Source organism: Podarcis tiliguerta (assembly GCF_965153285.1).
Source record: "Podarcis tiliguerta genome assembly, chromosome: 4".
Classification (NCBI taxonomy): Eukaryota; Metazoa; Chordata; class Lepidosauria; order Squamata; family Lacertidae; genus Podarcis; species Podarcis tiliguerta.
Genome location: NC_139537.1, coordinates 55439215 through 55583393, shown reverse-complemented (window position 1 = coordinate 55583393; position 144179 = coordinate 55439215). Strand labels below are relative to the sequence as shown.

The following is a 144179-nucleotide window of genomic DNA, read 5'->3' as shown; positions in this document are numbered from 1 at the left end:
TTTACCTTCCCGCCAGAGCGGTACCTATTTATCTACTTGCACTTTGACGTGCTTTCGAACTGCTAGGTTGGCAGGAGCAGGCACCGAGCAATGGGAGCTCACCCCGTCACGGGGATTTGAACCACCGACCTTCTGATCAGCAAGTCCTAGGCTCTGTGGTTTAACCCACAGCGCCACCAGTGTCCCGCTGGTGCAGCTGAGGAGTCCACTAATACAGGAGGGGGAAGCCTTTGTCAGCCAAGGGACACATTTCCTTCCAGGCAACTTTCCAGGCATCAGACACTGGTGGAGGGAGCGGCCAGAGGTGAGGGATGAAGTGAATTTTACTTTTCCATGGTAGGGTGATTTCAATACACACTGGATGGTCCTCCATCCAGGCAAACCAAAAGTATTATGACTATGATTACCCACTCTTAATTGGAGGCCCCAGGGCAGGCTGCAGCCATTTAAAATCCAGAAATTAAGAACAGTTGGAACAAATGAAAGTCACAGGAGTAGGGTGGGTTCTGAAAGCATCAATATCAAGTGTCAAAGGCAGGGTAGAGTTGTGTCTTCAGGATTCACCAAAAGCTATAGAATGAAGATGTCAGATGCATCTCTGTGGGGAGGAAATCCCACAATTGAGGGACTACCACAGACAGGTTTCAGGCCACTGCCCCCCAAATCTCTGTTGATCTTAGCACCTGAGAGGGTCAATAGGGAAGGAAGACACTTCCTAGATATTTGAGGCCTAGGTCATTTACAGACTCTCCAAGTGCCACTATAGTCCAGGTACAGTCCCAGATTTACAGAAGCCATCCCAGTTTCTGATTTGATTCTGAAATGTCCCACTTTTTCTTAGGGCACCCCTATTTTCACTGGAGAAATGTTGGTGAGTATGGAGTTATCTGACCCCCCGAGCAATCTGAAGGCAGTCCTGTATAGGGATTTTTGTAATGTTTAATGTTTTATATATGTTGGAAGCCACCCAGAGTGGCTGGGGCAACCCTGTCAGATGGGTGGGGTAAAATTATTGTTAATAAAATTATTATGGAATAGGATGTCCCTATTTTCATCAGGTAAATGTTGGAGGGTAGGCATTTAGGGCTTTAAATGCTAACATGAGCACCTTGAATTAGATCTGGAAATCAACTGGAACTACACTTGGCAGCACTCTCTTGGCCAGATGTCAAAAGCGCATTCACACCTTAGAAAAGCTCTGCCAAATAGCTACTTAGAGATACAATGGTGGTGGAAAAGTAATCTTTTTTTCTTCTACCACTACTATTCAGTGTGGTGTGGTATGGAGCCAGTGTGGTGTAGTGATTAAGAGCGGTAAACTCGTGATCTGGGGAACCGGGTTCGTGTCTCCGCTCCTCCACATGCAGCTGCTGGGTGACCTTGGGCTAGTAACACTTCTTCGAAGTCTCTCAGCCCCACTCACCTCACAGGGTGTTTGTTGTGGGGGGAGGAAGGGAAAGGAGAATGTTAGCTGCTTTGAGACTCCTTCGGGTAGTGATAAAGCGGGATATCAAATCCAAACTCCTCTTCTATTCTTCTCAGAATTCCAAGACGCATTCCAGCCAAGCAAAAACACTAAAGAAGGGTGCACAGCAAAGTCAGTGAGGGGTGAACCTCAGGATGGTGTCTGGCCTGAGAGTAGTCCTGACAACCATTTAGACGGCGCTAGGGGCCCACATTTGACCTCCAGGCCTGAGATTCCTCATCCCTGCACTAATGTAATAGGAAGGGAGGGAATCTTCTCAATCCCTCCCCCCTCCCCTTATAACTTGTTCTGTAGGTTCCTCCCCAACCTTCTGGACCAGATTGTGTTCCGGAGCTGTAATGGGAAGAGAACAGTTGCAGAAAATTGCCTCCCATCCTTTTATGCTTCTTCAAAAACTCATAATGTGAGCAGGATAGCAAAAATGGATTTCATACATAGCTTAAGACAAGCATTTCCCATGCACTCACTCACACACACACACACACACACACACATTGTACATTAGTGCTGCACCCAAAATCAATTCTTTCAGTGTGTATTCAAGCACAATGCAGAAGTGCTTGCTTCTGGGAAGCAACTTCTTTTTAAAAAGAAAAGAAAAAAACTCTCCAGGGCAGGCAAGATTACATACTGAGATAAAAGGATAGTTTACAAGACAACATTGACTTAATGATGTTAATAAAGAAGAGCTATTAGTTCACTTATGAAAGTAGGCCATCCCGCCAAACCTGACAAGAGAAGATGATGAATGTAGATAAAACAAGCCTTCCCTTGCTTAGTTTCCAGATCAAAGAGCAAAATGTATTGAGTCCATCTGACTATCAGCGGCTTTGATTGATTACTTCTGACTTCTATGGTCAGCAAAGAAATTTTCCCTATATCTCTGGATGGAAATGAAATGGCTCCAAGTTAAAGTTTATTCTCGATCTAGTCTCATTGAGAACAGGTAGCATTATATTTCTGAATATTTGGGATAATACATGCTGTATCTCTATTTAATCAATATTAAGATTGCCGTGCTAGAAATTTTAGCTGACAAATAGATTAGTTATTGATTAAATTAACATAAATTTACATATAAAAACAACAGCTTTGGGGGGAGCTGAAAAGGGCTGAAACACATTTTACAATTGCATTGCCTAGAAGAGGCATGACCTTCCATATGTAAGACACAGAAGCATTTGTAAACTATTGCATTAAGAACTTTAACAAAACAGTCTGGTTATATCAGGGGCAGCTTTTTAATAGATTGAAGCTGCAATCCCATTCCCACTTACGGTAACTGGGAGCAAGCCCCATTGAATTAAGTAGAACGTCCTTCTGAATAGTGATGGCTAGGATTACTCTATAATTAACTAAACATATAATCAACTAAACATTGTAACCCTAATCAATATATGACAGAATACTAACAAAAATGTAATTTGAAAACCGACATTGGTTTTCATAGTATTAGTTAATATAAGTCATGACTTAGCTGAACTGTTCTTGTCAGAACTCACTTCGTAGAGGTAGCTTCCGTAGCAAATTGACATTGACACTAGCAAATGTCTCTCCATAATTAGGGGAATCTGACAGGTGATATTTCAGAAAAAAGCATTCTGCAATCAAAATGAAAAGCTTCATTGCCCCAACAAACTCTGCACTGGGCAGCCCACTGCCTAGGACAGTCAATCTGTCTTCCCGGCCATTTGAAATCGCATAACAGAATATAATGAGCAGTGCGATAGGAGAATTGATTTAACAGAAGGTCAGGCTAATACTGCTTGCACGTAATTTTCAAGCCCACCTCTGTTTGCATCTTCGCACGTGAGGGAATTCCAATAACTGCTGTGCCCTAGCAAGTCTGATTTGTCAGGCAATCTTACAGCAACTGGCTCAGCACTTAGGGAAACCTGTGCATCATCTTCAGGGCTAACCTAGTTTGGGATCGGAACTGCTTGACCATACATGAGACACAATATCTTGATTACCAATTCTACAAGAGCAGATATGAAAATGTCAATTCATTTCTTACTTTAGCAGTGGTTTTGCTGCTACAAAATCATTTCCCTATATCTTGCTCTCAGGCTCCACTAATAAATAATGCATTTCATCATCATCATCATCATCAAACCTTTACTGGCATCATCTACAAACATTCAGAATAAATAGGCCAGTGCGATCTCATCACCATTTCAACAGTACAGTCATTTGCCAAAGGGAAGAAGACGTGAGCAATCTATTTCATCTCTGTGGGTCTCCAGCAAGGGCAGGATCCTGTAGCGTACTTTGGCAATAAAAAAAATCAAATAGAGGAACTTAGCTACTGTCTTGGTGAGCTCCTGGTCTCTCCCCTGTAATAAGAAGTGTATAATCTCTGTCTCTGGTTTCCATGTTGGAATACATAGATGGTCTAGAAATTGTTGGCGGAGATCATCATGCGTTTTACATTTAAGGGCCATGTGAGCTAGAGTTTCCACCAGGTGGGCATCGCATGGGCAGGTCCTATCTCCTTCTGCCAATAATGCATTTCAGCTCGTTGCATGTTGTTTCATTTTCGTGTGGTTACTTGGATATGTCAGTATTCCCATGCTAGCATTAGCAGCCCCAGGTAGTCAACTAGGCTTTACTCAGAGTAGACCTACTGGAATTAATGGACCTAATTTACTCATGACTCCTTTGCAACTTTGTTTCCCTAGCCACTCCAAGCAGCTATGAGGCAGTGTAGTGCAGCATTTAGTGGGAGACCATAGTTTGAATCCTTGTGAGGTTTCTCAGTCTAACCTACAGGTTTGGTTGTGAGGCTAAAATGAGGAAGGGAAGAACTGTGTATGCACATTGAGCTCCTGGGGGGAAATGTGGGTATAAATGTTATAAAATGAATGAATGAATGAATGAATGAATTTTAAAGGCAGCTATCAGATCGCTTCATCAGATTATAAATTTATTTCTTTTTTGAGAATAGCATGCAGAAATAGATGGAAAGAAAGAAAGAAAGAAAGATAGATAGATAGATAGATGATAGATGATAGATAGATAGATAGATAGATATAGATAGATATAGATAGATAGATGATAGATAGATAGATAGATAGATGATAGATAGATAGATGATAGATAGATAGATAGATAGATAGATAGATAGATAAAATCTGCACATTAACGTGCAAATGGGATGGAATAGAATCATAGAAGAGAGTTTGAATGGAACATTTTTAGAAATGGTATTGACCAAATTTAGACTGATCTGTCAATCCTCCCCCCATTTTTTTTAAAGCTATATAAATGTGATGGACTGTGTAAAAAATATTTCCCCCCCCAAAAAAGTCTAGTTTATGCAATGAATGGGAAAGCATTTGAGAACTGCATGAGAGATTAGCAAAGGGGTGTCAGAACTGTTGGAGATCAAGTGTTGATCAGAAAGAATGAAAGATCTGAGAAAGACCAAGGGCTTTTTGGTGACACTGCAGAGTTGGATGAGGGAGTTAATATGGTGCTCAGGATCAAATAATATTTTTTAAAAAAAACAGTTGGGAAATAAGAGAATACAAGGTCAGCTGTCATGAATATAAATGCTGAAACTGCTCAGGGTAAGGAGATTGATAAAGAACTGGGCAGGATAATGAGAAGAATTTAAATGAGCAACTGTGAGATATACCAGCACTGCTCAGGCATTTTAACACATGTACAATGAACACCCTTAGGCTTGTATGTGCTTCCTGGGGATTTGCAAAAAGCACAGTCCCACAAGTGCACGTATGACCAAATGATGTATTTAGGAATGTTGGAAACATGCACATGAATGTACATATGGTGGTGGCAGAGCTTTGTCCCAATTATACTAGTGACCCAACATGCACGTGGACAAACACTGTAGATAATGAGCGAGGCACTGGAAATGACATAGAAACCATTTTTGAAGATTGGAAGATAGGAAGAATAAAGCAGGGCACACAGGGGTGTGTTTTTTTCCCCTCAGAGTGCAGCATGCTCAAAGAAGGTTCACCAGATCATTGGTTCAGATGCTTACAGGGCTGGTACTACAACACACATAATAGGGACTTGCCTTACACCTAACTTATGTAGTCCCCAGTTTTAGCAGACATACAAATCTCAGGAGCTCTCCTTGTTACTAGCATGTTTGCAACCCATGCACTGCCTGCTTCCTGCTCCACTAGGATCCCCAGCCAATATCAGCCTCTCAAAAACTTCTTTGAGAGACTTGCCCTTCCCCTGTTATCTCCAAAGCTCATCTTTGACATTTCCTTCCCTGTAGGATCTCCTCTTGTCACATTTCATCATTATTTTGTAAATGCTGCTGCAAGCTTTGCAAATGATGAATTAATGTTTGGGTATGATAATGACGCTTCACCACAAGAGCAGGTAGCTTTCGACAGTGGGCAATATATAAAATGTTGGTGAATCGCTTTGATATGACCTAAAATGCCATGATTCAAATCTTGTCTCAGTTTTGGTATTTTTTAGGTATCTTTCATCCACACACCTGCCTTATAAAAGAAGCTGAGATAATGTATATTCAATCCTTCAAGACTGACAGAGACTGAATCCTAGCACACACACACACACCAAAATTTCATCCTAAATATGCAAACCAAATGATACCCCTAAAATGTAGTGCCTCTGAAATAAAAACCATCCATTGTGTTGTCTACGAGTTCTTACATTCTAGAAATATGGGGCAATCATTTTCCACTCGGGGGGGGGGGGGGAGAGCAAGTAATGTAGTAGAAGGGACTTGAAAAAAAGAAAAAAAGAAAAGAGTAAGATGTCCTTCCCACCTGCACTCCAGCTTGGCAGACACACTGGTTAGTCACAAAGCAAATCAGATCAAAGCTATTAATGTCAAATTAAGGCAATTCATTATTTCACGGAGCAAATAATCTTTCTACAAAAATCTGATCCCTCATGCATTGTAATGGAGTCAGTCTTCTGCTTTTCTCTGTAGTAGCCAGTCCAGCAAACCTTGCATTTCTTTGTATTTTTATACAAATCACATATTAGCATAGAACCAGGTGAAGCATCGCTCTGAGAAGGTGACTGGTGTGATTTTTAAAAAATCTTCCCTATTCAAAATGGTTCCATGCTGATCGCACAGTTCTTTGAGCAGCTGACCTAAGTAGGCCATTCTAAGTACTTATACCACAAATTAGTACAGAGTTTGCTTTTAAATATTATTGAAGGTGAGCACTTCTGTTTGTTACTAAAGTATACATTTGATTCCTCTTGGAACATGTCAGATTAACAACCATGCTTATAAGAACAGGATTAGATCTCGGTTCCCTGAGAGTATTTTCATTGTGCTTGGGAAATCCATAGGTGATCTGTGGTGGGGCAGCGGACTAAGGGGTGAAGATGCTGGACTATAGATACGACATACATGAATATATCTTTAGGAGGCTCATTGCTGTTACTCCTAAATCATTTTCTCCTCTCACTCTCATGCACTCAGTGATGCTTTCAGTCAGCCATCTTCTAGGCTGCGTTGTAGTTGAAATAAAGGTTGCTGTTCTTTTAAAAGCTTGCGCTATCTGCCTGGTTCTTCATTCTGTGGACAGACTTTTGAAAGCTGGTCTACATATAACCCACATAGAAATAATAATATAGTCATAGGCAGCCTGGCCAGTGGCCAGTCAGGGCTTGGGCAAGCAAGAGAATAAGAGACAGCAATGGGGGCCAGTCTTAGCTGTACCATGTTAGGCATCAATGAGCTGACCAGATGAATGAAGCCACAATGGAGCCTGGTGCAACATCGGAGTGTGGGGAATATCTTAAGTTGCCATGCTTCTAACTGACAGAACAGCTTGTTGATTGGAAAATCCCATTCTCTGGCTCCAGCCATTTCTGGAACAATATTTCCTTACTTAAAACACTTCAGTTTTCTGAGCATTCATCTTGATTTGTTTGCAGGGAGGTTAGATGGTGCCAGTTGTTTTTGGAGCATTCATACCGATTTGTGTGTGAGGAGGTTATACAAAAACATGTCAAGCAGTGTGATTTGCAGTTGCTGCCCCTACACTTTCCAGTACTTTTCCTTATCACAAAAAGTCTGAACCGGGGGGCGGAGGGGTTGTTGTGCAAATCAACTTTCATTGCACAACTCAAATGTGCCAGAATGTGACTGAATCCCACCTGAAAATAGTGACAGTCTGGAAGTGCCCCTAATTTCCCCAGCAATTTTTATAGTCAAGAATAACAGAGAACTAGGTCTTAAAAAGTAGAGACATCACCTTGCCAACAAAGGTCCGTATAGTAAGAGCTATGGTTTTCCCAGTAGTGATGTATGGAAGTGAAAGCTGGACCATAAAGAAGGCTGATCGCCGAAGAATTGATGCTTTTGAATTATGGTGCTGGAGGAGACTCTTGAGAGTCCCATGGACTGCAAGAAGATCAAACCTATCCATTCTTAAGGAAAGCAGCCCTGGGTGCTCACTGGAAGGACAGATCGTGAAGCTGAGGCTCCAATACTTTGGCCACCTCATCAGAAGAGAAGACTCTCTGGAAAAGACCCTGATGTTGGGAAAGATGGACGGCACAAGGAGAAGGGGACGACAGAGGATGAGATGGTTGGATAGTGTTCGCGAAGCTACCAGCATGAGTTTGACCAACCTGCGGGAGGCAGTGGAAGACAGGAGTGCCTGGTGTGCTCTGGTCCATGGGGTCACGAAGAGTCGGACACGACTAAACGACTACACAACAACACAGGTCATGTGAGTAAAAGCGCAAACGCCTCTCTTGTTTGCCAGGCTCCTCTTGTTCCTCCTGTTTCTGGTTTGGGGCGAGGGACCAAGGAGAACATAAGAAGAGTGTGCTGGATCAGGCCAGATGCCCATCTAGTCCAGCACCCTGTTTCACAGTGACCAACAAGAAGCCTCTGGGAAGCCCAAAAGCAGGGCCTCAGTGCAACAGCGCTCTCCCCATTTGTGATTCACAGCAACTGACATTCAGGGACATACTGCCTCCAACAACAGAGGTAGGATGCAGCCACTGTGGCCAGTAGCTACTAGCCTTAACCTCCATGAATTAGTCTAATCCTCTTTTAAAGTCATCCAAGTTGGGGGCCATCACTCCATTTGTGGGAGAGAATTTCACTGTTCAACTAAACACTGGGGAGCAGTCAGGGCAGACAAGAACATGGAAGTTCTGGACATTTCTCTTCATCCATTGATGGTGCTTGAAGAAGGGGAGCTAACAGCTGTGAGACGGCACATAACTCTCCCCTCAGGTGGCCTGATTTCAGACACAGGCTGTCAGCAGCCAACATTTCTGTTTTATAAAGACCCTTTTGCCATTTAGGTTTCAAAATATTCCTCTTTGGGCTTTTGTAAGTATACTAGATATTGTCAATAAGACATTTATAATGAGTGTGCAGGAATTGATGTAATCTCCAGCATACATTGGTACCTCGGGTTAAGAACTTAATTCGTTCTGGAGGTCCGTTCTTAACCTGAAACTGTTCTTAACCTGAGGTACCACTTTAGCTAATGGAGCCTCCCGCTGCCGCCGCGCCACTGCCGCATGATTTCTGTTCTCATCCTGAAGCAAAGTTCTTAACGCGAAGTAATATTTCTGGGTTAGCAGAGTCTGTAACCTGAAGTGTCTGTAACCCAAGGTACCACTGTACCTTGTTTTAATGACTTGGCAGAAACCAGAACTGAAAATAGATGGTGAATATTATCACTTTCATGGCATGGAAGAATTAGTATAGCTAGGATTAATGCTTAGATTAACAATTAACCCCCTGAGCATTGGCCTATATATGTAATTTCATTATTGTTTATTGCTGACATTTTGGCTTGGCAATGTTTTGGTGCAACCACCATTTCTCTTCATTAATGGCTGTGATAAGCAGCTCGGAAATAAAAATAAAACACTATTTAAAGACTCATTGTGGGGTAATGCTGCAATGAACGTTTAGTAAGATTTTATGTGTAAATTGGTAAAGTTCCAGGTTGTATGGTTTATCGTTCAGTCTCCTATTAGTCTAATTCTTTGCAGTTTTTGCTTGTAAGCATGCATGGCATACATAATTTTTGCAACACGAGGATGTAGGATGCCATGTGTGAAACGGCTTTGAGAAATCAAGTCTGTGACACAGGGACTAAAGCAGATCTGATCAGAGATAGATATGCTTAAGCCCACTGATTTAATCTACACACTGAAGCCCATTGACATCAATAGGCACCAGCATTTCTAACTCTGCTATGCCTAAAAAATGTAACTAACAGGTTATATAACAACTAAGTTATACTCAGAATATAATTGAAATTAATTTCAATTGGTCTCCTCTGAGTAGGACTAGCATAGTGCATATTAAGGATAATTGCATACAAAAATGAGGACATTAGGCAAAATGTGCACAAAAATTCACACTTTTTTTTTCCCTTTGGAGCAGAAAATTGCAAACTGATATGGAAATGGGGTCAACTGCACTTAAGATTTTTTTAAAAAGAGAGAAACAGAGAAAAAATGAAATGGGCAAATCTGTCCCTTCCTGCTGGGGACCCAGTTTTGCTGGAATGGCCAGATGCAGTCACTGCTTGTCTTAAATTGCGCTAATGCTGATGACTGTCTAGTCATGGTAACGCAAGGCTTTGGCCAGTAGTTTATACCTCAGTCCCTAATCCCTTCCTATTAAGGGCTTTAAAAAGATGAGAAGATTTCTATTGACTTTTTACCTGAGCTGTGCTAGAATAAATATATGGCCATTGGCCAAACACTGAAATTCCCAGAGAGTCCTATAACTCTTAAGTCCTTCAAGAGGCATGTAATCAACGAGGCCTGTCAAATGCATTTTCAGAACACACTATGCCTGATATTAGCCACATAAAACATAATGTCTAGCAAGCTCATGCCATTCTTTGAGCTAGACCTACAAAGGGGAAAGGCAGCGTGTTTCACATGAGCTCAGCTCTTTCCCAACTGGTTTGCAATTCCAGCAGTCCAGTCAATGCTTTTTTAAAAAACCAACAGCAACACTAATCCAATTAAAAAACAAAATATGGTGTCAGCCCTTAAAATCTCTGTAGCCCAGGTTCATCGTTCTTCTGAAGACCAACTGCAGTAGTTAGAATGGTTACTTTAATTGCATAACACTGGTAGCATAAGTGGCACTGGGTTATCTAATATCAAATGGCAGCACAGAGATGGCAAATACAGTGAGTCAAATTAATATAAGATACAATAATATCTGCTTTCTAGGGATGCTGTTGGAGAGGGTCATGGCAGGGCACTTGCAGACATTCTTGAATGATATGGGTTATCTAGACCCCTTCCAATCTGGTTTAAGGCCTGACCCTTGAATTGAATCTGCCTTGATTCACCCTGATGGATGATCACTATCGAAAACAGAACTAGGGAAGTATAACCTTGCTCCTTATTTGTAATATCTCTGCAGGCTTTGACGTTCTTGACCATGGTATCCTCCTGGACTGGCTCCCTGAGATTGGAATTGGAAGCACTGTGTTACAGTGGTTCTACTTCTACTTCTGTAACTGAGTCAAGCAATTAGCTTTGGGGGTCCACTGGTTGGTAATGGTATGGAGTGCCACATGTTCTGCGGTGCACATTTGGTTTGCAGGAGCCCTGTTGGAATTCCCACCCCCACAAATGGTCCATGTACTGAAAATGCTAGAGCCTTTGCGCCTACCCTTTAAAGCAGGATTCCCCAACTTGGTGCCCTCCAGGTTCCCCCTCCCCCCCAAAAAAACTTTGTTGAATTGAGCATATATATACACACACATACTTTTATATGCCTGTTGTCTTTGTCCATGCGAGAATTCATCATGCGAAAGGCTGGGCTGAATGAATCCCTAGCCGGAATTAATTGCCAGAAGAAATATCAACAACCTCAGATATGCAGATGACACAACCTCAATGGCAGAAAGTGAGGAGGAATTAAATAACCTTTTAATGAGGGTGAAAGAGGAGACAGCAAAATATGGTCTGAAGCTCAACTTCAAGAAAACGAAGATCATGGCCACTGGTCCCATCACCTCCTGGCAAATAGAAGGGGAGGAAATGGAGGCAGTGAGAGATTTTACTTTCTTGGGCTCCATGATCACTGCAGATGGTGACAGCAGCCACGAAATTAAAAGACGCCTGCTTCTTGGGAGAAAAGCAATGACAAACCAAGACAGCATCTTAAAAAGTAGAGACATCACCTTGCCAACAAAGCTCCGTATAGTAAAAGCTACGGTTTTCCCAGTAGTGATGTATGGAAGTGAAAGCTGGACCATAAAGAAGGCTGATCGCCGAAGAATTGATGTTTTTGAATAATGGTGCTGGAGGAGACTCTTGAGAGTCCCATGGACTGCACGAAGATCAAACCTATCCATTCTTAAGGAAATCAGCCCTGAGTGCTCACTGGAAGGACAGATCCTGAAACTGAGGCTCCAATACTTTGGCCACCTCATGAAAAGAGAAAGCTCCCTGGAAAAGACCCTGATGTTGGGAAAGATGGAGGGCACAAGGAGAAGGGGACGACAGAGGACGAGATGGTTGGATAGTGTTCTCGAAGCTACCAGCATGAGTTTGACCAAACTGCGGGAGGCTGTGGAAGACAGGAGTGCCTGGCGTGCTCTGGTCCATGGGGTCACGAAGAGTTGGACACGATTAAATGACTAAACAACAACAACATGCGCGTGCGCGCACACACACACACACACACACACACACAAAAACAACTAGCCTTCTTCCCCAGAACCACATTTTATAATATACATATTAATCATATCTACAAAATTTAAATTTAAAATGTGTTTGTTATCTGTCTGCTGTTTCACAGAAATGTCTAACTCATCACAACTCATTGTACCTATCAGAGGCATCCAGATTCTGAAGAAAAGTAGCTGACATTATTGGTTCCATATGAACTGGTCTTCCGTTGGGATATTCTGATCTTGCTATATAATCAATGAAGTCAGATCAAATGGTGTAAAATGTGTCTTTTTTTTTTAGTCAGTGTCTCTGAAAATGCCAAAAACCATACCCCTTCATGCCACACCTCTATAGAAAAGCTCTCCAAATATTTCCAATAGCTAAAGATTAATATTCTTGCAGCCATAAAAAAACTGACTAAAAATTTACTTTTCCCATCTTTGTTTTGATTGCTCCATATACCTACAAGTGGCAGTGAGGGCACTGGCAACAAGTCATGTGCTGCTGTTTGGTTGATTTCAGTGAGCACAGATTCCCAAAAGAAGACTCTCATCCAAGACATTCTCATCCAAAGTTGGAAATATGGTCATTTACGCTACTCACCAATAGTTTGGGGAAACTGTTTTAGATAGGGTATAGGACCATCAATATTGTTATTGTTATTGTTATTGTTATTGTTATCGTTGTTGTTGTTGTTTGTTGTTGTTATTTTGAGAACAGCTTCTTTGCTGAAATTATATTCATCATAGGGTTATCTGAGATTTTTCTCCATTTGAGAAATGGTTTTCCCCATGTCACTTTCCTGGCACCCTTTTAGTATTCTGTAGATTGCCAGAGTCACAAGACAAAAAAGACAACCGGAGATTGGTTGTGCTAGAAGTGGTGGCTGGGCTTCTGGAGCACTCAGCAGCACACTGTGAGCAATTTGCATGGCACTTTGAGGATAAAGTAGCTCAGTGAATTGGACTGGTAAAAGCCATTCAGAGGGGCTTGACCCAATGTTGTTTTGGATGTAATTGCAGTGGGTAGATCTTCAGACTATGGGATGGCTTCAATAAATGCTCATTGAATTCTGAAATAGCAGTCATGACAAGGCAGAAAATGATACAGTATTTTGAAATGATTTTGTTCTAATCCTACAGACTTTTCCGAGGTTCATTGCAAAGTTTCCTCAATAGACCTTTAATTCAGAAAGCGGAGTATTTTATCATATATGGTGGGATTGTAAGGTAATTTTAAAAAATTGGGAAATGATATACAACGAATTGAAGAAAATGTTCCATTTAACATTTGTTTAAAAACCTGAAGCATTTTTATTAGGGATTGTAGGGAAAGATCTGGCAAAAAAGCTGGAAAACATCTTCATGTATGCGACAACGGCCGTGAGAGTTCTGGTAGCACAAGGATGGAAGACTGAAGAAACCCCAACCAAAGAATCATGGCAAGAAAAATTGATGGACTATGCAGAACTGGCAAAACTGACATACAAGCTACGGGACAAGGATAACTGTGACTTTAAAGATGAATGGGAACCCTTTACAAAGTATTTGAAGATACAACAAAGCGAACTGGACTCCTTGGCTGGCTTTGAATAAACATTCACAAACTTTTTCTTGATAATAATCAGCTAAATAGTTTGACAATTTATACAACTGTGTAACATGCAGAAAACAGCATTTTTAGAGAAATCAAAGACTGGAACTGAGGGAAGTTGGGGGGTGGGGGTGGGTGGGTTCTGTGGGGGGAGGGAGGGGGAGGGAGGAAAAATAGGGGGAAAATAAGGATGATATGTTTCTGGATAATATGTTTTGTTTTAATTTTGAATAAAAGTTATTTTAAAAAAACAGAAAGCAGAGTATTTTTAAACTACAAAGGCCTTTAGAAGTCTGTGGAAACTAGCAGATTCTGGAATTAATAATATGCAAAATACTCACCTGCACTTTCTGTATTTGTGCATATCATTAACATATGAAATGAAGCCTTGCCATCTCCCATGTGTGGAATTGAATGTGCTATGCCTACACAGTGAATACCCACACCTCCCTGTGGGGGAGATAGGGAGTCCCTGCTTCAGGCATTAACAGTATGTGCAAATGCAGAAGCATGACTCATGCTTCCAGTAGCTATGCATATGATTAACACCCTAACCATTCTCAGAAACAAGAGGAACCGAGTTGTTTGCTATCTGGCACTGTAAATGATTGGCTATGTGGTGACTTGCCTGCATGCTCAATTCTGGAACAGGAGAAATTAAAAATAAAAAGCAAAAGCCGCTTTTGTTTTGACCTATTGCTATTCCAATTGATTTTAGGAACTCCGCAGGCCTCCAATATAGCTTGTCAAAAATCCTGGTTCACTTTCCCACCCCTTTTCCTCCTTGAACTTGTATTGTGCAAAATCAATGTTTCCTAAACCTTTATTGCCCCCTGGTGGAATTTCCTAAGTGAACACTTACCAGCAGGCATTTCCAGCTGTAAACATCTGCTGTTTGATACAAACATACATGGAAAACTAACAACCATCTAATCCACCAATAAATATTTCAAGCCTTCCTAAGAAAAGGGATCTTCCAGAATCAGCACTAATGTAATCCATCTATTTATTTTTATCCAATTATGGATCAGAGCAAGGATGTCCACTTGCACAATGGAACTTAACCACCCTCCCTAAATCTGTTCTGGGGTTTTCCCCAACCCTTTAAAGCAGATTTGGGGAGGGTGTGGGGTGCCCAGAAGGGAGAAGTTCTATTGCACAAGTGAAAACCCTTGCTCTGATGGAGCCAGTTAGTTGAATACCACTCATCGTCTCTAAATGCATTTTTCAGACTTTTGTACAAAGCACATTACAAATCTGAAAAAAGACAACAATATAGCCTTAAACCCCTAACTTCACCCTCCTGCTGAATTAAAGTAACTAAAATTAGGTCAGAGCACGTTCATTCCTCAAGGCATGCAACACCCCCCCCATGCTGGTTTTAAAATTTTATACATATGTGTGTGTGTGTGTGTGTGTGTGTGTGTGTGTGTAATTGTGCATTTATTGTGCTGGTGAATTTCTTTCATATCTCAGGCTACTTAATGTGATGTTCTCTCAGATGCATCAGTAAAAACAGATATTAGCTTTCTTCAGTATACAGTGGTACCTTGTTACTTGTGTGGCTTGGCTCCCGAACAAATTGGCTCCCAAACGCTGCAAAGTGTAGTTTTCAAACGGAAGCCAAACGTCTGATGCGGCTTCCACTTGAGTGTAGGAAGCTCCTGCAGCCAATCAGAAGCTGTGCCTTGGTTTTTGAACAGTTTCAGGAGTCAAACGGACTCACAGAACGGATTATGTTTTAGAACCAAGGTACCACTGTAATGTTGTTTCATTTATTTTACGATCTGAGGCAATTTTAGTATTTATTTGGCATGGTCATGTTCTGTGCTAGGCCCATGAGGCCAACTCCTGTGGGCTGAGGACACTTTGGCCTTCCCAATAAAATATTTGAGGTAGGCAGCCCCGCCCCCCCAGTTGATGGGCATTGCCATTCAAATGGTGTGTGTGTGCCATGTCATGTGATTGAGTATGGGGGCAGCGCTTACCTGTATTTTGAACTATACAAACTGAACACTTGCCAGACAACTGTAGAAATGTCCATGACAGGGTCATAGATGCAGATCATTATTCCATCTAGCTGTGTATTGTTCACACTGGACCTGGGACCTTCTGCATGCAAAGTACAGTGGTACCTCTGGTTACGAACTTAACTCGTTCTGGAGGTCCGTTCTTAACCTGAAACTGTTCTTAACCTGAGGTACCACTTTAGCTAATGGGGCCTCCTGCGGCCGCCACACAATTTCTGTTCTCATCCTAGGGCAAAGTTCATAACCCGAGGTACTACTTCCGGGTTAGCGGAGTTTGTAACCCGGGGTGTTTGTAACCTGAGATACCACTGTACAACCTTCCCCTCGCTAGGAGGCCTTTCCATTAAACATTTTTCATCTCTAAAAGGCTGGCAACAATTTGCTACTTTGCTACCTACTATATCAACAAAAAAATGATCGCGGAAGTGCCACCCATTGCAAACAAGATTATAATATTATAATAAACTCAAACAAAAATTGCTGCAGGCTTGTTTACGATTGGGGACTAAGAGTCTTTGAACAAGAGGCTATCTCTGAAATAAAGGAAGATATAGGAATGAGAAATTTGTTAACAGTTACTTTTATAGATGCTTTCTTGTGGAGCTCAAACATATGCAGTCCTGCACCTTCTCCCCCCCCACCTGCAATCAATAAAATGGCTTTTTTAAGTGCCCTGGACACCAGCACACTATGCGAGGAGCAATTCTCATACCAAGTTCATTAACATGAGAAATTTAAATAGCAAAGTGATTCTGTAACAAATAAGCTTGTTTTTACAGTACTTGTACTAGGAATATGCAGTTAGGTATTAATAGCTGCAATTGTTTGACTCTAAATAGCTGGCAACTACCCACCAGCTGTAATGAAATCTCATTTTCCTCTTTTGATCATTACGCATTAATAGCCAACCAAAGGGAGGTGATAAGGACCCGAGCTTGACATCAACTTTTAACGATCTATTTGGTCATTATGCAGGCAACACACATAAGAATGACTCACTAATGGCTTCTGCTGTAAACTGTATGTTTAAACAATGAAAAAGACAGTTTACAGTGCTAGATGGCTTATCTTGCTTTGATGGTGGCTCCTTTTACACCTGTAAGATGGAATTCCAGGTAATTTGATGGCAGTCTTAATTGCAGGTTTTCTGTAAGTCAGAATCCTGCTCAACACTGCTGACCTCAGCACAGCCAAAGGTATATATGAGGAAGGGCTGGAAGTCGGTGACAGAGCATCCATTCCACAGACAAAAGCAGAGGAGTTCCCATGGGTTGGCAAAACCAACCCCACCAGGAGCAGAGGCAGTGAGATCAAACTCCTTGATGATAACATTAGCTATATGGCATGGTGTAACGTAAGCTGTGCTGTGGGTTAAACCACAGAGCCTAGGACTTGCCGATCAGAAGGTTGGCGGTACGAATCCCCACGATGGGGTGAGCTCCCATTGCTCGGTCCCTGCTGCTGCCAACCTAGCAGTTCAAAAGCATGCAGTGCAAGTAGATAAATAGGTACCGCTCTGGCGGGAAGGTAAATGGCGTTTCCGTTTGCTGCTCTGGTTCGCCAGAAGCAGCTTAATCATGCTGGCCACATGACCCGGAAGCTGTACGCCAGCTCCCTCAGCCAATAAAGCGAGATGAGCGCCGCAACCTCAGAGTCGGTCACGACTGGACCTAAAGGTCAGGGGTCCCTTTACCTTTACCTTTAATGTGAGCTGCAGCTGTACAGGCTTACTACAGTCAACCTTTTTGGGATAACATAGTAAAATATGTTGCACAGCCCCCAACATTTTGGGAGGGCAATTCTGGGCACCCCCCACACCATCCCACTGCCCCCGTCACTTGTCCTCTTCCTGCTGCCAAGCCCCTCCTCGCCTGCCCACTCAGCCCCTACCTTTGTCCGCTGTCCTCCTCCTCCTCCGCAGCCTAGGGGTAGAGTCAGGAGATGCTGCAGGGACAAGCATGGCCTACTGGAAGGTTGCACCAGCCTGTGCAGTGTCAGGAGATGGCACCATGACAGAAGGAGGAAGAAAAGAAGATGCACATGGTTTTCCTTCTGTTTTTTGGTCCCACGCTCTGGTGTGAGCCAACTGACTCGCACCACAGCGCAGAACCCAAAAACACCCATCTTTTGGTCCTGGCATAGCTAGAGCACGAGAGCCAAAATAGGACATTCAGGATGTGGATCAGAAGCCAGGGCGGCTTCTGTCAATCTGTGATGTCCTGCTTAAATCGGGATACTTGGAGGGTATGATGTTGGTGCTTAACATTTCCAAATATTCATGAAGGTAACAGGTGATTTCAATGCATATCCATTATTGGTTGTGGAAGAGAAACTATTAATTTGCCCTGGTGGAGAATCTGCAGAAAGACAGAGGAAGGATATGATCCCCTTCCAGACTTCCCAGAAACCTTTGATATTGCTAACCATCAAATCCTTCTGACTTTCCAGGAAGAATACCAATTAGGTTTTCTGGTTTTGCTCTTAGACCAATAGGCAGTTCTGTAAGGTAGTTTTTGGACCAGCTTTTGCCAACCCAGTGCCCTCCAGATGTCTGGGACTACAATTTCCAGTGTTTCCCATGCACTTGGGTGTTTTGTTGCTTGTCTAGGATCCCCTGATTAATGTGCATCGGTTTCTTGGTTTAATCTGTGTTATTAATGTCACTATGTTTTTTATTAGCTCCATGCTGCACACTGCCTTAAGCATAATTGTGGAAGCCCAAGATAGGAATGTAAAGAGAAATAAATAAGCCTATTCCATAACTTCATCTCGCTTCACCCTGCAGCCTCAGCTTTATAAATGGTGAAATGGCTCTGGTGTTTAAGCACAGAAGCAGCCTGTGGGTGAAATGGCTCGTGCATATTGTGTTTTGTAAAACACTTCATGTGGTAAATACCGGCATTGTTAAATGGTGGTGTTTTATTCATTTAATATACAGCAAGGTTGCACACTTTACAGGCCCAGAACAAGAGGCTGATAACTGATGAACAGGTTAGCACACAACTATTTAGGAAAATGAAAGTATTCACAAGCTTAAGGATGGAGTCTTCGCTCCAGTCCATAATCACTGGACATAATCTTTTACTCTTTAATGACTAAATACTACAGGCATAATAGAATTGCTTTTCAGAGTCCCACACACACACTTCTGACTGGATTAAACTACAACATGCTACTACCACCTTTTTATGTGCTTTACAAGCAATTTCTTTCATTCCTGCTATCCCTAGAGAGTAGTTCTTAAATGACTGTTTCAGCCTCTGCAGTATTGATCCTGCATTCAATTCCCATATTGAAATTTGCCTCAGATTATTCATCTATTTAGCTCAGCACTGTCAACATGCACTGGCGAACATTCTCCAGGGTGGCAGGAGGAGTCACCTTTTCAGCTCCGCCTGGGTTTACCAAGAACTGAACCTACATACATGGCACCTTTTATTATTATTGGTGAGCTCAGGCCCCTGACATTAGCCCTGTCTACAATGTCCTTAATAACAGAGCTTGTCATTTCAGCTTCAGCAGATATCCTTGCTCTGTCAGTGTGTACTCCCTGCTCTACCGGTGAGTGTTTAACCCTGATTTTAGTGGTGCTAATAAAATATTCCCATTTTGCCAGTTCTCAAAATTCAGGCACTGACATAATCATATATGCCAAATTTACACCAAATCAGTACAATCTTCCTGAAATCTATAGCAATGGATTAGTGGATTACTGCAGTGCTCTCCATGTGGGAATTCCCTCATGCTTGATCCGGAAGCTGCAGTTAGTGCAGAATGCTGCAGCGTGATTGCTGACAGGATTGAGGCCTTGTCAGGATATAACACCTATGCTCAGGGATCTGCACTGGTTGTTTGTATGCTACCAGGCCAAGTTTAAGGTGTTACCTCAGTATATAGTAACAACTTTACAACTTGGGACCACTTTGCCTATCAAATCACCTTACCACATTTGACTGCTTCAATCTGTGGAACTGGCCCTGTTACAGATCCCACATAATGCCGGTTCTGCATGCTATCTTTTAGCGTTCTTACGCTCTTTTCAGTGCCTGCTAAAAACATTTCTTTGTTTAGACAAGCCTGCCCAGAAATTTAGAAAGTCGATGTGAGTTTTAATCTGTTTTTAGTTTGTTGTTATTTTAACTTTTTAGAAGTCTTAAAATTATGGTTGTTCATTCTTATTGTTAATGATATTATTCTGGGCCTTTTTTGTTTGTTTTGTTAAGTACTTTGAGGATTGATGTTGTTTTGCAATCAAGTAGTGCACATTGTCTGAACACGTTTATTATTTATTTAATGAGTTAATGAAATGGTCATTTACGCTGCTCTTTAACCAAAAACAGAACAAAAAAATTTCCTAGTAAGACAAATCCCTGACCACAGGCATGCATTCTACAAAAACACAACACAGAAGAAAGAAGCGATGGGGGCAGGAGGGGGGGGCAAAATCAGGGCCCAGTGCTTAAAATTACAGTTCTTATCACCTCCAGCTAGGACAGAACCATGATGGCAGCCTGATGAAATGGCTGCAACTGGGTGACAGTTGAAGGTGGACTAATGGCATCTGGCATCAATAGAGGCAATTACCGGTACTGCTTCTCTTTTCTCCCTGCACTCTGTAGCCTGATAGAATGGTACCAAACATGTAATCAAACCTCAGTTAGGAGCATAGGCATTAATTTCCAGGAAAGGTGCATCCTTGCCAGAAGGCTGTGTCTGCCTGTTCAACAGCCTTTCCTTAATCAAGAAGAAAAATATACTTGGGTAGATTTTGACCCATTGTAATGGACAGTCAGGGAGACATGTCCCTACACAGCACATTTGCCCACTTTGAATTCCATTTTGAAAGACTTTTATAAACGCTAAGCTGCCTTCTATTGTTTTCTTTTAGCGGCATTTTGAGGAGGAAGCTTGAACAGTAAGGGCAGCTTGCTTTGACCAACCAAAAAAGCCCTTGTTCTAAAAGTGCACAGAATATTGGGTAGGATCTAGCCAATGTTCAGTGCTTTTGAATCTCATTATTCAATGGGGAGTTTAAGCAGTGAGCTTAAATATATTCCATGGTAATCAATGGGACTTGGAAGTGTCTCAACTGTGGCTATTGTTAACAGAAATCAGTGCAAAACGAATGCTATTTAAAAGAGGTAGGAACGTGAAAGCGTTTAAAATATTTGGAAGCAACTATAGGCCTTGCGCAGCATGTGGCCACATTGATAATAACTTGTTTTTAAACTTGAAATCTGATTAAAAGCCAGTGTAAGTACAGCTATAAATGCACTACCTGCCCAGATTGCACACTTTCCTTGTTAATCTGTAGGGGCCCAATATTAGTTCCCTTTCTCTCTCTTTTGTTTAATTTTCCTAAAATGTTTTAAGGAAATAAACTGAAGGACAAAGTTATGAGACTAAAATATAGGAGTTTTTTGCATCACATACCAAGCTCAGCATGCATTCTTTGGTGCTTTATTGCATTTCAAGGAGGCAGACTTAATGAAGGCATATTAAAGCAAAAGGCTATTATCTAGTCCTAGAGATCTCATTGATCTTGGCATCAATTTATTACAAGGGTTCTTGAAATTTCAGCTAATTAGATGAGAGGCCCTGCACTCTCAGGGTAACCCCCCCCTTTTCTTTTTCTTTTATATTACAATCAAAGGCATAAATATGAAGTAAGGGTTATTAGAGAAATTTCATGCCTACTCAAGCATCAAATAATCAGCACTGTCCACTAATGAATTAATAGTGCTACTGAACTGGAATTCCTGGTCTTCAACCCTTTTTGTTCATTCCGCAGTTCATTAGATGCAATTAGCATATATGCAGCACTCCAGAATATTCCTTTTGAGAGAACTGGTTGAACTTGTGCAACTGGGAAAGAGAATATTCTTGACCAGAGATGCCCACCCAGAGCGATGCAATTTGCCAAGGGACAGAGCAGGAGAAGGCAGTGGTGGGCTTTCATAAGCCTCAGCACAGCTTCTTTTCTTGCTGAGGTTGCACCTGGGAATACAATTCCAGAACTGGCAGGAACTGGCACAATTTGCGACAATTCCACCCAGGATAAAGCGCTGGCAGGAACTCTGGGAGTGAAAGATGCTGTGTGAGCATCCAGCCCTCTTGGGACAAGCTCTGGGGGTATAATACTACTTGGTACAGGAACGGAGGGTTAGCACCTTGAAATCCCATTGATTTCAATGAGAGAGTTAAGCACATCAGTGTGGCCTGGTTCTATGCATGTTTCCTCAAAAATATCATCTGAACTCAAGGGGACTTCATCCTGGAGAAGAGTGACTAGTGGGGTGCCACAGGGTTCTGTCTTGGGCCCGGTCTTATTCAACATCTTTATCAATGACTTGGATGATGGACTCAAGGGCATCCTGATCAAATTTGCAGGTGACACCAAACTGGGAGGGGTGGCTAACACCCCAGAAGACAGGATCACACTTCAAAACGACCTTGACAGATTAGAGAACTGGGCAAAAACAGACAAGATGAATTTTAACAGGGAGAAATGTAAAGTATTGCACTTGGGCAAAAAAAATGAGAGGTACAAATACAAGATGGGTGACACCTGGCTTGAGAGCAGTACATGTGAAAAGGATCTAGGAGTCTTGGTTGACCACAAACTTGACATGAGCCAACAGTGTGGCGCGGCAGCTAAAAAAGCCAATGCAATTCTGGGCTGCATCAATAGGAGTATAGCGTCTAGATCAAGGGAAGTTATAGTGCCACTGTATTCTGCTCTGGTCAGACCTCACCTGGAGTACTGTGTCCAGTTCTGGGCAGCACAGTTCAAGAAGGACATTGACAAATTGGAACGTGTCCAGAGGAGGGCAACCAAAATGGTCAAAGGCCTGGAAACAATGCCTTATGAGGAACGGCTAAGGGAGCTGGGCATGTTTAGCCTGGAGAAGAGGAGGTTAAGGGGTGATATGATAGCCATGTTCAAATGTATAAAAGGATGTCACATAGAGGAGGGAGAAAGGTTGTTTTCTGCTGCTCCAGAGAAGCAGACACGGAGCAATGGATCCAAACTACAAGAAAGAAGATTCCACCTAAACATTTGGAAGAACTTCCTGACAGTAAGAGCTGTTCGACAGTGGAATTTGCTGCCAAGGAGTGTGGTGGAGTCTCCTTCTTTGGAGGTCTTTAAGCAGAGGCTTGACAACCATATGTCAGGAGTGCTCTGATGGTGTTTCCTGCTTGGCAGGGGGTTGGTCTCGATGGCCCTTGTGATCTCTTCCAACTCTATGATTCTATGACTTGAGAAAACATGTGTATGTAAGATGGTATCCTGACAAACGTTTAACTTTGGCTGGATCATATCCAATCAGCACAAATTTGTCCTCCTAGTGGTGCAACAAGAAAACTGCTACCACTTTTGCAAGGCTAAGCAGGGTCCAGTATGGTTTCAAACTGGATGGAGGACCACGTGTTGATATTCCAGCATTTCAGGGGGTTGGACTAGATGACCCTCAGGATCCCTTCCAACTATACAATGCTATGATTTTAAGCCCTCTCAGATCTCAGGAATGCAGGACAATATTTCAAGCCTACATTGATGTCAGCACGGGTTCTGTTATTCCTTGAGGCATGCACCTGCCATGGAGTGTTAGAAATGGAATGTATTAAGATATATGAAGCACAGAATCCTCCATAAGTCCAGCCAGCCTCCTGTTCCTAAGGGGCAACGTTACATTTGCTGACCTTCCAGTCATCATATATGAGGAGTGTTCTTTGCTTCACCTTTGACACTGATTCTGTATTGGCTCAGACTTGCCTTGCCATATTTCTTCTTCCAGAGAGCTGTCTCAGTCCCCTGGGCTATCATTTACCTTCCTACATTTTGCTCCTTTTCCCCTTTGACTGCAATTTTATGCTTGCTGTGTATGTTAATAAACCTTATTTTTCAGTTTTTCAAATTAACAATAATAATATGATTGCATACATAGTTGTTTAGACTTCCCTCCTCCCCTTCTTTGGTTCCCTATATGAGCATTTGCAAAGCTGCATCTCTTCCTTAACTCCTTTTGTTTATTACTCTTTATACTTCTTCCAAAGCCACCTTTTAACTGCTAGATTTTAAATTAACCCTGCTAATGTATTTAATTGTTTACATTTAAATAATAATAATCCACATATCCACAATAACCCCCCATTCTTTGTTGAAAGTTCTTTCTTCTTGATTTCTTAATCTTCCCGTGAGTTTTGCCATTTCTGCATAGTCTATTAACTTTACTTGCCATTCTTCCTTTGTTGGGACAGTACCTTATTTCTTGGTTAACCTGCAAGTTCTGAACTGGGGCAAAGGGGTGGGTGGCGATTCTGACTAATCTTATTTTACACCACATTAATCCTCTCATCATTTTGTCCAGTAACTAAGGGAATCCACTACATGGAAAACATAGGCTTCCCACCATCGTAAAACTGTGCTCCTAACACACAGAGGTAGTCCAGGAGGATGCCATGGTCAACAGCATCCAAAGCTTCTGAGAGGACCAGGAGAAGAAGCAACAAGGTTGCACTCTCTGGTTTCCTTCTAAAAAAGCTTGTACATCCAGGCAACAAAGTCCAACTCAGAGCATCTGCATCTGAACACCCACCCTCTCAATTATCTTGCCCCCCCCCCAAGGGTGTATTGGTGACTGGGTGGCAGTTGGTACAAATCTCTGTTTTCAGGATGGTTTTTTCTCCCCTGGAATGGCCACACCTACATCCTCACACAACAGGCACCAACCCATAATGTGCTTTCACCACACCCTAGATCTACCCAGTCAAGAGAGCATATAGGAGGCCACACAGCTGCAAATGTCCACAACCCCAGGCGCTATTAACTTAAATCAAAATCAGATGGGATGGCATATCAGACCCTTCAACAGACACTATCAGGGCCAGCCCTCAAATCCACGTGGAGACAGGTGATTTCATCCTCAAAGTCCCTTGCAAAATCATCACAGTGGGCTTCCATTAACTTTTCATTAGTTTCATTCCCCCGCTCCCCCCGGCAACTCATCCACCTTAACCAATTCCCCTCCCTGCTTTGCTCTGTACCTTTCACATTATGTATGTTAACTTCCAGCCAAGGAGCAAAAAGGTTAGGCTTAAACTTTACAAATTGGTGCTCGTGCTTGCCTTTCTCCTCTTCCGCCCCCTTCCCTTTTTCTTTATGTGTCATGTCTTTTAGACTGGAAACCTGATTTCAGGGACTGTCTTACTACTGAGCTCCAGGGTGGAAGAGCACTTCTAATAAAGTACTTATGTGGGTAAATAAAGCACTTATGTGCTTTGAGACTGTATTATGTCTGAATGTGTGAAGCATAGCTGGGAGACCAGGGTTCAAATCCCCACTCAGCCATGAAGCTCACTGGGTGACCTTGGGACAGTTACTGGCTCTCAGCCTAACCTCACAGGGTTGTTGTGAAGATTAAATTAGGAGGAACAGAACTATGAGGTCCTTGGAGAAAAAGCTGGTATAAAAATACAAGTATGGAAACTTAGCAAAACACAAGTTTAGAAATCTTAATTAGAAAGTGCATACAGTGGAACCTCGGGTTGCGAACGTGATCCGCGTGGGAGGCACGTTTGCAACCCACAGCATTCACAACGCAGCTCATGCACGGGTCACGATTTGGTGCTTCTGCTCATGCACAAAGCGCAATTTAGTGCTTCTGCACATGCGTGAGCGCCAAAACCCGGAAGTAATCCATTCGGGTACTTCCGGGTTCGGCGCAGTGCACAACCCGAAATCGCGTAACCTGAAGCATCTGTAACCCAAGGTACCACTGTATCTAGTCATGATAAGAAAGTTTTAACATCCAATATTAGTGTTCTGTTGGGTGTCCAAGGTAAAGCCTTCGTTTCTGAAAGTCAGGAATGAAAAAGAAAGAAAACAGAAGATATGACCTATTTTAGACTCTGCCTCAGATGCATCCCAGGAATAATGCCATGCTTTTTAACTGTTGTACTGATTATGGCTTTCCATATGTACAAAAGAAATCTGTGATACTGTGATCGACAAGGTCTTTGGCTTTACTATGAAGTCTCTTCTCCACATCCTTTATCCAGGTTCTCTTCACTCTGATGTCAAAACAAGCTTCCCCCAGTCAAGAAGGGCAGCCAGCCATCTGGAAAGCTAATGACTCCACTCTCCACTCTGCTAGCTTTCAATATTGTTGGCAGAGAATCAGAACTTCAGTTATCCTTCTGTTCTATAGATTTTAAAAAATGCTTTTAAAAGAGGATTTCAGAACACCGTACAAAATTCAACATTCAAGTCTGGTATCTAATACACATGTCTTAATTTTGGCTGTCTTTAATTGCATTTTATTCCTCCTTCCCTCCAAGGATCTCAGGATGGCATACATGATGCGCAACCCATTTTATTCTCACAACCACCATGTAAGGTACGTGAGGCTGAAAGACAATAGCTGACCCAAAGTCACTCAGTGAGCTTCAGAGCTTAGCAGGCATTTGGCCCAGATCCTAGTCTGACCACTACACCACACTGCCTTCACATTTGCATAAGCTAGCACACTTTCCTCCACTGCAGCAAAAGATTATTCCCATGCGCCGCATGCTGCTTAAGCATGGCCAAGATTAATGGTGGAAGCCCCCCATGAAGACATTTGGGGCAAGAGTAGCACCCATAGGGACCATTAAACCCTGAGTGTGCAGCAGTGTTACAGCTCCTGAAGTGGCCTCTCTTCCTCCCCAGCATCAACTCCAACACACAAAAATTCTCAAGAGTTCTCCAGCTTGTGCACTTCAGCTGTTTTCTCCCTCTTCCTGTGTCTTGGCTTGTACATGGGAGCGAGTAGCTGAGACTCATGATAAGGGGGAAACTGTACCAAAGCATCTGCTTGGAAGGGCTATAGTTCTTTGACACCTCCAGGCAGGGCCAGGAAAATTCCTTGGCTGCAATCCTGATGACTTCTTTGACCAGCAAACAGCCCCTCACAATCCAAAGACCACCAGCTGCCAGTGTTCCTGTGCCACTGCTCCCATGTAGGGGAGAGCTCTTTGAGGAGTCTCCGGGGTGAGTTAGGGGGCAGACCCATTCAAACACTGCTGGCCCTTGCTCAGTTTAAAGTGTGATCCCAGAGCCTGCAGTTGTGAATGACCCAGTATACATCAGCAGCTGAGACAAGTGAGGTTGTATGAATGTAAGTTGGCTTCTGTATCTTGGGTTTGTGTCCAGCTTACCATTGCATTAGCAGAAGCCAGTGCAAGGAGGAAGGTTAACAACAGGAAGATTTAAAGGAACTATTGGAAACTCAAGGCAGTAGAGATATAAGATGATCAGAGTCCCCCCAAACTTGAAGCATGGGAAGTCCCAATAAAAATTTATAATTTGGCAGAATATTCGGACTATATGATATGTATTTGTATAGTTTGGAATATTTTATGTGATTTGATTGGATTGTTAAAATGGAAATTTTAATTATTTAATTATTATTGTTATTATTTTTAAAAGCCAGTGCAAGGATTCCCACTAGCATAATGGGAATCCCCCCTCCCTATGTACCCCACACCATTCCCAAATCTGCTCTGGAGGGTTGGGGAAACCCCAGGGCATATTTAGAAGGCATACAAGGGGAGAAGAGGGGGAGAAGTTTCTCTTGACTAAGGAAAATCCTTGCACTGACAGAACTTTGGCCATATAACTTTGGCCGGAATGCAAGCCTTAGTTATTTTTAGCATGCGGTTTTCTAAGCTAAGGTTGGAGGCAACCTTCATTTTTTTTGAGAATCTCATCAGATAATAATTAACAACCAAGGCTGGTCATAGAGATACACAAACCTTTTCAAAATCTGCTTGCCGTGCAGCTGCTATAACATTCACATATAACAATGTTGCTCATTTAGCAACTACTATGAAGTGATGCAATCAAAATGTATACTGTTATACAAAAAAAATCAACAACCCGAAAACAACCCACCAGAAATATAAATTCTGTGTACGTAAGTTGCACAGGCAGCATTTGGAGGACGCAAAACAAGCAAAAATGTAGACACAAGTCCTTCTAAAACATCCAATATTGAGAAGAACTCAGTGACAACATCACAGTGATACTGCTGACAGTACGGAGCTCCCTGTCTAACACTGTTGCAGAATTTGAAACTATTATTAACTGATACAGTTAAAATATAAACCGGTATACATAAATTCAAGTGTAAATGTTGCAAACATAGCTACATAGGTAGCATTATCGAGGGAGGGTGGGCTCAGTGACATACTATTCTCCTTATACTCTTGGACTCTCAACACCTTTGCATGGTTAACTTGCTCTGAAATGATGTTGTTGGCATCTACGATTGTTCCAGCTCTATGGTTCTTTGGTTCTATGATTATGTATTTAACAACTGTCAACATATTATGTGAACTCAGACATTCATTTTACATCCATCTCCTGATTGCACAGAGGGTATATTCTTGCTTTGCTTCACCACAGTCACTTTGCCCATTTTGAATGAGCATTCGAACCCATAAAAGGGAGGAAATACAGAGCCGCTTTTTATGATAGGTAGAATAAAGCTGATTCTGTCAGTTCTCATCAAGTTGCTTATCTATTTGTGGCATTTACTAGCAGTTTGAGCTTGGCCTTACTTCTCACTATGCAAAAGAACTTTGAACACACTTAAAAGTAAATCATCACATCATAATAAATTTTGCAAAGAAAGCGGTTATCAATATCTCATTGATGTTGCAAACGATGGCCTTCAAAAGATAAGGAGATAATGCTTTAAAGAAAGATAGATGGGCCTCTGAAAAGCTGATCCGATTCAAAGGACTGATATTCTGACAGCCAACAGGTGTCAGGAAGAGACTCTGAATTTCAGGGTTGTGGGTTCGAGCCCCATTTTGGGCGAAAGATTCCTGCATTGCAGGGGGTTGGACTAGATGACCCTCAGGGTCCCTTCCAACCCTATGAGCTGGTGTGGGTGCTCCTCGACCTGCCTACCTGCCTACCAATTATATACCATTGATATATAATTTTATATCAGTGGAAAGATAATTCAATAAAGAATGTAATGCAACAAGGTTTGTTCCATTATCGGTATTCTATCAAAAGATATAGCCAAATAACCAGAAATAGGAGTGTTAAGAGAGCCAAGCATCTTGTTTTGGCTATGATGACTCATAACACCACTTCTTTTCTTTTCTTTTTAGTAATACCATAAAATTATATATCAATGGAAAGATAATTTAATGAAGAATGCAATACAATAACTTTTATGAAGGATTATTTATTACAACATAAATAAGGAGGGCATTTGCCAGTGTGTTATTACTCCAAAAAAAAGGGGGGGTGATGTTAGGAGCCATTAGACCTCAGAAATACACTTTCTCCAAAAGCTTTCCACAATTTTGGCCACTAGTGTACATGAGTGGGAAGAGGCTGGGCTGATCTCGACAGTTTGGGGACTTCGCCCTCTTCCTTTCCCGAGAAGGGCCTGAGAGACCCGCTGTCTGGCCAAAAGCAGCGCCCCGCCCCTCCCCTCCCCTCCCCTCCCCTTGGGCACGAACCTTCTGCCCTGATTGGCGGCTCCGGCGAGGGGGCGGGCCGTCATAGAGGGAGACCCAGCTGGGAAGTTCCCAGGGCTGCCGCCTTGGCCGCTTTGCCCGAGTGGAGAAGCCCGGCGCGGGCGCGGCGCTGACAGGACGAGAGGCGCGCGAGGAGGCTGGCGGCGCCCGGAGCTGCGAAGGGCACAGCAGCAGCAGCAGCAGCAGCCATGAGTCTCGACTGCGACGTGGTGGTGGTCGGCGCGGGCATCTCAGGTGGGTGAGCTTCCCAGCTCTTTGCCCTCCCGGGTGACCCTTGTGAGGAAACCGGCCTGGCGGTGCTGCGGGAGGCGAGGGCGGGGAAAGGGTCGCGCCCTCACTCACGGGAGACCGGCTGGGCGCGTTGGGGACAGTGGCGGCCCCGCCGGGAAAGGCGTCCGGGGTGAGGCGAGCTCGGGGAAAGGTCGTCGGCCGAGGAACTTGGTGGCGGAGGCTCCGGAGGCGCCTGTCCCCCGGCGGACAGGGACTCTGGCCCCTCCCCCTGTGAAGTCTGCCCAGGGCCAGCCGAGGCTCGGCGCTGGCTGCCTGTCGCGGACGGAGCCGGCTTCTGCTCGGGGTCAGAAGGCTGGTCACGCCGCGCCCCACTCCCTTGGGGCTCGGGGTCCGGAGGAGCCGCAGGGGTTTTGTCAGGCAGTTTGGCGACTGCACCGCGAGATGGAAGTTCTTGCGAGCCGAGAGAGTACGAGGGGGTTTCGTTTTCGCAGTGTTTCGTTGGTTTGTTTCTTGTCCCGCCGCGATCGGTTTTACTCTGGTCTGCTTTGAATCCAGGAGCTTGTTCTGCCCATCCCCGCCCAGCACGCTTTGCACCCAGACTGATTATATCAACAGTAAGAGGAAGGCTTTCGCCAAAGAGGAGAGGACAGGACCTGAGCAGGTGCTAGGGAAGACTTTCTCACGATGAGATGCTGTGATCCATTGTGTGTATGTGTTTAAAAGCCTTCACTGACGGATAACGAAAGCAATACATTGAGCCGCCCCTTTAAAACACATACACACAAATTACCAAAACTGTTGACTTGCAGCGTTGCTCCCAGGAAAGCTGCTGGCACCTGTTGAGTTCCTCTTCTGTTTCTTTTCCTACCTGAGGCAGACACTTGCATTCTGATATGGAATACGTGTATCTCAGCCAAGGGGATTGGCATTTTTTGTGCAATCCTACATGTGCCTACTCTCAGAAGTACTTCCCACTGAGTTCGGCAGTACAGTTGTAGTTGATTGGCAGGTCTTGTGCAACACACACACACACAAGACTAGACTCATGCATTAAGGAAACTGACAGGAAAATGCACAGGAAAGTGTGAGGTAGCACTTGTTTTGACACAGCCATTGAACAAATCAGAATCAATGCTCTTTAAATAGCTGGTATCATTCAATTCCCATGCAAACAAGTCTGGGTGGATGCTCAGTTAACAGGTTGCTTGAAAGCACAGTGCTTACCCCTGTTGCACAATATGTGCTCCCCAACTACTGTCTGTTACATTAAAATTAATTCCCTTGGACACTTCAAACACAGGGCGTCTTTTTTTGAGAATAACTTGTGTGCTAGAAATATAACACTGGAAGAACTATAACCCACTTGCTGGCCTTAGAACTAAGAGACATGCTCCCTGCAGGCGCTAAGAGTTCTGTCCTCTTTAACAAGCCTGTACTTGCAGAAATATAATCCAGCTCTTGTATTGTATTTTCAAGGATGTTGAAAAATGAATGTTGTCCCAAAGTGAACGCCCATGTCATTCAAACCCTATGTGGTGTTTTATGTTTTTATTGTTTATTTGAGCAGACTGTTCAGCACCCTGAGCGCTTTTACAGAATAGCAGCATGGGCGTTTTCAAAGCAAATAATATACATATACATAGGAGGAGGAGCCTTTGCTACAGCCTGGAATTGTAAAATTAAGATGACAAAACACATCTATAGGAAAGTAGTATATAAACAGAATAAGGAAGGCCATGAGTCTGTGTACAAATACCAGGAAGTACACCCTACTGAATTTCAGTACAACTTACTTCAGAGTTTGCATGCACAATTAGGCTACACTCTTGCACACACTTGCCTCAGAAGTAAGTATCTCTTGAATTTTGAAGGGAGGGGCTGCTTTTGAGGAACTCCTCCTAGCATAGGGGTGCAAAGCTTCCTTTATTTAGCTATTTCACTGTCAGACTTTTATTTATTCTTCATTTTTTTTCTTCCAGTGCTTCAGATTAGAAAAGAAAGGATGTGTTAGCTAAGGGAGCAAACACACATAGTGCCAGCCTTGTTCCTGTTTTTCAGTAGCAGTTGGCTGTATCATATTGCTTTCTTGGATGCTTGCCACAGCGAGAGCATGTGGAAAACCTTTGATTGACCTCTCTCCAAGGCTCTATCTCAGGAAGCTACCAAACAGAGCCCTTCAGACTGAGAGCATCATTATTATTCTAAATTAAAGGACAGAGGTCTCTTATTAAATAACAGTGTGAGTGGTGCTTATTTGTAGCTAGGACATGGCTGCTGAATTTGTTTTCAGGGCCCAGATCTCATGTGGAGTAAGAATAAAGATGGTGTCTCTAAGCACCCTAAGAAGGTACAGAGTGCTTTCTACATAGTTCCAATGAATAGCTACAGCCAGCCCCAAAACAACAGGTTTTAAGGCTGTAGGGTTTCCAGAGCATAACTTTGAACAATCTGGAGTCCCAGTACACTTCATCTGAGAAATTAAGCATGCAAATTTCACGGATGGTAATAGGGAAACACACTTAAACGAACATAAAAGGGGGCCTGTTAGATCAGGCCAGTGACCCATCTAAGTCCATCACCATGTTCTCAAAGTGGCCAGACCATGGGAAGCCCGCAAGTAGGAACTGAGTGCAACAGTACCCTCCCCAGCTGTTATTCCCAGCAACTTGTATTCCGAGGCAGTGGAGGTAGAACATAGCCATTGTGGCTAGTAGCCTTATCCTCCATGAATCTGTCTAATCCTCTTCTAAAGAGAGTATAAGCACTTGGCTTATTATTTGATTATTGGCTTCCACCCCCACATGGTGGTTGCCATCCCGCCCCCCTCCCCCAAATAAACCTAGTCAAGTGAAGTTCCACAGCTACACCAGCAATGTCACACCCACTTGTCTGGATAGAATAAGGCAGGATGTGCAAACAAAAAGTCTGTTGATGTTGGTATCTTACAGCAGCAGAGCAATACTTTATTAGAATTAGAAGTCACCTGTTTTGAAGCAGGATGAGGTCCAGGTTCCATGTTATAATGAGAGATCTGGTGTTGTTTTGTTAAATGCAGTTGGGGGAGCAGGGAATGCTAGTTTGATCAGGAAGTGGTGCTGGGGATGGGGGCATTTAACCCTTTTCCAGTTTAAATATTGCTCCATGCTGGGGGTGGGGTGGGGTAATGGGGGAGAAATATAAGTCCCTTATTTTCATGTCTGAATTTTTATTCAAGACAGAGCAAGCGCCATGTGTATGTGATATAGATTGGAAGAACAGTTCAGGGGCAAGGGTTAAATACCTCAAGCCCTTTCTATTTATCCCCAATCAGATTAGTACCTCCGCTCTTCCATGAAAAAAAAAGCTTGGGAATCAGCTAATCATGGATCTTTCAGCCTAGCCTGTAGTTTGGCCTTGGGATAAGAATTCAGTCTTCTTTGTCATTTATGTCCCATAATTTCATTATTACTCCATGCTGTATTTTTATGGCAGCAATTATAAGTTCAGTGAACTGATGAAGGTCTTGAGACACAGTACAAAAGATGGCCCCAGCCGTGAAGACTTGCAATCTAACATCTCATTCCCTAAGCACATTTCACATGACCCTCCTCATGAACTTGGAGATGAGTATTTCAAATCACTTTTGAACATTCATCCATCAGAAGGGAGTTCCAGATTTGTTAGGCGCCAGGACCAAAAAAGTTTTGTCTTAATTGTTCTTTCCACTACATGGGGTGCAGAGCAATCTCACCCACTCCCTCCAGCATCCCCATACATATCCCGTTAAGAGAACCAGTTGAGGTGCTTAATTAATAAGAATTAGAGTACAACCCCCCTTCTCTCCAAGCATTACATATTTCTGAGAGTTCTTATCGGCCTGCTGTACATTTTATTCATGTATTTTGTGTACTGGTTTGTGCTGGTGAAAGGGAAAATAAATGCATATAGAAAAGAGAATTCCCTGGATACCACCATCCAAGTTTGGGGCAAGTACCCTTGGGTGAGAGAACCCAAAAAAATTAAAAATCACAAAATGCATGCTAATTAGGGTTGCTTTTTGCATTAGCACTATGCATGCTAATTAGGGTTGCTTTTTAAAAAACAACACCACCACAAGGAATCCCCATAAAAAAAAAATGCACATAAACTAAAACTAAAACACATAAAACTAAAAAAATTACCAGGAATAAGCATCAGGAAATAGGTGCTGCCTATTTAATTATTAAAATACATACATTTATATTGGGTTTGTGAAAATGAAGTGTTTTGGCCACTCATATCCTTATTACTGGAAACCCTTACAGCAAACTTGGCTATTGTTAGTTCACCTCCCCATCTGTAATATAGAGTTACTAAGAGTGAAGATGTGTGGCTTGCCTAAGACCAATTCATGACTGAGGTGAAATCTAAACTAGGTACTTCTGACCTCATAACATTGGCCACTAATCACAGATCTTAATAAAATGCATTAACTGGGAACTTGTATTGATCTCTGATGGGTTATTGGATGATGGTATTCCTATCATTCATGTATCCCAACTTGAGTTGAGTGGTGGTATTGATTATTTCCACAGTACAAATAAAATGGAGGTGAATACTGGGAAATGTTTCAATAATTTTTCCTAGTTCCGATCCTGCAGCACCAGCTTGAGTCAATGTTATATAGCAGATCAAAGTACAGAGGAAGTTAATACAGGCACTTCCCTGAATAATATTGGTGAAGAAGGATCTGAATGCATTTCTGGGCTGCTTTAATCATGGTCAGGATTCTGTGATCTTGTATCTGTTCTAGGGGTTATAATGGAAGTATGTAAGCAACATCAAAAAGAACCCTGCAGTCAGGTATATCTCTAAGTAAATTTAAGACATAGGAAACTAAGCTATGTTCATAATTAGCATCATCTCATTTAGTACAGAGGACTCTGAATATAGTAGTAAGTGGTTTGTTGCTTGGAACATCAAAAACATGTTGCCAAGACAAGTGGCTTCTCAAATTTGCTGGTAGCAGTGGGAAATGAAAGTGCTTGCTACCATATTTATCTATAAAACATGACCAAGTAGTTGAGAAGAAAAAAAACTGAATCCTATTTCATTTCATAGAATTGCTCATCCAGCTAAATCATAATTTTAACTAGTTTTCAAATATATGAAAAACAGAAAATATAGGTGTGCTTTGTGAATTCTGCAATGACAGCAGCTGCAAATATCATATATGCTTTGCAGACAGGAAAAATACTCTTGGGTAGAAAATACAGACTATAGTTCCAAACACATGCTCTAAACTTGGGAGCAAGCACAGCCATGTCCTTCTTTGATATATGGGAGGGGGCGGTGGAGGGAGAGAAAGAGAGGAAGGAAGGGAGGAAGGAAGGAAGGGGAAGAAGCTTCATTTTCTTCCTCATGGAGGTAAGGGAAAGTGACCTAGTTTAGGAACAGAACACACCCCTTATACACTAGCTAGCTCTCATGCATTGCTATGTTTGACTGCAATTTCCCACAATATCAAAGTCATCTTGATAGAATACCAACAACTTTATTTACTGTGCAATTACTTTGTGTGGTAAACATTCTGCCTATGGTCTTTGGGCTGTCCACAGTGTCTGTACATCCTCATGACTGGTTTATCACTGGGAATTATAATCCTAAAAAGAAAGGGATTTTGACTATTGGTGGCTACCTAAAGATGCATTGGAAAAACAAGTCTAGGCCATGCATTTCAGTAAGCTGCTCTAACAAAATACCATTAAAACACAACTGCATATTGGAAAAGGGAAGAATGGGCAGGAAAGTTTATCCCTGGGGGGATTTTCGAAGTATTATCTGGCCCATATTGGCAGCTCCACATTTTACTTGGCACAGAGATTCCTGTTTGACTAATGAGAGCTGAAGTTAAGATGGGCCATTGCCAGATTTCATTTCTCAGTTGTGTGTAGGAATAATTAGATTCCCCATCGAGGAAGCAGCGAAAGTAAATCATGGCAAAAGTGCATCATTATGGTGGAGCTCTAATGTAATAAAGATACATCGATAATTAGCCTTATTTACCACTAACTGATGTGGACAGTGAATAAGAAAGGAGAAATGTTGGGAAATAAATGTGCAAATAAAATGCAAAGACAAGACCATAAAGGGATTTTCTGTGCTTACTGTTCATCGTTAACTAGCAAGGTGACTGCTCTAATGGGCCAATAACTTTTTTTTAATGCACCACGATAACCATAATCTCATGGAGGATGCTTGTGTTATCATTCTACCATAAAGCTCATATTCATGACTTATTTCTTTAGCTGTTCATTACTTTAGTAGTTTTTTAAAAATCTTGCTTAATTAGTAAAGAACTGCACAGGAAAATCATATAAACCACCTTCCTCCATTCTTAGAAGTAACCATTGATTTTATTTATTTAACAAAATGTATATGCTGCTTTATTGCGGGGAGGCGGAGGTGGCTTGGCGGGTGGAAGGGAGCAAGTGCATGCAGTGGCCTCAACAGCCCCGGCCCATGGAGGGGGGGTCAGGCACCCTACCCCTCCTTCACTCTCCACAGGCTCAGGGTCAGGGCATGCTCAGGCATCCCTAAGCTGACCATGAGAAGAAGGAGGCACTGCTGGCACCCCAGCCCCTAAGGCCCAACCAGGTGCAGCTTGCCTCCCCACGGCTCTGAGCCTCCTGCTCACCTGCACAGGGGGAGCCCCAGCGGCCAACACAGCTCTTGGTGGGTTAATCGCCCCCCCCAAGCTGGTGGGAGAGGAGTGCTACATGATGTTTCAATGTATATTATACACTGCTTTGGGTTAGTCTCCCATGCACATCATATATGAATAAGTGTTTTGACTTCCTTCTTGTCGACTTGCACTTTGCTACATGTCTACAGGCTTTGACATAAATAAATACATTTAGAACAATTTCTAGCTGAGAGAAACCTGCACATATTAAATAGTCTGTTGAGGATCTGTTGAGTTGGTTCCAGTAGGGAGCCTTGCAAATGGAATGCAGTTAAGTAACAGTTTACGCATGTTTTTTTCAAAAGTAATGCTAAGATAAAGCCTTCATTTTACAGCTTGTTTACACAAGAGAAGTCAATTTAATGTGAATGGGGTTGCTACAGAGCATACTGTGGTCTGCAGCCAAATGGATAGTTTCTACTTAGCACTCACAGTTCTTCACACACTTAGGATTTGTTGGTGATGAGAGCAGCTCTTGTAGAATTTTGCTGATGTTTTGTTTTGACTTTTAGCTACAATCTTAGCAAAATTTGGGGGCAGCTGGAAAGAACTGGCTCGTAAATCTTTAGCCTAACATTAGTTTATTTCCCTTTTTATCATACTGGATCATAGCACAAATTGTATATATCGCTGTGCATCTGTGTTTGGATGTAATGAGATTGAGGGCTTTTTCTAAAAGTAGGTCAGTTCTGGTGCTGAATGTGGCAGTTGCAGTTTAGTGTCTTTGAATGCACTGTAGAATCAAACTGGGATGCAGGTCCCCCCCCCTTTTTTTTTGTAGCACCTCCAAGCTTGAGTTGAGTTGCTATGGAAACGCTTAGGCAAACTGTTCAAGTGGCTATGACTTATTTACCCTGACCAAATAATAAGCAGACTCTACTTTGCTAGGAGCTTGCGAATAAGTCAAACTTGTGATAGTAATGTTTTGTTGTGACTTTTGGGTGGAAAGGCTTAATTTTGTCAGAAAATGCCAAGGTCTATAATAAATTGTAATAGCATGAAGGTTATTGAAACTAGGACTACGTTTGGAAGACATGAGGAATACAGCTGAGTACTGTTCACCACTGCTGGTGAAGGAAAGAAAGAAGGAAAGAAAGGAAGAGAGAGAGAGAGGGAGGGAGGGAGAGATCCTGTCATTCCTCCTGAAGTTACCCAGGGTGGCAAACACACAATTAAAGCATCTAAAATTCCAACACAGTTGCAGACTTGGAACTATCTGTGCTTAAAAGCAGTGGCGTAGCGTGGGTTGTCAGCACCCGGGGCAAGGCAAGTAATTTGCGCCCCCTAACCCGTGGATTTGCGCCTCCTAACCCTATCCCCCAGATGTTGCGCCCGGTGCGGCCGGCCCCCCCTGCACCCCCCACGCTACGCCACTGCTTAAAAGTCATGATGAAAGAAGAAAGGGGTTGTATTCAGTGCAGTGCAGTGGGGAAGCAAATCCAATGTTCCTGCCACTGTGCCACACTGAACTTCCTGCTGCCTTCCCTCCCCACCCCTTTTGGTAGCCTACAGCAATGTGCAGCATTGGGAAGACAGGAGAGCAATGCAACCCCAGCTGCACAGCCCCACTGGCCACTACTGGGAGGGGTAATGGTAAAATCCACCTCTCTCTGTAGCCAGACACTACATGGTTGTGAGCATGTAGTCAGCACAGAGGATATAGTCACCTGCTGTGTCCAGCTGCATTGGAATACTTGGAACTCTGCAAAAGAGAAACACTGTGGCAGGCAAATGAATTTGGAAACAGAAAAACAGCTGGCAGGGAAAGGATAAAGCCCCATCCACCTCTCTTCCTGATCATCCACTCCTGAAACTGCTTTTTGATTTTAAAGAAACATTACATGCACCTGTTTCTCACGTGTAGCTTGATCCCCTCCCCATCAAGTTGGAGTCTTTGTTCTCCATGGAAAAGGCAAAGTAGTGTCTTACTACTTGAACTAGTGAGATTCTGGAACAGAGGAAAATAAGTGGCATAAGGATAAAATTCCAAAATTGCTTGCTCGGTTTTCCTGTTTAGAACTCTGGGTTGTTGTAAGACTGCACTGTGCCACATGAGCCTGAGGTCCTTTCCAGGCTTGTGATGCTAAGCCTTGAGACTAGACATATGGGGCTCCAAAGGGCTTTCCCTTCCTGCCTCTGTGCTGGCCGATAGTACAGAGAGCCAATTGCTGGATCACATATAAGACTGGCAGTACACCTATTTCCTTCCTCAGATTGTTGGGAGCGCTGAGACTTTTGTGTACTTCCTCCTCACTCATAGTATATTCCTAGCCAATATATGGCTAGTTAACACTTTGCATATCCAGCCATTTTTGTATTCAAGAAGGTTTTTGTATTTTGAGGGGGTCTTTGTGTTACTTAGCTCCATCCTCATACAGTTATACATTAAAAAGGGGGGGGGGTGGAATTAAGCCCACTTCAAGGGTGTCCATTTGCACATTGCCCAAAGGAGAATATGCACCATAAAAAGGGGGGCAAAATAGGGCAGAAATTTGCATTAAATGTGCATTTGCCAATATTTATGTGTAGGTACAAATTTAGAAATAATTGTTAGAATTTAAATTTAACTGCTGGCAAAACAATTTATTTCACTTTGAGATTACTCCAAAAGAGTTCATTTAATTTGTTTCTCACCTCCCGATCAAATGAACTGTTCAATAATTTTGCCCTGCATCATTAGGTCAACCATCTTTGGTTCATGGCCCACAACTGCAGTTTGTGTGTGTTACAAGGTGGCCAGGGGATGGCGACCTTTTGGGGGTTTTTTCTTCCTTAATCTAAACCCCAAAAGGCAAGCTGGGAGCCCAGCAACAGGTGTTCCCAAACTACAAATGACCTGGGAATTGGAAAATAACCCCGCAGGATTATGTACCCTCCTGGTATATAGCCTTTTCTTTTTCCACATTTTCTGGAAATGAAATTGAGGGTACATCATTCTGCCAGGTTGATTCCCATTTTCCAGGGACAATCCAGATTGCTTCCCTTGGGCATCTTGCAGCACAATCCTAGAATACCTGCTCTGTAACAAACACCATGGACTTCAGTGGGACATAACTATGACAGCAGTCGTATATACACTTACTACTTAGGACTAAGTTTAAGTAAATTCAATGGGACTTACTTCTGAGCAGACGTGTGTGTGTGTGTGTGTGTGTGTGTTTATATCTATCTATCTAAATATATCTAAGTGGTTTCAATAAAAACATTAACATTCAACATTTCATAAAATTCCTAAAAATCAGATTAAAACAATATACCAACTCAATGCTACTGTATGTCACAAATCAAACAGAGTTGTTCTGTTTGCACTTATTCAATAAATTTCCCCTCCCCTCCTACTCCCCCTTCCCTCCATGCACCCCACTCCCCAAATCTCTACTGGGGTTTCCCTGACCCTCTGGAGAAGATCCAGGGGGCTTGAGAGGGCAGGGAGGTGAGGAGGTCCTAGCGTGAAAGGAGCAACTTTGTTGGAGACAACCCAGTACTTTTTAATGGTAGAGGAAATAAAATAAAATACTATTTTGTCTTTGTTTTAGGTCTGTCGGCAGCTAAGTTGTTGTCTGAATCTGGAGTTAACGTTGTGGTTTTAGAGGCTCGTGACAGAGTTGGAGGACGGACTTTCACAGTTAGGGTAAGAAACAAGTAGCCAATAACCATATTTTATGTAAATGTAGGGACGCCGGTGGCACTGTGGGTTAAACCACAGAGCCTAGGACTTGCCAATTGGAAGGTCGGCGGTTCGAATCCCCATGACGGGGTGAGCTCCCGTTGCTCGGTCCCTGCTCCTGCCAACCTAGCAGTTTGAAAGCACGTCAAAGTGCAAGCAGATAAATAGGTACCGCTCCGGTGGGAAGGTAAATGGCGTTTCCGTGTGCTGCTCTGGTTCGCCAAAAGTGGCTTAGTCATGCTGGCCACATGACCTGGAAGCTGTACTCCGGCTGCCTTGGCCAGTAAAGCGAGATGAGCGCCGCAACCCCAGAGTCGGTTATGACTGGACCTAATGGTCAGGGGTCCCTTTACCTTTACTAGCATATGACATTCTTGAAAGAGGGTGCCAATTCTCCAAAAGGTTGTGCTTAATCACAAAGCTGTGCAGAACACATAACTGTGGTTCTAAGTTTGCATGTGTGAATTAGGCCTAATTCTGAGGCGAAGCTTTGTTTGCTGCTATGAAACGTAAGCACTTCCTGGTTTTTCCAGTGTGGAACATCCAGTAGGTTCTGTTATTCCTGCATTTTTTCCTCTTTTGACAGAACAAGCAAGTAAACTATGTAGATGTTGGTGGAGCCTATGTGGGACCTACCCAGAACCGAATTCTGCGACTGGCTAAAGAACTTGGCATAGAAACATACAAAGTAAATGTAAAGGAGAGAGTTATCCTGCATACAAATGTAAGAATTACATTTTCTACATCTTTTGGCAGCAGTGTGCACAGGAAAACATTTGATTCATTGTAATATGAAGGACATAGATCTCTTTTCTGATTGTTTATTGACAGCTGAGTGGAAATGTTTCTTATGCATTCTTTTTCTAATACAGTGGTACCTCGGGTTAAGAACTTAATTCGTTCTGGAGGTCCATTCTTAACCTGAAACTGTTCTTAACCTGAGGTACTACTTTAGCTAATGGTGCCTCCTGCCACAATTTCTGTTCTCATCCTGAAGCAACGTTCTTAACCCGAGGTACTATTTCTGAGTTAGCAGAGTCTGTAACCTGAAGCTTATGTAACCCTAGGTACCACTGTAATAAACTCCCTACTGCATATGGATGATCCATGAAGCACTGCTGAGTGAAGGCAATTGATCAGGACTTAATAGATTCAGGAACCTGAAGATTTGCAGAAGAAATGTTTTATTGCCCTCCAACAAAAAAAATCCCCAAACTCCAAAACACTCATAAGAACATAGGAACTTGCTGTGTCCTGCTAGTGACCCATCTAGTCCAGTATCCTGTTCTCACAGTAGCCAACCAGATGGCAATGGGATGCCTGCAAGTAGGATCCAAGTGCAAGAGCACTTTCCCCTCTTGCGCCTTCGAACAACAAGCATTCAGAAGCAGAATGCCTCCAACCATGGAGGCAGAGCATAGCCATCCTGACTAGCAGCCACTGGTAGCTTTTACCTCTATAAAACCTCCATGCATTTGTTTAATACAGGCATAGGCAAACTCAGACCTCCAGATGTTTTGGGACTACAGCTCCCATCATCCCTGACCACTGGTCCTGTTAGCTAGGGATGATGGGAGTTGTAGTCCCAAAACATCTGGAGGGCCGAATTTACATATGCCTGGTTTAATCCTGTTTTAAAGCCATCTAAATTGTTCACCGTTACTGCCTCCTGCTGTAGCAAATTACACAGTTCAACTTTGCTCTGTGTAAAGAAATACATCCTTTTATCTGTTCTGAATCCTCGAGCATTCAGCTTCTTTGGACAACCACAGATTTTCGTGCTATGAGTTCTCGTGTTTCCAACAAAACAAAAATGTCCCATCTTGGTTTCAGAAATTAAAGAGAATGCTTATCAGTGGAAATGCTTTCTGTGGAGGAACTGTCTCTTCATTCCATAAAACAACACAATCTTTTTTTAAAAAATGATAACAAAGAATTAAATGACAATTACTAATAGCAGACAGAAATCCAGGTTCCCGCTCCTCCAAACATCCACTGAAATAAAAGGGTTGTAACTAGTCACCTAAAACTAGGAGGGGTTGGGGTTGGGAGAAAGAGTGTGTCAGTTTAATTCTTGTTTCCTTATATACACATTGTATTCTTGAAAACCAATAACTGGCTAGAGAAGAACCGAACAAAACCCTGCACTTGCATGTCTATGCATCCTTTGCTACGAGTGTGTTCAACAGGACACAGTGGGACTTACATCTGAATAAGCATGCATGAGTTTCCATAGTTACAAGGCGTGTTCTCCCCACCCCCCAATACACTGTAGACAAAAACAAGTTTTTGGAAGCTCAAATGTCATTTAAAAATAATAAAGCAATAGCTAAAATTGTATGCAATAAAGAATAACTTCTGTCATGCTGCCTTAGTTACGTTACATGCTGTTCCCAACCTTCAGACCATAATTCCAGTCCCTGGTTTAAGCACAAGTTCACAGTTGAGTTTTAAATCTGAATGCAGAGCACTTAGAAGATACAGCAAAATGTTTATTTCTAACTGTTGAAGAGAAATTGCTTTCTTGATTGATGATGTTTCCCCCCTCCCTCTTGAGTTATATGGGAATGATCATGCTCCTCCATTCCCAGAAGGTGTGTATCTTGTGATTATGAGCTAAGAAAGGGTTGAGGGCGTTTCCTACTTGGCTGTGATAACTGGACAAGTTTTCTCATGTTTCTGTAAATCCAACTGGATTATCTGCTGAGTTACTTTGGATAAAAACTTGCATTAGAGCACTGCCACTCACATTTATCTCCCTGTCACTCTGAGCAGCAACACAGGATTAAGTGCTCCAAAGTCTTCTGCAGTTTTCTTATTTGGTTTCCTTACGCTATGTTTATTTAGGTACAACGGTAGTTTTGGTGCCTATTCAAACATTGCATTTCGCATCCATGCAATAGGGGAGCAGAGATCCAGAAGGGAGTTCAGTGTTGCAGCATCTGCCTTGCATGCAGAAGGTTCCAGGTTTAATCCTCGGAATCTGCAGGTAGGGCTGGGAATTCTCCCTGCCTGTAATCCTAGAGAGATGCTACTAACCTGTGAGGACAGTGCAGAGCTAAATAGAGCAATAGTCAGATTCTGTATAAGGCAGCTCCCTATGTACCTTATCAGATCCATCCTCCTGAGACCAGCGCTGTAGTGACCCTGCTGTCAGGAGGGTGACTTTGTGGCTCTGTCTCACCACAGTGGTTTTTATGGCATCCAGGGAAACACGGGACGCGGAATTAATAGGCAACACCCTAATTTGTGCATTATGGCCTGTTTCTCTACTGAAGTTTAGCAATTGGCAAGATGGGTGGGGCAGGTCTCTGTAGTATAAGAAAGCAACTCTATTTGCTTAGGAGATGAAGTTTTCAATTTTGGGTGTCTGTCCTAAAGACCAAACTGAGCACAGTTTGCAAAAGCAGAACGGTGAGAACAGCTGGAGGAAGAGAAGAAGAAAAAACTCTGTAGGAGATTTTGTTTCTGCAATACCTAGAGGTCAGAATACTCATCCCATAGTAATCATTAACCTTTATTTCTAAGGCAGTTGGACAATGAACTTGAGCTTTGTTTATTGCATTTATTATGTGTTCTTTGATTTCAGTTTGTTGGGGTGGATAAACGGGGTTGTTAGCTGTTGCTTTTTGAATATTTGAAACGTCCTGCTAACCTGTGCAGATGGATTATATAGAGCACACTTTTAAATGTTGCTTTTTAGAGCCATTTCAAGAGCAGTTTCAATCTGATGAGCTACATGGCATGAATGTAAAAGGTTTTACTCAAACATGCATGCAAATCAGGATGAAGCTTTTTCTTGCCATAGCCTCAGCCCAGATTTTGCAATGCATTTTGCTGACATTCTGGACACACACGCCCATATCACAACTTGGGGACACAAAATTAAATCAATTGGTAGTAGATTCAGCAGCAAAAAATTATGCTCTTCTCAGAAGACATGAGAGCATTCATGCAGTTAGCAAAAGGAAATGGTAGACCTTAACCCTTTCACGCCCTTGTGGTCCTGATCCCTATAGTCCTAAAGTAAGAAGGGTGGCATTCACTTAAGAATATTCATGAAATCACATAAATGACATATGATGCAGCAATATTTGCATCCAGTTAAATATTTATTGATTAATCTGTATGTAGTGTAAAGGGTTTGTTTTGGGATCGGTCTGGCTTATATTTGAATATTATATTATATTCTCACTAAAAGGAATACATTTCCCTTGATTTTGACTGTGGTATAACAACATGTAGAAAGTTTAATTCCACACACCCACACCCCGGAAATGGACATTATATTCTGTGTATGAAAGCTACCTTAACTAGCTTTGCTTATTGGCTGATGTCTTCAGAAAAATCCATCTTTTTCTATACTTTGTGTTTATGGATTCATTTCCAATTTTGTTTGTGGATTGTAACTGATATGGCTGGTATGGAGACCTCAGATCCATGCCAGGAAACAAATCCATTGTTCCATATATTTATTTGTTTCAGGGAAAGTCCTATCCATTCTGTGGTGCATTTCCTCCAGTGTGGAATCCTATCGTATATCTCGATTTTAACAATTTTTGGAGGACAATGGATGAACTGGGAAAAGAGGTATGCTAGAAACAATGAAGGGATACTATGTATCATTATCTGCAATATTTCTAAAAGCTCATATGGAAAATCATTAGGGCTACATGAAGATAGCATTCAGTAAGAATCCATCAAGAATCAAAGAGAGTTCTTTATACTGTATAATCATTGTGTAGACATTGAAATCTTAAATTATGAAATGTATTGGCCAAATGAGTTGGTGTCATCTGGCATGATTAACAACCAAGTGTGTTTTACTTCAGGAAAATAAATTGTGCCAGAGGCACAGACCTGCCTTTCCGGCACTATCCTAATAATGAAATACAGATAGTGGAAATCTCTCAGCTTTACTGGCTCTGTTGGATGTGACCCAGCCTAGCTTCACTCTATTTTGCCCAGAAGCAGAGTTAGTGATATATATTTTGTCCAAGCCAATTTTTCTTCTTTCCCTCCACCTGAGAGTTTTTTGCAACAGCAGCAAAGAAGGGGAAAATAAAACAGACGTAGTGTTGGGGTGGGCGGAGCCCAGTGCCTTGAGAGGGATGCAAATTGCCCCCTCCTCAGTCATCAGGTGGATCATCTGATGGGCAGAGATGGGGCAATAAAGGTCTCTGTCCAGTTGATCTGCATGGATCAGCTGAGAGAAGACTTTGCACCTGTACATCTGCCTTTAAGTGCTGTCTCTCTCTGTGTGTATGTACAAGATGCATGTGCAGCCCCTGGAGGGTTGGTTATGGTTGAATGGGACCCTCAGGCCAAAAAGGATTGGCCCCCACTGGGTACCTGGGTATAAGTCCTATTGGACTCAGTGGTGCTGAGTAGACATGTATAGGATTGCACTTGAAATCTTAGTGAGTATTAAATGGACATATAGTGAACTTTGACAGCTCTGGAAAATATCTACTAATAGCTGTCCTATCTCCAGCTGTTCTGACTGATTAAAACAATGTTCTACTGGTTCTGAATAGAAGAATTCACCTATTTAATTTTATTCCACATTGAGTGCTCTGCATCTATGAAGCATGAATATATATACACGTGTGTGTGTGTGTGTGTACACATATATGCATGCACACACACACACACACACACACACACACACACACACAGAATTGTATTAGCATGCATTTGGGGCTGTGGAGTGAAACTATTGCCTGAATGCTCTTTCGGTGCATGGATAGAAGTTCAGTTTTAACTGTGATGTATGTAGTCTGGTGAGTAAGAAGAGTGACTTATTTCCCCACATCCCACCTCTGGTCTTCAGATTCCAGCTGATGCTCCCTGGGATGCACCACATGCTGCAGAATGGGACAAAATGACAATGAAAGAATTCATTGACAAACACTGCTGGACCAAGTAGGTGATTTGATTCATTTTGAAAGTTTACTTTAATGTGATACTTGCTTCTTTGCTTGCTGCGTGCCATATTCAGGCTACATACATCAAAGCCTTATTCATGTTGCCTCTCTCCTCTAGTCATAGAATAACCAATCACACATATACAGTATGGCTAGAGAAATACATTTGGGAGCAGAAAGTTAAAAATTGTAGAATATACTTAAAGTGCGGAACATGCTTGACAGATTGACCTTAAGCATCCATCCTGATTTGCTTGTGCAAAGCTTATGCACAGGTTAGACAATACCTAGTCTTTACTGAGCATTCATTCTGATTTCTTTGGTGGGAAGTTATACAACAATGAGTAGTCATTCTGATTTGTTTTCAGGGTGTTCACACTTCTTCCCAATAAACATTGGCCCATCTCACACATTTCAGTGCTTTCCCCATCACTTCCATAAAATCTGTTGTTTTTTTTAAAGTGCATTCATTGCATCAATGAATAATAAACATGAATACTGGAAGATGTATAGAAAACACGTTCCTGATTCTGAAGGTGAAAGGAGGGGCTTTGGAATATGGTATTATAGTACCCATTACCATTCCCCACAGTTTAAGAGGTAGTTCCACTTGTTTCCCCACATCTCAATGTATGCAGGCATTGAGAGACAGGAATAGGGAGAACGTTGGTGGACTTCAAGGGAAGACTCCTCACAATGAGGCGTATCTGCACTGCGTGTGGTGGGGCAAAGCCACCCTCCTGCCATTGACGTCATTGCTGCTTATCTTGGCAGGGCCATGGTGAGGTTGGGACTACATAGTTGCACTGGCAGAGTTGCTGGATTTGTGACAGTGCTGCTGCTGCATGCTCCCGGCCTCACCCCAGCCCAACCCTGTCCAGACAAGGAGCCATGATGCCCCAGCCATGCCATGCCCCACCACACACACCAGTACTGAGGGTTCAAAAGAGATGCTGAAAACCTTTTCAATTACATAAATGATGAGCTTAATGAGGCTTCTTTGGAGGGCAGAGGCAAACATCACCACTAAATGTGAAATATAAAGGTAAAGGGTAAAGGAACCCCTTACCATTAGGTCCAGTCATGACCGCCTCTGGGGTTGCGGCGCTCATCTCGGTTTATTGGCCGAGGGAACCGGCATACAGCTTCCAGGTCATGTGGCCAGCATGACTAAGCCGCTTCTGGCAAACCAGAGCAACGCACGGAAATGCCGTTTACCTTCCCGCCGGAGCGGTACCTGTTTATCTACTTGCACTTTGATGTGCTTTTGAACTGCTAGGTTGGCAGGAGCAGGGACTGAGTGACGGGAGCTCACCCCATCACGGGGATTTGAACCACCGACCTTCTGATCGGCAAGTCCTAGGCTCTGTGGTTTAACCCACAGCGCCACCCGTGTCCTTAATGTGAAATATAGTTTTCCCCAAAGCAAATATTAATCATTGACTGCAACCATTGAATAAATAAGGCTACAGTACGTTGAATCCATAGAATTTGTACATTCATATTGCTTTTGTAGACTAACAGCCTAGTTGGGAGCTACCTCAGATCATCAGCTGGCCAATTCTGGTCTAGACCAATATTAACATGCTATCTGCAGTTCTAAGGTCTTTGCAATTAACAGAGATTTTGGACAATTTATTTTTAGTGGAAGTGATAACATCTAGGAACGTAATAAAGGCAATAAATTCTGAACAAATCAATAGCAGTACAAAATTAATGAACAAAGGAGGAGCTGTCACTCATTAAAATGATCTTTCCTCATCAGATTAAGAAAACACTTCACTCTCTTCCATTATTATTTATTAGATTTATTACCTACCCTTCACCATAAGGTCCCAGGGCAGGTTATAATGGCAGAAACAATAGAGTTTAAAACAAAAGAAAACCAACAATCAATAATAATATTTTTAAATCCTTACATTAATTCACAATTTTCAGGTAGGCCAAAATAATACTATTCAGTTATCAAAGCCCTGAATAAATAAGTGCATCTTCAATGCGTGATAAAAGCCAAATAATGATGCTGCTGGAGGCACACCTCTGTTTCGTTGGAATTCCACAGTTTATGGGCTACTCTTATCTCACATTGCCACCCCTCAAGCTTCCGAGGGTGACAGAACTACCAAGAAGGCCAATTAAAGAGAATCTTTGCTTGGTCTCCTAATAATAATATATAAAAAAATTGTAGAGAAAAGTACTGTTGATAATATCAAATTAATATCAATAGCTCTCAATCTTTGTTGTTTCTACCTCTTCATTGTATAAAGAATCACTAGGGATTTTGCTACACTCTTTGTTGATATCAACGTCACTTCGGAGTCACACATGGTCTCTGCTCTCTGGTTCCTGTGGTATGTGAAGCTGTGTGGAGGAACAACCAGGATATTTTCTGTAACCAATGGAGGGCAGGTATGTGAAATCATACATGGATTCTTCCTTGTGAGAAGAATGTGCTGTTGCATCTTCTCTAACTGATGGAGAAAGAGCATTTGACAAGAACTCAATGTGCCGAAATAAACAAACAGAAGACCATGCTATTTTGAACATTTAGACTCTTGTTGAAATTAGATTAATATTATTTCCTCTCCCACATTCACACACCCCATACTATGGAGGCTTTACTGTGCTATTCTGATAATGATCCAGTTTAGTTTCTATGGTTACTAGCCAGTTACTGTGTTCTTAAGAATTCTGTATCTCATCACCATCACCTCCTGCCCAGAGTCTCTAGTTTAATAAACATGCACCCAAAGTACAGTACTACTTATTGCCTGACCTAATCACAAGGGTCTATGGGAAGGTCCCTCAATTAGAGCAGAATTTATAAAATAGTTTGTTTAATTTCTGAGAACATGAAAGTAATAAAGAGACAATATTTCAAGGAAAACTTTGTCGGGAGCACTGCTGTCCCCAATAAAAGCAATATTTCATAAGTTGGAAGCTTTATGCTTTCCCTGTTCTTGTATTAATTGTGAATTCTTCTGACCTAGAAATGATAGCAAAATACTATCTATGACTACCTCTTTCATAATTATACTAAATGTATTAGAGATACCATATCCCATAGAAGAAAACTAATGCGCTGTTGTCCAGATATGGTTCTGGTTCAGGGCTGACACCAGTAGTCAACCAGGTCAAGCACATGTTGAAGATGTTTGCTGATTTTAATTACTTGGGAAATCCAGCTTTCAATGTCTTTTTCTCTCAAGCTTAACTAAAGATGGACTACACCATTTAAAAAAATAAAATAACAACATTGTTATCTTATTTCTCTGATGGTGCTGGTGTTCCCAGGAGAGGAAGTTTGTCGGGGGTTCTGGACAGATAACAGAGAAGATAATGGCACTACTCAAAGGCACTGTGAAACTGGAGAGGCCTGTAATCCACATTGATCAATCAGGTGATAGTGTCATTGTGGAGACACTGAACCATGAGACATATAAGGTAATCCAATAAGAATAAAACATAGTATGCATTTAATAGGGGGCATGTCCGCTATAGCTTTTAAGCCAATGTAATCAGCCCCACCCTTGTGTGTTACTCTGCTTTTCTCAGTACTGAGAAAATCTTTGAAATCTATTTTATTGATCTATTTATGAGAGCTTCATCAGCCTCTGACATTTTCCTGTCCTCACTGTCACTTGCTTCCTTCCTTTTATATTAATGTCACTGGACTGCCACTACAGTGCTCACAGCTTTTATCCAGTACAAATGTAAATGTCAGAATGATTGAAGTACTGAGCGAACATCTCTCAAAAGTGTGTAACATTTCCTCGTACAGATCTGTATGAAAAGCTTATGCCACGATAAATGTTACTCTTTCAACATTTAACAAAGCAGCGTTAGCCTTTAACTGCCATGGTTGCTCTTCTGGGATATGCGTCTTATGTTTTCCTGTTTACATTTTACAGAGCAAGTACGTGATTAGTGCCATCCCACCAGCCTTAACCACAAAGATCCATTTCAAGCCAGAACTACCAACAAAAAGAAACCAGTTAATCCAGCGTATTCCCATGGGCTTCGTTATCAAATGCATGATGTACTACAAAGAAGCCTTTTGGAAGAAGTCAGGTATGTGTGCTTTAAGAATTGATTCATTTATATCCCACTTTCTGCTTACTAAAACAGAGTAGACTTTGGCCTTTCAAATTTGAGTAGCACACTGTGCAAGGTGAAAATCTTGTGCCCCCCCCCACCTCTCACCTTCCATTTTGCTCAATTCACTATGTCATACTTGTAGTGCCATGTGGTGCCCCCTAGGCTATCCATCTAGTGTAGCAGAACCACTTAAAGAGTCGCGGACTCGCTTTACTGGCTGAGGGAGCCGACGTTTGTCTGCAGACAGCTTCCAGGTCATGATGCCAGCATGACTAAGCCGCTTCTGGTGAACCAGAGCAGTTCACGTAAACGCCATTTACCTTCGTGCCAGAGTGGTACCTATTTATCTACTTGCACTTGACATGCTTTCAAACTGCTAGGTGGGCAGGAGCTGGGTCCGAGCAACGGGAGCTCACCCCATCATGGGGATTCGAATCACCGACCTTCCGATCGGCAAGCCCTAGACTGGTTTAGACCACAGCACCACCCAGTTATGCTGCCCTAAATCTGCCTCTGGTAGAGCTCAAGAAAGCTAACAACATTCAAAGTAAAACTGTAATAAGGGTGGAGTTAACAAGCATCTAAGTTTCGTCTGATGGGTACACAAGTTGTGTAATCCTGTCAATATGTACAATCACTAGTGTTGATGCACTTTCCCTTTCTAACCCATATTAATCACAACATAGATATGCAGTGTATTATCTCAGTAACTGTGTTTAATATAATTATCATTGTATATGACAATGGGAGACAGGGAGGCATATCAAAGAGTTTTTGAATATTGCAATGAGCAAAAAATGATTATTGTAAAGAATTTAAGATTAGAAAGTGCATTCCTTGGAAGTTTGAACAGGAAGATTTATGCAGCACAAGAGTTCTAAATGTGCAATGGCTAACAGGATTCTTAATGTTAAAATAAATGTACATTTGTGCCTGGAAATAGTACTCCACACTGAGTATTTCTGGTGGCCATTCTATTTTTCCTTTCAGATTTTTGTGGCTGTGCAATGATTTTGGATGAAGAGGCTCCAATTTCAATCACCTTAGATGATACTAAACCTGATGACTCTGTACCTGCTATTATGGGGTAATGAAGCCTGCATTTATATATTAGATGCAAAAAATATTGACAGAAAGACTTGTGCAAGACCAGCTGGTGTGAAGTTATGGAATGTATGCTAGGTAACATTCGAGAACCCTATAGAAAAATGTATTTATGCCTTGCTATTAGTTCCATCATGCATGTCCTGAACTCTGTCCTTCATTTCACACACATGCAAACATTATCTTTTAGCACTTGTTGCTGTGCCCACAAATCCCCACATACCACAAGGGAATCTACATGCCATTGCAGGAATCCAGCACTGTATTGAAGTTACCAATTTCTGAAGTATAAGACTAGTTGCATGTAGCTCTTACATATTGCTGTTGGGTTTTTCTAAACATTTTGGTCGCATGTATCTTTTCCCCCCAATTGGTACCTTTGTGTATGCAATATTGACATGTACTTTCCTCCCTGTTTAGCTTTATCCTTACAAGAAGGGCATTTAGACTAGCAGATCTTAGCAAAGAGGAGAGGTAAGAATAAGCAACTGTTTGTATTCTCTAACAATAACTAATTCTTTATCATTGTATATGGGCACATTTTTAAGATGCAGAAGTCAGATTTTTAAGATACATACAATCAAACCTAACTTCATGGTTGTTATGAGATAGTAGCTTGGACAAGGTCACCTAACAAGCTAAGCAGCAACTAAATAGCATGCTCCGACTCTCTGGAAGAGGCGAAAGTCTGCCATCTTTGTGTATGAACTTCAGTTTAGTACAAAAAATGTAGTCTTTTGAGTAAATACACTCACTGGAAGATTTGAGCTGTTCAGTGGTTTTGATAGTTGTTTGAAATCTTATTTTGCTATCCTATTAGTTTCAAAAACCTGATGATTATGGATTTGGGCCCTTTCATATTTTGTCTGTTCCTTTTGCTTCTTCATGTAGGAAGAGAAAAATCTGTGAACTCTATGCAAAAGTCTTTGGATCAGAAGAAGCTTTACATGTAAGGAAGAAGAGCATCTAAAATTGGTGGAGTATTAATTATTACAACTTATGGTTTAGCTATATGAACATTTGAGGTCTGTGTTCATATTATTATTTGTTTCTTAGGTGAAAAGGTAATAGATGACAACTATTTTATCCCTTGCCATCTGAATGAAATCCTTAAATGTAAATATCAGGTGATATCCAGTCATGTTCAGAGCAGACCCCTCAGAATCAATAAGAGAAAAATGCAGAATTGCATGCCACAAATTAGGAGATACAGGTGTGTTAAGTAAATTAGCACAATCATTACAGGTGGAATAGGGTATGTGATAACAATCTTTTGAAGACCTTTTATATTATATTAGAATGCAAGACAAAATAAGGTACTGGAAAACTCCCCTTTTTGTAAAAGCAATCTTTTCTTTTTATTTGGAAATATATATTTTACAGCATGTAATTGATTAATGTAGTGTTCTTTTGTTTATTTTTCCTTGTAAAGCAAAATACAAATCTAACTTGAAAGCAGTGCTTCTGTTATAGGGAAATGTAATTTATCATATGACAGCAATCTTGTTAATGGTTTTGATTAATGCTTATGTGCCTATCTTGCCTCAAATGGGTGATTAGCAAAAGAAGCTTGATGGTCTTTAATTATTTAGAATCTCAGAGGCAGAAAGAGGCAGGTATCTTTGAGGAATGTTGTTTGGGGATCTTCTGCAGGAAGAACCATGTAGTGATAGTCAACTACCTTTTAATCAGAGTTGCTCCATTGATATTTACGTAAGAACAAAGCTAAATTAAGTTTATTAATTTCAATAGGACTACCTATGAGCAAAACTTAGTTGGTAAAACTTACTTTTACTTTGGATCTATGTGGAAGCAACCATAATCTCAATGGCAATCATACCAATCTCTATACATCTAAAGATGATCAGAGCTTGTTTGCCTATCTTACAGACTATCCAAAGGCAACCCTGAGAGGTGGAATTATGCTTTCTTAAAACATGTTAACCGTTACTCTTAGAACATTGTTTCAGAAGGCAACTGCCATATTCTTTTGTACTGTTGAAACACTTTACGAAGCATTGCCTAATCCCTTGTATCCCATCATTGAAATCTTCAGAGGAGTCACTATTAACGACTGTCCATGGCTTGGATGAAAACAGCTCATATCCACCAAGAGCTGTGCATTCAGCATTGTGGTTCCAATCTTATGAAATTCCCTTTCAGCTGAGGTCAGGCAGGCCCCCCTCCCCCGTTGAACTTCCAATACCTGTTGAATACCTTTTTTTTGTTTTGTTCCAAAAGACATTTTAACTGAAGTCTGGTTTTATAGTTGTAGCACATTTTTATATTTTCTGTACTGTATTCCTTGTACACATCTTAGAGATGATTATAGTTAAGCAGTATATAAATCATTTAATCATTTATTTAAATCATTTAAATAAATAAAAATAAGCCAAATCAATAAAGTTTAGGAAAAAGTAGATTCTGTTCAATACTGATAGGAACAAATTAATGCAGACTTTTCCCATTTGCATGAAGACTCTCACTTTTTCCTGGAGGGGAGGGGAATTGCAGGGGGGTTCACTTCTACCAAGGACCGCACCTGTGGGGTTGAGGAGCATAACAATAACCTATGAGCCAGTGTGGTGTAGTGGTTAAGAGCAGTGGACTCGTAATCTGGTGAACCGGGTTCGCGTCCCCTCTCCTCCACATGCAGCTGCTGGGTGACCTTGGGCCAGTCACACTTCTTTGAAGTCTCTCAGCCCCACTCACCTCACAGAGTGTTTGTTGTGGGGGAGGAAGGGAAAGGAGAATGTTAGCCGCTTTGAGACTCCTTAGGGTAGTGATAAAGCGGGATATCAAATCCAAACTCCTCCTCCTCCTCCTATGAGTCCATACCATGGGACTGCAACATGTGAAAACAATGCAAGTTCTGGAAATTAAAGTTCTGCTCCATTATTACCATTTCTTCATAGACATACTGCAAGAGTAGTCATTTCTCTTACCTACCAATCCTCAAAGCACTCGGCTCTTCGGAGATATGAACCAGGCTTTGTGTTGGAGAAATGCTTGAAAAATCACAGCCTGGTTCATAGCCGGTAACAGTGAAACCCAGCTTAGTCCAAAGTATTGAGTCAGCCCTGTGAAGTAGCATAACCTCCTTCTCTGATTTATATGAATTGTATTCCGTTTGTAAATTAACACACCTCCCTGTAATCCAGTAATGGAAACCTGGAAAAATATCCAGCATTTACAATGTAAATTCTGCCATGAATCAATGCCTTAAAAAACGAACAAAAAACCTTTGTTTGATTTATTCCTGCAGCCAGTGCATTATGAAGAAAAGAACTGGGGTGCCGAACAATATTCTGGTGGCTGCTATTCAGCCTATTTGCCACCAGGCATTATGTGCCAATACGGAAGGTACAACTAGTTAATAATATACTCTTGTTCTGTTGTTGCTAGCAGAAATTTGTTGAACTATAAAACCTTCTAGATATGAAGCCTGCTACACTTAGGCATACTAATACACTATCCTAGTGAGAAAAATGCCAGAAAACTAAAGCTATTGCCAGCAGGCAAAATAATAATATGCTGTAAAGCACTCTGTAAAAGCATAATAATCTATTTTAAGGTTGTAGATAACATGCTCCTGATTTAGGCATCATTGAGGAGAAACAATTCAATTACAGTCATGGGGCTTAACTACAGATTACTAGCAAATATGTGGCTTGGGACCTCTGAAGGAGAAGACAGTTGCGGGGGGCAGGGGGGCAGTTTGGAGATTCCCACCCCCGAAATTTCCAGTTCCCTTTGTCTGATTCCTATTAATAGATGTTGGATATATTTAAACCTCTGGAACTGGGGATTACTAGTGCTGAGGCAAAATGGGAAGGCTGCATTTCATACAGCATTTTTGTTTCTTGCAGAACACATCGCCCACTCATTCCTTTTTTACTGTGTTAGGTTAGATGGTATGTCACCATTGGCTAGGCAACTGGACCCAATGTTCTCTCCTTCGGCTCCAGTCACAATTAGCAGAATATTTGGGCTAGAATGTGGACAGAGATTCACATCTGAATGTTCAACCAAGTCCACATCCTGCAACGATTAGTACTGCATAATTAGACGTGATAATTGGAGGCAGGGCAGAGTCTTGCTGCACAATACAAATTGACAATGATGCTGTCAACAGAACAGTCAAGGGTGGCACAGTTGGGAAGCAGAGATGCTTTCCCTTTCCACCTGAAACAATAGCCAATTAGGGTAATGGCGTAATCATGAATGGGAGAGGGGAAAATGAACAGTGAAGAGGAAGGTTCTGTCAGTTTTCCAAACATTTGCACCTTCCCTGAAACAACTTTCACAGTGTTACTGGCCACCCCAATCTCTGCCAAGCAGTGTATGAGATTTCAAAGAGGGTCTTGGCACTCAACCAGGGTCTGTGTTCCTTTGGAGAAAATGAGACACAGTGGAGTCGGCAATGTCTTTGAAATCTGATTTATTTACACATGTTTACACATATTTATACCAGATCTGTAACAATAGCAAAAGTTGAACATCATGAATATTTGATGCTATACTGCCTGCTGCTGTTCAGTAGCCTAAAGCTCTTTGCTCTCAGTGCCTACCAAGTGGGACTTATGTGTTGCAATGTTTGTTTTACAGGGTCATTCGTCAGCCAGTAGGTAGGGTCTACTTTGCTGGCACAGAGACAGCTACTCAGTGGAGTGGCTACATGGAAGGTGCAGTGCAAGCTGGAGAGCGAGCTGCCAGAGAGGTAAAGAGAGCCAGAACGCACTGGGCATCTTCATTAAAGACCTAAGTGATATAGCTGTACCAATGAGATTTTGGGTCTTCTTGGTATTCAAATCTCAATGTCACTGTGCTATAGAGAGAATTCTCAGCAAATCAGAAGGACCAAAGAAGGACAATAGAAACTAACATTCTTTTATAACAATCAGTTGCTAATGAATCCCTGCTATTGTTGTTTAATGTATCCTTGAAATGCCTGAATCAAAGTTTTTATGTACAATAGGATTTTTTCAAACAGAATGCTAATTAAGCCAGAATAAACTTGAATGGCGTGGAGCAGCTGCTTTAATTTAAACAATAGCTCTTAGTAGTCAAATGTGCACCATTCAGCTATCAAGTAAACCACTTCAGATGACTCAAACAATAAAGGTATTAGGTGTGTGTCAGTTAACTTCCTTGTGACATCCGAACCTCTTTTGTAAACATGGTGCGGTATTTTCTGTGTAGGCTAGATATTGAGGACTTGGATCTATGAATCTTCCTGGTTTGCAGTATTTGTGGGAAGTAAACATGGAACCAATTCGTATCTCACCTCATTGTCCTACTGAATTATGAGTTGCCCTTGTGGTGTGTTTATTTTTCCATATGGTCTGGTTTTGCACCACCAACATACTGGTAATGTTTGAAATTCGGATCATTTGGGATGGTCAGACAATGTGGTGCTTACCACATCAGTGGTGTACCTTCTGGGAAGCCAAGAGAGTTAGCATGGAAGTTAAGTGTATGATCTGTCTCTGATCTTAGATCTGATCTTGCAATGTGGGATTCTAGTATGTGGAAACAGTGTCTGAACACCATGTGCAATGCAGGAAATGGCCCTCAGTTGTCTTTATCTCATTTCTGCCTTCATGACTTGCATGCTGATGAAAAGAATTACTGTTAGTGGGATATCATTTTCTGTCTTCCAGATACTGTGCAGTATGGGAAGGATTTCAAAAAATGAAATTTGGGCGACAGAACCAGAATCAAAGGCAAGTATGATTTCTCATGCTCTTTTTGTACGGCTGAACGCAACATTTCATTGTCTGGCTTATATGACTGCATCACTATAATTTATTGCCATATTATTATGAGGATACCTGATAGAAAAATAGCCATTAACTTAAAATGGAAATCTTGGCCTAGTTTCTAGTGTGCATAGTGTATTTCATCAACAGAAGCCCAAACAGCCCTGCAGTCTCCCACTAGAAAATTGCACATAAATAGTTTCTAGTTAGTTAAGTACAGTGGGAAAATTTATTCCCGTGCTTTGCAAGTCTCTCGTTCTGCTCCTCAAACTGACCATCTCTATCCCATAGTACCTGTCTCCGTCTCCTTCTAGTTCCTGATAGCCTTGTTGTCTCACTCATTTGCTGAGATACCAGATAGGGGTTCTTCTAGCTTTCATCTAGCAAGAGTTATTTTCTGGGACCTTGTTTAACTGCATTGTACAGTTGCTTTCTTTGTTGTTGAAATTGCTCTAAAAATGACTGCACATTCTACTTAGGATGTCCCGGCTTTCCCAATCACTACCACGTTTTTGGAGAGGAACTTGCCATCTGTCCCAGGCCTCTTGGGGTTCCTTGGATGTTCTGCTTTCCTCACCTCGCTGGCTGCGGCTGGACTTCTTGCCTATAAAAAGGGACTTATCTTCCGAGAATGTTTCTGAAGAAAATGTTTCAATTTCGCCCTTCATGCTGGGTATTGTATTTTTATCGTGGGAACTGTATTTTTATCTGTGGCTTTATAAGTGGCCTTGAGTGGGTGAGTTTTACCCATAAAGGTTGCCTATAAATATTTTCAATGAACAAATGTTGTTCTTGGGAAGAAGTATCAACACATCAAAAAGAGTTTTAGTGTCCATTTAAAAATCAAGTAGTAGTGAAGCAAAGCTTCTATTTTCTTGTTCAAGCCCCACGTTGGGCAAAAGGATCCTGCATAGCTGGGGGGTGGACTAGATGACTCACATGGTCCCTTCCAACTCCAGAATTCTATGATTCCTCACTTACTTTTATTGATTAAAGTCAGTGGCCTTTTATCCCTTATGCCTTTTGAGAACAAGCCAGAACAGATACTTTGCACATTTCACAATGCTTTTGGGAAAATTCCGCTTGTCTTAATTTTTTTTTAAATCTCACAGTGAACAAATCAATGTTAAAGGCTTACTCTAGTGGCTCATTAAGCTAGATGTTTATGCTGTCAAGTGCCTGTTGTACTTAGTCTACTGCCATTTAAAATGACAAAACTGTAATTTTGTAAATTTTGCAACTGTAAATGTAGTTTCAGCTATTATAAGATATGAGGTTCAGCATGGATTTGACTAAAGAGAAATAACTACCATTAAGTGCAAAAGCAAGGTAATAAAGTTAGCAAGAGAGATGATTTAGGATTCCCAAGGCTCTATAAATAAAAGTGAGGTTACGATACGAGATGTGTGTAATTATTTTACATGTATTACTTTACAGAAAAAGGTATAGAATCCCTCACTATCTTCTGAACACATAAGAAGTTGCTTTGCCATTTTTGAAACAAGAGTAACTTACAAACCCCTTAATTAAAAATAGAAACTAGGGAAGTAAAGTCACACTTGTGTAGAAAGCTAGACAAAATGTTTCCCTTCTGACACAAACAAATAAAAATAAATCGGCTAAATGAAAATGGGTTGTATTCTGCTAAGCATCCTTATTCCTCATAACTCTGTGGGATAGTTTAAGTTGACAGACAGTGAGTGGAATTAAACTAAGTTTCTCAGAGTAGACCCATTGAAATTGATGGGCATGACTGAGTTAGATCCATTACTTTCAGCTGGTCTGTTCTGAGTGAAACTTAGTTGACTATCCCCCAGAAACTGACTCATGGTCATCTAGTGAGCATGGTGGCTGGACAGGCATTTGAACCCTGTCCTCCTCAGCCTTACACAGTACTCTACGGGTAATCAGTGGCTACTAGCCACAATGGCTATACTCCGCCTCCACCATGATTCTTCTGAATACCAGTTGTTGAAAATCACAGGAAGGGAGGAAGGAACACATATCTTGTGTTCAGGTCCTGTTTGTGGGTTTTCCGCAGGCATCTGATTAGCCGCTGTGAAAATATATTCTGGACTACATGGGCCACTGCCCTGATCCAGCAGCTTTTTCTTATGTTGTTAATGTCCAATGATAATGTGACCAATGGTTCCCAGAAAAGACAATTTACTTCAGGTAATGTTATACAGGTATGTAGATAACTGACAATTTGGTGATAAGGGTATCCAAGTCTGTTGGTGCTCCTCTCATCATTAACTACCTTTGTAAAATGGTAGATACGATTTGTGCCTCTTATCTGTGTAATTTAGTGAAATGTGCCTTTGAACATTCCTTGAATTGCCATTAAAGTATCCATTTAAAACACTCCAGATCATTCAAGCTGTGTCATTTTTATGTCTATTGAAGGGCAATTTGTCTGCTGCAAATTACACCCTCCCTGCAAATGCACATATGCACAGCTTTTAGGAAACATTTCAGAGCTCTGTAAAGGAGGACGTTGTGACAGCTCTAGATGCTAATGACCTTGGCGCAGGGAGAGGGAGGCATTTGGACAGAAGGACGAAGCTCTCACAAGTGCAGCAATGGGTGCACACAGAATTTTGCTATGTTTGTGGCTCTCTGAATTGAAGCAAGCATGATATGTGCACAACTCTGGGGGAGTTGGGTGCTCAGATTCTTTCTTGGGGGTGGGTGTTTGAGGAGGGACAGCCAGATGGCAATGTGGCACTCAGGAATGCCCCAGCTCTCTCTGAACTCAGCAGGAGCCAGGGCATTCCTCAAAACAATGCTGCTTACCTGGCTTCTCCAGCAAGGGCAGGGAAGATGAACATCTATGACGCATGCTGGAGAGCCTCCCTCTCGACAGTGGAAGTGGTGGGGTGGGTGGAGGACTGCCTCTTGCACTTCTGCCTGAGGTGGGTGCTTCACCTCGACTCATGGGTAGGCTGCCTCCGGCTCCAAGACGCATTGGAGAAAAGACATGACTTTGTATCCCCAACATTAGTATCCATTTAGAAATCTCTCTCTTTGGTGCAGAAAGAAGTACCTCAGGTTGAAGTTCCTGTTGTGTGTTATGGATCCAATGCAGAATGGCCTTTTGCATTGTGCAGCCCACTTCTTCTGCAAGTGGATCAGCCTTGCTGGTTTGGGGCATTTAGGGGGAACCTTTTATTGGCTTGCGAAGTGGTTGTATTGTTCTGCAGCTGCTATCTTCAATCACTTAACATTGCCTTGTGCTGTGTTCCAAAACTTCACACAGAGAAAAGCACTTCTCATGACTGTGGGAGCTGCAAATGGGATTTCGACTAAAAGACTTTCATTAAAATTGGCAGTGTCCTGCTGCTTGCTGACATGATGCTCCTGCTGGAAGCAACATCTTTCTTTTGCTGCGGAATAAATTTATACATCCAATTTCTTTCTACTTTTTGATGTTTCTGACAACCAGCTCAAACTTAACAGAAGTAAACTTAAATCTTTCTGTAAAGTATATACAGTGAAGAACATGCTGAGCTTTAGCTGCAAGGACAAAACCATTCTTCTCAGAACACTGGGCTGAATCCAAGTACTGTTGCCATAGAACTGCTGTGTGTGAATAAGTGCCCTGAGTCAGAGAAGATGTGACACTATGGATCTGTTGTTTGAAAAGCCAGCAGTATGAGCTGGAACATCTCAATTTCATATTGTTTATCTCTGCGAATAGGGATATAAATACGCAAGGATTTCTTTCATTAATTCTGTTGACTGGTTCTGTTTTTGCTGAAACCAGGCTATGAACAGGTATAAACATTACAATTCCAAGGCCGTTGTGTAGCATATTGGTTACTAGATATATAATTGGTTGCAGACCATTGTGTTGCATAGTAAATGTTGGCTTCAAAAATACTCTACAGTGACATTGCAGGGCTCCTCACACTCATCAGGATATCAAAGAACTAGAAAAGTTGCAAAAATATTGGCAACCATCAGCAGTAGACAGCATGGTTGGCGGGGGGGGGGATGATGCTCATCTGACCTCTGGTTCGTCACATCCCTGCCTTTTAGGGGGAAGGGAGAGGCAGTGGCAAGTTCAGCATGATGCAAACACACTGCCTGGAACACTGCAATGGTCTGCACCATGCTGACCTTGCTGCCACCTCTCCACCCCATTATGTAGCTGTGATGCAACCAACCGGAGGCCAAATGACTGGCATCACCCCACCATGGCATCCTCTACAAGCATCTAAAAGAATCAGGCAGATGTAGCATCTTCTCTAAGAGGAAAAGCTATGATACTCAGGGATCTTTCATTTAGAAAAAGGCAACTTTGTGAACTAAACATGCATGAATTGGGGGAATTATAGTTTTGCAGGAAGGGACTTGCCTCAGCAACAGGCGAGGGAAGGGTCAAATATTCTCACCCGCTGCCACCCACCTCTTCTCCACTTTGCATTGCAAGAGCAAGCTGTCAAGCTTTTTCAAAACTCGTTGTTACCCAATAGCAGTACAGACTGGGGTGGGGTGAGAACTGTCGTCCAAAGGGATTGGAAAGCCACCAAGAAGGCTTGTTTCAGACTCTCATAGAGACCAATACTAAGACTCTGATGCAGGTTTGGCCTATTTGTTTTGTGTATTTACAGACGGGCTGGTGGCATCTGTTCATAGTTCATGTTCCCAGAGTCAGCTTCTTGATAGGCATGGCTGAGTGTTTACTCTGTCAACACTGTGAAAAGGGGTAGGCAAATCAGTCTGTTCATGCCCGTTCATGCCTCTTTCACATTTGTTGATGCATAAATCTGTCTTGTCCCTTTTCTACAGTCAACTGTGTTTTAAATCCACCCTTTTAAACATTTTAAACACATATTTTTGCACATACACGTTGTTGCCGGAAAAATCCGAGGGCTCCCTTGGACAAAAAGTAAAGACACCAACCAGAGTAAATTGGAGCAAATCAGCAGCCTGTAGGCTTGGCCTTTATTGTACTGTTGCAGCAGGGTGTTCCCCTCACTCGCAGGAGAGAGGAAAGACCCAGAACAATGGTGTGCAAGACCTTATAAAAACTTTTGAAATTCCCCTCCTCTAGGTCAAGCCCACCCCCAGAAACATCATGCATACATTACAGAAAGGAGGGGTTGAGGGAGGAGTTGTGGTGGTAACCTGAGTGTCCTGTCACCTGGCTGGTTCCTCCTTTCTCCCCTCCCCATGAGTACTTTCCAGGTGACAAAGGGGAGATTGCAGTTTCCTGCCCCCTGAGGGGAAATCCAATCACTGTTCTTTTGTTATAGTCCGTGTTGAATCCACTCCTGTATGCAGTCTGTAGTGTGGTGGATGGGTTTCTGTCTAGGACCATCAGGGTTGGCATAGCAACTGGGCAGGGCTCCTGTGGATGTGCTGGAATGTTCAAGGGATTATGGCTGGCCTGTATCAAACCTTCCCCATTTTGTAGTCCTTCCTTCATGGAGTAAAATAAAAGTGGAACAGTGCAAATCTGATGTATGGTTGATTTTCTATGAATTTATAACAGAAGTGTAGCGTATGTAGTGTGTGAGTGTGAGTGTGTGTGAAGTCTGTACAAACTGAATGATGGGGGGGGGGGGTTCCTGCTCCAACGTTTCTAAACTTATTTTGATAGTCTCTCTCTTTTGAGCAGAGAACTGCACCAGAACATTCTGTAGAAGAGCCAGGGGACAACTTGGTCCCAATCCACACATTAATCTGGGAGGGAAGGGTCAGATTGGTTGCAGGTTTTTCTGTCCTATTTAGGACACCACTGATTTTTGTGGTGATGATTAAAAATATATATATCCAGCCCAGCTCTCTGAAGGGGAGGCAAATTGTCCTTTCCCTCGTCAACTGATGGATAATTTGATGGACGGGGAGAGGATGATACTCCTCTCCTTGGCTGATCCATGCAGATCAGCTGTAGAGGTGGGGCTCCATGCTTCTCTGTGGACTTGCCTGTGGACTTGCATGAGTGGTAACATCTACCATTGTCATGTAACCCCTAGCAGGTTGGCCAAGGGTGACAGAAAGAGTTAGCCACCCCTGCCGTAAGCAACTACAAAATATGAGTGATATCCACCTCATACAGTAAACCCATTGATATCCATGGATGTAAATGCATTGGGTATCACCTGTTAGGATTTTTATCTATCCAAGCTGCTCCAGCGAGTGGTACTATGATTGTATAAATCATGTGAGTGTCTGAGAGAGCGTGAGAAAGGAAGTCTGTATTATCTTTTCCTTCTGAGTACTATTGGAAGTTAGTTTCACTTCTGTGTGTGTCGCAGGTTTCTGTACTGGTGTTCAGAGGGCACAGACGTACTGGTGGAGTCTCTGTATATAAGACTGTAAATAAAGTAGTTTTAGAACTACAATTGAATCTTTTTTCTACCATGATATACCAGAAGACTGGCGTGCTCTTTTCAGGAGAGAAGGATCGATTATTACTAGCTACTCTGGACTGAAGGAGATTTACAGCCAGAGAGAGCCACCGGAGAGACGCTCCAAAGACTTGGGAAGCTTGCAGCCTTCCCAGGGCATTTTTCCAACATCACCCTGTGTTTACACCTTGACCAAATCAATGCACCGATGGAATGCAGGGACTGCCAACAATTATAAACAACAAAAGACATTCAGTGTGGCAATGTTTATTCCTTTGAGTTGAACTTTTAAAAAGGTTCACAGCTGCCAGATAAAGATATCTAGAACAGAAAAAGGAACATAATAAGGGACTCAAGACGAGATAGCCACCACAGAGGCACTTAAGAAAACGCCACAATCATGTAAGGCACAAACAAACCATGACTGACTGAATCCATATCTCGATACTGTGATGTTACACTTGTACAAAACAGATACGACGACTAGTACTAGTATGTGATCAAAGGAGAAGAAAGCTCAGCTGCAGGTTAGGTCAGTATAATTTATTTAATTTAAAACCCCCTTTATAAAAACCTGCTTTGAAGATTTTCACTTTTATTTCCACTGGAACAGAAGCTCAGCCATTAATAAGGTTTCAGGGAAGAAGATGCTGGAAGGAATATTATGTTTAATCAATGGGTACATTTACTTAGGGAGAACTGTTAACTTTTAATTGCACTGTTCAAACTTGCCCAGGTCTCCTGTGGATTAGCTCTTCCAGTTTTTAAGCACACACTTTCCTAGTGTGTTGTAATTTTTCCTTTTCTGCGAAGCAAATATTTTATTTCTCCACTCTTCAAAATAGGCTTAAACTTTAGAAGCCTGCCTCTGGACATAGTTCTTATAGCACAGTAATATTCTAGACTAATGTTATGCTAGTTTCAGTTCCATAAACTGAACCTCTTGGGGGAATGGGACTTTCCAGAAGATGAAATCAGCTAGAGGAAGTAGAGTCAATCCCTTTAGGATAAAGTAGAGTCCTTCTCTTTCTGAGAGTGTTAATGAGCATGGAGGACCTTTCTGAAAAGTGAGCCACTATTTAAAAAATCACTGCAGATTTGGACAGGCCAACATCCAAGACCGTGGATGTATTAATTCTCATGTGCATGTGTTTTTGTGGCCAGAATGCATGCATATAAAGTTTTTTAAGTTTACTTTTTGAGTTTGAAAAACTGAAATTTTACTCATGGACAGCTTTTTAGTGTCCCAGCCTTTAGGAGATGCATGCTAAATGTTCTTCAGATATCACAGTATTGCAACCTTTTCTGCACTTCTTCATATCTGCTGCCAGGATATTCCTACCAGAGAAAACTTAGTTAAAATCACTGAAATAAATATGTGTCATGCAGATAGCATTGCTCATACAGGCCCTGCAGAGCAGATCCCCATGCAGATCAGCTGGAGCCAGTACAACTTCAACCCAGTGTGGACACGCAGGGATCAGACCTCAAAGACAGATAAGAGTAGACATACTTGAAGCTGGCTGCTTATAAGTATGTTAAGTTAATCTCTATGCGAGCAGGTCACCGGTTTTAAAATGTTGGCATTGGTCTTCTCTCCAGCACTTAATAATCTGCTTGATTTCCGCTGATAATTAGAATTCAGGTGTTATCTTGGAACAGGACATCTTGCAGCAAAGATGACAATGTTTCTAAAGCCTTTAGCAGGGTATTGCCAGAATATTCATCTGACTCAGTGCAGAGAGGGGCCCTTTAATGAACTATGCACCAATTCTCACTGCCAAGTGCAACAGCTGATTTTTCTCACCCCTTTGACATTTAAAACAGTAATACAATAGTTACAGCTCTGCAGCATTTGAACAGATACAATGGCTTTCAAATGCATTGATATAAGGGGCAATTAGTGCACACTTAGCAGCACCTTTTTCTCTTCATTGTCTCCTGGGCTCTCCATGTTCCTTCCCCTCCAGTTTTTGCAACCTTATCTTTATCCTGTAGGGCAACACCATAGTCATTTACAGAAAAGATACAGTGAAATGTTGCCGTGCTCCTCTTATTCAACAGCCTTCATCGACATCAGTGGTGCACAGAGTCCTTAGTTCACTATGTCCTAAGTGTCACTTTCCCACAATTTGACATATTGATCTGAGTACAGTGGTACCTCGGGTTAAGAACTTAATACATTCTGGAGGTCCATTCTTAACCTGAAACCGTTCTTAACTTTAGCTAATGGTGCCTCCCACTGCCGCCGAGCGATTTCTGTTCTCATCCTGAGGTAAAGTTCTTAACCTGAGGTACTACTTCCGGGTTAGTGGAGTCTGTAACCCAAAGTGTTTGTAACCCGAGGTACCACTGTACTGCAGTTGACAGTGGGGTATGGCTCTATGAACTCTATGCCAAAATATTTGTATTCATTATCCACAACACACACACACACACCCTCAATAAACAAATGAAGTGATGAATGGATTGTCTCCCTCAAAAGATGCTGGCATTGTAGCCTGCTGCCCATTCCAGAATTGGGCATGTACACACACACACACACACACACACACACACCCTTTGGCGATATGTCTCAACAAGGCCCATCAAAACTATGCCACTAGGGTTAACTTACAATAAGCACCCTGGTCAAATAAAACACTGACCCAGACATTCATTAAAAAATATTGTAGCCATAGCAGCATACACGCTGTCTTTACTGAATCAGTGAAGTGCAGGTTTAAAATTGTGTCAGATTTCCAATCACATATCGCAGAGAGTCAAGTGACACTGCACAGAACAAGCACTTACTTAAAAATGTCCTCAAACTCCATGCTGTGTTGTGTGCCTTACAGTCCTATAATGCCTTTCAGAGGAAGTAATTAAATTCCTAGTGTGAAGGGAAATCTCTGTCATGCCCTTCTTGTAAGCTCCACAGAGGCACCTAGCTAACCAATGGAGGCTGCAGTCCTATATCCACTTAAAAAGGTAAAGATAAAGGACCCCTGACAGTTAAGTCCAGTAGCAAATGACTCTGAGGTTGTGGCGCTCATCTCGCTTTACTGGCCGAGGGAGCCAACGTTTGTCCGAAGACAGTTTTTCCGGGTCATGTGGCCAGCATGACTAAGCTGCTTCTGGCGAACCAGAGCAGCACACGGAAACACCGTTTACCTTCCCACTGGAGCAGTACCTATTTATCTACTTGCACTTTGACGTGCTTTCGAACTGCTAGGTTGGCAGGAGTAGGGACCGAGCACCCTGTTGCGGGGATTCGAACCACTGACCTTCCGATCAGCAAGCCCTAGGCTCTGTGGTTTAGACCACAGAGTAAATCCCACCAAACTCAGTGGCACTTACTTCTAAGCAGACATATGCAGGCTTGCACTACACATTGATAGAGTACAACCTTAGATGGACATTTCCTCTGAGGATCCAAGCAAGGCAACCTCTGTGTTCTTTTCCTGTAATGTTGTATGACATCATACACATTTTTGTCCATAAACAAGAAATAGGATGCTAGTTAAAGTATGATGCAAAATAGTCGGTTGTAAGTTAACGAAACACACCTCAAAAGATTAAGATGCTGTCATTTTCTGAAGTCTAACACAGGCAATTTATGAGGTGACAGCTTAACAGTTTGGATCTTCCTTCTCCCATCTGACCCTGATTTTGGTTCTGAACTCTCAGAGAAGTTTATAAATTCATGAGAATAAAACACTCTGCTGTTAAAGATGTTGGTCCTAGCCTGGTGGTGGTGGTGGGAATTGCAACATGCTGAGTGCCCAGTATTTGGCTTGTAAAACCTTCCTCTTCTCCTTTCCCCACGTTATCTTAGGTATGATCAGCATTTATCAGCTCTGAAAGATTAATCACTTGGTAGATAAGAAGGTTGAAGAAAACATCATCCCTGTATTGACCCCAGTTCTTGCTTTCTCCTCAGCTAAAGAGGTGATTGGAGATGGCAGGCACTTTAAATTCTTTGCATGGTGCTGGAGCTAAGTGGTACCCGCACCATGTGTTGGCTTGGGGTTTTCCCATAGCAACCTTTTATACTGTTAGTGTAAATTCATGCCCAGAAACCTGTTTCCATTCATGGATGGATGTAGAAGAAAGTTATATTGAAATATGTGGGACATGCTTCCAAGAAATGTTGCTGAAAGAACAGAAGTTCAGCAAGTTCAACCTCTTGCCTAAAGGCAGGATCATTCATCCACCAAATCTCATAGGCCAACTTCCAGACCAGAGGTAAGACTTTAATGTGCAACCGATTTCTGTTTCTGAAAAGCAGTTGCATTCTCTCCCCCCCAAAAATCTCCACATTCTCATTTATCTCAAGAAATGAGGAACTGAAGAAAGCGGGGAAACAAAACATTTGTGGAAAAGAATGATTAAATGGAAGAGCTGAGGATTGTTGAGAGTGCTTGAGTGCTTTTTTGAAAATGATCAAAAAGTAATTCACAACCCACTTTTTCATGCCTGATGGGTGAATTTATGTGACTGCTACATCATAACTTAGTTAGAACAGGGGAAAGGGGTGCAGTAAAGGAAATTACATTTTGCATAAAATGTGCTGTCTTTGTTCCCCGCCTCCCTCAGTTCTGCCAAATACTCCTAGGGCTGCATGCTTACTCACAACAGTATAGGGAAATGCTTCTTTATTAAGTCTGGTCTCTTGCCCTATCTTATGATGCTGATGGGACACTAAAGCAGAACAAACCACAAACAGCTGTATGCTCACCGTCCCCTCCTCTCTATAAACTAAATATTACAGGTGCTACAGATCCTCTCATACTACCTGAATGGCCGTCACTGACATCCAAGTTATACATAGGAAGAAACCCAGAGCTTCTGTGGTCTCATACCTCTTTCCTCTCCAGTCTTTGTAATTTCTAACAAAACCAGTGTATAAAGCAAGGTATAGGGGAGCCTTTGGCCCTCCAGATACTGCGGAACTGCAACTCCCATCATCCCTGACTATTGCTGGTGCTTGCTGGGACTGATGGCACTCATAGTTCAGCAACATCTGGAGGGAGGGAGAAAGGTTGTTTTCTGCTGCTCCAGAGAAGCGGACACGGAGCAATGGATCCAAACTACAAGAAAGAAGATTCCATCTAAACATTAGGAAGAACTTCCTGACAGTAAGAGCTGTTCGACAGTGGAATTTGCTGCCAAGGAGTGTGGTGGAGTCTTCTTCTTTGGAGGTCTTTAAGCAGAGGCTTGACAACCATATGTCAAGAGTGCTCTAATGGTGTTTCCTGCTTGGCAGGGGGTTGGACTCGATGGCCCTGTGGTCTCTTCCAACTCTATGATTCTATGATTCTATGATTCTAACATCTGGAGGTGCCCCATGCCTGGTATAAAGTGACCTCAGGTTGGTCATTTCTTTGACCCCGCCTCACATTATTGACAGGAAGACTCACCGTGCTAAAATGTCACATCGCATCATATTTTATAATGTCTAATACGTTACCAAAAAAACAAAACAAAGCAAAAACCAAACGCAGATAGCAAAGAGACACACAGCTAATGTCCCATCTCTTTAGCCCAAAGACAAGTGTTTATGATGCTTCCAAAAGATGTCTGGACCGTGGCAAAGCTCTGAGAGGATGAACTATGAAGCACAAATGTAAAATGCTTCATGACAGACCCTGAGGGGAAGAGGCCATTGCTTGGTGGATGAGAAGATGCTTTGCATGCTGACGTTCAGGTTCAGTCTCTGGCACCTGTAGCTAAAATGAATTCAGTTCCAAGCTGCTCCCAGCCAGAGTGGGCAATCCTGGGATAAATGGACCAGTGATCTGACTCTGCAACCTGTTATTATCACAGACTTGCCTTCAAAGACTCAACTGTGTGATACATTTTTGCATTCAGGTGAAATAATAATCAGACTTTGACATCCGATTACCATAATGTTCCTTGTTTAGAAAATATCAATCTGACAAGTGACATTTGAGGAATTATTATTACTTAAGAAAAAAAGTTCAATTGAATTCAGTAAGATTTAGCCCCTAGTAAGTGTGCACAGGAATACTGCCTTGAATTACTAATTTCTTTAATAATTAAAATGGAATTAGCTTCACCACTGTTTTGACTAACAGATTCTAATTAGTGATAAAGCCAAGCACATTCTGATTGATGAAAAGAAGCAATTGAACAGTGCTTGCTCCCTCTGTGAGAAAAAGGGAAGGATCTAGAATTGCTGGCATGGTCCAGAACCCAGCACAGCCTTCAGGAAGATGAGGATATACAGGCTGTCCCACTCGGGGGAAATCTTTAGCACCACCTCCTACATCATCCCAGCTTGAGGATGTGGTCCTTCCACTTTCCTTGGGTTCCAAAGCTCCAGCAGCATCTCCATCTCTTCCATCTTGTAAACAAACAACAATAGTTCCAGAACACCACAAGGGTCATTTAATGGAGCACAGCCAGGTCTTCCAGGGAGATGGGAACAGAACAGACCTTACCAGCTTTCATAATGCTTCAGCCCTTTGCTGAGACAATATTCCTCCACTGCCTGAAACTGGGAAGAGTACACTTCTAAGCTAGAGGTAAAGAACTTTTGGCCTACAACTCCCATTATCCCTGCCTATTAGCCATGCTGGCTAAGGCTGGTGGGAGTTGAAACCCAACAACCAACCAATGACCTTTGCTTTAAACCTTTTCAATTTCAAGCCAGGAGCCACAAGGCTGGGCAGGAGAGAGGCCACACATAGACAGGTTGAATTCTCATTACCCAAAACCAACATTTACTACTTAAAAACCTGCCCCTCAATTGCCTGAAAACTGCCTCTGAAGCTTATGAGAACATGGAAACAGCCTCCAATAGTGTCACCTGGAAAAGAAAAGGGGGCAGGGGTGGAGGCCACAGTGTGCAACAAGGTACTTTGCTGTGCCTTGGGAGCCCCCTCAGGTTCTGGCTACTGCCCTAAAATTTCCTCTGTACCCGCAAGTAAATTGTGGAAAAGTGATCCATTATGAAAAAAGGGGAAATATCTTAATAACAGCAGCCCTGGGGTACTGTTAACAAACCTAAGTCTGTACAAAGAATAGAAACAAAAAAACATAACACCACCCAGAGGAAGAGGATGGTAAATTCATCAGGCCAAAAACTAATAAACCTTGGCATATCATTTTGGTCAAGGTATGGTCAACTTGGAAGTTAGTATAAATATACATATGTAACTCCCAGGGAGTCACAATGTCATTAGTAAAAGGTAATCCTGGTTTAGAAAAAAAAATGCAGAACAACTCCAAGACTTGGAAATCTTTTGGTAAGTATATGACTCTCCCATAATACCACAAAAGAAACATCATGTCTGTCCTATAGCTTGTTCCTCTGTCTTTCAAATTCCTTAGAGATGCTCTCTCAAGTTAAATTGATGTCTTCAGCTCCCAGTGGCACACTGCATAGCCAGAGCACAGAGAAACAGCTTAATTCTTGCCAGAGGCAAGCAACAGATTTCCCAACAGATTGAAATCTGGCATTCTGAAATGTCATTCTAGTTGGCCGTCTTGATTTCATTGGAGCTACTTAAGCAGCAAGATGTTGCAGTTCCATTTTGTAGGTGAAAAATGGGCTTCAAGACCCTTCCCACAGTGTACTTCCTGTGTGCCATCTCATTAGAAACCAAAGCAGAAGCACTTTCACACATAGAAATAATAAATCATTTTAACCTGACGAGGATGTTAATATCAGATTAAGTAAACATAGATTTAGTTCCTACTGCAAATCCAGCGAGTGCAAAAGAAAGCTAGTATCATTTTTATACACTTTTAAAATAATAGATCTTCAAGATGACGGTTCTTGAAAGGACCTTTCCCATAGCCTCAGAGGTAGACATGGACTCCATGTTACGTTTTAAGATACCTTTCCATATGGTATGGTTGTCAAAATTCAAAATCAAGTATCTATTGCTGAAGCTCGGATCCTGAAAATCATGGTTTCATTTAAGAAATAAGAAGTTGTAGTCAAGTGTCCAGTGCTCATATAGAAAAGCTAGAAATGTTTGGATGCCTGCGTGTTTTTAGAAACCAAAACTCTAAAAGGGAATTATCTAGGGAGCTTCACTCTTGTACCATGCACAGTTCTTTGTCCATCTCAATATCATTTCCTCTCTTTTGCCCACGTACTGCTGGAGTTCACGTTGGCCCCCTCCCTGCGTGAAGTGCAGCACTAGTTTTCTTTCCTCAGCTACTCACAATGCCAGGCATTTCTAAATGCTCAGGGTACCACAAGTCTTCATAACACTGCAGTGGTCAGATTAAGATGACAGGCAGGAATCTTTCACTATTCACAAAACAGTGTCAACAAGTTCCATGTGATAATCATCACAATGCTGTTTTGAGAGGCCATTGGCTGAGAGCAGGCTTTGGCTGCAGAAGCTCCCAGGTTACACCTCCAGCGTAAAGATCTAAGTTGTTGGGCATCTACTTAAGAACCAGAACCTGTTGGTAGATATTACTGGGCTAGATGGACCACTTTTCTGATTCAGTATATGGCTGCTCCTTGTAGATTATCATCTTTGGTAATTTATTCCCTGATTTGTACTGCCAAAGACATGAGAAAGGAAAAGCAACACTGGAAATGACCCCTAACTGGGATTTGCACCTGTATTTAGCCTGAGTTGATAGGTTCCTTCTTCGGATGGAAGGATGTGTCCATTTTGGTTCTCTCAGGTTTCACATTTCGCCCGTCTTCAATTCAGTTCTCAACATTTTGCAGCAATTTGCCATGTTTTAAGAAATACTCATGAAAATTCACAGGCATGTTGGAGCGAATTTCTCCTAATAAACACGAAAGTTTTATGCAACTTTATGCTAATGTACACTTTTTAACAAACCTATTTCCCCATCTGCATTTTAAATATTAGCTTTTTTTACTAATATGTTCCTCCTAATATCTGCATTATTGTGAACATTGCTTGATTGGACAACTGCACCACAAAAATGCAGGGAACTGTGCTCCGATTCACATACTGTTTTGGAAAGTCCAAATCTGAGTGCGTAGTGATTTACACTTTTCCTACATTCCTAGTTCTTCATAATGCCACAAGTCAAAGGCAGGAAGTGACAAGGGGGAGGGTGTCTAACCAGGAGTCCCAAGAGCATCAATACTCCCCAACCCCCTCGCACGCTTTAATCTGGTCCTGGTATTTTTAATGACCAGATTAAGGCTTGGCCATGTAAAATAAAATATTTGCAAACACATAACTCAAGCCTTTAAAATGTGTGTTTTCATTTGTTGGGTTCACGCAGGTGCAACTGCTCTTGCATTCTCGGAGTTAACACATGGTTGAATAGTAGGTTGCCTATGTGTTCTAGAAAATGTGCCATGGAGTGTGGAATCCCTCAAAAAAAAAAGAGAGAGAGAGACCCCTTCCAGTTTTTTGGCAACCCTTCTCTGCAAAAAAAACAAACAAACCCCAAGAACAGAAACCAAAAAGTACTTCTGAAGAAATAGACCCCTAAATTTGTGTAGAATGTTGACCCTGGAATTGATTCACTCAGATAATCTCTTCGTTTAATTTTCATTCTCCCAAAACATTTGGAGGCAGTGGAAATGTTCGATCAACTACTTTTCTCCCACTGTGCAATGATTTTTGCTTTGCCACTGTGGTGAGATCAACATAGTAGTTGATTTTGTAAAAAAGGAAAACGTCATGGCAATACACTGGGCTCCACCAGACCACTTTAAAAAAACACCCCAAAATAATAACAACAGCATCAGCCCACTTTGTACTGGCCTCAGAAATACATATTGGACCCTTTTGCAAGATAAAGTTTCATAGGAGAAATACATGGGATAATTGAGAATTGCATTCATCACTACCTGGCAAGAGTAAAATGATCGTGCAAATGCACACACATCTGCCAATTCTTCTTAGATTCACAGATCAATTTTCAGTTTTTCACCAGAAGTCCCCTTTTAAATGTGCAGAGCCCTACTGCAGTCGCTGATGTCAAGAGAGCACAGAAGCCAAACAACTTGAGAAGTCCAGGTACAGAAGGCAAATTCCTTTCCCAAAAGGTGGTAGTGATTGGCAGGGCTGGGACATCCTGGATGAAAGAACATTCACTATTAGTGTAAGGCAAATGTGAAGTTCTTCTTAGGTGGCAATCTCAGTCACATCTATTTGGGTATAACTAACAGCCATGGAATTATGCAGGACTTGCTTGTGACAAAACATGCACAGGTTTCACTGTTAGTTACAGATCCTGTATATAGCATGTCACAAAATGGTTGATAAAATTAATAATAATGCAGCACTATTTCACCTTAAAGGAAGAACTGCAAACTTACGAGTGATTCTGGTTCTGACTTCCAAATTTCTGCTTCCGAAATCTTCCCCATTGAGTGCAATATCTAAAAATGAAGATAACATTTACATGGCTTCCTTTTATTTCCAAATACTTTGGTAAAGGCTTCCCGAAAATTATACACTAAATGCACACCAAGGTTTCAGATCTTTCTGAAATGAGATTCACACGTAATGCAAATTTATCAGAAAGGTCCAAGATTTAAGGGCATATCAAAACAAGCTAGGCAAAACGTTGCCCCCACAGATGCTGCCATGGGAATAAATACTGCATCTGTAACCAAGTAAAGTTTCAACTGACTTTAAAATGGACTATTTCCTGGGAATAGTCCAAAATACTGCAGGCCTGCCCTAATCCCTAATATCCAATTTCAAGCTCTCTTTCCAATTTTAAAATGTATTGCATTATTTTAAGCACAGTTACAAACAGAGAATGTGTTCAGCAGTCTGCAGCCATCAGAGATCCAGCTGGTAAGACAGGGCCTGTTCAGTTGTGGCACCCATGTTTTGCAACCCTCTTTCAAGGGAGGCTCCACTTTATTAGAATTCCAGTCCATTTTCCTTTCTTTTGTCGCATTTTGGGATTCATTTGACCACCACTACCCTTCCTTCTGTGATTTTATGTACTGACTTTGGTGGCTTGTTTGTTTTTGTCGATTATTTGCTTTTAATGGGTGTCTCTTAAATTGCTTGGCCAAATCGTGGAATACAAATATTTTAACCAGCAAATACAATTGCCCTTTATTCAAACATATCAGCAGTGCAATCCTATATGCCCCTATGAAAGAAAAAAGGCCCATTGAGTCCAATGCGGCTTACTCCTAGATCCGTGAGTATAGGATTGCAGCCTCACAAGGCCTTTTTACTCAGGACTCACTGTACCTCTCTGACGGCTCTCTCTCCAGCCTGCACTGCACCTTCCATGTAACCACTCCATTCTGAAGCCGTCTCAGTGCCTGCAAAGAAGATTCTCCCAACTGGCTCACGAATTACCCTTTAAAAGAGGCACAGAATATGGAAAGCATGAGGGACCCATTTCTCTAAACGTAAGTCAGAGACAAGAGCATTCCTAATATCATTCTACCACATCAGCATTGCAACCTATGGCAGATTGCTTCTGGCCCCCTTTCCCAACTTTATGAAATCCTTTATGAGGAGAGGAAAGGTGACTAGAATTGAGTAACAGTCTTCTGATACAGAAAGTTTTCAAGGCACAGAAATCTGAGTTCACATACAGAGCACCCTTGTTGGGCAAAGGCATTGAATTCCAACATTAATTACGTAATTTGTTAGCTTACTACTTTGATTTATTAGAGACATATTATAAACTCAAGGGTTGTAACTGAATGTTAATCAGAGCTGTTATGTATGCAAGGATGCTCTGGGCTGATGGCACTGATATAAGTAGCAACATAAAACATTTGCTTCAGAGAATATGCTTAAGATATTTCCAAATAATAAATGCTTTATCTTGAGTGAGGAAGTTACTTTTACTGAACACCTGCAAACTCTCACCAACACTTAGACGTTCTAGTACCCCTTTAATTAAGGATGCACACTTTCCTGGGATCTCTTGCATAGGGCTGAGCTGTTTGGCGCTAATTAACTCATTAAAGGCATGGTTGCCAACAAAACATGAATCCGATTACAGTTTTTATTAACTGCTGAAACAAATGCAACCTCCTGCCAATCATCGCGTAATCACAAACTAGGGAATTGTATTTCAGATGTTATAATCTCCTCAGGTTTCTTTCTGTAATGAAACATCCTTGCTTATTGTTAACATACCTTCCAAACTGAGTCATTATCCCTGGTGGGAAATAGGCTGTATAGCACCCCCCAGAATATTGTTCTTCACACCAGTTCTTCTCTTCATAGTGCACTGGCTAGAAAGGCAGAGTTAACAGGGTTAAAAGTAACAGAGGAAGCTTAAAAAACAAAACAAAAAAAATCAGAAAACTTATTTCAGAGATCTGTGAGGAATACCCAGTGATTTCTCATGTCACTTCAAAATTTACACAGATAAAGCCACTCCAATTTGAAAATACAGGTCAGGTAGCACATTTAAAAGTGTAGGTAAAAATACTTTAAAAGAGAAAAGAAAATGGGTAACACACATAAACTTTAATCCCGCTCTGCCCCACTGCTTTGTTAAAGGTTTCTTAGAAATGTATTATAATAAGGTACAAAAAAATATAGCAAGTGCTTACTGTTCTCAGTCCATCTTTGAAAAAATTGAAATGCAAAATACATCTTTGAAAACCCTCACGTGGTTGACTGAGATCCACATGTGAAATATTCCCAAATACCAACACTCAAAGTGAACCTACTGGTTTTCTGAGGTCATGGATTGTGTGTCCAGCTTGACGGACCATGACCTCAGAAAACTAATCCAAGATGACTAGTCTTATAAATCTTCCAAAAGATGTTCAAGCACTGTCCTGGGGCCTCAGAGGAAGATTTGGTGCCAGAGTATTGTCATACAAAAAAAATTACTAGGATTCATCTGCTAAAGGAGGAGAATGCATGATGCCCTGCTAGCTGTATCATCAGAGCTAATCATTAATAAAAACAATATATATTATCCTCTTACATGCAAGGCTTCCTGGGATCCCAACACCTTTGCATAGAGCTCACAGATCCTTCTTTTCCTATAGCAGAAATACAAGAAAAAACATATTGCTGAGCTTACGTTTCTGAAACAAACTATAGTTTGCTCTGAATCTGGATTTTATCACCTCAATTTCTAAGATTAATATTTACAGGGATTGGTGCTATACATTCTAAAGGCCCTCATAAACATCATGGGCCTGAGCCTGCTAGGGGCCACCACCCCACACACAGTCTGCATACAACATCAGCAGCAACAAGGCTAGCCCTATTGTTAGGCTGCTGGCCTTCTGAGTGAGACTGCAACCTGGGGCAGCTTACTGGAGTGTCACAAACAGGCAGCAAACATTACTGTTGCATTTTTAAAGTGAGGGAAGGGAAAGTGGTGCTTGTGGGATTTTCTGCCTTGGGTACCAAAATAACTTGGCCAGCCTTGGAGACTCTGCCTTTTCTGCTCTTCCTCAGGTAGCAAAATTTCTCTGGATGGCCCTGCTGAGTAGCCACATGTGCAAACAGATCCTATGTGTGCAGTTTGAATAGATGGGCCTGTATGCATGGAACAATTCCTTTAAAAGGCTAAAACAAAGCTTTGCCAGTTGCCTGTTCATAGGAGGATACAAGCAAATGGAAATGACCCCCTTTCCTTTCCCCACCCAATGGCTGATCAGTGGGATTCTCACTTTTTAAAAAATGAATAACAGGCTGCTCTGTTGTACAGGCTGAATTGTATCATATCCCCTGTGCTTGCTATGAGCCAGTTACACAAATGACTCCCAGAAACTGATTGGGTGCATACTGAAATTGCGCAAAGGCAGAGTGTGGAATCCATGCATGGAAATAAGCTTCAAGGCATCGTTGGTGGGTCTTCTGGACATGTTCCAACATACACAAAGACTGTTGCAGGAGGAGCTCCCCCGCCCCCGCCCATAGAGCTCATCATCTGTTGCAAGAACAAGGCTGACTCCAGGCCCACCCTCTCGCACTAGGTTGTCATAGATGTTATGACTGTGCATTTCATATATCAATTTCTGGACTCGGGAGTTGTAGTAACTACGTACCGAATGAAATACTTTAAACTTAGCAAATACCAAACAGCATTAATTTGGAGACCATCAAAACCATCAAAAACATCATTACTTCCTTGACTCCATTTTGTCCTGGGAGTCAAAACCTATATGAAATATATTTGCAGCCGAATCATTTATTTGTTTATTTACAAAGAATATTTGTATGCTGCCAACTCATATAAAAGATGTAAAGCAGTGCACAATATATACAAGCACAACAAAACACAAAACAATAACCCCCCCCAAAAAAACCCAATAAAATGAATGGCTTGTCAAGAAAGTTTAAGCAGCTGCATAGACCTGTTAGCGCATAAAGGTCTTTGCTGCTGAGCTTTACATGGGGCAACACTGGGAGTAAGGAGGAGGAACTTGACTGGCAGTGCAACCACCTGGTCTGGCTGTAAGTAAGAAAGAAGGGAGGCGAGGGTTGGTTGAGGCTGGTGGAACAGTGCTCCACTTGCCCTAGTGAGTCAGTCTCCACTGATTCTACTACCATATGAATGAATGAATTTATTATTTCGGTCACAGACCAGTTATAGCTCACATACAAAATCAGGGAAGTCCATATGGGAATGGAAAGAAAGGAACATCTTGGGCTGCCAGAAAAAAAAATCCAGAGGTTTATTGTTCATACCTTTCCTCCGCGGTGAGGTGAGTCAATTTTCTGCATTTCCGAGCAAGGATAAAACTAAAATACAATAATATAGAACAGACTCTTACTTCTATCATCACAATAGAATCAATAATAATTATAGTTTAGATTAAGACCATATGATGCCGGTGGTTTTCAAATCATGTCATAAATGTTACGATATTGAAGCAATGATGCTGCAAGCTGATTGCTTGGGAATGTCATGTGATGTTGGGAGTGTCTGTGGGAAACAGACAGCACCGGAATTAGCTCAGAGTGTAATATGAGCTGCACAGGAAGTGCTTGTGGAGTCGTCTGCTGGAGGTTGATGAGAGCAGACATGTTTTCTGTAACACTGCAAAGACAGGAATAAAGCCATGTAAATACGTTTCTGTCTTATCTCTTTCCCCTGCCGGGGGGGGCAGGAAAGAGTGGTGTGTTCTTCTCACGCTGAGAAGGATCGCCTATCGCGACCTCTGTCTGGTCCCTGCAGAGAAGAGCAGACCGGGAGGTCAACAGGACTCCAAGCCGGGTGCCTGGGAGTGTTGCCGGTTTCTCCTGATAAAGGCTTGGAATCCAACATCTGGTAGCAGAGGATGGTTTCATTCCATGAAAGCAGCGAAAGAGGTTGGTGGATCGTAACTTCATCCTCTGCTAGAAGATAAGGGAAGATATGGTAGCGGGCGGATGGAAACTGCAAGACCGGCAGAGCACCGGAGCAATCAGTTTTGCTGATAAGCTACCGAGCAACGGAACCCCCAAGGTATGCTGATTTTATGGGCTAAAAGGGTGAACGCAGATTGAAGATTCTCTGGTTCACAAAAGCTGTTTTTTTGGATTAAAAACGGCACTGAGAGAGAGCCACATACTTCGCATACCAGGGCATAGATAAGAAGCTTGTTGTTCAAGCTTGGAATGTCCAGTTGCTAAGCAACGAGACGTCAATCTTTTCAGCTACTTCGGAGATAGTTAGCTTGAAAGGGAAGTGGAAATTCACTGGCCACCGGAAGAGGCTGGGACTGTGAAGAGGCTGGAAAAACACTGGGTAAACATTCCAGCGTTTGTTTTGTCTTTGGCTAACTGCTCTTGGAGGGACTTTCCAGAGCTGCCAGGTGCCAATAGACTCTTGGATTTTACAAGGCTCGAGAGTGAGAGCTGAGGCTTGGATTCAAAATGGATACCAAGAAGGGGGGAGGCTTACCTTACCCACCTCCACTGACTAATGACAATTATGCCTCATGGTCAGTAAAGATGAAAGCCCTGCTACAGAATCAGAGGATTTTTAGGGTGATTGAGAACCCCATTCCTCCTGCACCAACGCCAGGTTGGAATTCACAGAATGTCAGAGCCAGGACGGCCATAATTCTGTGTATCTCAGATGATCAACTCGTGCATGTTCAGGATTTGGAATACGCACGTGAGATTTGGGAAACGCTGCGTAGAATACATCAAAGAGATGCTGGTTCTTCAGCGTTGCTGCATTTTGAGAAGCTAACCAATCTAAGGCTAGCGCCTGATGGAGATGTACAAGCGCATCTGACAGAGATGAAATTCTTACGCCAGCAGATGGCGCAATGCAATTTCCCTCTACAGGAAGAGATATTCTGCTTCATGATTATTAACAGCCTTAATCGGACTTATAAAACCATTGCAAGTCAGCTTGGTTCGCTACCAGCGGCCGATCTAACGGTGGAAAGAATCTGTTCAGTCGTTCTGAATGAAAGGGACAGACTTGCTGCAATAGATGTCAAAGACAGGGGGAGAGAAGCTCGGAATCCTGACACCCCCACTGCTATTGCAAGTGAAGAACAGGCTGTTGCTTTGAATGTTGTCCGTTGTTTTAATTGTGGACAGACTGGGCATCTTCAGCGGAGCTGTAAGAAGCCACGTCAACAGAAAGGAGCTGAGGGTAGCTCTGCAAAGCCTGAGGCGTCAGGCAAAAGTCGTACCAAGTCCCAGGTGAAACCTGAAAAGGCATTGCTGTCAACAAAAGCCGAAATTTCAATGGAGAACGCTTTTGTTATTGACACGGGTTGCACGCAACACATGACGTCGCGCCGAGGACTGTTTTCAACGTTTAAGAAGCAAAGCTTCACTGTGAAACTGGCCAATGGCCAGGAGCTGAAAGCGATCGGGTTTGGGACTGTGTATCTTAAAAGTCTAAACTTGACTATAAACAATGTGTACTTGGTTCCTGATTTAAAGTACAATCTGCTGAGTGTGTCGCAGATCACAAAGAAAGGACTGAAATTGTCCTATGATGAAGAAAGCTGCAAAATCTTCAAAGATGGAGAGCTGTATCTTTCTGCCAGAGAGAAAGATGGACTGTATTTGTTGACTTTTGATGAAAGTGATTGCATAAAATGTAATGCTTCTGAGTCTAACATGACTTCTCTTACAGGTATGACGAAAAACGTCCAGGAGAAGAAGAGAGAAACCAAAGCTTTTCAGCGAGTGTATGCTGATGTGATTGGTCCTCTAGCACCATCTAGAGGCAATGCAAGATATTATCTTGTGTGTGTAGATTATTTCTCTCATTATGTGTGGATTTACATGTTGAACAAACCACAAGAAGCCTTAGAAAGGTTTAAAGAGTTTTGTGAGAAGGTTAAGAGTATTCATGATGCTAACATTGATTGTCTTTTCACAGATGAAAAGCCAGTTTTTCTTTTACAGGATTTTCAGGATTTCCTGCATAAGAAAGGAATAAGGCACAAGATTGCTGTTTCAGCAGATGCATGGAACAGAAGTGTCTGTGTGCAAGTGAACAAAGAATTGCAAAATGGGATGAAGGCGCAATTGCTGAGTTCACATTTGCCACATGAGTTTTGGGCTGAAGCTCTATCATGTTATTGTTACTGTTGGGTGAGAAAGGTTTCCAAAGTTATGGAATGTTCTCCTTTTGAAAAGCTGTTCCACAGAAAACCTTCTGTTGCGCATTTTAAGGTTTTTGGATCTCAAGTCAGAACAGAAACTCCAGATGGGGTAAAGAATGCCAGAGGCATTTTTGTGGGTTATGAAAAGGGTCTCTACAGAGTAATTTTGTCTGAATCTGGTCAAGTGATTCTCACAAAATTTCTAGAGAGTGCTCCTGAACAGGAGAGAGAAATTGTTCACACATTTCCCACTGAGGACAGTTCAGATGATGATGATGATTTTGCTGATTACAGTGGTACCGAGAGTGATAGTGATAGCTCGAAGAGCTCAGTTGACACAGTCATTGAGAGGAAATCTCACACAATGGCAAGACCTTCACAGGTGGAGGATGAACCACTGTTTACTATTGGAACTGGTTCTCCAAAGAGTCCTGAGTTTGCTAACTCAGCGGTAGCATGTGTTACTATTGTTGACAACTCAAGACAGGTTAAAGCTGTGTCTAAGTCAGAGACAGAGACACAACAGGGAGTTGCTAAACGTAACACTACATTCCCTAGCCAAGGAAATGCAGATGCACTCATTCCTTGGAAATCAGACAACCAGAGAGGTACACTGGGGAATCCAGTGGCGGGTAGTTCCAAGGGTGGAACTGAAACAACAGGGGAGTGTTATATGTATAACAACTGTTTGTTTTCTTCTCTGGGTCAAGCTTTGCTCGCAGCACACATTGAATCAAATGGGGGAGGATGTTACGATATTGAAGCAATGATGCTGCAAGCTGATTGCTTGGGAATGTCATGTGATGTTGGGAGTGTCTGTGGGAAACAGACAGCACCGGAATTAGCTCAGAGTGTAATATGAGCTGCACAGGAAGTGCTTGTGGAGTCATCTGCTGGAGGTTGATGAGAGCAGACATGTTTTCTGTAACACTGCAAAGACAGGAATAAAGCCATGTAAATACGTTTCTGTCTTATCTCTTTCCCCTGCCGGGGGGGGGGCAGGAAAGAGTGGTGTGTTCTTCTCACGCTGAGAAGGATCGCCTATCGCGACCTCTGTCTGGTCCCTGCAGAGAAGAGCAGACCGGGAGGTCAACAGGACTCCAAGCCGGGTGCCTGGGAGTGTTGCCGGTTTCTCCTGATAAAGGCTTGGAATCCAACAATAAAGTCCTTTTTCAAGACTTATGCAGACTCTGTCAGGTAGCATCTTTCCACGCGATGTGACAACACAGAAACACCAGCCATCTCACTGTGTCTCTCCTTCCATGACATTGTGGAAAAGGGGAAGCATAGATTTTTCTCATGGAAGTGCCCAAGGGCACTTGACACCTGGTGGGCACAACTTATGCACTGTATACAGTATACAGGAAACAAGAAACTCCACACTTGCCTGTTACCAAAAAATGTGTGAAAGAATGAGGGACCCATTCTTTCTCTTCCCATACTTCTACATAACATATGAAAAGGTATGCAGGTTATAGACTAAATAGGTGCAAACTCAAGCATAGTAGACTGAGACAATAATTCTTCTTCACAGACAGCTTTTTATACCCCTACAGGACATATAAAACCAATGCCCTGAATTATGGTTGTTTTTCTGTAAAGAATGATGTTCCAACTGATTGGTACAGTTGCTCAAGACAAACATGTATGGTACATACTTAAGTCAAAACACAAATCATATTCTCTTCACATTTCATTTCTGATTCTCTTCCTCTCTTAAAAGACTCAAAAGGTGGCTTTTCAGTATTCCTTACCCAATTATTGCTGGAAAACTTCCATCAGGTTTAGTGTCATCTAGTGTCAAACCAATAGCTGCATCCTCATCTTCAATTATCATGGTGCCACAATAATCTGAAATGGGAGTGAAAAGTGAATCCATATATCAGTAATCTAGATAGTTATAACAACTATGTCAACAACATCTCTTACAACATCTCTTGACAACAGGGGCACCACAGGCACATTAAATTTAATGCAATGTATATGCAGCAATTTAAAAGTCACAATACACAGCTACTTAAAGTGGTTGGGAGAAACTACATAGCAAAAGGGCCTTTAGAAAGCCCTCCTAGTAGGTCCCAAGAAGAATTATTTCCACCTAGACTAATGGGACTTGGGTGGCGCTGTGGTCTAAACCACAGAGCCTAGGACTTGCCGATCAAATCCCCGCAACGGGGTGAGCTCCTGTTGCTTGGTCCCTGTTCCTGCCAACCTAGCAATTCGAAAACACGTCAAAGTGCAAGTAGATAAATAGGTACCGCTCCGGTGGGAAGGTAAACAGTGTTTCTGTGCGCTGCTCTGGTTCTCCAGAAGCAGCTTAGTCATGCTGGCCACATGACCCGGAAGTTGTATGCTGGCTCCCTTGGCCAATAAAGAAGGTGAGCACCGCAACCTCAGAGTCGTCCTGACTGGACCTAATGGTCGGGTTCCTTTACCTTTACCAACACTAATGTCCCCGAGATCACTTAACTGTGGATATATATTTTTGTATTTTAGGTATTATTACACTTTCGTCCAATGAGCTCAAGTTGGCATGTGTGGTTCTGCCCCTGTCCATTTCATCTTCACAACAACCCTGTGACATAGACCAGGCTGAGAGACAGCAACTGGTTCGAGGGTACCCAGTCAGCTTCCTGGCTGAGTGGTCCCGCATTCTAACCGCTATACCAAATTGGCCTTCTGGGAGATGCCAAGAGTTGAGCCCTAAGAGTGTCCTGAACAGCCATGCACCACCATTATGTTTGGATTTCTAGAAGTTTCTGAGATTCCTATATTGTACTCTGCAACTGTGTGAGGTAACAGCAGGCTTTAAAAAAGAGAGAGAAATGGATAGTCTTTGGGTGGCTGCCAGATTCTGGGTTACCATGGTAATTCTTCAGGCACAGAGAATATCGACAACTCTTTGCATAAGATCTTGCTCTCCATAGTGCACCACATTAATCATGAAGATAGAAGACGTAACCCCATCTTCAAAGCACCTTCCCCAGGGAGGGTCCAGTATCTTTTCGGCACTATTTGCTCAAGCCTTTTAGACTCCCTTTAAAATGCTGTCTTATTTCGCTGCCTTTGGTTTTAATATGCGTTGTCTCTTCACGGCTGTTCCACCATCTTAATGTTACTGTTTGATTTAATTGTTAGCTTTAATTGCTTGCTTTTAATTATTAGAATTGTTAGTCACTTTGGGATTCAAGAACACACACACACACACACTTTATGCATCTATTTCAACATGCGGGTTGGATCCAGACTTCACCCATGCTGCTGGAAGGGAGTGGTGGTGGAAGACAACTTTCTCCACTTCCTCCCTTCCCCTGAAGTCCCCAGAGGATTGGGGGGACCCTTTGGAACAGCATGGTAGGGAGGGGAATAATAATAATAATAATAATAATAATAATAATAATAATAATAATAATAATATCACCTCCCTCCCCACCATGAGCAGGATCCGTCTGCGGGATCAAAAACCTTCAGTGAAGGACCCACAGACAGCAAGACTGTGCCTGTCTAGCTCTCCATCTATGTGTCTGTCTCTGTTAGATGATGCTGAAGAAGACAGCATGAGAACAATATGTGAAAAAAAGTATACTTTAGGGCAATTCTGCATGTGCCCCTTCCCTTCAATCAGTATGAAATACCTTTTTTCCTCCAGAATGCTTCCTTGTAGTATACTATGCATTTGATGACTGATCCCATAGGAACCCGGCTGATCAACTGATTCCTCATCGAAGGCAACGGTGGGTTAAAGTGAATCTTCATACAAAGTGCTGGAGGGATGGCACTAATAACATACCGGGCCTTGAAAAGAAATGAAAAGAAAAATCAACTCTATCTTCGCAGGATACTTGAAACTGCTTGTGTTATTATAGGAGACTTCTGATTACATTTCAATGAAAATTTGACTCACAAAAGAGGATACAAATTTCTCATTAAGTTATAGGTCACAGAAATTTAAAGTGACAAGCAATTTTTCCAATGATGACAGAAATGGACCTTTGAATTTTCCCAAATGGCTGAATAAATTGTTGAAAAGGCTCTTTGCAACACAAAGAACACAAGGGTAGTTTTAGATACCATTTAGATACTCAGGCATCTCCTGGGAAAATATAGGACAGCAGCCACAAGGAAGGAGTACAGTCACAACAGTCAAGAGAAATAATTATGGTAAAAGTAAGAAAGTAAGAAAGTAAGAAAGCACAATAGCATAAACTCATTAAGGAACTTGCAACCAACATGCATTTAAGCGTTACACATTAGTAATTTTACTTATATATATATATATATTAAGGGGACAGAAAGGGGGTAAAAAGGAAGAAATACTTTGGGATTCCTGCTTGCTATTGAACCCAGTGTGTTTTGACTATACACGATTTGGGTTTTATGCACTATCCTCCCACATGAGTTGCCTGTACCAAATCAATTACTGCATTGAGATATGGCAATCAAGCCATGGCTTACACACACTCTTCTACCTTTCTCTGCTTCCTCAGGGTATGAAGGGAGATTAAATCTTTAATTCCTGGTTTGCAGCAACCTGCTCACAATTTTGTTGTCCAAACCTGGCAAACCATGGTTTGTGCAAACTCTATTTGCTTCTAAATCACAATCCCAAACCATAATTTGATCTGTGCTTGAGATCTGCTTTGTGGGTAAACTATGAGGAAGAAATGAGGAAGGAAAGTTTATCATCTCTTCTCTCACAAACAGAGGAAGCAGAGGGGGAGAAAGTGTACAGGTCCAAGGCATAATTTGTTCATGTTTGTAACAGCAAACTGTGGATATTTAATGCAGTCAATTGAACACAGTTGTTTGAACATTTTTATTTGTTGGGATTCTTCACCCAACTAACAAATGTCCTTTGCATCCTCTTCTCCTTATATGACGAAAAGAGAATCCTTGTATATATTAGAACTGTAAGCTTTTAAATCACCTCATATGTTTCATGATCCAGTGTCTCCACAATGACACTTTCACCAGTCTGATCAATGGAGGTAACAGGCTTCTCTAGTTTAACCAGCTCTCCTAGATATTCCATGATCTTCTCACAAATTTGGCCAGAACCTCCAACGAATTTCCTCTCCTGGAAGATAGAAAAAACACACAACATAGTTCAGCAGACCAAATTGGTGGCTTAAAGCGATACCCAGATGGAACAGATGAACCACAATAGAACCCCCTTCATATTAATATTTTTCTTCTGCCTGGGCTACACACACCCAGCACCTTCACATGTTGAGCATGAAGGTGGCTTCTAGTCATGTTTGGAAGCCTCTGTACAGCTAAGAATCCTGTTATTGAGGCTTTCAAGCTAGAAGAAGCTACTAAGCACATTCAGCCCCCTTCAGACCATCTAAAGAAAAATATCAATGTCAGAGATGGTGTGGCCAGTGCATGGAGAACATGGAGGCCATATTCTGCCCTCTGGAGACATTCAACCCTCACTCAATCAAGCTGAATGTCTGAAATTATTGCCATAATTGTTTAACACAAATAACCGGGGGAGGAGTGGTTCTAGTTCACTATACCTGGCCTCCATTGGTTGTTGAAAATATCCTGGATGTCCCACCGCACTGTTTAACATACCACAGGAACCACAGAGCAGAGATCTCATGGGGCTCAGAGGTAACATCGACATTGACAAACAGAGTAGCAAACCGCCTGGCAGCACTGCATACAAATCCAAAAGAGAGAGGGAAAATGTTGAGTCTGGCCTCTCCCCCTGCCCCACCTTCATTATAGGTGTGGAAATGCAGGGTTCTTGCTGGACTGCTCTTACTGCATGCACAGGGAGGGGTGGCTAATATCTCCATTCTCCCTTTTGATGAAATGGGGGGATCTCAGTTCCAATCATGGTGGGAGGGTGAGATTAGTCTTCCCTCTTCTGAGATGCCTTCCCAGTAAGAACTGGGCTACACCCATGCCTGCTGAGTATTTAAAGAAAAACAAGATATGCCACTATCTCCAGGGCACATCATGAGAAGACAGCAAATGGTTAGTTACTTTATAGGGAGGGAAAGACGTGTTTTTCCTGCCTCAGGTGCCAAAATAACTTTACCAGGCTTGGGTATTAATCACTTTAACATTGGGAGAGGGACTGCTCCACTTTGGCAGTCCTAAGTTCAACAGCTACTGAATGGCTGTGTGTGTGTGTGTGTGTGTGTGTGTGTGTGCGTGCATACAGTATACATACAGCATACATACAGTATGTATATACAGTGGTACCTCAGGTTACATACGCTTCAGGTTACATATGCTTCATGTTACAGACTCCGCTAACCCAGAAATAGTGCTTCAGGTTAAGAACTTTGCCTCAGGATGAGAACAGAAATCGTTAAGAATGGACCTCCAGAATGAGGTACCACTGCATATATATATATGCATTTATATATATATATATATATATATATATATATATATATATAAGCATATATGCAGGTTTTGGTGTCCTCGGGTGTCTTCCCGTGTAAAAGTTGGGGTGTCTAGGCGACGTTTCGACGAGGTCTCACTCGTCATCTTCAGGCTGGTGCTTTCGGCTTCTTGTTACTGGAACAGAGCAGGATCTCAGTGTTTGAGTTCCTATAAATACTGTTGAGGAGGTGTGGTGTATAGCCTCCAATGTTCTGGGCAGAGAGGAGGTTCCCAGGCTAGTGTGCCTTTTCTTCTTTTGTTCCTTAATTACTTGAGGGTAATTAAGTAATTAAGGAACAAAAGTAATTAAGGAACAAAAGAAGAAAAGGCACACTAGCCTGGGAACCTCCTCTCTGCCCAGAACATTGGAGGCTATACACCACACCTCCTCAACAGTATTTATAGGAACTCAAACACTGAGATCCTGCTCTGTTCCAGTAACAAGAAGCCGAAAGCACCAGCCTGAAGATGACGAGTGAGACCTCGTCGAAACGTCGCCTAGACACCCCAACTTTTACACGGGAAGACACCCGAGGACACCAAAACCTGCATTCCTGTACCCGTGAAAATCTACGAAAGCAAATAAGCATATATATATATATATATATATAAGCATATATATGCTTTCGTAGATTTTCACGGGTACAGGAATGCAGGTTTTGGTGTCCTCGGGTGTCTTCCCGTGTAAAAGTTGGGGTGTCTAGGCGACGTTTCGACGAGGTCTCACTCGTCATCTTCAGGCTGGTGCTTTCGGCTTCTTGTTACTGGAACAGAGCAGGATCTCAGTGTTTGAGTTCCTATAAATACTGTTGAGGAGGTGTGGTGTATAGCCTCCAATGTTCTGGGCAGAGAGGAGGTTCCCAGGCTAGTGTGCCTTTTCTTCTTTTGTTCCTTAATTACTTGAGGGATATCTTGAGTGATTTCTTGAGTGATTTCCTGAATCCCACTTAGGTGGGTCATTAGGTGTGGATTAGTTGCTAAATCCTTCGTGTCTTGAACTCTTGAACTTTGTGAAGAGTTTTTCTGAGAAGATGGCTGTACTGCACTTGGTTGTGCTCTGGCTTGGCTTCGTGTATAGGGGCGAGCTGTGGTTTTGTGGCCTGTGCCAGCCAGATCTGTGTAGGGATTGCAGGGGGGTGCAGCATCCGGAGGTGCCACCCTGGTTTGGCTACTGGATGGTGTCTGTAATTTATCTGTGGAGAGGGTCTGGGTTTGGGTCTGGTGTGGTTGATTGGTGATGGCGTTCTGTGTGCCTCTGGATCTGGTGTCAGATTTTGTGGGGAGGGCTACTTACATGCACAATCACACCACCACCCTGCACAAATAAACTCCGTAGCCAAGACTCTCATCTCCAGAACCAAACGCCTGGCTGACGAAGACCACTTGACAACTGAGTTACAGAATCTCTCAAATGTGTTAATTGCCAATGGATACCAGCAAAACAGGGTTACGAAGCTAATCCAAAAAGAAACACCCCCCAAAAACCAAGACACAGAAGAAAACAATGGCATAGCCCTCCTTCCTTATATCAAGGGCACTACAGATAAAATTAGCAAAATCCTCCATAAACACAATATCAAAACAGCCTTTTGCACCAACCAAAAAATAGCCAATATCCTCAGAAACCCCAAGGATAAAATTCAGTTGGAAAACCAAGGGGTCTATGAAATACCCTGCAAAGTCTGCCCAGCCACGTACATTGGACAAACAAACAGACGAATAAATGCACGGATCGCAGAACACAAGAATGCCGTCAAAAAAGAAGAAAAAACTTCCTCTCTTTTCCAACACATGAAAGAAACAGGACACGAAATTAATTTTGCAGATTCCAAATTGCTCTTTAACATGGAACATCACCACAAGAGAATAATCATGGAAGCCATCGAGATAGAGAAACACCCTCACAACATGAACAAGCGTGACGACACATCCCGCTTGCCAGACATCTGGAAATTAGCCCTCCCCACAAAATCTGACACCAGATCCAGAGGCACACAGAACGCCATCACCAATCAACCACACCAGACCCAAACCCAGACCCTCTCCACAGATAAATTACAGACACCATCCAGTAGCCAAACCAGGGTGGCACCTCCGGATGCTGCACCCCCCTGCAATCCCTACACAGATCTGGCTGGCACAGGCCACAAAACCACAGCTCGCCCCTATACACGAAGCCAAGCCAGAGCACAACCAAGTGCAGTACAGCCATCTTCTCAGAAAAACTCTTCACAAAGTTCAAGAGTTCAAGACACGAAGGATTTAGCAACTAATCCACACCTAATGACCCACCTAAGTGGGATTCAGGAAATCACTCAAGAAATCACTCAAGATATCCCTCAAGTAATTAAGGAACAAAAGAAGAAAAGGCACACTAGCCTGGGAACCTCCTCTCTGCCCAGAACATTGGAGGCTATACACCACACCTCCTCAACAGTATTTATAGGAACTCAAACACTGAGATCCTGCTCTGTTCCAGTAACAAGAAGCCGAAAGCACCAGCCTGAAGATGACGAGTGAGACCTCGTCGAAACGTCGCCTAGACACCCCAACTTTTACACGGGAAGACACCCGAGGACACCAAAACCTGCATATATATATATATATATATATATATATATATCATAGCTATAAATGCCCTGATGAATGGTCATTTGAACTTTTCATTTACTATTCCACTTGAGACTATCAAATAATTCATGTATTGAAAGGAATATTTTTTATAAAAAAACCCACAGCTTTATAATTTTAATTCTTTTATAAACCGAGGGAGCCAAGAAAATGTCAAATAAGTGAAAACCAATGAGAAAATATTATTCAAGCAATGTTATTTTTTTCTGATTAGTTCTTTCCAGAAACCAGCATGCCCCATTTGTTCCTACCTGAAAGAGCACACTGTGCTTAAGGAAAGTGTTGGCCTCCAGGGAAGCCTGACATTTTGATCTTTTTGTGCATGATTTTGACAGCAGAGTATTATTTCTAAATGATCGACCACTGAAATAGCAACACTGCAACTGAATGCAATATTTATCACATGTTTTCACATATAAATCTGTTACTGTTCCTCACCTTCTTGAAATGCTTCAAACAAACAAGGCAATAAATAAGTGACCCAAAAAGGCTGAGAGTTATTTCCATGATATTTGAAAAGCAAAGGAGTGAATTAAATATTTCCCTGGCATATAGACTAATATTCTGTTATGAGAGAACCATAACTGGAAGCAATAGAGGCAAACATTTCCCCTTGTTCATATTTTGATAATATTTAGTATTTTAAGAAATTAAGAGGAAACAAGGAATGCTCCAGTACTACCATCTTGGCAAAGGATGGGGACAGGATACAAAAATCCCCCTTAATGTTATAACCACTGTAACCATCAGTGATCTGGACACAGAGTCAGAGGCTACAGGGGCACCAGATGGGGAGTCAGTGGAGGGCTCAGAGCTGATTGCTGAAGATAGGGAAACCATTGCACATGAGGTGGTTGGACAGGAGGCCACAGAGGAACTTCCCTATAGTACTCTCATGGGCATCTTCCCCTGACCCTGAAGCACCAGTTGCCTCCCAGTGAACATCAGCTGTCCAGCAGCACAGGCAATGCACCAGGAGGGAAGCTATGGAACAGGTGAGAAGTGACTGTGCACAGGCCAGAGGGTTGGGTCTTTAAATCAGTAAAGCTCACTCAAGGGAGCGGAACCTGGAGGAAGCAGTCTGGAAACAGAGGCATAAAAGAGCCCAGTCCGCTCCCAACCTTTGTTGGAGCAAGTTGCTCACTTGGAGCTGTCCATGGTCCAGTTTTGATCTGCCTTGCCTCCTTCTCCATGGAATCTGACATCAGACCAAAACAGGGCACATAAGTAGTGCACAGTCCCGGTTTCTTTCAATCTACTGTTTCTGGCACAATGTTGGAAGACCCTCCCAAATCTCCCCCATGTCCAAATATTTGTTCAATATTTCAGAAGTGGGTCCTCAGAAGCACCTCTGAGCACACCATGCATCGCATGCAGTGCTGTGGGTTTTGTCCTAAATAACAGCAGTCTTCAATACTAAGTAGGTTAGTGGTACAACACATGCTTTCAATCTGTGGCATGCTTACAATCCTGGGAATATCCAGGTAAGGCTAGAAAAGACTCATATGAGCAACCCTAGAGAGCTGCTGCCAATCAACATAGACCAGGAGTAGCCAACACTGTGTCCTCCCGATGCTGTTAGACTATCTCCCAACATCCACAACAATGATGATCCCAATGGTCAGGGATGATGGGAGTTGCAATTCAGCAACACTTTGGGCTGGATTGGCTATCCCTGGGATAGTCAATGCTGAGCTAAATGGACCAGTGATTTAAATAGCTTCCCATGTTCCTTTGACTTCTTGCTCTTATGTTCCAATCAATCCAGAACTAGTGCTGTGCCAAAATATTTCTCCAGAGTTTTATTTCCCTGTGAAAAGAGTCGTTTTTCCCTGCCTCATTGTCAGGGCACTTCAGCGTTTCTGTGGGTGTAGGATTTTGAGCTTGCCTTATAGTTCAAGAGAGCAGTGGTGTGTGCATCTTTCCAGAAAACATTTATTCACCACTGTGCAGCCTCCCTGGCTGCCCCTGATTCCTGATCTGAAATGCTCCGTGGAATGAGTTCTATTTTGATGTGTTCCCCTAGGCTTTAATTGAAGCATGGGTACCTGGGCAGGCTGCAGAGTGCAGACTACTGGTGAGATGATTTGCAGAATAAAAGAAAGGACACTCGAGCCCACCCATTGGCCACCTTGAAAGCAAGGTAAGCACAACAAAAACCCTGTACCCTATCCATGAAAATTTCACCAAAAGCTTCTCTCGGTTTTGATTATTTTTGAATGCAATTTCTTAACATTTGATAGAGAATGTTTAAAAAGTGAGAGAGAAAATTAGCAGAGCACTCATTTAGAACATCAGTGCACACATGCCATGCTAGAGACTGCATGCCTGCACTCCATGTCTCTGGAAGGTTTTACTTCCATGCCTTTAGAATTAACTATACAGGGAAATGGATGGCTCCTATTTTATTTGTATGTAGTATGGCCCTTGTGTGATTCATCATTTGAAATATGTAAAGTTCATAGGAAATTATCAAACACACATAGCTTTCTGGCTGCATTAGAGCTTGCCAGACCTAACCAGGCACCTAATATATGTCATGCATCTCATTCCAGCATGCAATGCCATATAATGGCAAATTTGTTCAATTTGTCAACAGAATGGAAGAAAAATGGAGATTACCCTTCAGCTCCATTGCATCCTAGAGAAGGGAAGCCATTTCAAAAAACATAAATCTTGATCACAAAGGCAGATCAAATGCATAGAAGTACATGAAACATGCACATCGATTGGCTTCTAATAAGAGAGAGAGAAATGAGGTTCACCCAAAGGTCTTTCCTGGGGCTTAATATGGGATAGGACTCAGTTTGTGTAGGAACCATTGGTTTTAATTCATTTTATCTAAACCACATTCTCCCGGAAGCTGAAGAAGAGTGGGAGGTCTCACAACTCTCCCAGCTGAGCATTAACTTAGGAATGCTCACTGCAAAAACAAAAGTGTTAAGTGCTAGAAAAACAAATGCAGAAACAGAAGCAGTAAACCAAGAAAGCCTAACACTAAAGTAGGGGCAGTGGACTGGATCCAGTGGGAAAGCAAGATCCAACCCTCCACAAACCACTTCGACAGGCTAGCAGGGCCACCCATCTGTCAATTACCAGGTATCATATGACACCAGGTAATTTAAAACTTTCATGAAGAACTAGGAGCACCTTCTGGGCCACATAGAGAGACATGGGCAGACCACCTTAGCCCATGGCTTGTAGGCTCCCCACCACTGATGGAATGTTGCTCGTGTGGTGCTGTCACTGAAGAGTTTTTAGAAATGACCTCTGGTAGAAAATGGGACTAACAAATTGACCAGAGTTGCTAAGAGAAAATAAATGAATCAGCTCCCAGATATTTTTTTTAAAGGGCTGTGGCTTTCCAGATGTTGCTTGGCCATTGTCCATGCTGGCCAAGGCTGCTTGGAGTTGGTACAAAATCATACTTCGTAAACCATGGGTTGCTTAACCCCAATCCATTTCCCTGTTGCTAGTTTTATGGTGGCAGATAACATTTTTATTTCTAGGAGCATTTGAAGTCCTTTGAATTGCTGTTTGGGGGTTTGGAGTTTTCCACTGCTAGTCTGTTTTGTTTATTTATTTTTTTACTCTTCCTAAACTCAGCAGAGCTTACATGAGTAGACATGTGTATGATCACACTGTCAGAGCAATATAGCCACATTTCCACATGCACATTATTTCACTGTATCTCCCAACTGTGAACACAATTCATCATTCACTATGATAAAGATTAATATTACAGTAGCAAATAGATAGCATATTACAGTAGCAAATAGATAGCATTACTTCTCAACTTAGGATAGAGATGTTTCCTCTAGGTACTATTGCTATTGAGCTTATCAATATGGAATGTATAAAACTGCATCTCACTTTGTCCAGCACACTTTGTCTATCAATTCTTGCATAGTCATTTTGTCCCATTCCTCTGCATGGGGCGCCTTCCATGGTGCTTCATTGGGAATCTAAGAGAGAAATAGAGTCACATCTCAAGAAAGAAGCCACAGATCTCCTATGTAGAAATCATTCACTCTCTTCACTGGCTCCATTGCTTTCTCCACAGGAGCGCCATACCAGTTCACTTCTAGACTACTTAAGACTTTAGAAGCAGAATACTAACAGGATTCTCTAGAAAAATAAACTAAAGTTTCATTTATCCATGACACCAAAGAGTTTTCACCTTCTGCAAAGCCCTCTGCTTCCCAGTTTAGTAAAAGAAAATAAAGCCTTTGTGCTTTGGGAATTTATTCTGCCTATCAAACTGCAGTGTTCAATGGGCTGGACAGATTTTTCATTGAAAATTTTAAAATACTATATAGCATATTTTAAATTAATTAAGTCCTGTACTCTTTTAATTGGGTTTCCCACACAATAAACTATTATTAAGTCTGCAATGTTATATACCCTTACTTGGGAATAAGTTCGAAATAGCTCATTGAGAAGGTATGGACACAATGCTATGGATGGAATACTGAACTGAGCATCATGTGCATAATGGGCACAGGCAGTCGCCTCTAGTGAGGCTGCAAGAAAGAGATAAAAAGCATTTTCTCCAATTTCAATTGAACATGGCCTGCCATTATATCCAAAGTAGATAAATGCTGTTTAGTTTGAACTTTGATTTATCCTAACAAGCCAACTTCCAACCATGTCTTATGGACCTTGTTTGTTCAGATAAACCATAATTTAAAAAACTAACTGCACTTCCTAGTCCAGACCTAACATCAAGCTGTGGTTAGGTGAAATGGAAGAGGACACTGGAGGAGGAGAGGGGCGATAGGAGCCCATTCATTTATTGCTAAACATGAAGACTCATTCTGGGTTTTTGTTTTGGAATAAGCCATTTAGAACTATGAAATGGATTGGCTTTTATTTGTCTTGCTTTATTTGTGAATTTTTGGAATTCTTATGCTATTTATAGCCTATATATTTATTTAGTCCTACATAGTTCAATGAGACCTACAAACAAAGACCTACAAATAAATGCTGCATAGGATTGCAGTATTTATTGTTTGTTAATTTTGATTTTTTTTATTACAACCCCCCCCCCCTCAAAGGGTTATCTTGATTATTTCTTTATCTTGAAATTAGATTTGTATGTCTGCTTCCCTGTAAGTGACTTGACCACTTCCAGATAGCAGAAAAATACCAATCCAGCAGTGCAGGAAAGGGGTCAAAGGCAAATTTGTACTGCAAAGGGGTGTGAGAGAGAAAAGAGTGTATTCTGGAGCAGGATGGAGGGCTGCAGGGGTCAGCAAACATTTTCAGCAGGGGGCCGGTCCGCTGTCCCTCAGACCTTGGGGGGGGGCAGGACTATATTTTTTTTGGGGGGGGGGTGAATGAATTCCTATGCCCCACAAATAACCCAGAGATGCATTTTAAATAAAAGCACGCATTCTACTCATGTAAAAACACACTGATTACCGGACCATCTGTGGGCCAGATTTAGAAGGCGATTGGGCCGGATCCAGCCCCCGGGCCTTAGTTTGCCTACCCATGGCTTATGGGCACTGAAGCTCAAATGAAAGGGTTCTGATAGATGTCACCAGTCTGGACAATAAGCTGGCGTTTACCTCCTTCCCCATTTCATCCATTGTCCTCCACAAATTGTTGTAATCCAAATAGGCAATGGGATTCCACATTGGAGGGAACGGGCCTTTGAACGGATAAGATTTGCCCTGAAAAACAGAAGAAGCAAGAAAAAGAAACCACTCAAATCCATTTGCTTATTTTCCTCTATTTTGATTGAAAAAAGGATGCAATTCAATATAGAAGATCCGTTTTAGAGAACAGATGTCTCAAATGAATATACAAAACAAGTCCTTGAGACTGCCATTAAAAAAACACACACATTCTGTCCAAGTTGATGCAAATAACTCATCTTTGAATCATACATGTAGGCAGCCAACCAGGGCAGGAGAAAGAAAGTCCTCCATTACTCCTCAACTGCCTTTCTTGAACCTCCTACAGACCATCTTTGGATGAGCTTTCTAAATGGCAATGATAGGTGCAGCTCAGACTTGTATCACACTTGCTAAGAGTTTCCTAAGATGGAAAACTCTGAGCCAATCCGTACCTTATACCTTAAAGGCCTTTGGGGAAGGGTCATAGCTCCAGGGTACAGCACCTGTTTTGCATGCAGAAGGTCCCAGGCTCAATCCCCAGCGTCTCCAGGTAGGGCTGGGAGGGACCTCTGAAATCTCAAAGAGTTGTTGTCAACAACACTTAACTAGATAGACTTCACTTGGTAGAAGGTAGCTTCCTACAGTATGCTCCAAACCAACTTATTTACATATCCCCCAAACTTCCCTTTAACATATAGATCAGCAACACTCTGTCTGTGGCAAAGGTGAAGGAGGGAGGTCTGTCTCTCTGACAGCCCTTGGAAAAGACCCAAGGACTTCCAACTTCTGGCACTGCTGCTGGTGAATGCAGGATGGATGGAGACCTTTGGGCAGGGGGTGAGCCAGGAATTCTTCTCCGGTTTGGATTCTAAATCTGAAGCAGAATAATTCAGGAACTCGTAACACACATCAGTGAGCTTTGCTGCTAGCCCCATTTATTAGTTTAAAATATTCAGGGCATAAACATAAAGGACATAGCATTAGAAATGGACACATTAGCTAAAATCTGTACTGTAAGTCAGTGCAAAAGGATTTAGGCTAGGTTGGCCTTTCTGCTTCCATCAAAACAGCCAAACTGCCACCCGCTTTTGTCTTAATTGGATTGTAGATTATGCTGCTTGTGTGCATGTAATATCAAATTTTAATAAGTATTTGATTAAGTGTCCAGTTAAACTGGCAAATTAATTGAAATGAACTGCTACACAAGCAAGATAATATGATTTAGAATGTTAATAGATTGATCACAACAGGAATCATTTGATAGGAGAGATTTTGTGGATCAGTGTTATGTCTCATTTTATTTAGTGTATTTAACAATAATCTTTGGTGAAAGGTAGCCAGCATATGTAAAGTGTGCAGCTGTTACAATTCATTGCCTTTGCAGCTATTTCTTTAAGAAAAACCCCTGAGAGGCTAGAAATATCAACTGTACATACAGCACATAAAAAGCAGATACATTTTTTTATTAGCTTAAAGTCTTTAGAAATTGAATTCAAAGGAAAGTAGTAAAAGCAAAACCATGGAGACAAGGAATAGCAAACCTGGCCTGCTTGAAAAAGTACACAGTATTGGAAAAGACAAATTGGATGACCTGAAATAATATGTTCTACTTTACTGGAAAAAATACAAGTTCTTGGAACGTCTTACAAGAATTTTATCTGTCTAGCACTGTTTGTGGAATGAGAACCACCTTAGATACCCCTGTTGGTGATCTATTCCCAGAGAGAAATGGGGAGGGGCTGATGAGGTTGAACATCTTAAAATTTTTATTTCATGATGTATGGCTGGAGCAGGTGGCACTGTGGTCTAAACCACAGAGCCTACGGCTTGCCGATCGGAAGGTCGGCAGTTCGAATCCCCGCAATGGGGTGAGCTCCCGTTGTTCGGTCCCAGCGCCTGCCCATCTAGCAGTTCAAAAGCACGTCAAGTGCAAGTAGATAAATAGGTACCACTCCAGCAGGAAGGTAAACGGTGTTTCCGTGCGCTGCTCTGGTTCGCCAGAAGTGGCTTTGTCATGCTGGCCACATGACCCAGAAGCTGTCTGCGGACAAACGCCAGCTCCCTTGGCCTATAGAGCAAGATGAGCGCGCAACCCCAGAGTCGTCCATGACTGGACCTAACAGTCAGGGGTACCTTTACCTTTACTACCTCTCATATCAGTGTGCCTCTGAATACCTGAGTATCAAGTGGGGAAGCTCTTTCTGATATCTGTCTGGCCACTGTGGGGACAGGATGGGACTCTGGTCGGACCCTGCATAATTCTTTTTATATGCTCTTATTTTCAGCTTTTAGAAAAGGCCTTAGCCCATGTTCCAGTGGCTGGGGAAAACCTGAGAAGGATGACAACATCTTAAGTCATCTTGACTCTAATATTTATGCTTTAATTAGAACAGGTCTCCAAAGAAAAGTTTGAAAATGAAAAACGAAAGCAATTTCACCCAGTCATTTAAAATCCATTTAAGCTGTTCTACTCTGATCTCTGCACATGGAAATGGCCATTTATTTTGTGGAGCATGTCAAGGATGAGAATAAATCAGAGTATTTAACTCTTACACATGTATCTCCAGCCATAAAAGAGATGCCACAAAATTGAATGTGTTCCAATACAGCAATCACGTACTTTGGGGCTAATTAAGTCTGAATGCTCCAGCTGCTTTGCATATTTTATTCATAAACAAGAAGACGGCAAACAACATTTTAATAAACAGAGCAGGAATGAAAATGAACAAGGCTTGAGAGAGACTTGCAAAGTTGTAATTCAATGGTTAGAGCCAAGGAAGAAGGTAGGCTATGCCCTTTACATAGAGACAGATTTGTGGCTTTGGTTAATATTTTATGGGAACCAAAAGAGGAAGGGAAGAGGAAACTTAGAGAAAATAATAACCTACCCTCTTAATTAAGAAATATATACATGTTTGCAGATAAGATATTCATCACCTGTTGAAGAATACATTTTGAACTGATTGAGGTGTTAATTTTCCCCCATGGTAAGGTAGGTGGAAGGGTGCAGAAGGCAAAAAAACCCATATTTTTATTTCAAAAGTCCCCAGACTACCACATGCCCTATTCATATTCATGAAAGTGTATGTAAAATTATATTGCTTTCCTCACCCCACTTCTCTGAGCAGCAAGCAATTGCCTGCATTTGGTTTCCTTTGGAGGAGCCCACTGGTGACTTTAGCCATTTTGTGATGTACGAATTTACTTACAACTACATAGGTGGAGCATAGGAGACATCAAATGGCCAAATCTCCAGCAGAGAATCATCATAGTCCAACCCTCTGCAAATAAGTTTTCCAAATCTGAATACTGCGACCAGAGTAGCCCATCTTCTCCAGACTACAATGGGCTAAGCAAGAACACAGATACACCATACCCAAGCATACCATACCCAGAAGATCAGTCTTATAAAAACAATTGTGCAGCTGTAACTTATTTGTTGCATTGGAACCAGGTATCTTCCCTCCAATGCTTTGTTACCTGATTATTTCTCCCCACTAGGATTCCTGTGAGGGCAGAGCAGAATGTGGTTGCGTGAATATCACCATCACAAGCACCTCCCACCGGATAGGGACCATGACTTCATTAGCTGAGTGATACAAATGTCTTGTCACACACACACCACTATGTACATTTTAATTATCTGAAGAAGCCTTCGCTGAATAAAAAAATGTGTTGTGTGCTGTGTTTGTGTGTGTGAATGAGAGGGAGAGAGAAAATAGTCTCTTAAGAAAAATCACAGAGGACCCTCCTATTTGCCTCCACTCAGTCACTTATTCCATAGCATCATAATTATTTTCTAACATACAGTCCATCCTGGTCTGAAATTATTTTGTTAATTGGTATTAGAAGTAATTCATACTCCTTGAATTAAAGAAGCACCTCAGTTAGTGAACTTAATCAACTCTCAAGTATTCACCATCAGAAAAGAAACAGAAAGATTTTTATACAGTGCTTTTTAATGAGAAAAATAGTGCTGTTACCCACCATGAAGTTATTACAGTGAGTGCCACACTTTTAACATTTGGGGGGGGGGAAGGTGCTGGTTGCATACCCTTGAATACCCCCAGAAAAATGCACTGGTTTTACAAGACCCGCATTAAAACTTTCAAAGATAACGTTGAGGTGAATCCTTTATATTTCTTGCAAAAGCATCCACTAATGTTTTAATCTGAAAGTATGACATCATTCCCATATTGGATTGTCAGACAGGCAGTACTTTTCTCTGTGGGTACGCAGGAGTACGCATACCCCTAAACATTTTGTGCATCTTTGAAGTTGTGTCCATTTACTGTATTTATTTTCCCAGATTTGAACTATAAAATGGTGATTTTCTTGAGTCAAAATGGGAGTACCCCTAAACTTTTTTTTTTAGAAAAAACATTTTGCAGGTATGCAAAATCCTGCAAAAACCCCTGGTATTTCAAAAAATAAATAAGGTAATTATTATTCCAGTTATACAGATGTAAAGTAAGCTTAATATGGTGAACGACACTCTCATATCTGAACTAGAAATGAAGCCCACGTCTCCTAGGTGCAAAAGTGTTTGTTAGCAAACAACACTTTTCAATAATTTGTCTCATATTTATTGATTAGTACACCAATAAAACATCACTTAAGGGCCAAAACACATAAAGCCAGCCCCATGTAGAATGCTTAACATCCCACACATATCCCATCATGCACTTGCTACATGTCAGTGGGCCTACACATAGTATTACCAAGCCAGTAATTCCTGGCCTGCTGATGTGGTAATGATGGAGCTTAAATGGTAAATGTACATAAATGCACTGGGGTATGCATAGAACATTTACTTAAACAAACATCTTACCTGTAATATACCATTATGTATGTTATAGTGGTTTTTGCTTGGGAAACATAGACTGATCATAGTTCTCCCTAATAACTCTTTGCTCCTATCAACATATATTGACCTTTTGGTAGACACTGTTTTGTTTGTTACTTTGAGTGATATTTAGCTTTTGTCATTCCACCTAAAGGAAAGAACCGCTATAACCTAATCTATACTGGATTGTGCTCAAGGCAGCAAAGCCTCAGATACCAATTGCCTCGAATGTTCACAAATATTCCAACTGCTCAGAGAACTAAACTGTCAGAATGGAAAGTTGTCTGCCTGCCTGGGATTAAATACTGACCCACAGGTCCCAGGAAGAGAACCAGACTAAAAGGAAGGGAAGCCAAGGGACACCAGATCTAGACACAATGGGACTAAGAGAAACGTGCAGATTAGGCAGCAGAGTAAGAAACAGGAACATGAATGAAAGAGCTATTTGGAGGCAAATGGACGGCTGAACTTCACATTTTGAATTTTGAACTTGCCCACCATATTTGCAGGCTCCTGTTGCTTCTTTGATGCACAAGATCTAGATTCAATATTCCTTACTCACAGCAAGCATTCTGCTCCAACCACAGGCCTGAACACCCAACGCAAAAGTGTATGACCAGTTCAAACGTGAGTCCATCTGTCTACTTCTACCTTGGGCAACATTTGCAATATCTGGGAAGCCAGAGGGTTTATAAACCATTTCCGTTCAAGGATGATCACTATCTGCCCTTATTGCAACTGTAAAAGTTAGTGAGATACTGCCAAATACAATGTAATGTAATAACATGATGATTAATATTTCCGCCCTTGTCTGACATACAGGTAAAATGGTCCAGGCGGTCATCATTAACCTTTCCCCATTCAAGAAAATGAAACTGAATTTGTAATATAGTAATCAGGCTGGCCCATGCTAAATCATTTAGCATTATATGCTGAGATGGCCTTTGAGACATAATTAGAAAGCTATCCAGGCATTAAAATCTCCCAGTATAACCAGGTCTGCCACTGGGCATTCATCTATGAAAAGACCAATTAGGTTTTCTTCCAAGACTCACTCAGATACAGCAGAGCTGCTACTGGGAAACTACACTTTCACAGCACTGAGAGGAAGGGACACTTAAAATAATAAGATAAATATTGCTACCCTTTACTGCAAATATCCCAACTAGATGATGCCCCCATGTTTGAACTGCCTGAAATTCTGCATCTAACAGAATTTTGCTTATCTCTTTAGAAGGCATTAAACACTTCAAAACCCAGGAAATAACAGCCACCTCATTGCTTAATTCTGCATCTTGGTTATATACCTGATCAAAAGATGTTATGAGCCACCATCCTAATTCCAAAAACATACACATTCAGAAAAAAAGTTCTGGTCATACCTTGACATGGTGAATGAGATGTTCTACTTCATTCACTTTATAGGTCTCGAGTCCCAGCTCCTTAGATAGTCGCAAGACACGGTTTTGTGTTGGCCCCACGTATGCCCCTCCTAGGTCCACATATTTGACATGCTTATTCTGGCAGAGAAGGGAACAAAGGAAACGTTCTTGGCAAATGGCTATCAAACAAAACTTGTGATTCTCCATTTTTGCCCTCAATTCTGTGCCATGGGATGAAAATGTTTTTTAAAAAACGATTCAAAATATTTATAAGTTCCGCTACTTACCCTTCACTATAAGGTCCCAGGGTGGGTCAAAGCAATAGAAATAATATACAACTTTTAACACGTGCAAAACCATTCCAGTCAGAGCAAAACAATACAGATACATCAAAGGAGATGGGTCCCACAAAACAAAATTCTTTCGTGGCAGGGAAAAGAGTGAATGGCAGAGTAAAGAGGTGCATCATACGATGAAGGCTCTGCAGTGAAGATGCTAGACACTCCTATGTGGGGACAGGGAATCTGACAATTTAGCAGCTGCCCCTCCTCATTAAGGGTATCCCATTAAAGGGATCCAGGGTGTGTGGATCCTGTCTGAAGCCTGGGCGTGGGCTAGGGCCATGCCACGACTCCATCGGTTACCTCTTAATTGATGTATGTCAGGGGTCAGCAACCTTTTTCAGCTGTGGGCTGGTCCACCATCCCTCGGACCATGTGGGGGGCTGGACTATATTTGGGAAAGAAATATGAACAAAATCCTATGCCCCACAAATAACCCAGAGATGCATTTTAAATAAAAGCACACATTCTACTCATGTAAAAACACCAGGCAGGCCCTACAAATAACCCAGTGATGCATTTTAAATAATAGGGCACATTCTACTCATGTAAAAACACACTGATTCCCAGACCATCCATGGGCCGGATTGAGAAGGCGATTGGGCCGCATCCAGCCCCCAGGCTTTAGGTTGCCTACCCCTGATGGCTCCCCTTATTGGTTGTTGACCCTTTTGAGACTTCCTGCAGACGGGCAGGAGTCAGGATATAGTCTGGCTTCACCCAGATGCCTAAGTCAAACCGCTCACATCTGCAACCAATAAAGTTGTGACCTAATCGATCTCATTAAACCAACATATTTGTGTCTGTGTGTCTATTTCTGAGAACTGCGGGGCCCGGGGCCTCGCTAAGCAATTTAGGAGCTGCAACAGACAAAATCCTCTCTAAGGCCACTATTCTTAGCCCTTTAGAGGGTGGTGGAACTACCAAGAGAATCCCCTCTGCCAATTATAACACTCAAGTGCTTATAAAAATGGAGATGCAATATTTGCTATTGTGTTGTTGTTTTATTATGTTATTATGAAATAGTTTGCAATGTTTGATTTTGAATTGCACTTTGTTGTGAGCCAATTTGAGCTTCATTTTGTGATGCTTTGTGAATGAATGAATAAAAGAGATAAGACAGGAATACTTACTCTGACTGTGAATGTTCTGCCTCCAACCCTGTCACGGGCTTCCAGGACCACAACACTCAATCCCGAGTCAAACAGCAACTTGGCTGCTGATAGACCTAAAGAGCAAACAGAAGGATGCATTACGTCCCTCCACCACGCAAAGTACTCCCAGCTACATGAAATAAGAGTCAACCTTGAAAATGGATTTCATTAAATATTTCAGAGGTTTAAACCGCCCAATTACAAAGACTGAATAGTGAAGTGCTCCTTAGCCAGTGTTAAAATGCCATTATGAAATCTGGAATACTATTGCCATGGATGGACAAAGTCAATTGTTCATCAGATGGCGTTCACTTGAGAATACATCATTCTCTCACTCATGTCCTGCTTACAGGCTTTTGCATGGGCATCTCATTGGCCACCGTGAGAACAGAATGCTGGACTAAATGGGACCTTGGCTTGATCTTGCAGGCTCTTCTTATGCCCTTATTGTACATAATTCAGGGCAAGTGCTTGGGAAGGTCTTTGGATGCCAATGATGCAGCGTGACAAATGAGAGCACTTCCTAGCTATGCCACCTTTCTTATCCATTTGAAGGAGAATAATCATTCTAATATATTACATGGCAGGAAACTAAAGGCATCTCCCATACCTAACCCTAATAATATTTTCACACATACACAATATTAGGGCACATGCTCTCTGGCATATTTTTATTGTTTTATGGTTGATATTTAGCAATATATTGAGAATACCTCTCTCAGCTTCAGTTCCGCAAATGGAAGTTAAACATGCAATTTTATGAAGAACAGTGAAGCAATCACATAAAAATATTCTGTGCTGAAGTTCTATGCAGTATCTCACTGCATACTCTCTTAACTGCTTTTATTTTTGTTAGTTCCAGTTACAGTGCTACAAAATGTTACTTTCTTCATTGCATTACCCTATAGATCCATAATTTGCACAGTAAACCATGGCTTGGCATGATGTCCGAATTTAGCCATTGTGTGCCCTGTGGCAACTCAGCAGCTTTAACTCAAATTTCTCCAAGAGTTGCAGTGGTAGCAAAATTAATAAAAACAACTAAGAATTGACAAGGATTGATCTTATTTGCACAAAGGGCACTGCAACATTTAGACAGAGGTGAAGCAAGGGAAATGCAATAAGCCTTCATAAGTAACTATGGCAACCTGCTATAAAATTGCATCCCCTTAAAGACTGGCTTCTAAGGGCTTTTACAATGGAAATTTAATCTGCAAAGACTGCTTCCCTATCACAGAATAATCTGTATTCAAATTACTGTCTGACTGAAATGTCAGCAATCATAATTATTAACCAAGCTCAGATTTTGGCCTGTTGGATTCCTAGTGGTTCATCTTTCATCAATCAGAATTTTAGATTCAATCATTTATCTACTCAAAACATCCGAAAGATAAAATAAGATGAACATTACACGGGTTCTCTCAGTTAGGCTCACCTTTAAAGATGAACTTTGTGCAGTTATAAAATATAAAACTGTAAGTGATATTGCTGTATATGAAGGGAACTTGAGAGAAGGTTTGGTTAGTGAAGTATATACACATGTGATCTGACAATATCCATTCATTCCCATGGCCAATATTTTCTACAGATTTAACTCAGCAATCATCTTCTCCATCCATCTCTTTGATTGGAAACTTCCTCTTTGTGCCTTTTGCTTGCCCATTTGCCTCCATGGCTAAATGAACTCCATGGCTCATCCAATACCAGCTTCTTCTGTTATACCACAGGGCCTTATTCTTAGCATCTGTGACCTATTAGTGGCTGCAAACTCCTTCACCAACCCCAAACAGGTGGTGAAATGAGGTCAAGGAAGGCATCAAAAGGCATGCTGAATGGCACTTTTAGAAGCAGCTTTTCAAGCATGAGTCCCAAAGACTGGGACATTAATGAATTAGACTAAAAACCATTTGCAAAAACTAAGATGCTTGATTTTGGGGCCAAGAACAAGCATTTCCTCTCTACCCCCCTTTGGATTAAGAGCCTGTCTGGAATTTCATCTTTCCAAACCATCCAGGGTCAGGGTCACAAAGCTGCTTCATACTTTCCAAAGCAGGCGGGGGGGGGGGGAATACAAATCAGTGGTCCTTCGTCTTCCCACGCTTCTTGAGAATGTCAGAAACGGCTCCCAGGCATCTACCTCTGTAAGGAAATCTGTCTGCTATCTCCAAGGAAAGGGAAGCACACAGCCAAGGAGATGCTAAACAAGTGTGGGAGGAAGTGCAGTTCATTTGTGTGTGTGTCCCCCAGCTTGTTCTGAACATCCAAGACAGTTTTGCCCACAGATAAAAATAGAAGTGTTTTCTAAAAAGCGCAGTCAGACAGTATACAACACTTAAATGTCTCAAAACGTTTAAAGACAGTTTCACGCAGAAGACTTTCCTCCAGATTGTTTTCTCTTCTAAGCACTCTAGAGAACAGCCACTTCAGGCCAAATTTGAAACTCTGAAGTAATTTCACAACTAAATCATACTTAACAGAATATCTGCTGCTCAAGTGAGACATTAAAAACACCTCTAAAAATTAAGGTGAACTGGGAAGCTACACTCTCACAAATCACCACAATGGTGAAAAGCTTTACATAGCCAAACCACAGAAAGCACAATAATTGATAATCAAATAACCGTTGACTGTGGAGCCATTGAGTTTATGTTCAATTAGGTAATGTACCCACTTTAGATATACACTGGGAAACTAGCTTGTGTTCAGCTACAATTACTGGTACCTGTTTGGTAAGGCTGGTCACAGATATTTTTGCAACTATTCAGAATAGGTCATAGTCAGAGTAGTCCCACTGAAATTAATGGATAAGAGCAACTAAGGTCCTACTATTAGTAAAACCTAGTTAAATACAGCCCAGTGTATGTACTCCATATAGGACTGACCTGCTTTAATTAATGAACCTAAGTTAGTTTTGTCCATTCATTTCAATAGGTCTATTCAGAGTATGATTTAGTAGGATGACACCCTGTGTTACTTACTTATGAGGCACCCTCATCAGCATACTTGACAAATGCCTCTTTTGGCAAGTGGATAGGCCAGCCCCATGCAGCTGATTTTTCTTTGAGTTCAGATCAATTTAGTCCATGATCAAATCAGACCCTTGTTATTTACAGGCTAACTTGCAAGTCAAGCACTTTCTTGAAAGCATAAGCACAATAAACTTTGCAGTTCACTAGAATATACAGAGACAAACAAAAAATTATGTGATGCACAATGAGGGAACTAGAGAGGGTAAGCCTCTTTTGTTCACAGCTAGAAAGCAATTTCCCCAAGCTTAGATCTCCTTTCAAAGCCCCAGCATTCTGCTTATTGCATTACTTTGCCTGAAACTTGGATTTAATAGCATTGGGGTCATTAGAACAGTCAGCACAATATAAACAATCTGATTACTGGGTTTCAGCTGAGATATTGAACTTGGCATCAAGTACTTTGATCTCTGTTCTTACTCACTGTCAGTCAGCAAAATTCTGTTAATAAGGTAGCACTGAAATTGCTCAACTGAACAGTTTCACATGTCTTTGATTCTTCCTTTCATTTCTCTAACTTTGACAGATTGTTTTGGGGTTCTAAATTGTCTCTGTGTTGACAATTTGGGAATTCTGGAAAAACAGCGTTCTATGTAGATTGTCCTGGTCAATGTCTATGGCACATTCGGTATTAAGTATATAGAGTCCATGCAGACATTCAACTGAACATGGTGTATGTTGGAGGCAGAGCCTATTTTCAATCATCATCATAATTTATTATTTCTACTCCACCCATCTGGCTGGGTTTCCCCAGCCACTCTGGGCGGCTTTCAACAGAACATTAAAAACACAATAAAACATCAAATGTTAAAAACTTCCCTAAACAGGGCTGCCTTCAGATGTCTTCTAAAAGTCAGATAGTTGTTTATTTCCTTAATGGGAGGACGTTCCACAGGGTGGGCACCACTACCGAGATGGCCCTCTGACTAGTTCCCTGTAACCTCACTTCTCTCATTGAGGGAACCGCCAGAAGGCCCTTGGTGCTGGACCCCAGTGTCCGGGCTGAATGATGGGGGTGGTCCGAGGCCATTTAGGGCTTTAAAGGTCAGCACCAACACTTTGAATTGTGCTCAGAAACATACTGGGAGCCAATGTAGGTCTTTCAGGACCGATGTTATATGATCTTGGCAGCCACTTCCAGTCACCAGTCTAGCTGCTGCATTCTGGATTAGTTGCAGTTTCTGGGTCACCTTCAAAGGTAGCCCCACGTAGAGTGCATTGCAGTAGTCCAAACAGGAGATAACTAGAGCATGCACCACTTTGGCAAGACAGTCTGTGGGCAGGTAGGGTCTCAGCCTGCATACCAGATGGAGCTGGCAGACAGCTGCCCTGGACACAGAATTGACCTGCACCTCCATAGACAGCTGTGAGTCCAAAATGACTCCCAGGCTGTGTACCTGCTCCCTCAGGGTCTCCCCAAAAACAATACTTCTGTCTTGTCAGGATTCAACCTCAATCTGTTAGCTGCCATCCATCCTCCAACTGCCTCCAAGCACTCACACAGGACCTTCACCACCTTCACTGGTTCTAATTTAAAAGAGAGGTAGAGCTGGGTATCATCTGCATACTGATGAACACCCAGCCCAAACCCCCTGATTATCTCTCCCAGCGGCTTCATATAGATATTAAAAAGCATGGGGGAGAGGACAGAACCCTGAGGCACCCTACAAGTGAGAGCCCAGGGGTCTGAATACTCATCCCCCAAAACCACTTTCTGGACACGGCCCAGGAGAAAGGAGCAGAACCACTGTATAACATTGTAAACAGTCCAAACATTTGCATAGGTCTAGGGAACACAGTATTTAGTGGTAAAGGCCACACAGGTCAAGAAAAAACTCAAGCCTCTTTCTAGCTTCACTGCTCAGGGTTACAATATCTAGTTAGTTGTCCCTCAAAGATATTGGAGGGTGCCCAGAAACAATGCCCCATTTTGAGAACACAGCCTTTTCTTCCAAAACAATAAGAAATGTGATGCCATAAAACCTGAATGTATTCTGTTGCTTCAGGTAATTTGACCTTCATAGCTGTATCAAAAGGAGATTGTGCAAGTTGTCATACTAGATACTGTATTTCCTTGGCAGCTACCCAACGCTGAAACCAAATTGATATTGTAGCATTATGAGCTATTTAGGCAATTACAGCATGTTGCACAAATTGTTTAATCAGCTGCTTCAGAGGCTGCAAACTCTGTAGATTGGATTCAGAGCCTTATCTGAAACTTGATATCATGTATAAAGAGGAACTGCAGGTGATAGACAAGAATGGGCTTAATGCTGTGCTAGAAAGGAAGGCCTGTGAGGTTCAAATCTAAAAGAACAAGTTACCCGAGATGCTAGGCAAACTATGTGCCCATATGAAATAAGAATGCCGTTCACGCCATTTATGGCAGGGATGAATTTGCCACAATCCTCCTCCCCTGGAAAAAGAAGACAGGTGGTATCTCCCTAGGGGAGGACAATGGTCTGAGGGCAATTTTGCCCAATGGAGAGATGGGGTGGTGACAGGCTATTTAGGCCTACTCCACCCTGCACGCTTCCCTCTTCTTTATTCAGCACCCTCCCTCCTTTTTGCAGCATGGGCCTACAGGCTAGTCATCTGTTTTCCGGGGGCTGAGTAGGATTTTTTTTGAAGACTGTAATTGGCTCCTGGTCTTCTCTTTTTTTACTGACTCCACACCACTCTTGAAGTGGTGTTCCTTCAATTTGGTTAGTTGGCATGTACTCTGGACAGGTGAGAAGATTTCAGAAAGAACAGAACACGTACCTAAGGCAGTGTTGGGTTGTGGGCATCCCTTTGTCACTGTTGTCAGGCATGGCTTGCAGGTGCTGGGGTTGGGGTGCCCTTTGGCCTGGCAGACACAATGGGGTGAATGCTGGTCAATGGGCCACAGTGTGCCTGTTTGGCTCTTACACTCAAGGTCCAGGCAGCGGGGAGGGAGGAATATTAGGAAACCTTGCTGCATGCACACAATGTGCAGCTGTTAACTTGCCCAGATGATGGGGATAGAAATTGCCCCCTCTATTAATGAACACCTGCCCAGAATTAATTTGATTTGGTTACATTGGCTGAATGTGACTAGTTAATTTGTTTTGCAAATCCACAAGTTGTTATATTTAGTAAATATAACCTATTTATCCACATTTGGTTTTCTTGACACTTCTTCTTGGTGTGCTGGCAAATTACCGTATTATTCACTCTACAGGACACACTTTTTCCCCTCCAAAAATTAAGGGGAAATGTGTGTGCGTCCTATGGAGTAAATGCAGGCTCCTTGGCTTTGGTGATAGCAACGCGAAGCCTCCAAAGCACAGAGGGAGCGCTCCCTCCACACTCCGGAGGCTTCACGTTGCTTTCACTGAAGCCTGGAGAGCGAGAGGGGTCGCTGCGCAAAACAAGGTGCGTCCTATGGTCAGGTGCGTCCAATAGAGCGAAAAATATGGTAATATACTGCATAGATATTCTATAGCAGGAATGACTGATCTGTGCTTTCCACCAAAGGAAATAGTCTTGCATTAGCAGCATTAGTGAAAACACAGCATACTTGCATGAGCTCTCTGAAACTACCAGATAAATGAGGTTGTGTGAATTTTCATAGTATGGGTACTTGTGACATCACAGAGATGCCTAAAATTGAATGTTTCTACCAGAATCTGGCCATCAATATAATTGGAACTGATGCAAACTGCTGAGTAGCTTATTACCCACAGAGTGATAATTACCGTACCTAGTTTCCATTCCAAGCACTGGAAAGGTTTCCTCACCCATTGGTACCCTTAAGGAAAAGGCCAATTAAGCAGAGATCAAGGGAGCAATCAAAGATACCCCACAGTTCAGAAACAGTCTATTACCCATGACCAGTTGGAGGAAGGTGTGTGTGTGTGTGTGCGTGCTACCACAATCTCCCTTGTTCTTGTTTCCCATAGAATGAAGCACAGTGGACAGTGGACATTTTCCAGATACATGGTTTATTTACACATACATACAACCATTTGCAGCATTGACACCCCAAGCGGGCCCTGCCTCCCCCATAGCTGCAACCTTGAATTCAAACAGAAATCAAACATCACACTGTCTCTCTCAGTTCCTAGTGTGCTGCTTAAATTCTGGCTCAAATCACTGAAACTCTCTGCTCTCAGCTCTGCCTTTGTCCTTCTAACTATCTGCGAGTTGATGGAAGGCCCCACTCATATGCCATCTCACACAGAGCCCCTTTCCTTTGCTCCCCTTAATGGCTCATCACCCAGCTGACTGCCTCACCAAGAAGCTAGTCTCACTTATAGTTTAACACTTGCTGGATCCAAGGGTTAGAAGGGTCCTTGTTCCCAATCACAGTGCGCTCTCTCTCTCTCTCTCTCTCTCTGGGGAAGGTGGCAAGAACAGTTCATTTTGTTTAAGAACTACTATTATAAATTATTTGTAAAGAGAATGCAGCAAATAAATCTTTCAAAAATGTTGCCTGGCTACCTTACCTAACAGCACAAAGTGATAATAGTGTGAGGGTGTTTACATAGTGCACAAACATTGTGCGAGGCTCTATTTGCTGTATTGAGCAAGTTTAATGTTACCTGGAGTTTTGCCTTCAAAATGCAATGTCAGCCTTTGAACATTAGCCATTAAAAATGCTGACAGATTTATATTTATGGCCCAATAAGGTGATAAGAATGCAACTGTCCTGTTATAATTTCCCCAAGCTTAGATCTCCTTTCAAAGCCCCAACATTCTGCTTTATTGCATTACTTTGCCTGAAAATTGGATTTAATAGCATTGGGATCATTAGAGCAGTCTGCATAATATAAACAATCTGATTACTGGGTTTCAGCTGAGATATTGAACTTGGCATCAGATACTTTGATCTTTGTTCTTACTCACTGTCAGTCAGCAAAATTCTGTTAATAAGGTAGCACTGAAATTGCTCAACTGAACAGTTTCACACGCCTTTGATTCTTCATTTCATTTTTCTAATTTTGACAGATGGTTTTGGGGTTCTAAATTATCTCTGTGTTTAACTAAAGTCATGCAGTAGTTGGGAACTCTGGAAAAACAGTGTTCTATGTGCACTGTGGTGTTTTTAAGGATACATGGCTTATTTACACATATATACAACCTGAGCCTACAATGGAGGGGTTCGCAACATTAACACCCCAAGAGGGCCTTCCTTCCCCCATAGCTGCAGCCTTGGATTGAAACAGAAATCAGACATTACTCTGTCTCTCTCAGTTCCTGGTGTGCTGTTTAAATTCTGTCTCAGATCACTGAAAAATTTATATTCATGGCCCAATAAGATGATAAGAATGCAACTGATCAAGGGATCAAGGGAAGTAATAGTGCCACTGTATTCTGCTCTGGTCAGACCTCACCTGGAGTACTGTGTCCAGTTCTGGGCACCACAGTTCAAGAAGGACACTGACAAACTGGAACGTGTCCAGAGGAGGGCAACCAAAATGGTCAAAGGCCTGGAAACGATGCCTTATGAGGAACGGCTAAGGGAGCTGGGCATGTTTAGCCTGGAGAAGAGGAGGTTAAGCGGTGATATGATAGCCATGTTCAAATATATAAAAGGATGTCACATAGAGGAGGGAGAAAGGTTGTTTTCTGCTGCTCCAGAGAAGCGGACACGGAGCAATGGATCCAAACTACAAGAAAGAAGATTCCACCTAAACATTAGGAAGAACTTCCTGGCAGTAAGAGCTGTTCGACAGTGGAATTTGCTGCCAAGGAGTGTGATGGAGTCTCCTTCTTTGGAGGCCTTTAAGCAGAGGCTTGACAGCCATATGTCAGGAGCGCTCTGATGGTGTTTCCTGCTTGGCAGGGGGTTGGACTCGATGGCCCTTGTGGTCTCTTCCAACTCTATGATTCTAACTGCCCTGTTATAATATTTAAAGACTAATTAGTGGTGGTGGGACATCTCACCCAATTATATCCAGTTTTCTTTCCAGAAGGAAGGAAGGCAGGCTGTGGTCTATGAATATATTGGGAGGTTCATGAATTAGAGAAGTGCTCTCCTGTGAACAGAGTTGGTGCTATTTGAACAAACCCACCCACCACTGAGTACACAAATGAGTTTCACAGCTCACATCAGCCTTCCTCAAGCTGATGCCCTCCAGATATTACTCGGACTGCAGCTCAGAACATTCCGGCCTCTTGGCTGAGGCTGATGGGAGTTGGAGGCCAGCAATAACTGGAAAGTTGCCTCTCACTATCAGGCTGCAGCCATAGCCATGAACTGAACTCTACTTTTGAAAGAAGGCTAAACCTGGAAATGGGCAGGGAACCATGGCTTCTCTCCACACATTTAAGTACAGGTCCTTCGTAGGTCCTTCAAACATGTTTCCTGGCTACCTTGCAGTCACCTAACAGCACCAACTGATAACACTGTGAGGATGTTTGGGCAGAACACAAAGCCACTTTCAACATTGTGCAAGGTCCTATTTGCTGTATTAAGTACGTTTAAGGTTACCTGAAGCTTTGAGTTTAAAACCCGAAATCAGTCTTAAATTTAAATGGTTTGAATAATGACAGAGTTGCCCAGCATGCTTCTGGTGACTGAAGCTTATTAAGTCCATTCTTTGAGAGAAAAATGTCAGCATTAGAGTCAGATACATCTACTTTCCAAAATATATATTACACTACAAAAGGGATTTAGGAAAGTTAAATGCTAAGTTCCTCTTCCCACACTGAATGATAAAAGACATCTGATGATATTCATGCCTGGGAATCTGTATGCCCTGAGCCAAAGGGACAATTTGCTTAGAAAATGTTTTTTCCCCTCACATTATTTTTGGAATAGCCAAAGTCAAAACATTACCGTATTTTTCGCCCCATAGGACGCACCGGCCCATAGGACGCACCATGTTTTTTGGGGGGGAAATAAAGAAAAAAAATTTTATTTCCCCCTCAGGCGCTTGTGGGGCCAGGAGCGGGGAGAAGCGCTTTTCTCCCCACCGCCAGCCTTCACATCAGGTCCGGGGACAGGGGGAAGACTCGCTGCGCCTCCCCACTGTCCCGGGAGCTTGTGGGGCAGGCAGCGGGGAGAAGCGCTTTTCTCCCCGCCGCCAGCCTTCACGTCAGGTCCGGGGACAGGGGGAAGACGCGCCGCGCCTCCCAGCTGTCCCCGGAGCTTGTGGGGCAGGCAGCGGGGAGAAGCGCTCTTCTCCCCACTGCCTGCATGCAGAACAGGTCCGGGGACAGCGGGAAGACGTGCCGCGCCTCCCAGCTGTCCCCGGAGCTTGCGGGCAGGCAGCGGGGAGAAGCGCTCTTCTCCCCACCGCCTGCATGCAGAACAGGTCCGGGGACAGCGGGAAGACGCGCCGCGCCTCCCAGCTGTCCCCGAAGCTTGCGGGCAGGCAGCGGGGAGAAGCGCTCTTCTCCCCACCGCCTGCATGCAGAACAGGTCCGGGGACAGCGGGAAGACGCGCCGCGCCTCCCAGCTGTCCCCGGAGCTTAATCATAGAATCATAGAATCATAGAATCATAGAGTTGGAAGAGACCACAAGGGTCATCGAGTCCAACCCCCTGCCAAGCAGGAAACACCATCAGAGCACTCCTGACATATGGTTGTCAAGCCTCTGCTTAAAGACCTCCAAAGAAGGAGACTCCACCACACTCCTTGGCAGCAAATTCCACTGTCGAACAGCTCTTACTGTCAGGAAGTTCTTCCTAATGTTTAGGTGGAATCTTCTTTCTTGTAGTTTGTATCCATTGCTCCGTGTCCGCTTCTCTGGAGCAGCAGAAAACAACCTTTCTCCCTCCTCTATGTGACATCCTTTTATATATTTGAACATGGCTATCATATCACCCCTTAACCTCCTCTTCTCCAGGCTAAACATGCCCAGCTCCCTTAGCCGATCCTCATAAGGCATTGTTTCCAGGCCTTTGACCATTTTGGTTGCCCTCCTCTGTACACGTTCTAGTTTGTCAGTGTCCTTCTTGAACTGTGGTGCCCAGAACTGGACACAGTACTCCAGGTGAGGTCTGACCAGAGCAGAATACAGTGGCACTATAACTTCCCTTGATCTAGATGCTATACTCCTATTGATGCAGCCCAGAATTGCATTGGCTTTTTTAGCCGCCGCGTCACACTGTTGGCTCATGTTAAGTTTGTGGTCAACCAAGACTCCTAGATCCTTTTCACATGTACTGCTCTCAAGCCAGGTGTCACCCATCTTGTATTTGTGCCTCTCATTTTTTTTGCCCAAGTGCAATACTTTGCATTTCTCCCTGTTAAAATTCATCTTGTTTGTTTTGGCCCAGTTCTCTAATCTGTCAAGGTCGTTTTGAAGTGTGATCCTGTCTTCTGGGGTGTTAGCCACCCCTCCCAGTTTGGTGTCATCTGCAAATTTGATCAGGATGCCCTTGAGTCCATCATCCAAGTCGTTGATAAAGATGTTGAATAAGACCGGGCCCAAGACAGAACCCTGTGGCACCCCACTAGTCACTCTTCTCCAGGATGAAGAGGAACCATTGATGAGCACCCTTTGGGTCCGGTCAGTCAGCCAGTTACAAATCCACTGAGTGGTAGCATAGTCAAGACCGCATTTTACCAGCTTCTTTACAAGAATATCATGGGGCACCTTGTCAAATGCCTTGCTGAAATCAAGGTAGACTACATCCACTGCGTTCCCTTCATCTACCAGGCTTGTAATTCTGTCAAAAAATGAGATCAGGTTAGTCTGACATGACTTATTTTTCAGAAATCCATGCTGACTATTGGTGATCACAGCATTCCTTTCTAGGTGCTCACAGATTGTTTGCTTAATGATCTGCTCCAGAATCTTCCCTGGTATTGATGTTAGACTGACTGGGCGGTAATTATTTGGGTCCTCTCTTTTCCCCTTTTTGAAAATAGGGACAACATTTGCCCTCCTCCAGTCTGCCGGGACTTCGCCTGTTCTCCAGGAATTCTCAAAGATGACTGCCAGTGGTTCTGAGATCACATCTGCCAGTTCTTTTAATACTCTTGGATGCAGTTCATCTGGCCCTGGAGACTTGAATACATCTAAACTAGCCAAGTATTCTTGTACTATCTCCTTAGTTATTCTGGGCTGTGTTTCCTCTGCTGAATCATTTCCTCCAAATTCTTCAGGTCGGGCATTGTTTTCTTTATCGGAGAAGACTGAGGCAAAGAAGGCATTGAGGAGTTCAGCCCTTTCTGTGTCCCCTGTTTGCATTTCACCATCTTCTCCTCTGAGTGACCCCACTGTTTCTTTGTTCTTCCTTTTGCTACGAACATACCCATAGAAGCCTTTTTTGTTGCTTTTAACCTCTCTAGCAAGCCTGAGTTCATTCTGTGCTTTAGCTTTTCTGACTTTGTGTCTACACGTGCTGGCTATTTGTTTGAATTCCTCTTTGGTGGTTTCCCCCCTTTTCCATTTTTTGTACACATCCTTTTTTAATCTTAACTCAGTTAAAAGTTCTTTAGATAGCCACCCTGGCTTCTTTAGGCACCTTCCATGTTTCCGTCTCATTGGTATTGCCTGAAGTTGTGCTTTTACTATCTCCCTCTTAACAAACTCCCAGCCATCATGAACTCCCTTTCCTTTTAGTATTACTGTCCATGGGATCTCACCCAGCACTTCCCTAAGTTTTATGAAGTCGGCTTTCTTAAAGTCAAGAAATTGAGTCCTAGTATGCTTGGCTGCTCCTTTCCGTTGTATAGTAAACTTCAGAAGAGCATGATCACTTGCGCCTAATGATCCTTCCACTTCTACCCCATTAACCAGGTCATCGACATTGGTTAGGACCAGATCTAAAATGGCTGTTCCTCTTGTTGCTTCTCCCACTTTCTGGACAATGAAGTTGTCTGCAAGGCCAGTGAGGAATCTGTTTGACCTTATGCTCTTGGCTGAGTTTGACCTCCAACAAATATCTGGGTAATTGAAGTCCCCCATTACTACTATCTCCCTTCCTTTTGCATGCTTGGCCATCTGTTCCAGGAAGGCATCATCTATGTCCTCCGTTTGGCTTGGGGATCTATAGTAAACTCCCACAATGAGGTCACTATTATTCTTCTCTCCCTTAATTTTGACCCAAATGCTCTCACTTTGGCTTTGAGGTTCTAAATCTTGGATCTCTTCACAGGTATACGCATCCCTGACATATAACGCCACTCCTCCTCCTTTCTTGTCTGGTCTGTTTCTCTGAAATAGATTGTATCCCTCCATTTTTACATTCCAATCGTGGGACTTATCCCACCAGGTTTCAGTGATGCCTATTATGTCATATTTAGTTTGCTGTACCAAGAGCTCAAGCTCATCTTGTTTATTTCCCATGCTTTGTGCATTAGTGTACAGACATTGAAGTCCATTAGTCATTCCCCCGTGTCTCTTATTTAAGGATTTTTTCCTCCCACCACTAGGTCTGCTTGCTGTTTGCTCCATTTGGTCTATGACATTTGGATGATCATCTTCATCAATTAATAGACTCCTACCTTCAGGAGCACTGTCTCCCTCCCCCACATTAGTCAGTTTAAAGCCCTCCTGATGAGGTTTCTTAGTTTTTTGGCAAAAACATTCCTCCCAACCGTTGTGAGGTGCAGCCCATCGCTTGCCAGAAGTCCATCCTCAAGAAACTGCAGTCCGTGATCTAAGAATCCAAACCGTTCCTGTTTACACCATTTGCGAAGCCAGCTGTTTACTTCCACTATTTTCCTCTCTCTCCCTGGGCCACGTCGTTCAACTGGGAGGACAGATGAGATGACGATTTGTGCATTTAATTGCTTCAATTTCCTGCCCAGAGCCTCGTAGTCTCTTTTGATCTTCTGGAGGCTATTGCTTGCAGTGTCATTGGTTCCCACATGAACCAAGAGGAAGGGGTATTTGTCAGTGGGTTTTATGATTCCTTGCAGTCGTTCAGTTACATCTTGGATCTTAGCCCCGGGGAGACAGCACACTTCCCGAGACATCTTGTCAGGCCCACAGATCACTGCTTCTGTTCCCCTCAGTAGGGAATCCCCTATCACCACTACACGCCTTCTCTTAGGTTTGGTCAGGGTTCTTCCGTGAGCGGTCCGTTCCAAGGTCGCCTGCACATTCCCTGAGGACTGACTTTGCTGCTCATCTTCATATACGTGATCGACTGTAATGAGGGAGAGATCCTCAAATGGAGTCTGCTCTTCGTCTTCCATGCTAGGGGAGAGGACCTCAAAGCGATTGTGTATTTCTAGACAATCAGAGCGAACCCTGGGCCTCCTACTTCTTTGAGTCACGTTTCTCCACATATCGGGCTCCTGTGTTGGTGAACTAGCCTCCTTCTCAGGGGAGTCCCCTGTCTCCTCCTTGGTGGAGACGGTGTGCTCTGTTGCTTCCAAGAAGAGCTCCAGCTCTCTAATTCTTTGGAGCGTAGCTACACGTTCCTCCAGTTGCTGGACTTTGTCTTTTAGGAGGGCAATCAACATGCAATTGCTGCACGTAAAGCTGCCTGCAACCTTTGGCAAGATGGCAAACATTGCGCAGGAACCGCAGGCGACTGCAGCTGTTCCCTCCCCCTCCATCTTGAGAATGTGTCTTTGGGCTTGAGACTAGCTCCCCTAAATCTAAAAGATGGTTCAAACTGCGCGCGCCGATAGGCGCGCGCCGCTGCCCTGCAAACACTGATAAGCTCCTCCCACAGCTAATCACCTGCCTCAACAGAAACCCTGCCCCCTCTGACCTTTGACCAGGGAAATCAGCTAATCAGCCACAAGAATCACACACACAAGAAACAAGAAACCCCTTTTGGCTCCTTCTTCAGCCGCTGCCCTGCAAACACTGATAAGCTCCTCCCACAGCTAATCACCTGCCTCAACAGAAACCCTGCCCCCTCTGACCTTTGACCAGGGAAATCAGCTAATCAGCCACAAGAATCACACACACAAGAAACAAGAAACCCCTTTTGGCTCCTTCTTCAGCCGCTGCCCTGCAAACACTGATAAGCTCCTCCCACAGCTAATCACCTGCCTCAACAGAAACCCTGCCCCCTCTGACCTTTGACCAGGGAAATCAGCTAATCAGCCACAAGAATCACACACACAAGAAACAAGAAACCCCTTTTGGCTCCTTCTTCAGCCGCTGCCCTGCAAACACTGATAAGCTCCTCCCACAGCTAATCACCTGCCTCAACAGAAACCCTGCCCCCTCTGACCTTTGACCAGGGAAATCAGCTAATCAGCCACAAGAATCACACACACAAGAAACAAGAAACCCCTTTTGGCTCCTTCTTCAGCCGCTGCCCTGCAAACACTGATAAGCTCCTCCCACAGCTAATCACCTGCCTCAACAGAAACCCTGCCCCCTCTGACCTTTGACCAGGGAAATCAGCTAATCAGCCACAAGAATCACACACACAAGAAACAAGAAACCCCTTTTGGCTCCTTCTTCAGCCGCTGCCCTGCAAACACTGATAAGCTCCTCCCACAGCTAATCACCTGCCTCAACAGAAACCCTGCCCCCTCTGACCTTTGACCAGGGAAATCAGCTAATCAGCCACAAGAATCACACACACAAGAAACAAGAAACCCCTTTTGGCTCCTTCTTCAGCCGCTGCCCTGCAAACACTGATAAGCTCCTCCCACAGCTAATCACCTGCCTCAACAGAAACCCTGCCCCCTCTGACCTTTGACCAGGGAAATCAGCTAATCAGCCACAAGAATCACACACACAAGAAACAAGAAACCCCTTTTGGCTCCTTCTTCAGCCGCTGCCCTGCAAACACTCTTCTCCCCGCCGCCAGCCTTCACGTCAGGTCCGGGGACAGGGGGAAGACGCGCCGCGCCTCCCCCCTGTCCCCGGAGCTTGCGGGGCAGGCAGCGGGGAGAAGCGCTCTTCTCCCCGCCGCCAGCCTTCACATCAGGTCCGGGGACAGGGGGAAGACGCGCCGCGCCTCCCCCCTGTCCCCGGAGCTTGCGGGGCAGGCAGCGGGGAGAAGCGCTCTTCTCCCCGCCGCCAGCCTTCACGTCAGGTCCGGGGACAGGGGGAAGACGCGCCGCGCCTCCCCCCTGTCCCCGGAGCTTGCGGGGCAGGCAGCGGGGAGAAGCGCTCTTCTCCCCGCCGCCAGCCTTCACGTCAGGTCCGGGGACAGGGGGAAGACGCGCCGCGCCTCCCCCCTGTCCCCGGAGCTTGCGGGGCAGGCAACGGGGAGAAGCGCTCTTCTCCCCGCCGCCAGCCTTCACGTCAGGTCCGGGGACAGGGGGAAGACGCGCCGCGCCTCCCCCCTGTCCCCGGAGCTTGCGGGGCAGGCAGCGGGGAGAAGCACTCTTCTCCCCGCCGCCAGCCTTCACGTCAGGTCCGGGGACAGGGGGAAGACGCGCCGCGCCTCCCCCCTGTCCCCGGAGTTTGCGGGGCAGGCAGCGGGGAGAAGCGCTCTTCTCCCCGCCGCCAGCCTTCATGTCAGGTCCGGGGACAGGGGGAAGACGCGCCGCGCCTCCCCCCTGTCCCCGGAGCTTGCGGGGCAGGCAGCGGGGAGAAGCGCTTTTCTCCCCGCCGCCAGCCTTCACGTCAGGTCCGGGGACAGGGGGAATACGCGCCGCGCCTCCTCACTGTCCCCGGAGCTTGCGGGGCAGGCAGCGGGGAGAAGCACGCATCTCCCCGCCGTCAGCCTCTAAACCACATAGGGAGACAGCGGGATGGCGGCGTTCCGCCTCCCTGCTGTCCCCCGACCTTGTGGGGCTGGCGCTGCGGCTCTCCTGAAGTCTGGAGAGCGAGAGGGGTTGGTGCGCACCGACCCCTCTTGCTCTCCAGGCTTCAGCGAAAGCCTGCATTCGCCCCATAAGACGCACACACATTTCCCCTTCATTTTTGGAGGGGAAAAATTGCGTCTTATAGGGCGAAAAATACGGTAGGTCCCTTATACTGGGAAGAAATATGTACCTAATTTTGAGAAGCTGGAGATGGCATTTGTAAGTGATCCATGTTTCATAGGCATACAGTAAAGTTGGTAGTACAATAGCTTTGTAAACAAGCGTTTTGGTTTCCCTGTGAATGTCCCGGTCCTCAAACACTCTGCGCTTCAGTCGGGAGAAAGCTGCACTCACAGAGCTCAGGCAATGATGGATTTTGGCATCAGTGTTGACCCTTGTGGAATGATAACTGCCTAGGTAGGAGAAGTGATCGACATTTTCCAACGTTACACCATTGAGTTGGATTTGTGGTGCTGCAGAGGAGTTATTTTGTACTTGTTGGTGCAGCACTTTGGTTTTTTGGATGCTGAGCGACAGACCAAGCTTTTCATAAGCTTCTGTGAAGATATTTAGGATGGTTGGGACATCTCTTGGGAAGACAGGCAAACTAATATCAGTGTACTGGATGAAGCAAAGATCACCAGTGTTGAAGCAATGATTCTTCAACATCAGTTTCGTTGGACTGGTCATGTTGTGCGGATGCCTGATGATCGTCTTCCAAAGCAACTACTCTATTCTAAACTTAAAAATGGAAAGCATAATGTTGGTGGTCAACAAAAGAGGTTTAAAGACTCTCTCAAGGCAAATCTAAAAAAATGTAGTATAAACACCAACAACTGGGAAATACTGGCCTGCAAGCACTCCAATTGGAGAACAGCCTTTACCAAAGGTGTCATGAGCTTTGAAGACACTCAAACTCAGGACACAAGGGAGAAACGTGCTAAGAGGAAGGCACGCTTGGCAAATCCACACCGTGATCAACTCCCGCCCGGTAACCAATGGCCCCATTGTGGAAGGATGTGTGGATCTAGAACTGGCCTCCATTGCCACCTACGCACTCATTGTTAAAACCGTGATTATGGAAGACAATCTTACTCGGCTACGAGTGATCGCCAAAAAGAAGAATGTACCTAATCTCTGAGGAAAAACACACACTTTTCAATCTCTTTCACAACAGTCCAGCAGTTACTCTTCACAAAGAATGATGTGAATGATTACCATCTACTGAAAACTTCCTGGACTTTTTCTTTTTGCCTCGGTTCAGTGAGTAAACATCCTTCCCTTAAAGGCATATCAGGATATGAGCACACGGCTAGCTTGTTCTTGCTGTCTGGATGCATGGCAGCTGGTTCAACAACTACAAATACAATTTAAGTTGAAGTAAGATTGTGGTGCAGTCGCCCAACTAAACCTTTTCAACAGCTCATGCATCCATGTTTCCTGTATTCCTCATCACTTCCCATAGCTCAGTCAGTAGAGCATGAGACTCTTAATCTCAGGGTCATGAGCAAAAGATTTATGCATTGCAGGGGGCTGGTCTAAATGGCCATTCTATGAAAACAGTGAGAAAAGAAAAGTTGCCCCAATACACTTTAATCAAACCTAAAGGTTTTAAGCCTCCAATATACATTTAACCCTTTCAAGCCATTCCCATCACCTCCAAACATCCTGCCTGCTACTGCCTCAGGCAGGTCTTCAGAGCATAAATGATGCATACACCAGCAGGCCTTAAAAGCACATTATCCCCACCCCCCTCAAAAAAGTAATCCTTGGAACAGTAGCTTGTTAAGGGCGCTGGGAATTGTTGCTCTGTGTGGGGTAAATTACAGTTCTGAGGATTCATTGGGGGTAAGCATGTATTTTTAATGTGCTTTGAATTAATGGTGTGCAATGCAGCCAAAGGAGGAATTAAAGGGGGACAAGGGTTGAAGTGTCAGACATGCACCTGATACTACTAAGCAGAGCTGCTGACTGAACTGAAAAGTGCATGCTATACTTTGTCATTCACCTTCAAAAATGATCCTTTTGTTCTCTTAGCATCTGCTGGAACATTGTAGGAGCATGTAAATCTGAAATTGCAAATCTTAACTTCAAAGACTTTTTTGTCGGATGTTGCTCATTAACCCTCACGACCCATATATCAAACCTCTAGCCTCCTTCAGTCAATATAATAAAAGGGTTTGTGCTTTCAAAAAAGTGCTAGGTGTTATAGGTGGTAACCTGTTGCTTTGATAGTCAGGATTTATGCCAAAAGTGAAATACGGAAGATTTGAAAGAGCGGTAATGGTAGACAAAGTTTCTGAGGAGATTTTGCCACAGAAGTGCCAAGCTTTTATTTAAAAGTTCTGACTTGGTGACTGCTGATATTAGAGGCAGAAAGAGAAGGCAACTCTTTGCTTACGTACGTAGACAGCATTTAGCTCAAATAGGCAATAAAATATCTGGAGAAAGAAAGGCCATTTTTATGACAAATGGCCTATGTCTTTTACCAGCTGCATAGCAGATATTTGAAAGGCCTTCCTCTCCACCACTGCATATCTCACCTGGGGAAAGTTGCACCTGTTGAGTTTTGACCTGTCATGGACCTGTTAGAGCCACAGAAACTGTCATAAAATGAGTTTAGAGAACAGTAAATGCATGATGTTAGGTAAGCAGGTTCCTTGGAGTTTTATAGCACATCATCATGCAGACTACAAAGTAACAAACCCTAATCTGAAATAATAATATAAGCCTAACACAGAGGCAAATCAGCAAACTGTCACCATTTCCAGCAGGTAGGTTAGTAGTGTATAAAACAGATCCAAAAGCAAAAGCTCTCAGAATATTGGGTGGGGGGGAACCTAACAATTTTTTTGCTTTTAAAAAAGCAGACATCCTCTACTGTAACAGATGGAGATAAGATTGGAAATGTAATAAGACTGTGACACTACCAGTGCAGTACTATGCATGTCTACTTAGACGTGAGCACCACTGAGTTTGATGGGACCTACTTCCAGGTGGAACCCTTAGCTGGGAATAAATTCACTTTAACTTAGTGGGATTAACTTCTGAGTAGGCATGTAGATGATTGCACTGTGACTGACCTAGAAAAAGACCTTGCTTCACTTCAGATTGCTGCCCCACCCTAATCTACAGTTTTTAGGCAGGAACATCTCAGCCCCCCAAAAATATTCTGTAAAGGTAAGAGCAGGCAGCAATCCATTTTTTCCCTACCCCTTAACAGTGTGTAAGTTTTAAGCCTCATTCCCTCCTTAAAGCCTCATTCCCTCCTTAAAGGATGGAGAAATGCCTTAAAGGCATATCTCCATCCTTTCCCTTCAATAAGTCTTTTCTTCCTCACTCTAGTGCTTCCCTTTAAGAGAAGAGGAAAACAGAATTATGGAAGTAGCATGGAGGCACTTTTCTCACTGCTCCTTCTGCTTGCCTCTTTTGATCTCATCATCACCATCTCTTGCTACTACTGATGTTACTGCGGGTACAAAGAGTGGCAATTTAACTGGGTCATGTTACTAGTGGTGGCAACCAGAATGGATCCACTAGCTCCAGTGGAGCTAATAAACAAAGGCACAACAGGGACCTGCCTCAAAAAGTCTCCCGTCTGGCCAGATCTTCACTCTAACCATGCAATTAATTATCATCTTTAATTAATTAAAGGCTCCCAAAGGAGCCCAGGGAAAGCGTTCCAAGGCGCTTATTTGGTGCTTCCACATCAGGGTCTGGGGCAAGACAGTCAGCCTTCCTTGCCAATGACCCCTTTGGATCTAAGATGACACGCATCTGGGTACCACAAAACAAAACATGAAATTATGGGCACGGCCTTGGGAGGGCTTCTGCCAAAATAAGGTGCCACCGGCATTAAGCGAGGCTAGGATATCCCCAGCCTGCAGACATCCTTGTTGAGGGAACCAGACAGATCGTCTCTGGTGAGAAAAAGCAGTCGGGGAACGGGGGGAGACTCCAAGGAGCAGCCGGCGCCCCTCGTTTGATATGGAACAGGCTGCCCGGGCGGCTGCTGCGCAAGAGCGCGTTATCCAACCATTCGGAGAAAAGAGCAAAGTCTTCTGCGTTCTGGCGGGGACGGGGCACCCGGCAGCTTCGCCAGTCTCTGCGAGGGATATTAGTGTTTCCCAGCCAGTTTAACCCAGTATAGCCCAGCGACTGGATTGGGGACAACCCTGGCACGGCCCGAGCGAGGCGCACGCCCCTTCTCCCTCCGGCGCGTAGATGCTTTCGCGCTCGCCCCGCCACTGACCTGAGATGCCTGCCCCGATCACGACCACATCGCACTTCTGGCTGCTCATGGTGGCCACCTTCTCTCTGCCCGTCGGCTGGCTGGCTGTTCTTTCTGGCGGCCGCCGAGGCTCCTGGAACAATTGCCAGCCGGCGGCGGCAGCAGGAGCAACAGCGCTAGCTCGGCGCCGCCCCTTCGTTCGGCCTGAAGGGGAGCCCCGCCCCCTGCCTTCCTCCTGCCAAGGCGGCTGATGGAGCACAGGCTCTCCACGGAGCTCACCCTTGGTCGACTCTCTCTGGCCAAGAAAGAGACAGCAAGGAGGCAGCAGCTTCTTGCCCCTGAGCAAGAGCCAGGGCCATTAAACAGGTGCCACCTTTATTGGCAGTGGGGACAGGTAGCCCCTGGTCTGGGGGGCGGCCTGTGGCCAAGGAGGTCATGTAGGCAGGGGCAATAAGGTCATATATGTGTGGGACCAGGAGGCAACTGTTTAAGGACACAAGAGAAGGGACAGGTAGTTCTGGTTTTCTTCCCATCCTTCTCTCCCTTGCAAAGGTGTGGGCGGGAAAGCACAGCAGCTGTTTAAGCGCCTAGCACCTATCTCAACTGAAAAGTGTCTCACCTTGGTTTAGGAGGGGTCCCTGCTGTCACACTTTCTAGTGTTGGTTGATGTCACACTCAGAAGTAAGTCCCACTAAATTCCATGGGGATGGCACTCTTAGAGGACTACAGCCTGAATGTGTTAGTTAGTTGTTGTTTTTTTAATGTTTATTTGCTTTTCTGTTTTAGCGTATCATCAATACATAATATGTTACAGTCAAACACTTGGTAGTAAGAAGGGGGGAAAAAACAAAGGAGAATAACAGAATTATTATATATATATATGTTACTATTATTACATATATATATGTAATAATAGTAACATAACTTATTCCTCCAATTTAATGTGTTAGTTTTAAAGGTATCATGCACAGCTGTTAAAAAGCCCAACCCAGATTACCAAATAAGCAGAGTAGGCACCGGTTTATGGGCCCCATTCCTTTTAGGGGCCCCTCAACAATGGAACAAAATAAATACTGTTTCTTTTGTGTAGTAAAATTGGTTTATTAAAATTGTTGGTTGGTAAAATAAAAAATGTATTAGGAGACAATTTGTGAGGGCCCCCAGAGATTTTACTGCCTAGGAGCCTCCACAGGGTTTAATCCCGACTTTCAGACCTGTGGAAAACTGTTATCACCCACCCACCCCAACTTCTTTACTTCCATGGCTTATTCCACCAAGCGGGGAAACGGGACATGCTGACCCTGATCCATAAGCTTTCAAGGCACAATGGTCAAACTGAGTTCGCAGTGGGAGATGCCAGTCCTGCTCAGGTACAGCCATACCTTGGGTTACAGATGCTTCAGGTTGTGCATTTTCAGGTTGCGCACCTCACCGAACCCGAAAGTACCAGAACGGGTTACTTCCGGGATTCGGCACTCACTCATGAACAGAAACGCTAAATCGCACTTTGCGCATGCGCAGAAGCACGAATCGTGACATGTGCGTGTGCAGATGCGGCGCTGCGGGTTGCGAACACTGTGGGTTTTGAACGTGCCTCATGCACGGATCACGTTTGCAACCCAAGCGTCCACTGTATTTTTAAAACATCATGGAAATAGCATGTGGAAGGACTAGGTTGGTCACATTCCCCAAAAGTCATTCCCTTCAGGTTCCATGCACAACCTCCCCACGTTAAGGGAAAGATCCAAAGGGGGGGATCTTCATAAGCTGAATGCACTTAGAATCCTCACTGTGACCACGAATTGTGATTATGTGTACTATTTCTATATAGTTTGGAAGAGTGTCTGAATAAGACTTTGATCATGTAGTGATCTGGCTAGCAAAGTGACCTTACTTCAGTGCCACCAGAAGCCTGCTTCAGTGATATTTGCATCTGGTTAGACTCAGGGGAAAAAGAACAAAGCACCCTTCTCCTCCCTTTCCCATTCATTCCACCTGCATGAAATGATCCTGCTCAAACAAGACTGTTTTTCAACTAGAAATCACTTCCAGATCTGTAGGGTATTAACAGGCTGCAGACCGGCATTGCTATCAGGCTGGCTTGGGTGCTTAGCAACAATCTAATCCGCAGCATCCATCCCCAGGGCTGTGGCTGACATTACATTGTCAAGATACAGATGCTCTTTTGCCAGAACCACCCATGTCTGCTGCCTGGCAGAAGAGGGAGTCGCTACTCCTGTCAACCCAAGCAGGAGCATGTTGAGCAGGACCCAAGCAAAACAATGGGGCAGGTATCAGGACAGGGCACTCTGCAGATGGCCAATCGGTGCCACATGCTCATTATTATGAGGAGATAAGATGAGATTTTAGATCACGCTTGAGAATATCTTTATGGGGTGTCCATATCTTGTAAGATTTGCTGGAGTCAAGCAGACCACCTTATGAGCAGTGTGCTGCTTACTCAGGTCCTCTTGGAGAAGAAAGAGAGAGCAGGGAGAAGCTTCCTTAAAGCAGCTCAGGGAGTATTTGCTCATCTAGCCCAGTATTGCCAATAATAATAATAATAATAATAATAATAATAATAATAATAATAATAATTTATTATTTATACCCCACCCATGTGGCCGGGCTTCCCCAGCCACTCTGGGCAGCTTCCAACAAAATATTAAAATACAGTAATGCATCAAACATTAAAAGCTTCCCTAAACAGGGCTGCCTTCAGATGTCTTCTAAAAGATAGCTAGTTGTTTATTTCGTTGATATCTGATGGGAGGGTGTTCCACAGGGAGTGTGCCACTACCAATAAGGCCTGGTTCCTGTAACTACTACTGTGACAAGACAATTTTGAGGAAGGTATGAATGCAGTAAGTGCCTTAAATCAAATCAGACCATTGGCCCATAAGAAGTTGCTTTATACCAAGTCAGACAATGGTCCATCTAGTTCAGAATAGTCTACCCAAAGGGATCATCTGTACTTCCAGTTGTCTGCTAGTCCCATGCTTTCTAGCCATGGGTCCAAGGGTTTTGTGTTTGCCTCACACCTTTCTCCTGGAAAACATGCTCTTCCCCACTAAATTGGAACAAATGGAAATCTGCAGGAAACCCAAGTGCCATTTGGTCCAATTCAGTGTCAAACTGCAGGTTTTCCCGAGGGGAAGCAGCAGGGCAAACAGAGGTGTGGGCAAGCCCCGACTGTGGTGCTCCAGGATTTCAGACAGGAGTCTTTCCTAAGCCTACCCAGAGATGCATTTTGGATGCAAAGCATGTTCTCTGTCTTTGAGCTACAGTCCACTCTGATCACCTGCAACCTAGTCCCTTTTTAACTGGAGATGCCAGAGATTGAAACTGTTTAGATTCACCCCTTTAAAAATTGACTGCAGTCTAAGCAGCTGTTTTAAGAGCAGTGCTCCTCAGCCTGCTAAAATGGCTGTTTAATAGTGCACTCCAACTTCCCTTTCCCCCCTTAGCAAGTACACGAGTCCAAGTGCCACACAATCCTATTAACTTCAGACATTGGTAAGCCATGCTCAGACAGGTGACTGTGCTGAACAATTTGCTGCTCTTCAGCCAATTCTTTCAATTATGCTTTCCCTATTTGACATTCTGTGTTTCCTAAACATTCAAAACCACAAAATACTCTGTTTAATCCAAGATTTCTGTTCTCATCCTGAAGCAAAGTTCTTAACCCGCATTACTATTTCTGGGTTAGCAGAATCTGTAACCTGAAGCGTATGTAACCTGAAGCGTATGTAACCCAAGGTACCACTATACGTGTAGTCGTGACCCTAGCTTCTCTGACATAGGAATGGAGGAAAATTTCATTCCATTTCTGAACTGAGCTAACGCACAATTCCTTGCTGGAACCCGATTATTCTGTGAATTTCACTCCAAATTTGGTGATGCAGTTCTAAGCTCTAAGCTCACTCCAGCTCCTTAATAAGGGGGTAGTGCATACTTTAGAGGGATAAACATACAAAACTGCATATTTTAGGGGGGAAATGTGTACAATTTAAATACAATTGTTGCTGTAGTCTCTTTTTTGGAAAAAGAATAGCAGAAAATGGGATGGACATATGATTACTTCTGCAAAACTGACACATGCTGGAAATAGGCTGATCCATCTGTCCCCAGTCTGGCATGTTTATGATGCTTCCTAAGATTGAAAGGAAGAGAGGGGGTGCATCAGCCATCTACTGTCGAATAGCTGCCCGTGTTGATTTTGGCACATGCAACAGGGCTGCCATTCGCTATTAATCTTTCTGAGCAACTACTGCATGTTAAATAGTGTAGCATTATCTTTAAAAAGAATGACTGGCTATCTAGGCATTTGTGTACAGTTTGGCTGTATCCATTATTCTAAATGAGCCTGCATAGAGCAGTTGCTAGAATAATTCACAGAGATCATAGCAAGCCAGATTTTCCATTCCATAAAATTCTGTTTCTATGTCATTTACTATGGGTGGGGAGAGCAGGGATGATGTTTGGGCAATCCCAGATAGCTAAGCAGTCCCCTGAACAATGGGAGAATGGAGAGGCTTCTGGGAGAAAGAAGAGGTGGAGGCTTTCCTTCTGTGAGTGTCCTCAGATCTCCAGATCTTGGGATCCAGGTCTCTGGCCCAGCTCACCCATAATGCTAGGCCAATCCACGGCTCAAAATGAATGAGCAAGCATGCGGTCTCCAGGAAAGTAGATCATAGCTGCTTTTCTCCTCTTCTAGTCCTGCTGCAACTGCACTAAGCCACAGAACAAACCTTGGTTGCAGCTCATTGTTTTTCTAGAGCAAAACAAACCATGTACTTTGGTTTGGCTGGACCAAAATGTAGCATCAGATAAACCAGGGCAGGAGCATAGCGACGGCAATCTCTGCTCCAGGAACCTGCACATTTCTTGTTCACACTGAAGTTAAAGGGTATCTTTTGAATAATTTTACAGGACAAGAGACCTCTATATCTTTTGAGTACGTTTCTTTCTTTATGAACTTTCTCCTTTTTTATGTCTCTGAAGGGCTTCCCTACACTACTCCAATGCATTATATATTTTGCTCAGAAGTATGCCTTTAGGGTTATTTCAGCTGCAAACCAAGATGGAGAAAATGTCATTTGGAATATTGCCTGGTGATTTCAAATACCCCAAGCTCATTATAACAGTAATTACTTCTTGTCTTCTAAAATGTCAAGAACTAATTGGCCACTAGAAGTAATATTCTGTAAGTAAATAAAGGTAACTGTGTAGCTTCCAGACTATGGCCGGGAAGGTGGGCTGAATTTGAACATGTCATATTTTGCAGGAACTAGTAAATGTTCCTTAAAAAGAAACACAGAGAGTGAAGCCCAACCAGAGGAATGGCAAATGTTTTCTTTTAACCGTGGTTACACAGTGCCTGGATTCATTCAATGTCACAAAACTATTCTAAGAGTCAGGCTACAATTTATGTTAAATGTATTTTGGCATTTCTCACTGGAAGGACAGATCGTGAAGCTGAGGCTCCAATACTTTGGCCATCTCATGAGAAGAGAAGACTCCCTGGAAAAGACCGTGACATTGGGCAAGATGGCGGGCACAAGGTGAAGGGGACGACAGAGGACGAGATGGTTGGAGAGTGTTCTTGAAGCTACCAGCATGAGTTTGACCAAACTGTGGGAGGCAGTGGAAGACAGGAGTGCCTGGCGTGCTCTGGTCCATGGGGTCACGAAGGGTCGGACACGACTGAACGATTAAACAACAACATTTTGGCATTTGTTTATTATGTGGTGGTTGTTTTTTAAAGCAGCCACCTAAGGTCCTGGTCTGGAATAGTCATGCAGTATGGGTTCTTAGTCCTTCCCCTAAACAGTGATCATTGTGAAAATCACACACCACACCCTGAAACTATTTGGCCTATGAGAGATCCTGCTACTAGCAGCCATAGCAGATTTCCTCTGGGGCAAAGAGGAACTTTAGAGTAGATTTTCAGCAGGATACCAGCAGTGGGATAGTGGTGGTAAGTGAATCCCCATCACCTGCACTGTGGTTCAGCCCAGATCAGGACTACTCCAGTGTGTGTGTGTGTGTGTGTGTGTGTGTTTAAGGCACACTCATATACATAGTCATACATTTATAATAACTCATATTTGATCTTAGGGCTATGCATTAACCATTGCTTTTCGTTGCCAGGGCTATGCACATTCATTATTTGAGACACCATTTTGGTGTATCTTATTCAGAAGCTGTATCCTAACAGATCAATCCACAGTGTCCCCATGTGTAGAATTTCATTTGGGGCCCTTGTATTTTTTTTTTATTATTATTATTATTATTATTATTATTATTATTATTATTATATTACTACTACTACTACTACACATCCAGGATGATTTGTGCTCATGATGGTATTGAGGTAGTTATATATGACCCTGCCTTTTCTCTCCTTTTAAAAATATACTATTTTATTTTCAAAGTTTACATTAATCCAAAAATTCCAAATTGTAACTTAGAACAAACTAAATACAGCATAGGGCTGTATATATTCATTGCGTTTGTTATTCTTACACAGCAAGAGAACCCATTTCCCCATAAATATATGAGGTTGATTCTCCTACAGCAGGTTAATTTAATCATTGCAACCACAGACCAAATATTTTTAATTCATGCAAAACTAGAAGGAGGTGAGGGGTTTTTTGTATTTGCAATTACTATTTTTGCTGGGGGGGATCAAATTAATTTCTAGCTCAGGATCACTGTCCATAATAACATCTTTTTAAATAACCCAGCAAAAAAATCTCAGAGTCCAAAGGAATATAAATTTCTGAGATAACGTTCTAGAAGGTTTATGATCCCACTTTCAATGCTGCTTATGCCTGAAAATGTTCCAGGGTGAACACACTGCTTCTGTGTGTGCAGTTGTTCATATCCTACAACTTCCTGCTGAAATCCTCTAACTTTTCATGTCACTTTTTCGGGGGGGGGGCAGGTGGAGTTTCTGCTTTTATTGCACTGCAGCACAAGAGTGCCCTCCTAGTGGCAACAATGCAGTATCATCCTGGAAGCACAACAGAACAATAAATAAAGTGGAACGATGTGTAGACGATCAAGTTTAATTCCACCACTAAAGCACTGTTATTGCATCAATGACATGTTGTGGAATACACTCACAAAAAACACAAGGTCAGAGGGGCCCTTGGTGTCTTCACCACTTGAATAAAGCTATATCACCGGTCCATAAAACCAGCAACATAGCTTAGGTAGCTTCTCGTCTTGTGCAGTTTTCCACCCATAGTTACACCATTCTTGTATCAAACCAGCATCGTCATCCTCCTGGTGCTTTGGAAGACTAGGAATCTTGAGCAAGATTAATCCACTGTAGATGTGTGCCATTGACAGATGCCGTTATATCTATGGGGATGATTGTAGCCAAATGAAAATATTCAACTGTTAACATATATAAGAAGAAAGAACTAGGAACAGTAGCTATTTGTTATCTGTAGCAGTGATAGAGCATTCATGCCTTTATTTATTACTCTTGTTTCCATTCCTCTGTGTTAATCATTTAAATAGTTTGCCGCTTCAAACGCTCCATTTGTTCCAAATGCTTCAAGGTGCATCCTTGAAATGATATTCTAGGCAATTGTGTTATCTCAGCAAACATTGTTTATCATTAAGAGTGATAAACGGCTGTGAGAATGCCGGGATGAGTACGCAAGGGTCCTAATAGCCTTTTTGTACAGAGAACGGGTCCGGGAGACATCATTGTAGCAGCAAGCAGGAACAAAAAGGCGGGGGGGGGGTGTCTCCTTTCAATATTCAGCAATGCATTAGCACCACCTAAAGGTGGATTGTATGTATTCCCATTTGCAATTGCTGTACTGTGAAATATGAAATATATATAAAAAATAAAACAATTGTCCAGTAGCACCTTAGAGACCAACTAAGTTTGTTCTTGGTATAAGCTTTTGTGTGCATGCACACTTCTTCAGATACGCCGAAAGTAAAATACGCTGAAAGCAAATGCAGAAAGTGAAATACGTTGCAAGTAAATTGGGACCTGCTATGGTGACAGCAACTAGCAGGAATATTTTCATGCATTTGTGCGATATGCCCAGTTTCCTTCCAGTAAAATACAAGTCCAGTGGCAAAAAAGTCTATTTCTTTGACTAGCCATGAGAACCTCCGTACAAAAAGAAAGCAGAATTTTCCATCCTGATTCTGTGTTTTCTGCATGAACAATATCATTTTTCTTCATGCAGTAATTGGCTTGGGTGTCAGATAGATTTACTCACCATCCTTTCAGTTTTGCTTCTTGTTTTCATTTTTAATCCATTTTATTTCCTTATTATCTACCATGCACTTAGACCCCATAAAATTTGCTTGTATTGCCTGGAAAAGATACTGCAACCGCAGCGTAGCAACTCCAGAGTTTCCCCTGCCATAATTATTGCATTTATTTCTAAATCATTAGTTTATTCTTAAATATATGACAAGTATTGATATTTATATATAATGCAACACATGCTACAAACCTATCATAATGGTATGAAAATAGAATAGCAAATACATTCTAAGACTGAGTCTAATCATTTCTTATATTCGTAGTACAAATAGAGTGCATGGAATTGCTTCTGAAAATTGCCTGCAAACTTCAGTTAGTTTCAAATGCAGCTGGTAGGCTCCAAGTTTGGACTGACCACTGAGAACACATTTCACTGGTTCTTAAAGAACTCCACTGACTCCTGGTCTGCTTCTAGGCATAGTTTAAAGGGATGGTGCTAACTTGTTAATCCTTGAGTTCTTGGTGACGTGAGGGAATGTCTTCTCCCACCTTGAGTGCCCCTATCATCAGTGGACAAGGGCTGTAGCTTAGTGGAAGAACAACTGTTTTGCATGCAGAAGGGTCCCAGCTTCACCCCCCAGCATCTCCAGATAGGGCTCAGAAAGACCCCTGCCAGAAAGTCAATATACACCATACTGATCTAAGTGGACCAATGATTTGATTCAGCGTAAGGCAGCTTCCTGTCAGTGCTGGATTTAGGGCTGTGTGGGTGGTTCCCCCAAACAGGGCACCGAGCCAAGGGGGCACAAAACTGAGAAGATCAATAACTGAGAAGATCCATTTGGGAGCACCAAATTTTGGCTTCACTCAGGATGCCATCTTACCAAAAATTCCCAAAGTCCTACCCTGTCCCTGTGTTATCTTTGGATATCCTCCTCTGGGTGCATCCAACACCCAAGGTGAAGCAGATGGTATCTGGAAGGGAAGCCTTTTCAGACTCAGCTAGTACTTATGTTGACAACTTTTCAGTGTCAAGTAAGGAGTTTTATAGTTCCATAGTCTTTGTAACTTGATAAGATTTTATGCTGCTCTTTTTATTCTCCTTTTATCGACTGTTGCTTAATTATTTTTTGTCTTATAACTTTTTAATGTAAGCCACCCAGTCTTATGGAAGTGTGTGTGTATTTGTCAAAGTAATTTTTACCCATACAAAAGAAATAAGAAAGCACTTAATTAAAATGGGCACAGACTCCCAACCCTCTTTTTGCAGCTCCTGCAATCATACAAGGAAGGCCAAGCATCATGCAAGGCCAAGCAACAACAGATTTTGGAAAAGCCATTTTGCTTTTGGAGCGTTTATGACTCACAGAAGTGCACTTTTACTCACTCAAAAGCTGTTTAATCTCCTGTGCTACAATAGCTGCTCTGTTTGAAAGGCAACAATTTATTACATACTCACAGTGTACCTGTTTCATGAGATTACATATTTATGATGTTACAATGTTTTAGTCTTGCCCATTTAGGTTGGTTCTTTTTTTGTTTTTGGTCAGTGTGGTTTTGTAATCATGGTTTGACTAGCAAAGCACTGATCACTGGAGATGAAGAGCCTTTAGCTCTGAAAGAAATGCTCCATGTTAGTCAATCATGACACCTGCTGGTTAATTAAATAAAACTTTTAAGAAGCCTTGAAAGAGAGCAATAGATAGAAAAGAAGTCTAAGGAAATTAGCAGATAAAGGAAGATGTTTCAGAAGTATGAGAGTTAGCTGTACGGAAATTTTAACTTTTGAGATTAATTATACATATAGCAAGAAACAAGATACCCTCAGAAGAGGTGAGGAAGGAGGGGAAACACATTGAATAGATCTAAAGTTTAAAAATAATAATCATGCACCAAAATCTGAATACAGTTCCAACCACATCTATGGCTGATGAGGGTTACTTTTTTTGCCAACCTTGGCATCATCAGCCACAGATGTGGTTAAAACAATGTCCACATTGTTACACTACATCCCATTGCACTACCATCAACCTAAACCCCAACAGCAGCAGATGCCACATATCTCTATGCAATTTCCACCTCCTCACCTGCCATGCAAGCCCCTTCCTTTCTTCCATCTTATCAGAGAATGGCTGGAGTTCCTAGAATAGCTCTAATGCACACAAAGGCAGAGATAGGACAGCATAACCGGTTCTGCCACACTGGGTGCTGAGCCTAGGGGTGCTTCAGGGCATCACAACTATGATCTAGGTGTAGTGAATGGAACAAACATGAGGCAAAAGGGGGGCAGTGTGTCAAATTTTGACATGGTGCTGCTGCTGAAACTTGAAAGGCCAAAGTCCACCCTTGATGTACGAGGACAGCCAAGACTGACTCTTGCAACTCTCCAGCATATGTTGCTTTGAACCAGGTCAATGGAGACCCCAGTCATCAATGAGCATAAGCCAGGGATGGGGTACATTTGGCCCTCAAGATGTTGTTGGACTGCCACTCCTATCATCCCCACCCAGTGGCCATACTTGCCTGGGCAGTTAGAAGTGGCAGCCAGCAATACCTGGAGAGCCCCAGGTTCCCGATCCCTGATTTAAGGGCCAGCTTGAAAGCTATTTACTGGGTCATTTAAAATCAACCTCACAATAAGCTTACAGCCCAGTTGCTGTATTAGTATAGCCTGTTAACAGGCAGTGCTGCTAAGTCTAATGCTTGGGGAACTCCAACACAAGTTTGGTTTCAACCTTAGCTCTCACCAGCCATTAGAACCAATGCTGCTTTTAAAGGAGTCTTTGCCAATTTGCCCCTCCTACAACCTAATGAGCAGGCTGCCCTTGGCCACGGGCACATCTGAGTGGCCATGCTGCTGCTTTTTCATCTTTAAGGTGCTTCCTATATCTCCAGGGCCGCGGGTGGCACTGTGGGTTAAACCACAGAGCCTAGGACTTGCCGATCACAAGGTCGGCGGTTCGAATCCCTGCAACAGGGTGAGCTCCCGTTGCTCAGTCCCTGCTCCTGCCAACTTAGCAGTTCGAAAGCACGTCAAAGTGCAAGTAGGTAAATAGGTACCGCTCTGGCGGGAAGGTAAACGGCGTTTCCGTGCTCTGCTCTGGTTCACCAGAAGCGGCTTAGTCATGCTGGCCACATGACCCAGAAGCTGTACGCCGGCTCCCTCGGCCAATAAAGTGAGATGAGCACCGCAACCCCAGAGTCGGTCACAACTGGACCTAATGGTCAGGGGTCCCTTTACCTATATCTCCAGTTAAGCACAACTGGGGCCAGCCCTACTGTTAGGAAAAATGAGCTGCCTCAGGCAACTAATTTTGGGTGTCATATAAGGGGGAGCAAGTTGTTATTTCATTTATCACTGTTGTATTTGATTCTATTTTTACTGCCAGGGAGGGAAAGAGGCACTTGTGGTTTTTCCAGCTCGAGTGCCAAAATAACATGAGTGACCGTGCGTACTTTGGCTTGGGTGATGGCGTGGAGAGGTGCCATTTGTTGCTCGCAAACGTCTTGGGCCAGCCTTCAGCATAATATCCAATGAGCAGTGACATTTTGGATGCCTTTCCCCTATGTACCTATGAAACATAACAAGAGGAATGGCCCTGAGCCTCAAAAGAGGGCATCACTGCCAAGTGGTCTTGTCGTGAGCGCCACCTAGGGAGGCCTGTTTTAGCTTGCCACTTCTCTTGTTGTTGACTAAATGAAATCAGGCAAAACTTGGGAGAGGAGAGGAGGGTATGGGAAAAGAAGCATTGGCAGAGAGGTGCTGCAGATAAAGTCTGCCTTGAAGGAGTCAGAGTGAGAACTCTGTGTTCCGAGGGATTCTGTTTTGGAAGTGTGGTTTCGCTTAGGCTCCACAACTGATTATACAATTTTCTGTCAAGGTTGCCAAGTAAACAGGACTCTCCAGAGCTGTTTCTGTTCAGACCAGTTGATCATGGCCTTGTTCCATTAACTCTCTGGGCAGAACTAGAGATTATAAGAGGTAAGGAGCTGCTGCTGTTGCTCTCAGCATCTTTGCTCCCTCTTTCTTTTAACATCTACTGCAATATAACATGTAACCAACCTGTTCATTGCATTTCCTTGCCCCGGTTAGAAAGTGGCATGAGACGATGTGGGGGGGATGTGTACAATGCAAAGATGTTAAGTCACACTGGGAATGGGCAAATCTGTTTATTTCAGCTACTCTGTTTCTCGTTTAAGTTCCCTACATTTCCATGATTTTTTTGGGTGGGGGGAAGTCCTCATGAAAATTCACCAGCATACCAGTGTGATTTTATCCTAATATACACATTTTTGTGAAGCAATTTCTAAAATATAAAGCATTTTCATGTGTTATTTTCACTAATATATGCATTTTTGCACACATTTCTTGACTGGAAAACTGCATTGCAAAATTGGGACAAGTGTAAATTTTGAAGGAAAGCTGCTTTTCAGTTCAAAGATCGTTTCAGGAAGTACAAATTAGTTCAGTTCACCATCAGTTGCATCTGTTTATTTATTTATTGTTAAATCTCTATATGCAGCCCTTCATTTCTCAATTCCTAGGTGGTTTGCACTGAATTAAAAACATAACAAGAACACCATAAAAACTTCAAATTAATGCCTGGCTTTAAAAAAGAAAAATCCTCAGCAAGTTCCCCTATGCCTGGGTGCATAAAAAAGTTTTGTTTTGTTTTGCCAAGCTTGTAAAGGATAAGGTGCCATAGCCATAGAGGCTCTTTTTTATGGTTGCCGGCCTCCCCTCTGCTGTGGAAGCCCATGGAGAAAAACCCCAGCTCATGATCTTACACTGCAAGTAGGGTGACAGGAGATTAGGTGCTTTTTCAGGTAACGGGATCTTAAGCCATTTAGCGCTTCAAGCACCAGCATACCCCTGAAGCTGTTTCAACACTAGAGTAAATAATATGAACAAAACAAGCAGCGCCTGTCAAAACTCTGGCCCTTCTGCATCCGGTGCTAATTGGAGCTTCCAGATTATCTTCAAATGTAGCCCTAAGCATAACACATTGCAGTAATCGAACTGGGAGGTTTCTGGAGCATGAATAACCTTGAGCCAGAGAGCTCTGCATTTCTTAAAATGTCTTACTCTGCCCTTTGACTGTCTCCATGACTTCTGAGAATTGGAACTTCTTATGGTCATCTTTTAAGACTTTCTGTTCTTCTCCATCTCCATCTCTCATTGGTTTAGAGATGCTAGTAATGCATTAGTTGTTCTTAGCTGTGTCTGAAAAGAAATCATGTGAAATGCCCTGGGGCCAGGGTTTTTTTTTTTAAAAAAAATCATTTTGCTTTGAAGCTTTGCAATTTCTATTGGCGTAATGTAAGATTAACACAAACAACATTAAAAAATATAACTGTGGATAATTTTCATAGCTGTTTGCAGACATGTACAATCCAGTTGGAGCTGCAAGTGTGCACAAACACAATTATACACACTGAAGGGCTGACTGTCACTATAAGGAGGCAACCTGAAGGGGCAGGGGGCAATGAATTGGTCCCTTTCTTGTCTGCCTCACTGCCTGCCAGCCAGCCCTCCTGATGCTACTAGGACCAGCTACCCATCCAGCAAGGCTTCCGCCTCTCTAGCCACTCTGCTCACTCTGAAGAGGCTGAAGAGCATTCTGGGTGAGGTGGCCAGGAGGGCACCTGGACTGCCACCATGGTTTGCCACAGTGGCTAGAGATGAAGTTTAAAGTCACTTTGAATTCTTAAAGTTTAAACAGCATTTCTAGCTGCAGCAGCAACACTACAGACACTCCCCTGGCCACTTCACCTAGATTGCCTCACTCTGAGGAAGGACCACCTCAGCCCTTCCTCAGAGTAAGGCAGAAAGGGAGACAGAGGAACTACCACTGGGGCTGCTAGTAAAGTTGTGGAGGGAAAACCAATGGGAGCTGGTGAAAATGTGTGGGCAATAGTTATTGTACAGGGGAGAAGGAGTTGGGCTCTAGCAGAACCTCCAGCTGCCTCAGGTAGCAGAATTTCTTGTGACAGCCCTAATGGCCCAGTTTGGATGTTACATCCAGTTAAAGTTGGCTTGTTTCAAACAAGCCATATTTAAGATTAACCACAGGTTGCTTGGGATGGCACAAGAAGCTGTGGTAAAGCGAAACTGATGGGGGAGCCCAAGGCTGAGTGCAGCTTGTTCTCATAATACAAAGCTATGGTTTATTGTGATGGCTAAATATGACCAATGAATGTCAGTCAGTGTTTTTCTCCTCTTGCTTCCCTGTCTGCCATCTTCCCTCCCCCTTCCTCCTAGTGTGACAGTTCCTCCTGCTTTTCCTCATTGCAGTTTGGTTTGGCTTCTCAACTTTCAGACCTGGTCTGCAAATTCCCATGGATCATCCCAGTGCTCCACCAAAACTCCAGTTTCAGCCCTACTATGACTTGCATCTTTAGCGTCTCCACCCCCATTGTTCTACCCGGACACTGAGGTCCAGCGCCAAGGGCTTTCTGGCGGTTCCCTCAGTGCGAGAAGCCAAGTTACAGGGAACCAGGTAGAAGGCCTTCTCAGTGGTGGCACCAGCCCTGTGGAATGCCCTCCCACCAGATGTCAAAGAGAACAACAACTACCAGAGTTTTAGAAGACAACTGAAGGCAGCCCTGTTTAGGGAAGCTTTTAATGTTTGATGGATTACTGTATTTTAATATTTTGTTGGAAACCACCCAGAGTGGATGGGGAAGCCCGGCCAGATGGGCAAGGTATAAATTATTATTATTATTATTATTTTGTGTTTGGCTGCATATTTAGCTTCTTGTGCCTTTCTCTCAAGGTCAGAAGTCATATGTTTGTGAAGGGAAGATCTCTACCTTCTTCTTTCACTAATCTCCCTTTGCCACCTTCCACCACTGCAACTCCTTCTCCACCCAGTATGAAGGAAGGGATGGAGTTGGCATTCCACAATTGTATCTAGTCTAGCCGCATATGCAGCATATACTTGCTACTGTATACGTTAAGGAAAGTTAGAGGATTTAGAAGGATTACCTATGCTCACTGGAGTCAGGGATATATTAAATCTTTGTATTCATTTTCAAACACCTGTTCAAATGTCTGTTGAGGCTGGCTGTGTTAATCCTTAAAGCCCATACTTGTTTTTCACTTGAGATTTCACACCGTGGTTTTTTTAAAAAATCATTTTAATCCACTGACCCTGTGAAGGCTTATTTTTGTTAGAGGGAAATGGCAAATATCTTGCTTTCCGAAATGATATGTTTATAAAATGGCATGTTTAGGAAATTTGTATTTCTAGAAAATGCAAATTGTGGAAAAAGTCATAATAATAATAATAATAATAATAATAATGTAGCTAGCCCACAATTACTGGAGAATATATTGTACTCAATTTCCTCACTGCCTTTTCTTCAGAGGCCAGCTAATCTGCACACCACCCTTGCCCCCACTTGCCTCCATTTTGCCTGCCCTGTTTCTTCACATATGCACATTTAGCCTTCCTTCACAATAAGGAGGCAGGGTGATGATGAGCTTCATCCACTGGAGTGGTGACTGGGCTTCTGTGCCCTTATAGAGCCTAACCATAATTTGAGGTGACGTTCAGGTAGCTCCACCCCAAAATGAATAACACAAGCAGTCATTTGGAACACTGGTATTTTAGTCATGCTAGTGAAAAGAATATGCAATCCTAGTCTCCTGTCCCCAAATTATCTACATCATTGCACAAGATCCTGGGTTATATCCCCCCCCCCCAATCATTTTCTACTCAGGGTAGCAAAACATTTTGCTCTGGCCCTGAGCTCATCCACTGCCTGCAAAGGTTTTTGAAGTGTTATTCATACAGTGTCCAATACCCAGGAACAGCGCTAGCAATGAGATTTGGGGAGTCTTTGGACAATGCTCCCCTGAACCTGGAAAAGGTAGTGCTGCAACCCAAGACTTACCTCTGACCTCCTTGGATGCTTCATGATAAATATTGTCACCAAGACTAACAACCTTGGTGGGGCTGTGATATCTTGGCTCATCTTGGGTCACTGGCAAATACCTGAACTTGCCACCCTCTGGAGCCAGCTCAGGTTAGAAGTGTGATCTTTATAGGTGAGTTGTCAATTTTTCAAAGATCTACTGAGTCATCAAAGGAAATCAAAACTTCCTTATAAAATGTCTTCCTGTGCACCGTTGTTCCAGTCTCCTGCTGTGACTCTGAATCTATGATGCCTTTTAGCTATTCTCTTTGCATCTCTGTTGTATTTCCAAAAACCCTCTGCCAAGGAAAGCTGTCCTCCTGTTATGAGGACTCTATCCTGTTCTTGCTGTGCTCAGTTGCAAATCTCCCGCCAGCTTTAATGGCAAACAATCACACACTGTAGTACATTTTATTTTACAGAAAATGATACATCGTCATTTGTTCCCTCCAAGCAGATGTTCCCCTCCTTCTTTATCAGATGTTGCTTCATTCTTAAGTGTGAAGGCAGTAATAAAAAGGGGCCCAGGTGCAAATAGAAGGACATTGGAACATCCCCAATTACAGCCAGAACTTTGCTTTTTAAACATCTCTCTTGACTAGTCACAAAAATGCTTTAACTATAGCACATTTCAGTGCCTGGCATAAAAATATTGGCAGGATTTGCCATGCCTCCAAACACCTATCTGGAATTGTTCAGTGTTGCCAGTTGGTAATTCAGCCAATGCTCGTTTTGTGCAATTTAGGTTTCATTCCCCAAATGGCTTGTAGCCCCACATAGTGATAAACACAGGTAGGCACAGAAGCAATAATTCATGAATGGGTCCTAGAAGATAATTCAAAGGCAGTGTTAAGTATGTTCCATGTTTGTTGGTGGCAATTTTAGCAGAGGCAGTTATAGGGTGGCACAACCGATGTGGTCGCACTGGGTGCTGTGCTGCAGGGGGCACTAAAACAATTCTGTTGAACGGAGCGAGAGAGGCAGTCATGCCAAATTTTAGCATAACTGCTGGTCCAAAGCCTTTGTTTAAGTTAATGGGATCAACGAAGGCAACACTTTCTGTCCTTGTGTTCCCTGAAAAGAAGTTGAATTAGCCAGATGTTAAGTAGAGACTGATGCACTGGGAAACATCCACCACTAACCCGAAAAACCACATTGCGTTACCATCTTGGTTCCCTGTATTCACATGTGAAATAATCTTTTCATTCAGCCTTTCCTAGCTTTGTACTCTTAGTACAGATGTATTGGACTATAATTGTCATTACAATTGGTCATGCTGGCTGTGAATGTCCTGCCTGGGCCTCAACTCCTGAATGAGATGTGGGAGGTGCCCTTAAAGCTATAATCACATTTCTCCTCACAGAAGTTTTAGTCCAACAAGAAGTGGAGGGCACCAGATTGGAGAAGCCTGCTTTAGTTGTTTTCTTTCCATGACAGCTGATCTGGCAAAGCAGTTAAGCATGGAGGGGAGAACTTTAAGCAGCAAGCAGTCCCACCAACAAAGCAACATTTGTGCTGAAATTATTCATACAAATCACTGCCTCGCTGGACCCATGCCCTAGCCTTCAAAGTTTACTAGACGTTTAAATGAGCATTGTGTTCTGGGACATCACAACCTCCTCCTGACAGATCATGATATAAAACATTTTACTGCACTTCTTACAAATAAACAATACCAGTGAGGAACTTGGTTATATTATATGCTGTGCTCAGAGTTCCCATCTCTGACCAGTTGGCCTTCAGAACACTCCCAACTCTCATGAAATTGTTAGTTTATCTTACTGAAATTTAACCGTCCTTTTGCTGGACAGAAAGCTAATACCATCCACATGGAACGGCAAGGCGTTTGATGAGAGGTGTGCATGCGGAAGAGACTGTTGCTGTCAAGCTACATGAGCCGAAAGGAAGAAGGGGGAGGCTAATGGTGGTTTCACACAGCCAGTTTTCTCATGCTATCAAATGATTTGTTTTTCAGACCCCATGCAGAACTGGACCATGGGAAAGGGGTTTGGTATATATTCAGATCATGCAGCAAGATTAGTTTAGAAAACTGTATTTTGGGGGCTTGCCCAGATAGTGTTTATACAATAGCATCAGGGTGTGTTCTGCACAGGGACCAGTTCTCTTGTCCCCCAAATCGGTAGAACTCTGGAATATTAAATAATATTACACGGCAGTATCCAGATGCAGCCTAGCCTTCACAATGTCCAACCACATGTACGTGGTTAGGGCAGTAAGTCTCCTTAAGAACAGGAATTTATTGCATTGAATCAAGAATGTGCCACATAGACACACAGAAACATAGAGTTGGAAGGGACCACAAGGGTCATCTAGTCCAACCCCCTGCAATGCAGGAATGTTTTTGCCCAACTTGGGGTTCAAACTCTCTTGCTCTACCAACTGAGCTAATGCAGCAGCTCTTAATTGTTCTGAATTCATAACGATTGACTGTGACTAGAAAGTAGCATTATTACTTTCATCCTAAGGTCCCACGGTGGGTAACAATTATTGAAAAGACAGCATGTAAAACAGTTTAAAGAAACTCCTTTTGAAACAGCATCTCATATCCCTCTTTGGACCGACATCTCTTCAAGTTGTCTTCTCACAGCCACTTAAGTCCTGCTGTTAGTTTTAGATCATCCGCCAATTGCATAGGCAGTCATCCCTTTGTCTTTTAAATGTGTAGTGTCATCATCCTATCACAGCTTTATTCCATTGACCTGAATAACCTTTTGCCACATGTCCCACATTAAAAAAAAACAAAAAACTTACAATGAAAGGATAGACTCTAAAAAGCTACACCCCGGGTGTCAAAGGCCCAGGTAAAGAGTTGTGTTACTTAAAAATAGGGAGGTTTTGGAATTGGAAGGTTGGGATAAAATTTATGGATGGCATGGCTATTTATTTTATGGGAAAATACAAGTACATATAAGATGTACGAATCATTTAGTGAGAAAGGCCTTGTTTGAAGAATAGGAGAGAACAAAGGAGAAAATTATAGAAAAAACTCCGTGGTGGACCTCCCCAGTAGAGGCAACTTCCACACCACACTTAAAAACAATGCAAAAAATTTGTGGCCAATCTATAAAGAATTGGTGGAAGAAGTGAATGAAAATCCTAAATTAAAAGAGTCTGAAGAATTAAAAAAGACGGGAATAAATTGGCTGGAGTATTTTCAATTGAAAGCGACATTTGAGAAAGATATAAAGAGTAGAGGATTTGAAAACGAAATATCAGTTAGAAAAAGAAGTTTTACAAAATAATAAAAAACTCACAAAAATGTATAAACCATTAAATAATACACAAACAGATCAAGAAATTAAAAGGAAAAATATGCTAAAGTGGGAACAAGATTTAGGTTACGAAACTGATTATAAAGATTGGGGGGAAATTTTGGACAAAAAATATAAATTTTACAGCCTGTTACCAATTAAAAGAAAATTTTATGAAGATGCACCATAAATGGTATTTGTCTCCAGGCAGGTCGGCAAAAATGAATAAATTGAGTAATAATGAGTGTTGGAGGTGCAACAGAACGACTGGCACTTTGTATCATATGTGGTGGTCCTGTCCTGAAATTAAGAAATTTTGGAATATGATACATGAGAAAATTTTAAAAATTGATAAAAATATCTTACAACAAAAGAGCAGAATCATATTTATTAGGAATCTTGACTGGAGACATCCTGAAAGAGAAAATAAAGATTTTCCTGTATGCAACAGCAGCAGCAAGAATGCTGATAGCCAGCCATTGGAAAGGAAATCACATCCCAACCAAAGAGGAATGGTTGAATAAACTATGTGAATATTTAGAATTAGCAAATTTAACCGATTTAATAAGACAAAAACCAAAGAGTATAATTCAGAAACAATGGAAATGTTTAAATGATTATTTATACAGACAAGGATCAAATACAAAGTTTTGGTTGTGTTTAGAGTAGACTTGTGAGAGACCCAGAGAACTTAGCGACCTGATTAATTAAAAGAGATTCTTTGGGAGAGAGAAAAATATGGAATAACAGATAGAATTATGTTTAAAATGTCTATAGGAAGTGCAGTGTAAGCGGTGGAAGTCATGCA

At 42.7% G+C, this 144179-nt stretch overlaps 2 protein-coding genes across 2 annotated transcripts; one reads left to right on the top strand and one right to left on the bottom strand.

Annotated features, from left to right (window-relative positions):
• The first annotated feature begins 29378 nt into the window (after positions 1-29378).
• LOC310676060 (amine oxidase [flavin-containing] A-like) lies at positions 29379-59166 on the top strand. Its single transcript, XM_083437393.1, has 16 exons — positions 29379-29428; positions 29463-29544; positions 39781-39875; positions 40498-40635; positions 44397-44501; positions 45745-45836; positions 48106-48247; positions 49133-49282; positions 49750-49909; positions 50927-51023; positions 51461-51514; positions 51932-51989; positions 54306-54403; positions 55649-55760; positions 56704-56766; positions 57282-59166. The coding sequence occupies exons 2-16, from the start codon at positions 29499-29501 to the stop codon at positions 57441-57443; spliced, it is 1572 nt and encodes a 523-aa protein (XP_083293519.1). The 5' UTR covers positions 29379-29428; positions 29463-29498; the 3' UTR covers positions 57444-59166.
• Positions 59167-63412: 4246 nt separating this feature from the next.
• On the bottom strand, positions 63413-124107 carry LOC310676050 (amine oxidase [flavin-containing] B-like). The gene is made up of 17 exons (XM_083437364.1): positions 123956-124107; positions 103006-103100; positions 101532-101669; positions 95253-95357; positions 93553-93644; positions 86166-86307; positions 85571-85720; positions 84279-84438; positions 82398-82494; positions 77771-77824; positions 76053-76110; positions 75248-75345; positions 74342-74453; positions 73444-73506; positions 68476-73199; positions 67844-68166; positions 63413-67807 (listed from the first exon to the last, which is right to left on the bottom strand). The coding sequence occupies exons 1-15, from the start codon at positions 124002-124004 to the stop codon at positions 73044-73046; spliced, it is 1569 nt and encodes a 522-aa protein (XP_083293490.1). The 5' UTR covers positions 124005-124107; the 3' UTR covers positions 63413-67807; positions 67844-68166; positions 68476-73043.
• Positions 124108-144179: the final 20072 nt, after the last annotated feature.

Bases quoted from the DNA above. Each gene is read 5' to 3' on its own strand.
- LOC310676060 (XM_083437393.1), top strand. From the start codon at position 29,499: ATGAGTCTCGACTGCGACGTGGTGGTGGTCGGCGCGGGCATCTCAG. The intron at 49,910-50,926 runs GTATGTGTGCTT...TTTTCCTTTCAG, and splicing joins AGCCTTTTGGAAGAAGTCAG to ATTTTTGTGGCTGTGCAATG. The intron at 54,404-55,648 runs GTACAACTAGTT...TTTGTTTTACAG, and splicing joins ATTATGTGCCAATACGGAAG to GGTCATTCGTCAGCCAGTAG.
- LOC310676050 (XM_083437364.1), bottom strand. From the start codon at position 124,004: ATGAGCAGCCAGAAGTGCGATGTGGTCGTGATCGGGGCAGGCATCTCA. The intron at 93,645-95,252 runs GTAAACGCCAGC...TTTCTCTCTTAG, and splicing joins TGGATGAAATGGGGAAGGAG to ATTCCCAATGAAGCACCATG. The intron at 76,111-77,770 runs GTATGAACAATA...TTTCTGCTATAG, and splicing joins CACCTCACCGCGGAGGAAAG to GAAAAGAAGGATCTGTGAGC.